This window comes from Falco punctatus (assembly GCF_963210335.1).
Source record: "Falco punctatus genome assembly, chromosome: 1".
NCBI lineage: Eukaryota > Metazoa > Chordata > Aves > Falconiformes > Falconidae > Falco > Falco punctatus.
In genome coordinates, this window is record NC_137580.1 from 19,974,670 (window position 1) to 20,118,474 (window position 143,805).

Below are 143,805 nucleotides of genomic sequence, written 5' to 3' on the forward strand. Positions count from 1 at the left end.
ACTTTGCTGGTATTTCTCTACCCTCATACCCCATTCCCTGATTTTTGTTCAAATATGTTTTTTTCATCAGCTGAGGGCATAGGCAGATGAATTGGTGTGCCTGAGCTAATAATCATTCTGGTGGGACCTTAAACTGAGAGAGGCAGAAAACAAGTATGCTTCGTTGTGCTATTGAGAGTAAAAGGCAAACAAAATGGCAGCAGAGGGAGTCTTTCTGGTTGATGTTTTGCAGCCAGAGGTTCATTCAGGTGGAGGCAGGAACAGCGTTTCCCCCAGCTGCCAGTGCAGAGAGTTTGAGCCAGAGCTATCTGCAAGCAGAAGTGGTCACACGGTCAAGTGAGACTGGACCCTTGGCTTGCTAATCCTAACCGAGTAGGATTGGGTGTAGGATAGGAACCCGAAGTGCTCTGTGCTTTCAAAAACTCACTTGTAGCTAAATGTACAGTGGTTAGGTGCTGGGCTTACCACCCGGGGAGGCTGAAGCCACAGGTGGGAGCCCTGCCTGCCTGAGGCACCCATCTCAGGGGGAGGTGTGCTGACTGAGGAGGGTGAGGAGGACCAGGTGGAGAGGGCAGCTCCAGCCATGCAGGACAGGAGGGAGGAGCGGGGCTGCCTGGCCATGATGGGTGTTCCCCTCCAGCAGCGACCTGTGGTTTTTGGCAGCCCTGGGAAGGAAAGGGGCGACACCAGCCAGAGGAAGGGTTTCTGTTTTCAGTGCATCAGCCAGCTTTTGGTCGCTGCTGCCAAGAACGCAGATTTTATTAGCACTGCAAAAAGAAACTCTGTTCAGGGGTCTTTATTTTCAATTCCAATTTAATTCAAGTCAATACTGCAAAGCATGTTCTCCACTACCCTAATGCCATTTCACAGCCCTGGATGGAGTTGCCCTCATGATGGAGTAGAAATGGGTTCTAGGTCTTTGGGGAGTCTGATTTATTATACTGGATTTGATGCATAAATGGGCAAATTATGGGGGTGGGGGAGAGATGAGGGTAGTGAGAGGAAAGGCTGGGATATGTGAACTGGTTTCAATAATAGCCAGTATGAAATTTCATCCCCTTCTTAAGAAGAAACCAGCCTTTTCAAAGTCTCTCCCATTTTTCTAAGCTTAAAGTAAATAAGTAAATAGCTCATGCTCCCACTTGTTGGCTTCAAATGGAACCCAGAACCAGGGAGTACAAAAGAGACACAAAAGGCCATTTAACGGCTTGAAAGAAAGTCTATCCAAATGGATCAGGATGAGGAAGGATTGGTTCTTAAGAATTCCCCCATTTGGTTTCTGTAACAGGATAGCAACTGAAGAATTTTGTTCACCTATTCCTACATTTGCTATATACCATATAGCTGTGCCAGGTACCTGAATAAAGAAATATGTAATTACTAACACTTTCATTTACATTAGTTCTAAAACCTCATTTTGTTACTTTCTTTAATTATCCAAGCTAAATAAACATTGCAGAGTATCTCTCACTTTAATTTAGGACCTGATTCAGCAAGGTAATTTAATTAAGCATGAGTATAATTCACAGCACATTAGAAGTCCCACTGAAACCTACTTCTGCTGTTTTGCAGTTGTTTCAAAGCTGGTTTTATTTCTTGACACTCCGAGACAAGCCAAGCTTATTTCTTTCACTGCAGTTCAAGTCATGAGCAGGGGAGAAAGGCAATTTAAGGTTAAGTGGAGAAAAATTTTACAGACTGCTTGGGGAAAAGCTCAATTTTAAGTAGCAAAGAATACAGAGGAGCAGAAGCATGTGTGAGCTGCATGTTTGTCAAGCTGCACATGAATGCATATTGCTGTATATGGCAGTAGGAGGCGGCACTTTATTAAATACCCCAGGACTGGGTTGTGTTGTGCTCCTCACCAGAACTGTGATGAGAAAACCTTTGTTGGGTGGTGGCAGAAACCAGATCTCCCCTTGGTTGCTCACCTTGCTTGCTGGGGTAGCTCACAATGTCCTGGAGCAGGCTTTCACCGCTATCCTTAAAAAGGCTGATGAAGCTGCAACAGAGGACTTGCCTGGATGAATTTCTATTCAAAACTTTCAAAGAAGCACTCATCTTGATATGGGCTTGGTTGGAATACATATTTTTAAGATCCAACTAGCTCAGAGTGTGGTCCTGCTTGCTCTGGTATGAATAACTCCATTATCTCAAAAAAAAAAAAAATTACGACTGCATAAATTAGAAGAAACTTGGATACTGTGCCTTTCTTTCAAGAAATTGTGAATGCAGTTCAGGAATTGACAAATATTTGGTATATAAATTGAAAACACATGGACAGAATTTTTTATCTGTTATGGATACAACAATGTTATAACTCTTAGCTTTAAATAGTGGTCTAGATAAATAAATACTTTCTTTTGGTTAAAAACTATTAAAATAATGCTATAAAAATTAGTGCCAGTCTTCTGGAAAATGTAGAAGAAACTTAGCATATGTAAAATGTTTTTATTTGAGGAAAATACCTAAACAACTTTCTGGAAGTTTTTTAAAACTTTGACTGAACTTCTGGTCTAATGATGTAGAAGCTGCTGAAGATTAGCATTTTAAAACAAATATATATTTTTTTGGTGCTACACAAGAATAATTAATCATCATGTTAACGGAGAATTGCTATTAACAATGAAGCAATTTATCAAATGCAAATGCAGGCTTATGAATAGACTGCAAGAAAGCTCTTAGCTTCTTGTCCAGAGAATGCAGTGCAGAGTGACTTTCCCACAAAGTTAACATTATGTCACTAACAGAGTTGCTGGGAAACTGGGATACTTGCACGTAGAAAAATTGTTTGAAAAATGTTTCCATTTTTTGATTTATCCACAGTAATTTTTCAGTAATTCTGAAAAATATTTTTTTTCTTTTTCTCTCCTTACCCACCGCCTTTTTTGGTTTCTCCAGTATTTCAAAAATGGGAATGGTGCTGCCTCAAGTGAATAGTGGTGCTTGGAAACATGTTAACTTTCTGGAGTAATGTTTAAATGCAAAATGGTTACTTTAAACAATCCTTTCCATTGCTAGCAATCCCTGTTTGGAAAATAATTCCTGAAACACAATTGCCTATTGTGTCTGGGCGCGAGGAGAAGGCAGATAAAGTCACTTAAGAAATTCATAATGAGAAAATATTAAGTTACACTGGTGGGTGGCGACATGGGACGGACGATCCCACAATATAGTCAGAGAAAAGCTTGGTCAAGTGGCAGCAATACCTTTACAACAGGTAGAAAGATGGGTGGTTTTCACATTGTTACTGATCTTTAAAAGGCCAAGGAATGTGAAGCAAAGGTATTAGCTGACGTGTATCTCCCGTGTCCTGGCAGTACAAACGGCCCAGGTGAACCAGGCTGGGTCAGGCTGCCCCTCCGCGTCCTCTCTGCCAGCCTCCGGCTTGGGCAGCTGCGGTAGGAGTGTCAGGGGCTTTGTGAATAGCTTCTTTTCACTTAACTCAAACATCTGCGTTGTTCCTGTTTATGGTAGTAGCTCTTCTGTAATTTTACCTTTCTGCCTTTATCTGTAAATGGCTTGTGGTGTTGGAAAGATAACTGAGATACCAGGGAGCTGTAGAAATGTCTTCCAGGATGTGATGCGCTCTCTGGGGGCATGAAACACAAATAGCACTTTGTGTTGTAATTTTTCAAGGATTACCTGACACTTTAATTTTTTGGTTAAGTCCTTATTGTCTGAGAGGAAGAAACTTACTGCATCTAAAGGGATTCATTATGCTATCCATAGATCTGAGGCCCTGAATGTGCTTGCAGGATGATTAACTTAGTGCTCGTCAAAAATGCTATTCATCTCTTTCTCACTTGTCCTCTAGATTTAGCCTCTGCTGTGGTAGCTAGCAGACAGACACAAAATGTGCATGTCTCTGTTCTTGGATGCCTTGACTTGTTTTTTGCTGCTTTGTGTTTAACTCTGCTCTAGATACTTTCCAGTCGTATTCAACATATTTCCCCTGTTTTTCCAGAGCAGGTGATCTATCAGTGGTAGCTCTGTCAGTTGTAGCTTATTTTAACTGAAATGTTGGTTTAATTTGCAGCACATCTTTTGTGAAACCTGGTCAGACTGTGGAAACCACCGGATTGCTCCTGTTTCTTTAGCTGTTCCTAGTGGAGAAGTGCAACATGTTTCTGAGTCAGCAAAGGGAACCCAGCACGCTTTCCAACAGCCAGAGGAACAGGCTCGGGAAAAAGGCAGGCAAACCACTAATGAGCTAATAACAGTAAACAGAACGAAGATCAAAGCGGAGCAGCTTGAAACGAAGGGCCAGGTGGACACCAGAAGGAAATGCTGAGCACTCTGTTGCTTTGGCAATGGGGGAAGACTTCTTCAGAGCAAACACTTGCATGTGTACAAGGAATGTGTCAGCTTGCAAGATCACGATGAATATTTCAGAAAGTAGCCAAATTATATTGCAGAAACTCATAATTCCTGGTATACTAAAAGTCACAGCAGGCGTGCTTGTCTCAGTCTTGTGTCTGGCACTGTCTATACTCTTCAGTGAGCTTAGTGCTGTCCAAGGGGCCAGGGGGTGTGGAGGAAACTATTCGCTTCTTCCTAACCATTCGTCACACATCTGAAGACCGCCACAAAGAGGACTGCTTGTCTGTTCCTCAGAACAAGCAGCCGTAATCCTTCAGCCTTTTCTAATAAGCCGCCTTCCCCACTCCTCATCATCCTTGTTCCTGTTCTCCAGGTCTTTTGTGTTTTATCCATATCCTCCTGGGATGCCGGTGCCCACAGCTGAGCCGCCTGTTTCCCACCACTGAGCCAAATGCAAGTGTTACGCCATGTGTTTTACAGATGATACTTCTGTTTATTTTTCCCAGAATGGTTTTCTATTTTTTCCCAGCAGCATGGTATTGTTGACTCATATCTATGATTTAACATATTATAGCTCAGTAGTGAAATGGTTGAGAGTTTGGTGGGGGGCGGAGGGGGGGGGTTGTGTGTGGTTTTTTGTTTTGCTTTTTTTGACTACTTTAATAAAAAGAAGGAAAAAAATGCTACAGGATCGCTGGCAGATTTAGCTTATATTAATTTATCAGTTTTCTCACTGCTAAGGTCAAAAAGCCACATTCACAAAAGTGCCTGCTAATGTCATGAATGTCACTAAGACTGTAGTGGGCTATCAGAATAGCTGTATGGCTCTCTTAATTGTTTGTTGGTTTTTTTTCCAATTTAATTGGTATCAGACTTGACTTCAGGTTTGTCTGTGTTCACAGAATAGTTTAAATTTTAATACTTTTTATTGGGTCTGAAGTCAGACTTGAAAGTGGAATTAAAAAAATCTAGTCCTTATTTCTGTTTGTTTCAGGGAAGCAAAAAGATTGAGGCCCTTTGCTGTCTGTGTCACAGCAGTCTGAACTTCTCTTCACCCAAAATGTGATCTGTGTGTCAAAGCCTCTTTTCCCTCCTTTCAACAAATCCACATTGACTGAAGGCTCAGTTTTGTTACACGTGCTTAAAACTGTGTTTTACTTTGCAGGTCTACACTGATATTGCTATGTTGTGAGAAATACCAGTGACAAGTCCTGCAAAGCTGTGATCAGTGTGCAGGCTAACGTGCTTCAAAAGCATGGACAGAAAAAAAAGGTATTTTTTTTTAAATTTTTAATACAATTTGGAAACAGATGAGTACTTAACCTCTTGAGACCAAACATATGTTAGGACGAAGTAGCAGACTTCTATGTTTATTGCCCATTTCATGACTACAAGCTAAAAATATTTTGACATCACTAGTTTAAGTTTGATAAAGGTAATTATTGTCATAGAATCACCTGAGATATTTTGCCATCTTGGATGGCTTTCAGTACATTCTGCTGAATATTGCAGTGCCTTCCAGTCAAATGTTAGACCATTTCATGAATGCATATAACAACCTGACAAAGTTTCCTGCCACTGTGTGCACACTGGCTGCCTGAAGCCCAGGGTATTTATTCCTGTCTCTTGTCATTTTCTTCCTAAGAAACCATTTAATACACAGACTATATCTTCTGCACACATTCAAGTGATAAAAGGAAGAAAAGAAAGAAAGAAAAAAAAAAAGTCTTCCAATAGCTCATTTGCAGCTCATGTTTTGTGTATCAAATAAGTTTGTGGATGTTGCAACAGCTGTAGGCTCTGCAAAGCATAAGTGTCTCTTTATTTAGTCTGTGACATAATTTTGCTCATTCTTCCATGGCTTCCTGAGCTCAGCATGTCCCAGTGTTGTTTGAGAGAGATACCAAGTCAGCTGGCTGCTTTTCCAGTCAGTATTACTCTCACCATGCCTTTCCCTATAGACAGCAACTTCTGTGTGATAAGGCTGGTTTTGCCTCTGAACATTCATCAAAAAGCACTGTTCCTCTAATAAGTATGTTGAGCTAAGATCTCTGATGCATGTCCAATGTGTCTCTCACACAACACTCTTGTCAGTTTGTTGCTTTAATGCAGCAGGATCAGAAATAACCAGACTTTCAAACAATACCGTGTGGCTGAGCACACAGTATAGAAACTAGGATGTTTGCAAATTGCATCATTATCTGTATCATACAGACAGAGCAGCCCATGAGAGCGAGCTTTATATCACAAACATAGTGGTGGGAATCAGCGTCAGTCCTCTCACTCCCCATCATGCATTCTGGGCAGTAGGTTGGACAACAGCATGAATTGGTCAAGGCTTCTTTGTTTAGCTTTTGGGTTTTCTGGTTTTCTTTTTTGCTTTATTTTTTTTTTGCTGCTTTTGTAGCTTTTCTCTCCCTCTTCTCAATGGCCTACTCGAAGCTGAGGTACTCATGGTGGAACCAGACACTCACTTCCATCCCGTCTCTTCTGCTGTTTTCCCAAGTCTACTTCCTGCTTCAAGCTGGTCAGGGGGAGCAGTGGTCGTAGCCAGACTGAGGTGGATGTTCAAAATTGAGAACAGGAGACTGATCTCTTACCAGCAGCAAGAAAAGTCTGTAAACAGCTTAGCAGCCATCAGTTCTGGAGATCGGATGGGGCTGATTACTGTCAGTGTTGGCGATTCATGCAGATTTATACTAGAATGGGTATTTCTAACTTACAGGGGAAAAAAACTCCTCCTGATAAAGAGTAGGGTTGTTTTAGTTCTTGGGACATTTAATTATGTACTGGCACATAGTAACTGCTCTATAAATATAGTCTGAAAAAAATATGAGCTTAGTTTGGAAGCTGCTCTCAGCTAAATTATGGGGTTTTGATCCTGACCTAAACTGATCCCACATGTTCCTGGATTCTCCCAGCATTTGAGTGCACAGTAAATCAACCATAGATTTTGCATTTTATTGCAAAGAATGAACAGAAGAGATTGGCAATTGTATGACTTTGGCATCTGTTTATCACATGGTTTAGGATTGTTTGATATCTTTTTAGCTTTGAGGTTTAAATAAAGTTTAAAACAGGTATACAGGATCAAAACTAGTTAACAGGCATCAGTTTACAGAAAACAGTCTGAGGTTCAGCAAAGCATTCATTTCAAAAATGTTCTGTGCCTCTACAGAGAAGAATGCTAGTACTGATCTTACAAGTGTTAACATGTTCTGCTCACACATATTTCACATGATTGACTACATGAAGAAATAGTACCATAGTAGTGAACAGTAGAGAAGAAAAAAGTATCGAGCAACTTCCTTGGTAATAATACCCAATGCTTTAAACCAGCAGCTCTTACACCCCTGGGTTATGCTCTGTCTTGATTTCAGTGAGGACAGAGTTAATTTTCTCCTTAGACATGCTGCTTCTGCATTGAGAAATGTGCTTGTTCAATACTTCTTTTTTCCTCTTCTAAGGCCATCTCGTCCCTCCTCTTTGCTCCTCCATGTAGTACCAGCTCCGGTGGTGGTGTTATAAGCAAGTGTCTGTATGAGCCTTCCCACCTCAACTCTAAAGCTTTTGGCATTCCTGTTCACAGATGTTTTTTTAACATCTGATCCCCACTCACCTGCCCTCCAGCCTTTTTTATTTTTAAGATATTTTGTATTTTTTGTCTTTGTAGCCCGTACCTGGTAACTTCTTCCTATTCTTGGGCTTCTTTTTTGCAAGTTTGGGTTTGTTTTTTTTTAACTTGAGAGTTGGTATTTTTATTTTTTAATGGTAATATTAAATTATGGCTAAACTATATTCTTGAACTTGGCTTTCCTAATGGACTGACTTTTCCCCTCTGAAACATTAGTCTTGCAGCATGGTTTTTGTGAGCTGACTGCCCACACAAGTCTCTTGCCATGTGGGCTGTAGAGTCAGCTTGTCTGAAGTCTTAGTCAGTAATTACCAGGTAATAAAAGTTAACTGCCCCATAAAACCACATGGAAGAACCATGCTATTGCTGGCTTGTCCTACTCAGCCATCCTCTTCCTGTGTGCTGGATCTTTTGTGCAGGGGAAAGGACTAAGCAGGGTCCCTTTCGGCTCTCCTCCCTGTGTTTCTGTGACAACTGGAGACCTGGTTATGGGCTGCTGAAGCCAAGGCTCAGAGGACTTCTGTCATAAATTGAGAGCCTTAAGCAGTGAACCTGAACTAAGCAGTTCCTATTTGTCAGGGGAGGGAAGAAAAGATCTATAAGTCACTCCAGGGTTATCTTCTAACACTTAACTGTTTTCTAGACACCTTAAAAAATGTTTCACCTAGTGATGCTTCAAAGCTGATCTGTTGCGGTACTAAATCAGCTGGTGTAGAGTGAAGGTGACTAACTTGGACCCAAACAGAGGACAACTTTGCAACTTACCTAAATTGGCCATGACTCAAACTGGCAGAACTGGTCTTACTTCTCTAGTTCCGTAGGTGTGTATGTTCCGTAGACTTTATGGAGAAATGAAGAATGTAAGGTTTCTGCCAACTTGCTAACAGGATTTATATCGCTGTTGTAACTCGTAGTTTATACTACTGTGGTTCTGGTATCTTTTATCATGTGCGTCTTCTGCCTTGTTTTTTACTTCTCAATGAGATAACAATCCCATTCCTTTTTTTCTTTTTGCTCTTTCCTTTTTTATTACAAAGTAACTGAATTTCAGTCTTCCACATGTCATGGGTTGCAAGTATATCTGCGTGAAGTTTCTGTGAGAATTGTGAAAGAGTTTAAAAATTATACAGAAGGCCATTAAAATAGAGGGTGGGTAACTTGGGAGGGGAAGCTGCTGGGTCATAGAGTCAGGCAACCAGAAAGGATCTTAGGATGTCATTTCATCCATGCTTCTGCCCCAAAGCAGAACATTTACACTAATATTCCTAATAAATGCTTTTCTAAACTGTTCTTAAGTATCTCTAATAATGACAACCCTTCAGCTTCACTAGGCAACTGCTTACCCTTAATGTTAGGAAGTATTTCTTAATCTGGAGCCTGAGTATTTCAGGCTGTCATTTATGTCACATCTGGATCCCAGACATAACCTGTTTGGGATAGTGCAAAAAGAATCCAGCTTCTTTCCTGCTCATTGCACTGAATTTCCAGTGATGGGGAAGGAGAGAAGCAACAATGTGAAAGTTACTTTTAGAATGAAGAAGCAATTCCTAATCCTTTTTGTCAGATTGAACATTGCAGTGCTGGTAATGCTGGCTGACAGTTCAGGGTCTCCCCTTCGCAAGAGGGATCACAGCTACACATTTCCTCCACGGAAATCAAATTCCTGAGCCTTCTGCAATTGTTGCACACGGCCACACTGCTTTTAGTAAAAAAACCAATGAGCTGTTAGGCTGAAGTCTAGGCAAGGGAGCTGCGAAGGGAAAACACGCGAGAATGTCTTGATTAATAGCATCCTTAAATGACAATGGCTGGTTTATAGTTTTTATAAGGATTGCAGTGTTTCTCATATATAAAAAAGGACACGATGTGGTTGTAATTAATGGAGAGGCTCTGTGTTGAAGCTGTTGACTGTAGGAAAGAACCCAAGGGTTTTTCAGGCTCCTCACTTGTCAAATTAACTAAATACATCTAAGGCTGCCTTGTGTCACTCCATGGCATCTTTCAAAGCTCTAATTAGTAGGTACCTAATGAGTTGTGGCTACAGCGTGTGGATCAGATGACTCAAATATTTACTTTAAGCCTCTGATTCTCTTTCTTCATGCAAGGGAGAATCATTCCGTTTTAACATTTAAAGACTCATTTTTCTTTGGTTGTCTTGCTTCGGAACTTTATTGTTTTCCGATAGTCTGTCAGATTAAGCCCTCTCTAGCATCTTCAGAATCAAGGTGCATCTAAAGCATTTGGTGTTGAGAGTCCTTGCTTCAGTAAGCCTTTTTTTTTGGTAAGAAGTTTGCCTGAAAACCCTATTTTCACTACTGTTGTTGGAGTCTGTTGCATAAAATGCAGTTGGCCCTTTGACAGATATAAAGGAGCAAATGACGGTGACATCATTACCTTCCTTGCATTTTTTATCAAGGTTGCAGCTATCTTGTTGCTTCACAGTGGAACTTGTGAGCAAAGAACTGCATCTCATTAGTGGCGGGTGGAAACAAATCAAGCCAGGCTATACTTTTAGCTATAAAAGAGATTCAGCAATTTCACCAACAGGCAGGGTAAGAATATTTAGCAATCCAGATCCCTGACACTTACCTGGCACAACAGACTTTTCTGCCAGAGATTACAAAGTGTGATGCCAGTAATGCTGGATGCAGTTTAGTCTTGTGAGCTCAGCCCCATGTACAACACTTCTTTACTGACTTTGCTTTCTCCCTCCCAAACTTTGTATTCATTTACCTGCCTGTGATGACTGAAGTGCAGGGCAGGCAAATAAGTTTTATCAACATGTTGTGATTACAGAGGACCTTTTCAAAATGACCCACTGGAGCGATCAGCTTTAAATTGCCACCATTCCTAAATGTCAGAATACGCAGGGCATGTGGGTAGCACAGTCATTTGCTATAATAGCCTTGGAGAATATAACATGATCTGAGTGTGGGAAGATAGAAAAATTAGGCTGTAGCTGTTCTTTGTGGCCTAGACTGAGTGGTGCCAGGTGATAGCAGAGCCCTTTATCTTGGCTAGGACGGGGTGGTTCTGCTTGAGGAACGTTGATGTCACTGTGACGTGTCTGTGGGGCAGCAGGGATGAAGTAGGAACGCAGTTCTCTAACCTGGAGTGGAAGATTGTAGGCCAAGTGGGACGTGCAGCAGCAAACCCTCCCGTGCTCATGTGCCCGTTGCATTCTGTAGGACCAGGGAAGGTAAGGGATGACTACAGCCCTTCTTCCACTGATCTCTTTTTGGGCAAAGGTCATTAACACCTCACAATGTCAAGGAAGAAGTTGTTTTCAGGACAAGAGTTTCTGTGTCAGTTTAAACTCCCTAGTTTGAAGCCTTCCCATTTTTGTCAGTCCACAGGCAGTCCTTCCACAGTCTTTCCTTAGCCCATTTGAAACCTTTGGATACTAGCTTTGACAGTAATTTCACATTGACTGTGCTTGAGGTGACCTTGGCTCAGAAATTTCCTAATTGCTCCCTGTCCTCAGCCACTTCCAGCATAAAGAGTAAATATTCAAGTAAGAATCAAATATTAGACTCAAAGATAAATACATTTTCTGCTTTTTTTCTGTTAGCTGCTTTTCTGCATAGCTGGTTGTTCCTGAACACTGTTCAAAGCCATTCTTTACGAAATGACTGCATGACTTCAGATGGGAGAACAACAGTACATCTAGATACATAACTGCAAACAGTGTAGTACAAGCATCTTCTCTTGCATGTACCTGAAGTGGATTTATTCCTGGAATCAGCAGTTTTCTAGACACATGAACTGAATGTTTAACAAATTTTTAATAAAGAAAGAAAAAACGTGTGGGAGGTTAGCATGTGCTGTAGGAGTATCTTTTTTATAACAGTCATGGCTGTCACAGTAAACATTATTAATTTGTTCTTCATCACCAGCTACTCTTAATTCTTTAGATGGTGGCAAAGATGAATAGGGAGCAAGCTTCTTCCTTCTGAAAAGCTGTGAATTTAAACAGTGCCAATCTCATGGTTACAGGCAGTTGACTGAATCACACGTGAGTTGCAATCAGACCAGTAGTCCTTTCCCTAACAGTGATTTTTAATGTGCCAGTCTTACTTTTTTCCCCTCAGCCCAGTCATATTTTTTCAGTGGTGAAAACGAGGACTACTTTTTCCTTTATCATATTTACTTTAGTCTGTGGGCGCTGAGTAGTTCATGTAAATTATGCAATGTATAGAAGATAGGCATTGCTTTGGTTCCAAGTTCCCCCAAAATAAATAGGTTAGTACTAACGTCTTTGAGTCTGCCCTTTCAGTAACATCCAAACTCCTGTAGATCACTTCCACTTTTATTTTTAAATTTATCTTGACTTTTGATAAAATTAACAGAACAGTTATGCCAGTGGGCTCTGTAAGGCACACATAAAATAAATGGATACGTAAAACCTTACGGGTTATTGTCCACAGATTTTTCTTTTCTGTTGATCCCCTGCTCTCCTTTCTGATGGGCAGTCCTGATTCACTATCATCAAACTGCTGTTGGTTATTTTTTGCAATCATCCATCAGATCTTGTTTGTCTGGAGTGACATGTGCTTACTCGTTAATTAGTAAAGTAGGTCTGCCTGAGGCCTGAGTATTGCTGGGCTAAGTTGTATTCCTATCTCTGCTCCTTTGATATCTGTCGGGTAACAATTGTAAATTTGGGGTTGTATCTTACAAGAGATCATAAAATTTGTTTCCTGATTTACACAGATGGTCAAAACAGGCAGGCAAAGTTTTGAAACACAGTGGTTGTCCTTTCTCTTTAAGATATTTTATAATGGCCATTTGAAAACTTTCCAAACTGTACATTGAGTAATGTGGCTGTGATTAGCAGAGTTATGAATGGCACAGCCTATTTATCTAAATTGATTAAAAAAAAAAGGGGGGGGAGGGAGGTGGGGGGCTGATGCCTGTGCTTGAGAATCGACATACGAATATTTAGTCAATCCGCCTTAAAGTATAGCAAAGCTGTATTCTCTGCCTCAGTGAACAGGACTTGCTGCTGCTTAATGTAAGTGAGCCTTCAGTGCAGGGTCTGGAGTGTGTATAGATGCTTGCTTAAAATAGATGTGGCGATGTAAAGTGTTAAACACACATCTTGTGCGGCATTGCAAATCCAATTTGGATGTGAAATTGAAGTTTTCATTTGTCATAATGAGATTTAATTCACAGACAACGAAAAGGGTATGAAAGAAAAGGATACGCAATTTGGTTGTACTATACAAGTAAAACCTGAGGTTACGTAAATGGCCAAGGGACACTACCAACACATCTACGTGGCATAGATGCGGTAGTGGCAATGGTAGAGCCAAACACCCAGTCTCAATGTACCCTCCCACAGCTGGATCTTCTGTTATTGATATACTAGAAATATCCCCTCTAGTATGGAAAGATGACAATGGTTTGCCATATAGTCTGAAGTTTTGGAGATGTGTGGCGTTTTGGAGATGTGTGGGATTTTGGTGTTTTATTAGCCTTTTGCAAAGCTTTATAACTAACTCAAGTGCCTGGTGGGAACACAAGTTGCCATGAACTATAAAGTAGCTAAATAATTTCTGCTAGTAAGGTAGACTGCCTTGGTGTTGTCAGATCTATTGGATGTTTTCAGACTTTTTTTTTACTTAGAGGAAAGTGCCTCTTAGCAAGGATGATCTTGCTTTAAAGATGTTTGTAATTCTCACTATGAAAGCTTCCCCCAAATTATCTGTTTAGTATCTGTGTAAAATAAATGAGAAAATCCTGAACTAAAACAGGTGATGAGAGTCAATGAATTACTTCAAGCTATAGGGAAAGTAATTCCCCACAGAATCATTTAGGCTATCAGCCTCCGGTCTACAGCTGAGGGACTGAACTGCATAGTGTTATCTGCAAGTGAGAACGCAGCAGTATGGACTGCCAGAGCATTCCTACTCCACCAGGGCTCACAGCTTTTCAAAGTAAATGGGCATGGTCAGGCAAAGGGTGGAAACAGCGAGCCCGAGCGATGCGTGGCATGACCAGACAGTTTCCATTATAAAGCCTTCTACCTCTTGGTGAAATCCTTGGGCTAAAATACTTGTGTAATATTCCATCCTTTTGTTCCAAAGAGGTGAGTCATGTCTGGGATCCTGCAACGGTTCCTACAAGGGAAAGACTGAAACTGCTGCTGTTGTAGAAGAACTGAATTAAATAGTTTTTCCTCCCTTCAGACCAACATTTTTAACTGGAGGAGAAAACTGGCAGATATTCTGTCAGTTTTCTGTCTTGAAATTCCATTAAAAACAACAAAGCCTGTCTCTGAGTTAAAGGTGGGACTTGGATAAATGACACGATTGTGTCTGCAGATGAATGGATAAGTTGACCTTTCGGTCTTTTCAACTTGCTTGCAATGACTGATGTCAAATTAGTATATACATAGAAAAAACCAAAACAACCCAACAAATTGCATTATAATTTATGAAGCAGCTGCCACGCTGTTAATGCAACATAGTCAAAGGCTGTTTTACTTCAGATTGTGAGGGTTTGGACATTTGTGCTGGATGAGAAGAATGGCTGCGTCTAACCTGGCACGCCAGCCCTCTGCGGTCTGCCTCCCAGTCTGCCGGCCAGTCCCCCTTCATAACCTTGGAAATGGCTCAGCAATTTCAAACAGATTTGAGATGGGATTTAATCACCTTAATTGCTAATGAGGTCTGTAAGCACTGGGAGTTGGATAGAAGGAAAAAATTCCTGTTGGTGCCCACACTAGCAGAAGCACTGTCAGGAACCATCAGTCACCTTGTGGGTTTGACAGGAGCTGCTGGCCCAGCCCTTGTCTCCAGCTCCAGACTAACGGCTCCACTCAGGCTGCTGCAAGGGCAGAGCAGATGGCCGGGCTTGTTGCGCTGGAAGGAGGTTTAGGGGACAAAGGGCACAAATAGATAGGAAATAGAGTTCTGCTACTTTTGCGGCTCGTGGAATAAACTTTTATTATTGGAATGGCTGAGCAGCCCCACAGGTTGCTTTCTGTCAGGGTGAGATCCCTCTCACCCACCTAGTTTTTAAATTAGGCATCAGTTTGGCATGTGCGCCTTTTTTGGTTTTTTTTCCCTACCGCAGAAAACTTATAAATATGATTAGGGATTCTACTAAATGTTTCTTTCATTTTAAAGACATGCATTGAATATGTATGTAATATTAGTGGAGCAAGGGCATAACTAGTACTTGTGTACTGCCTGTGGGGATCAAAACATAACCAGACTGGTATTTTATGCTCTGTGTATGTTTTAATGTCCTTACAAATTGTCTTCACTTGACTTTGAAAATGGTCAGAGGTTAAACTACCATGTAACTGTGTTGTGAACAATATTCCGAGATACAGCAGCTGGCAAAGAGAGCACAATAGCTCAATTTCATAACTTGTGGCATGTCTCTGCAGAGTGGATGTGATTTTAAAAAATAATATAAAAATCACAATGCATGGGTGTTAATGACAGATCAGTGAACGTAGAACCAAGTTGCAGCCAGCAAACTCCAACTTTCATGCTCACTTGCTTAAGTTCTGGGGCGCATCAGCTATTTTGAAATCTAGTAGATGCTTTTAATTGTTGTTCAGTAACCTTTGAATGTGGCCCCTGAATAATAGGTGGAGGCTATTTAATCTGTAACTAATATTTTGGTGGTCTGGAACAGAGTGTGATGTGCTAATGTGGAAATAAGGTGCTGTACGACACAGCAGCCTTGTCTGATGAGTGAATTTCAGCTTTCAGCCTGGCTCTTTTGGGTTTTTTTGTTGTTTATTTGTTTAGGGGAGGGGGGAGTACTGAAACAAATATACATTACAACAATAAACAGTTGGCTGCAGCTCTCATGAAGAGACAAAGTCAGTCATGCCTAATGACTACAACAGACAGCATTTGTTGTCCAAATTTGGACTTCATGAAGCATTCCAGTCAGTAACATGAAAGACAGGAAATATCTTACATGTGCTGCCTTTGGGGAACAAGAGAAGATAGGGAGGTCAAGCATGGCTCTACTACATTTGCTGATAAATCTTTTCAGTAGTGGGCTTTTTTCTTTTTCTTTCCCTCCTCCCTCGCTGAGCAGTGTGGTATTGCCTGCAAAGCAGTGGGAAGATCAAACAGCCTTTCAGCCAGCTGCTCAACATTGGTCACTGCCTTTGAGAACGATGAACCCATCAGCGCAGCCGAGCGCTGCTGTACATCACCCAGCACATGCGGAGGTAAGCTGCGAGTGACCTTGAGCGCTGCACCAACAGCATTTGGCCAAGATCAGGAATAATGTCAGTCCATTATCTCCCAGTGCAATCCAACAAGCTACTGGAGACAGTGATGACTCTGGAACAGTTTTTAACTGCTTGGGTTTGAAAGCACATCTAAATTCAATCTAGTGAAATCTCTCCAATGTTAGAAACCCCTACTGTTAGACTGACAGAGCCCCATGCCTATATTACTTTATAGTCTTTTGTACTAATACAATAGCAGACTTAAGAGGGTGTCATTCTTTCTGGTATCAAAATGTAGGCAAGTCACTAGAAAAATGCTGATCTTGGTGTGGTCATGAACATAGTGAAATTGTGGGTTTTTTCTTTAGAAATTGTGAAAAGCTGTAAAAAGTGGCAACTTTACAGTTGCTATCCAAACACATCATGAGATAGCAAATCACATTATGTGGTTCCTAATGTTTTGGCTGTTATTGTTACTACTAGAACGAAAAGTTAACTTTGGCTGCTTCACGGATTACTGAGGAGCAGGATCCCTGTTCTGGTTGTCTTAAAAAAGGAAAGAGTAGAAGTGAAGGAGTAAGTTTCATGTGGTTGATGGACTTCTCTTGCTCATCTATTCAGTTACTTTATTGTGGTGATAATGATGATGATTTTCTATATGACCATAGTAAAAATTAGCCCTTCTATGTCAGGAAGAATACGGTGTCTAGACCTTTAGGTTAGAGGAAGTAAAGGGAAGAATACAGAGATGCACAGGCTGAATCTCACAGTAGAAAGTTTTTCCAGTAATTGCACTGGCTTCACAAGTTCTACAGGCATGCTTAGCTATGAGCATGTGATTAAGCAATTTGGGTTGGAACGGAGGTGTTTATGAATGGAAATGACATAATTGTGTCCCTGGTCCTGTGGAGGTGTGCCCGTGCCACCGTGGCTCGACGGCAGTCCTCAGGAGGGTATAAAACCTTGGAGAGCATTTGCTGCCTGCCATGACACAGCTTTGGGGTTCTGTTTGGACATGTTAACAGTTTAGGTTAATGGTTTTGACTGACTTTAAGTGAGAAATTTAGGGATTTCAGCTCTTCAATGGATAATTTTCTTTTAATTCATATTCAAGATATCTTCTTCTGTCCTTATAAAGAAATCTTGTGAGGTTTCTGATTCTAGACTCTGTGCTAGGAATGCTGATATGCATGGAAAAAATAATAACCAGTATATATATATATATTAAAAAAAAATACATACAAAATGGTTGGTTCAAAATGTGTGCCAGAAAAAGAGAGGGCAAAGAGAGGGTGTGTATTTTTTCTGTTTCCTTAGAAGCTAGAAAACCCTATTTGTTTATTTTAAAAGTTGTAAGCCTTTTTCCTGAGACCTTTTCAAATACAGTATAATAATCTATGGAGTTTAGAAATACCAGGGCCAGAATAAAGACAGGACTTTACCTATGCATACCTAGGGTTTCATCCAGCTGGGGCTGGAGACGTACCTAAGCAGGCAGTTTTGTGCTGGATTGAAGTTCTTCCCCATTTCAGCTGAAGTCAATAACAGAATTCAGAATAATTTTGACATTATAGGTTAAGGGATGCAATCCCCGCTTTAAAGTGCAATAGCCCAGAGAATCAGCAAAAAAACACTTCCAGAAGTTTGGATTTCCTCCGCACAATGAATTGTCAGTACATCTTGTTGCCCAACAAGGTACAAATTAGGTTGCTCGTTTCCCAGCTGCAAGTTATTGCTGTGGGGAATGACAAGCATCAGCAAAGCTGCTTGTGTATATATATATTTCTAGACTTTAAAGAGCTAGTGACAAGGTAATTGTTTGATAGATGCAATATGTCATGGGATCGCTATCCAAATAACATGAACATCAATATTTGGTCATATTGTCTGCGTATGAGCAATCTATCCTCAAATTGTGTCTGAAAGCAACAAAACCACATTTTCTCAGGAAAAGTTGCATTTGCATGTTCAGTGGAGAAAAATCTCTGCTGGTGATAACACGTTGTGGTCAGGTTTCTCAAAATTGCTGAGTAACTTCTGCCAGACAAATACGCACTGAATATATCCTGTGAAAGCTAGGCGTGCGCTTGGCTGGCAAAGCACAACCCTACTCAGACATGCATGTTCTCCAAATGAACTCGGGGAGTGAGTCTTGGAATTCCAGTTCAGTGAGTTCAAACTCGCGCTGCTTTGAGAGGCACCACTGAGTTAGTGAGTAGGATCGGTTGGTTTAATTTGACCCTTTCAGAAAGCAAAGTAGAAAAAAATCAGGCAGATCAGTAGTGTTGCAAATGTCCATTTTTACTTTGGCCTGTTTGCGTTTTTCTCCATAATCATGTTGTCATTAACATTTTCTGTTGAAAGTATAAAGTGAGCAATCTTTTCATTTTTCCAATCCAATGAAATTTTTGGAAGACAAACTGAGTAACGTTTCCCATAAATCAGAAAGTGTTAATGGTACCAGAGAGGAGGGAACTTTTTCAGTTTGACAGAAGATTTTGCTCTTTTAGAAAGTTCTCTCTGTTGTGTTTTTGTGCCTTTGGGCCATCTATGAACGAGTTAAAAGGCAGTTTTGATGTATGAGGTAAGATAATGATCAATACTAGATTTTAAAGCATTTAAGAAGGCTTTGACCGTAGCAGTGTATGTCTTTTTAACCAATAAATTAGAAGTCTATTTTGTATTAATAACAAATACAAGCAGGCTTGAAATTTCTGTAAAACATTCATTCATGTTTCCTGTGCACATCAGTGAAAGACAGCTGTGATGTTTTCCTTGTATTTCCCTGAACCAGCCAGCATTTCTATTTAAGCAGATATTTTCAGTCCTTTACAAATGTATTTGAAAACGTGCGTCTGGCTAAGAAGGGACGTGACCCGGAGACTGTTGGAAACACGGCTATAGCATAGCATATACCTTTGGCACACATATATGTGATAGCTCGTTTTATAAAAGGGATATGGTGTGGATTTTTCTGTTTATGGCTGATTTGCATGTATAACTTAGTGATGAGGCCTGGGGAGATCCCACACTCCAGGCTCACTCTTGCCACATCACCAGCAGCGTATCTAGCGAGGGTATCTGCTCCTTGTGTGGAGGGCAGCAGGTTGTCGTGGTCATGTCATAGCTGGGTGTCTGGGGACGGGTGGATGCAGCAGCAGTTGCTGCCCGCAGCCAGATACGCCTGGTATGTGGCTGCAGTACTTTCCCATGTGGGATGTGTTTGCAGTTACGACAGGGAAAGTCAGCAGGACCCTCACTCAGGGAAGGCAGGGATGGGTAGCTGAACAGTTTTTCCAAGGTGCAGTCCTGCACCACCTGGTCGCGGAGGGGGGCCCCTCAGCAAAGGCTGCCAGGGGGTGGGCAGCAGTCCAGTGGTTTTGCTGCTGCAACAGGCTTTTGGTCTCTTTATGTGTGGTATGAAAGAGTTGCTTTATTTGGATATTTTGTGAAAAGTAGTTTGTGTCATTTTTGACGAGCAGTAAGGTTTCCAACACTACCATGTGCAAAACAAGACACGAGGCCAACAAGCGAGCCCTGGTAGCTGGCTGAGGTGCTGGCACCCATGTGGCAATGGTGACGGAGCGCTCAGCCTCAGCTGCCTTATCCTGTTCCTCAGCTCCAGTACATGTTGCAGGCTCCTTTTTTCGGTCGGTTGGTTGCTTTTCAGGGGGGAGATTGTTTTGGTTGTGAAGTGTGCTGTAACCTCAGGCTTAAACAAGGCGGTAAAGGGACTGCGTGATGACAAAAGCAAAATAATTCTGGAAGGCTTTAAATTAACAAGGAAGTTGCTGTAAAAAACTTACTGAAAGCTGTGACCCTTTCTTTTGTGGACACACCTTAAGTCTTTGTGAAATTCCTTCCAGTTCTCAGGGATGCTTAGAAACAGGGCAAGCAGGTCCTCCTGCAGGTTGGGCTACTTCACTGCTTATACTAAATCATTTATAAATATCTTAAGTAACATGGGGTTTGATAGAGAATTGCCAGGCAGTTAGATATTCACCTTGTGTCATTATAACTAATATTTGCATCTAATTTTGGTTGTGGTCTCCTATTCCGTTTTTTGATGCAAAAAAGCATTTCCCTCCCCTTCCATGCCATGCTTTGTCGTGAGCCTTCACAGAACTGAAGTGAATGTTACCTAATCCCTCACTCATCAGTATGGTTTCCTAAGCAATTCCCAGAGCCGGGAAATAAACACAAGGCCATTACACAACAAATCAACAAAAAAATCCCAGCTTGCTTTTGTAGATATCTGAGAGTGGAAAAAGCAAAACCATTAACCTGTTCACAATGCGTTACCTTAGGCTCTGTAGATACGTACAACTTTATTAGACTTACTATTAACAAATCTTCCCAAAGGAAATTAATTCCTTTTCTTCAGGAAGTCTCTCTGATTATGAAGTGTTGTTTCTGGCTTAAAAGATTATTTTATACATCATGCATCCTCCCACTCAGATGTTAGTGTCTTGAGTCCTGCATCTTAATTGGCTACATATACATACCAGAGTACCAGTCATTGTTCTGTCATACCTGGCTACCTTTAGGCTTGTTGTTTCTTGCATGTCACCGTGTTCCTCTATTTGTGACTGTGTTTGGCAAACACCTACAGCTAATGATACAGAAGTGCAAGTCTTCAGAAATATGACAGAGAAACTAATCTTAGGAAAAGCGTTATGGATTTTTAAATGTTACTGCATTTAACAGAATCACATTGACCTTCAAAGAAGTTTTTCCAAATTGAAGATGCTCTGTCTTAGCCTACTGTTCCTGTATCTGTATTATATTGTAAAAGGCATGGTCACTTCTGGGTAGGTCCTACAGAAAGGTTAGCTTCCTGAAGAAAGACAAAGAATAGTGCCAAAGTCCCAGCCGGGATCCAGACATTCTTGCAGGGTGGTGCACTGACCTTCTGTGTGTACTTCTGTTCTGGTTTCTTTGCTTCAGGTTCCAGTGGTGGGCAGGGTAACGCTGCAGCACATGCCCCGAGCTGACCTTGCCAGCTTCGCCCATCCCCATGCTCAGGGATTTGGGCTGTCTGGAGGCCAGAATGCAGCTGCTTTTCCCCCAAAGCCCCTCTGACACAAATGCATCTTGTCTTTAAGGTAAGTAGCAGTTAAATAAGGAGTGAAATCTGCATTTCTCATGTAGTTTTTCATAAATAATTCCACATACAACAGCAGATTTTCAGCAATGAGACTGGTGTAGCTTAATCAAAAGCTTCACGGAGACCTGTGGATCAGAGCTGTGCCAGCTTACAGCAAGCTTTCAAAGGAGAGCAGCTCTGGCATCTTGAAATACAAAGGGCACACAAGGAGCATGGTGTTTCTTAGAAAAAAAGTCCTGTGAACTACAAAAAAAAAAAAAAAAAGAAAAAAGAAAATAACATCTTTATTAATCTGAAGAAAGCAAATACCTGAAATGTGCCTTGAAAGATACACCAGCTGCTCAGGCACCTTGCTTGTTTTACAGGGAAAGCCAGGCAATAGGGCACTGCATTTTCACATGTGGTTGGGCCTCGGCCACTGTGAAACAATTACCAACAAGAGGGTATTAAATCTTGAGTGTGCTTAACTGAACTGAAAATGTTTCAGCAGGTCCCAGATCCCAGGCGAGACACCAGTGACTAATCCACTCAGTTCCCAGATTTGCTTGTCCTCTTTTCCCTACACTTTTTCCTGTACCTCTTCTCTGACTTAGGTTTGTTTTATGGTCTTTGTAAGCGTGAGGAGAGCCAGCAGGACTGATGGGGGTGACTGAAGCTGGCACCTCCTCTGTGCAGGTTTCCAGCTGGCTATTTTCCTGTCTCACAGCAGAGTCCCCAGGCTGTTCCTGCTCAGATCAGGTGACGGTATCAGCCACCGATCAGGCTCTTGCAGGAAGTTACATTGTCATGAACCGAAAAGGAAAAGATAAGCAGATCCTTGTTTTAATTATGTTCTGAAAGGGGGACAGAAATGCTGGGATAAGACCACATTGTCCATCCTTAAAAGAATGGTGTACTTCCTCAGGGACAAATGTGGGATTTGCATTCAAAATCTATTGACTGTTATTTTTTGTTTCATGTTTGTCAAGTTGCGATAGCAAGGTCAAATCAGGATTAATCAAAACTGGATATTTTTTGCAGGACAAAAACTTGCAAAGACTTTGAAGAGGGCTCATGCATTTAAAATCGGAAGTACCAAGGGAAAATGGACTTCTGAAAGTTCAAGGGTGGGAGTTGGGCTATGTGAGGAGGCTGCGCTGGCCTTCCAGTTTGGAGTTTCACAGCCTGTGGTTAACTTGAAGTGTGTATCTGTTGATTTAGCTCTTTACAGAGATCTCAGCTGGGATAAACAGGTTGTGGGATGTGTGGAAGGACCTTTGCCAGCAGCTAAAGTCTGTCTCGGAGGCCAAGCTGCCCATGGGAAGGGACTAGCTTATCCCGATATTGGGACGGGATCAGTATTTGCACATCTGAATAGCAGGGCTCTGCATTCATATTCCAGTTGAACCTCAGCTGTAACACAACCAAAATAAAGGGAGAGCAGTATTGCAGCCTTATTGAATTCATGTTCGCACCCTGTTTGAAGCTTTTTCTTTTGTGGACCTGAAGTAAAGCAGCTGTTTACAAGGCACGTTATTTTCTCCTATCTATTTCAGTAATAGGCAAAAATACTTTAGAAAGATAAAGCCTCTAATTAGATGTTCCCAATGAAGAATTGCTGCCTGTCTTATGCTGTTCCCTTCAGACTTTTGCTGTTGTTTAATAACTCAAGTATGTGATTTGTAGCATCCTTCTGGGGGTAGGGTCCTACCATGTAATGTCCTTTTTGAAGGCTGTTTGCAATATGTAGCTCTGAGCCTCCTCTGTTCAAATTCGTGTTGCTTTAAAGCTGTTCCTCTGATGTACGCACACGTTCTGCTTATATCAGTTTATCAGTTTCTCTCCTGGGAAGCTTGCAGGAGGTCTATTCGTTTGGTTTTTTTTTTCTCCTAAGCTCAGAATTTTACACCGAAGGAAGACCGTGGGAGCAATTTTCATTAAACTGTTCCCAAACCAGGCTGTGGCACGGGAGCTTAGAATCCCTTAGAATAAATGCCACCTCAAATAGGTTTCAGCAGGTTTTCCCTGATAGTTTTCAGCTATGGGTGCATGTAAAATATTAGGTATTATCCTTTGTTTAGTGTCGCTAGTGCCATACCATATAGGGAGTCTGCTTGGCTGGTCCTAAAAAGCCTGAAGTTGTACTTGACGCTCTTTCTTATAACAGGGTCCTGCATGCTTTCTTCTCTCTAGAAAATGGTTCAGTGTTATTGGTCTCTTTCCATTATTGCCCCATTTTTCTACTTTTAACATATTTTTCATTAGCGTGCCATAATTCATATTGAAATTCAGTGTGCTTGCCCGTGTTTAAACTTTTTGGTCTTTGCATGAGCTCTGATTTTACTCGCACACAGACAGCAGGTTAGCTATAGGAAGTCTTACCGAGGATTCGTGAATTTTATCACTGTTACCTTTTCACTGACAAAAAAATAAAAAGGGGAGATGAAGGCATTCCCCTGCACACACCTTCCCAGGTTCCCAACCGGAATGACATCATGCCAGTCATTTCGTGCATCACAGGACCCACAGCAGAGTGAGGCACCTCCATCAATCCCAGCCGTTTTTCCCCACCAGCCTCCCCAGCTGCCCACAGCATCGGTGCCAGTGGGGCAGGACCCCCCCCCCCCCCCCCTCCAGTCTTGCCCCATTTCTGCAGGCTGAAAAACCCTGGTATTAGCTTTCTGCTTAAATTTCCAAAGGTTAATTTGCTAATTTCCAACTCTTAAAACACGTTTTGACCTGCCTGCGTTTCTGTAAATACTGTCGTTGCATCTCACAGCTATTTCCATGATAAAATGACTGCTCGCATGGTCTCAAATAATTGGAAGGAATAAAAGAAAAATAGTCAAGACCAATGTTTTTTCCCATTTTCTTGACTCTAGATGTTGCTCATTGAAGATGCAGATCTGCTGGAAAAGCAATACTGTCTAAAAAGAAAACAGATTCTTTTACTTTCAGACTAGCATTAAAAAACAATCTCTCAAAAGAAATTGATTGAAAGTTCTCAAAAAAAAGAATGTGTTTCAAGATGAATGGGAAGACAGATGTTGTTTAGTAATGGATAGTGTATTTTTAGGTAGTATAAACTTTATGGAAGTCATAAAGTTTTATGAATTTTAATGAATGTCCTTCTCAGATGAACTTGGATCTTCCTGACTGTATGTTCTCTGGGAAGAGGTCACCAGATCTGTTCCTAAACGAGAGGAATTTGCAAATGGAATATTGCACAGGTTTGGGAAGAGAGTTTAAATAAATCCTTACATGCCCTTCGGCATCTGCACTGTGAGAAGTGCACAGGCAATATAGCAAAGCCAGTTGCCTGACTTTAGAATTCTTTTGATTTTCCTTAGTGTCCAAATACTAGCAAACCTCCATGCTGTGCAGGATTCATCTGCTGTCACAGGAATTTTACTCCCTTTCTTGAGACAAGTAAGACAGGACCCACACGCTGTTCTTGTATGCTGCAAGTTGCTAAACTTCAGATTCATAGCTGAACTTCTGCAAAAGCATCCCTGAAGTAGCTGTGTTGGTGTCCTAGGTGCTGGCTGGCATCCAACCCATGGGTGTGCCTCCACCGAGCCCGACATACAGTATGCCAGTCACCTCGAGGCGCACGCTGAATTTAGTTCCAGCTATATAGCTAAGGACACCAACCACGCTAGAATTGCTGGTTCAAACCCCGTTACATTTATGGATCAGGCTTGCAGTATTATTGTGTGAAGTGACACAAGATCTGTTTCAACTGAAACTGCGAAGTACCAATTTTTTTCCTGTTAACTTTAAACTGTTGACATGGTGCTAAATTCAGTACACTGAAGGTGTTTCCATGTGTCACTTCTAATAGGATACAGGTGTCAGACAATTTAAGATTATTTCAAACCTAATTTTCCTAGAGTGAAGATACAAACAGTTACACCAGAAGCAGATGTTGGGCCTTTCTCACCCCTCCAAAATGTGGTTTGGCATCCATCCAGACTAAGTCTGTGGGGAAAAGAGAAAATTATATTTAATTTTGGCTTGCTTGGTTTCCTCCTTTCAAAATCTACATGAATGTGCAATAAAAAAAAAACCAAACCACCCATCCCTTTTCCCTCTGCTTACACAGGGACTAAGTATCTTGTTGCAAACAGATGGAGTACAGGCAGGTTGGGATGTGAACGCTTTTCCATCTCCACGCTATCACTACATGGCCGAAAATCTGGCATGAAGTGCTGTCTTTTTCTGTTTGACCTCTTACCCCTGTCTCTATTGGTTACTTGTCTAATGCAATGGTTGGAAGTAACAGCCAGGAAACAGAGGTGGCAAAGACTGCACCAGGGCCTTGCCTCTGGTCCACCTCCCTTCACCTGCCTGGGGTGGTCACTGGGACTCAAGAGAAACCATAAGAGTGTCTCCTTCCCTCCTCCTGCTACTATTTTCCCTAGTTTTTCTTATTTTTTGAAGCAATGATCCTTTTCCACCTTGTGGTGTTCATGAAGTTTTACACAGGACTGGAAGTAAAATCCCAGCTACATGGCATGGATACAAAAACTAGATCACTTGCTGGCACTGGGCTCTCCTGAGGATGGTACGTGTTCTTCATCAAGAGTAGCTTCACCGAGTTTAGTTACACGTCATCAGAACTCATGCAGGTGACAGAAAAATGGAGCTCATAATCCTGGTATTACAACCTTGTAGAAAAGAACACGGTGTGAATTTTGGTTTCTGCTGCTCAAATACAGCTTTCTTCACCTGCTTCTAATAAATGGATCTTATGCCTATAAGTCCCACTTGTGCTACAACCGTATTTAAAGTCAAATTACCATACAATGCTAGAGTTGAACAGTTTTAGTCCAAATAACCACACATTAAAAAAAATCCTTAAGGATTTCATAAAATATATTGTGGAGATGGCTGTCCTTTTTTTTTTAATCAGTAGTTGTTGGTCATGCAAATTCTACTGAAAAGTTGCCATCGTAACTGAACAACAAATCCTTTAAGAATTAAAAGCCATAAATGTATGCTGGGAAGTGAAGGAGCACCATGTTTATATTATCCTGTCCTACATCCCAGAGGAAGAAGGGCACGAAGTCCCTCTACATGTGGTGAGGACTCCACAGACTGGTAAATACGTAAGGCAAGAACCAGCAGATGGAGGACGCGAGGCATTAGTGCTGCTGCTCCTCTGTGCAGCGCTGGTGCAGATTGCACCGGGAAGGTTCTCAAGCCAGCTCCCTGCCGAGGCCACCAACAGAGATGGGTGAATGTGACCGATAGAAAGCATCGAGTGCTGGCTTGCGAATCAAAGGCAAAACTACGGAAATGCCACTCTGCGAATGGGGTTTTAACTGCGCTGCCAGGAAGTTATCTAGAGGCATTTGAAGACCAACCCAGTAACAGGAAATTAATCAAAAGCATTTTTGAGCGGATCCTTAGCTGGTGAGTGCTGCTGTGGCTATTTATACCGCTGAACTACAGCAATTTACCCCCGTTAAGGATCTGCTCAGATGTCAGATATTAGCCACTGCCAGAACAAGTGACCTTCCTGCACAGTGCATTAAGAACAAAAAGATGGAAATTCCCATTTTCCAAGCGTGGTCCAAATAAACCTCTGTGCTCTTGTTAAACCAGCTGTGTTGAAGAGGAATGATTATAATAAGCCTTTTTTTTTTTTTTTTTTTTTTTAAAGTCTGCACCTGTCTCTCCTTCCGCAGCTGAGGACACACTGGAATCTACTTCCCTATAGACCTGAGCCTGTAAAAGCTTCAGGTGGAAATTAAATTCATCATTATCTACATCTATTTTTACTTAACCACTTAAGAGGAAGAGTGACCTGAAGGCCAGCAGTTACTGGAACGTGCAGTAGCTAGTCACCCCCAGTGAAGAGAACCTCCCCCATTTCTCCATCCCCAAATACCTAAGATTTGGTTTAGTTTTCACTCTTATGAATGTCAAAGTCTTGCAAAGGAGAGAAGATCTGCATAGCCATTTCCACCTAGGCAGAAAGGTTCCCTCTCCTCGGGCACAGCCATACGGATCAAGGCAGTACTTCCATTTTGCAAGAAACATAGAGAAGTAAGTGTGATTTTTCTGAAGGATTTAAGACTTTCTGAGAGTGAAACTGGGTTCAGCACTGTACCTGGAGAAACATGAGACTGCAGAACTGTCATTTTTCCTCCTAAAGGATCCTTTTATTCTAAAATGTTTAAAGTCGAGTGCCGTGAGATATTCCACTTATTCATTCTACGTAAACAAGCAGTGGGATTTCTGAAGTGTGGGTTTCATAAAAAGTATCTCCCCTCTTTCACAGGAATAACTTTTTTATTCTTGACTTTGTACTTGATTTTGCTCAGTTAATTCTTACACGTGGATCCTTACACATCCCCCTTCAGAGTTGCAGTTTCTCCATATTCCCTCAGTGGCTATTCACCCATGAACATGCATAGTGCTAGCAGTTTGATTTCTGGCATAGTGATACAGGAAAACTAACAGTTTCAAAATTTGCATTATTGAAATTTTTTTTTCATCCAAAATTATTGGATTTCTCTGCCTATAAAATGTGATGCCTGGAAACTGACTGGCACTATATAAGCAAATTATTCTTTTTACAGTAAGTCAGATGTCCCACATAATCTTTTTTTTTCGGGGGGGTGGGGGTGGGAATCAAAGTAGAACTTGAATTGTTTTGTGACAAGATGCTGTATATGACTGAGGCAAGACAACATGATGCTCACTGAAAATTACTAGCTAAAAGCATGTGTAGCACTAAAGCATGTCAGAACAGGGTAAGAATAATAAGTTACTGTCTAACAAAATGCTGGTTCATGTTGACCCAAAATGTCATGCTAGATTTTACTCTATGTCAATGAGATATCAGGTTCTCAAAAGATTAATTTTCCAGGGGAACTGTAGCTATTTCTATTGTAGATTAATTCTACCCTTGTCACTTTTTGTGTTGTGGGGTTTTATTTTTGTGTCTTTTCACTGCCTACCTGAAATAAGGATAAAATTAGATTTTTCAGAATAATATTTTTAATGCAAATGCATTTAATGCAAACAATATCTCTGAAAATGTCTTGCCACAGAATAAAAACCAAGCTAAGCAAGAAATTAGGAAAACTCTTAAACATTTTAACAGCTAAGTTTTAGAAAGATGCCAGATTAATTGAGGATATTTTACCTCCTAAAAATAGTAATTAATGTATTTATCATTTGTAACAGTAAGGAACTCGTAAGATTTTTTTAAATTTCAAGATGGTACTGGAACTTTGTGTAGTTTGATTCTCTGGGTTTTAAGCAGAATTACATCCACAAGTGCAGCCATCCAGGATTATGACTGCATGATAGAAAATGACCACTTTTGGCATACTGATCAGCTAGTGAATAGAGTCTATAAAAAATAGGGATACGAACTAGAAAATGTTATTAATAAATTTTGTTTATGGTTATTTAATTTTAATTATAATACTTTAAAGTTATTTAAATCTGTAACTCCATCGTATGTAGGTTAATGTAGCATATTTTCCACAAATAATTAGGCCCTGGTAATATAGATCACTACGGAGCTGGTAATTAAATCTTTGATGAGTTTCAAAGTGATTGCTCAATGTGCACGTGGCGCATAAAAAGTACCTTACTGAAAACTGAACTTCCATCGTCATGACTTCCCAAATGTTTCTCTGGTATCGTCCATGTTTAATTTTCCTTCAAATTCAAAATGGCAATGTTTGGAATTGAGTAATTGCCTTGCAATTACATTTTCTCTGTAGGTAGGAAAACCGTTAATTTTCACACGTGTTTTCCTGTGTAAGCAATATCAAGCAATATTTTTCTATGGATCGTAAAGACCCTTAATACTATTAATGCCATTACGCCTCACCGAATAGGGCGCCAGTGATACCCATTTCAGGTGTATTCTTCTCTGAAGAGGTGGTACAGGGTCTGGTCTTACAGCTGTAATTTCGACACCATCACGATGGCTGAAGGAGAAGTTCCCCTGGCCACTGACAACAGAACAAATCCCTCTGCAGTATGAACTCTGCAAAAGGATTTCACGAGCCAGAGGAAAGTTTCTCTGCCATTTATCCATTATTCTCATCAGAGGTTTTGTTCACATCTGTGCCTTCTCCAACAGCGCTCAAAAAGTGGCACCCTTGCAGGGGGCCCTCAGGGGTGCCAGTGCCATCTTACCTTTGCCAGCAAGCCCCCTGGCCCACCTGCACCTCTGACAGCAGAAAAACGGGGTGGAAGGGGGTGGGCTTTTTTTCCCCAGAACAATTTCCTTGTAATTGAATTACATGTTCAAGACGGGCTTTCACTGCCTCGTGTTACAACATAGGAGCTTGCAGGTTTCCAGAGATAAGCAGGCTGGCTGTAGGCAATTAGAAAACCTCAGGGTTTTAAGAGTCTAGTCACTAAAATATGTTACAGCTCAAGTCATTGTTTAACAATCCAAGTCTCTTACAGCTGTGAAACACTCCCATCATCAAGTAGGTCTCTGGGACTCCCTCAGGAACGGCAGGCTCTAGATATCCAGCTGCTAGGAACAAAAATAAATCTCTTTGAAGACTTATTTGCCATCATATTGTGTGAGGACTTAGAAAGGCTGAAATATTTTAATCATTAATCTCCATTCATCAAATCTTGTCATTCTTAACAAAACTCCAAAACAGTTTCAGCTGTGAGTTGAATGTCGATGACACCAAACTCTGTACATAGATATCAATTTCGTGGCTAAGATATGCCACACGCAAGACATGCCTGTTTGCAATCGGAACAGTTCCTGCCCAGGCGGAGACACTAGAGAACGTTTCATAACTCATTATTATTTATGCTCTTGGCTATTGTGGAGGGGTAAGAGCAGAAGTGTAATAGCTATTGATCACAAACCTCTACTAACCAGTAGTACAATCTTTTTCATTAATGGTCAAACTGCCTATGATGACACATAGTGTTTGCTGTCATTGCTGTGGTATAATAGCAGTAGTAATCGCCGCTATGAGAAGTGATCGCCTCGCAGAAGAATTCATTGCAGAAGCTGGAGTTTGGTTGGGAAAAATATCTTAATGCCTGATCAAAAACTCAACAGAACCTGTAGGTCTTTATTTCAGTGGGGTGTGAAGAAAACCCATTTTTCTTCTCGCTTTTCCGAGCTGCTTGTTTTAGTTACTGATAATGTTCCTGGTTTTTTTCTCAAGATTTTATTTTTTATTGCTGACCTAAAAAGAAAGGAAATAAAAAAAACAATTTTTTATTTGGCTGTAGTTAAAACATTCCTTGACCTTTTCCTTGCTAGTGCTTATGAACATTAGATAAATGAATAGCAAACATATTGCACAACTTAGAGGTGAGTTCTTAATGACTTAAAGACTCTTAGGCTGGTGAATATTTCCAAAGGGACCCCAACATCTTTCTGTAGACTGGTTTTCCTTATAGCGTTCCTTCTTTTTTATAAGCAATGTTTTGCTTCTGCCACCCTTCCACCCTTCTTTCTTGAGCAACCCAGACCATTAATGCCACATTTTCAGTGTTGCACCAGTCAGTCTGTGACGTGCAGACAGCAGAAGAAAAGTTTACTGCGTGTGGGAAAACACGCTTGGTCTCTATATGCACGAATATCTGAAGCGTGCACTTCAAAGGAGGAACAGTTTATTGCTGGCCAAGCGCGTGGCTCTTGCATGAACAACCCAATGATTTTTTGCTCTTCTAGGAGACAAACTCCTCCAGACTTCACAAAAACTTGCCTCAGCCCTTGTTAATACTCTCTGCCAGAGGGACAAAAAGCCCTGCAATCATTTAGGGAGAAAAGCCTCATCCCACTTCAGAGGCAAGATAACTTTTGGGGTGCAGAGGTTAGATCGATACAGCATGGGAATGAGGAATAAAAAGTCCTAGCCCAAGAGTTATTTTCAAGGGCTTACATTTTCTTTTGAAGCATGAGCCAGAGCCCATTGTAGGCTCCTTGGAAATGTTCACATTAACATCAGTATTTATTTTTTCTGGGTTTTGGATCTATTAGAAGCAGGACAGAGAATAATGTTAAAATTGCTGTAAATCATTAAAAATATTTCAACCTGCTCTTTTTTTTTTTTTTTTTTAAGCTGTGTGGTTTTGTCTGTGGTTTTATTTATGCCCATTGCTGCAAGTAGGAATGAGAGCCTGGGCAGTATCATGCAGAGTGACAAGGAGACTCCTGCAGTAGCCCTGCTGACCTCACCTTCTTTCTTAGTGCAATTTTCCACCGAGTTCTCTGTAGCTTCTGATTTTTTATTTAATTTTTCCCTTCCAGAAAAGATTTTTTTCTGTTTCGTTATTTCCAAGAGCTTTCTGTATGATTTATTTTCTATTTTCAGTACTCGGTGAAGCAGAAAAACAATGTTAGTCTTTGGTGGCCAGGGAAAATAACAAGATCGCAAAGGTGGTCTCCAGATGATACAGCCCTCGCCAAAGCAATCGTGCCATTCTGCAAATCTACGACAGCAGCGCGGCTGGCAAGTGCAGGTAAGCTACCTTCACTGAACGTGCTAAGAAATCACCAGCAGAAACACGTTCCAGCTTTGGCAGTATTCAAGTAATGGCTATTACTGCTCCAGGGAGGAAATAATTAAAGCCATTTCTTGACTCTGACAGTTTGATACTGGTGGTTTTCAATAGCAAATTACCAACATCTGAACAGCAGAATTCAGCTACTGCAGCAATTATTCAGCAGGGCTAACCACAGAGGTGCTAGGACTTTTTCATTTTCTAGATGTCCCCTAGTTAGATGTGACCTACAATTGAGACATAAACTACACACGATGGCAAACTAGGTCTCTTGCTTTAGAAATGTAAATGAAACCATATGGAAAGCTTAATATTCTGTGAAAGACCCAGTGGCAAATGCATCAAAGAGAGAAAATGAAAGACTGGAAAGACATCTGAATGGGTTTCTTAATTATGTTACAATTTCAAGTTTCCAGAGCAATTCAGAAGTAAAATTTGTACAATTCGTTCAATTTCACAAAAATGATGGCTTTTCATTCCCACATACTGTTATAACTGTTTTGCATAGTAAACACAAAGAGAGTGTGACTGTACAAGCTGAAAACTCACATCTACGGCCCACAGCAAGCAACACAATGCTGCATGTTTTTGTGGCTGATGAAAGAAAAGGGCAGCAAAAAAGTTAAATAAGCTATGTGTTTCTCTACCTCAAATACCCCTTTTAACCACTATCTAGAAAAAATAATACAAATCTGAGCAGGAATGAGAGGCTGTGATATGAAATATATTTCTAAGAGAGAATTGGGCTTGGATTGATACCTTCTCATTATTCCACTACTTATGTTGTTACTAAGTTTCCGTCAGGGTTTTCTGCTGTGATCCACTTTGGTCAAGGATTTACCGATGCCTAACACTTCAGGTCAGTTTGTAAATTAGCACTGTCTTAGCTCTGTTTCACTGTTACTTAAGCTTCAGAAGCCAATCAAGGCATAGTGCAATTGCTGTACAAATATGCAGTCATTTTAAATAAGCTTCAAATTTCAGAAATTTTTTGGGTGGCCTGGAGAGGAATCAAAATAGCTTGTACACCCACCATCTGATAACTGAAAGGCTTTAAAGTATCACTGAGATCTCTGGTTACTTTGGCTGAATAGTGACAGCAGGGCAGACTCAAGAAAGAATATGCTGATTTCTAAGATAACGAAGTAATGAACATCTCATTTGCAAATATTTGATCTGTGTCAGTGCAAAGACAGGAGTATAATCCATTGTGAAATTACTCGCCTGCCTGTTGAGAATTGGTCTACATGGCAGGTTGTCCTGGGTCTGCTGCTGGGTGGAACTTGCGCTAATCCTGCCTCCAGCTACTTCACTGCCAAGGAAGGCGAAGAAAATGATTATCATGCATCAACCTCTTCTTGTCGTCTAGTTATCAATGCATTTGCACGTAAGGGCAGATCCCCGCCTTTAGGAGATTTGCGATAAAGGTTTTATACTAACTGTGCAGTGTGGGATAACAGGCAATTGAAAAGGAGTTGCTTTGCATGACTGTGCAACCTGAACTGAGCCAAAAAATGTTACGTGACTGAATACACAATTTGTTCTCATGTGTTTATTTCCTCTTTTAACATTTCCACATAAATACTACTTGTAATAAGTTTGTACTTCTGCTACAAAATGAGCACATGGACTTTGTTAAATTGTAGAAACTTGTATGTTGTAAGCACAAAGTGTAGAGAGAGGGTGTATAAAAGACAGTTTCTTTCATTTCAGTTGTGTTAGAACCGTAGAAAATCAAACAGTAGTAAAGAAAACTTAATGCTGCTGCTAGATTATAGTCTAATCAGCTAACTAGGCTCTGGCAAAATCACCTATAGACACTGGACAGTTAAACCCTTACTTCTCTATAAAAAAAAAACACCCAAACATGCTTGAACTCCTAGGAAATCTGAGCAAGTTACTCAGAGTTAGATGAATTTAACTTAGATATTGATACGCATTTAATTGATTGTAGACAGTTTTCAGTTCTCATTCCAAGCAGTGCGTTGTGCAGATTATGGTCAGATTTAATCATTATCCGTCATGCAAGTCCTCCTTCTCAGGAAAAAGTAGGTCACTACATTTTTTTTGCGGTACTGCAAAATTCAAGTGCTGCGAAGAGAAATAGACTGGGAAATAGTTGCAGAGTTTTGAAAAGGAAGAGAAGCTGCTGTGTACAGAGTCAGATGTACATTATATGGAAGAAAAAAGCTAGGTAAGTATTCTTTTCCACTCATAATCATGATTTAACCTGAACGTGGAAAGAGCAAGTCTAGATATTATATTCACATCAGTAGCACCTTAAGACACTGTGATGACTTATTGCAGTGAGACCCTTATGAATCAGTATTGATTGGCCACTTACTTTAAGGCTACTTAATTAAGAGTAACATGATGGCCCAGCTTCCAGGCAAATCCACAGTGCCTTGACTTATGAGTGTGTTTTGGGGGAAAGGGGTAAGGATAAGGTGTAACGGTTATCCTGACTTTGCAGTTGAAATTTTTCTCATGTAAAGTTAAATTAAGAGTTTATTGCACTCATTCAGTTCCTCTTTATAAACTAAAAGGACTGTTTTGTAAGTATCTAGGCTGTTTGAGAGGACTTTTGGCTTTTTACCAGGGTACCTGGCTGTCTCGTTGAGTATCAGGGTCATCCCGGGGCATCCAGCATGAAGCTGTCTAATGATAAAAACAAATTACTTCCCTGTAACTGGGGTTGGAGGGAGCATAAGTTGCATTGCTGTTTTGTCATGTGGATCTTTTGTGTTTCTGCCAAATGTATTTAGCCCCACAAACATAAAAAGTTGTAGCTATCTGTTTACAATAGTTCCATTTGGGGAAATCCACTGAGCTAATTTGACATGTATTTTTTTCCTAGGAATCTACATAATTCATTCCTTATTTTTACCTGCCTCTTGATGCTTGGGGAGCAGTCATTTATTTTTTATCAGGTTGGTTTAGGCAACAAGTTGAACTGTATCTTGACAGCCTGGTGTATTGTGTATGTTTGTTTGACCGGAGCCATGTGCAAGTTGCAGAGCAGAGAATCCAACCCACTGCGTCACTAACGAAACCCTGGGGCTTTGCACCTCCATATATTTCTGTTTCTCAACAGCCAGTGAAGAGGAAAAGTAAGGGAAATCTCACAGAATGAATGCCATAAGGAATTGTTTCTCATCTGCTCATATTTACACAAAAATAAATATAGGGAATTATGCCTTTAAAAGTTCAAGCCTTTGAATGGAGATTTGTGCTTAGCAGGCATAAGTCAAGAAGTCACTTGCAACAGAACTGGGTTTGTTTTTTATCATCACTCGCAATATCCTGAATCTCTGCTAGCTATTGCAAACAGTTTGGTGAGCAAGCAGATGAGATGTCAGAGGACGAAGTATCACTCTCTAAGGGGAAAGTCTTGGACATCGTTAAGATAAAGGCAAGACGTAGTATAGAAAAGTGTGATTTAGGCAGTGAATTGATTTTTTACATATAACATTTCTCCAAAAGCAAGAAACAAACCCTAGAAAATATATTTTTTTACAACTGATGCTAGAAGAAACCAAACATTTTTCATCTCCTTATTGTACTAAATGATAATTTGTGGTTTCTGAACACTGGAAGTAAAGCCAGAGAACTTCATAGTTTCTGGAGAACTTTTCTGATAAACTTTTAATTGAAGTAATGATCTTGGCTGAAATCATCCACTCTTCTCTGTTTTATTCTTTTTGTTCAAGTGTATTAATTTCTAAGGAAAACTGGCAGCCATCAGTTCTCTGTATTCAAAAGACTGAATTTTTGAAGGTGTTGAAGCTTCGAAGGTACAGAACTAGCAGCTTGAAGTGTTTTGTCAGGAGTCTGAAAAATTATGCTTTGTTTCTTGAGCCATCTGTAAAGGCACTAAGTTCTCCCAACAAACATGTATTTGTAAAGAGTTGAGAATGAAAGGTATTTTATTGAATACAGAGAGTATTCTTCACTCTCCAAATCGCTCGCTTACTCATTCTTACCCTTCACTCCTTTTCTTCATCATATTTCTAGCATCAGTGTTATGATTCCTTGAGGGATGGAGTCTCTGACTTTGTTTCAGGAAAGACCATGGTACAGTTGAGCTTATGAGAGAATTGTTCATGCCCTTGACGTGAAGCTGTATCGTGCTTCTAGAAAACTGTCAGCGTTCATTTATCAAAGCCTTCCATTCCCTTCCCTAAAAATCTGCGCCGGGTTACATCCAGTCTGTTACTCCACCAACAGCAGAGCAGGCACAGGGGAGGGAAGAGCTTTCCTGTCTTTCTAGTCCTGGCCATGGTTAATGCACAATGGTACTAATTCTTTCTCTGGGATTGCTTTAGTGACTGTGACAATACAAATGTGACATTTGTTCATATATATGAAGATAGAGAAAGAGCAATTGTGACACAGACCTTTGGAGATGAGTATATGCTGCTCTCTGCAGCTCTCTGTTAGCGCTGGAAAAGTGCGTGTCTGTGCTCTAGTACACATTTGCGCGGGGAGTTAACAGGGCAGAAGCCCCCAGACTTTTGTGTGGGTGAAAACATTGCTGCCTGTGATCTAGCATTAACACAGACAACACTAATAAATTGCAGTACTTACTGGGATGTTTCCCTGTCCTATTAAAAAAGCAAATTGTATAAAGTAGTACTTCTCTCCACTGCCACCTAGTGAAGTTATTAGACTGTATAAAGACTTTGACGCTCTCAGTTGAGCATTATAATAGCTTAGCAGCATGCGGGACTTTGTGCAGAAAACAGAGTTCAAATGCAGAATAGCTAATATTCATCCTTAGCAGTAATAGCAAATAGTACAAAATAAACGAGGTATAATAAATTTAATTATAGAATTCTAACAATGATTACAATGGTGGAGATACTCACAGGGGTTTACATGTTATCAGAAGAGCAGAACTGACTGGCAGCACCTAGACTCAAACCACAAAGTTTTAAATAAAGCAAAGACCGCATCTCTGCAGGCTGTTAGAATGGTTTAAATTCAGGCCTTTTTTCCCCAGAAAGTACACAGGTTTCCTAGGGATCAAACCAATATAAGTAAACAATAAAAATGTAACTTTTGTGGTAAACTTGTGGCTTCTGTTTTGTGAACCATCCTAAAAGACTTTAAGCTGTAGTTGAAACTATTGTCTGCTTTTACTGAATGCTTCCAGAACCTTACAGGAAGTTTATTCTCATGTAGCATATGCCTTCACTAAGGTCTGAAAGGCACCTCAGAGGTCATTTGGGCATTGTCCTACCCCAAATCAAGCTCATAATCAAGAAACTATTACACCTTCCTAATTTTCATATATTTTTCAGTGTTGGCATGCAGCCTCTCAGTTTTCTCTAGCTTGAGCAGCTGTAGTTCACTCCATCCTTTCAAATACATCTCTGATCATTCCTGTTCCGCCTCTTTTTGTGTCTCATTTATTGGTCTACGTCTTCTCCTTCAGGTCCCTATTTTCAAGTCCACAGAGCAAAGCTCACCAAAAATCCTCACTGAAGTTCTTTGGCCTAGAATTTGAATGATGCTTTTTAAAGAAAAGCTTTTGAGCTTCTCAATAATTCCCATGTTGTGTTGGGCAAAACACACCGTGGGTGTGCTCTGATGGTTTTACTGCTCCCACTGCCAGGATAGGCACCTAACTGGGTTATGCTGTGAGCACACTACACCTCTCCGTTACTGTTCAGCTCAATGAGATTGATTTTGTTTAAAGATCCTTGACTATTTTTGTAACATACAAGTAAGTCAACCCATCTTTTCCTGATAGTGGAAATAGCTAAAATAGGACATACAGCTCTAAAATCATTACTCTCTTTGTGCATCATTTAGTAAGAAAAATCTCTCTCTTAATGCTCTTGTGAAAGTTGTTTTAAAATCAGACGCTGTTCCTAACACCAGAGACTGAAATAAATTTAAGTTGAAAAAAGACATAATATTAACATGGTTTAAAGAAGGAAAAATCAAGACAAGTGAAAACTGGAACCCTTTGGTGGCTGAAATCTGTATTCCGATTGCCATAGCTGAACAGTATCTGCACTTGAATTAATTTACTGGCTTTCCATTCAGTTCTACAGGCACAATGGAAAAGCATTAATTCTTACAAGCCTGATCTGTGCACTTCTCTCTGTAGCTTTGGTAGCAGCATGGCGGTTTGTTCATCTGTTTTTCAGTTTTGTTTTGCCAGCCTTATTATTTTCCTCAAAATCTACTAGGCAACATTTATTGGCAAACTTTGTGTGTATCCTTCAGCCCTAAGAGATTAAATATTATCTTAAAGTAGAAATGAAAGATGACTTTATGTTTTAACTTGGGCTTAACTGCTGAAGTCTGTGCTTCCAGGCAGAAACTGTACATGTACAGAGTTGCTGTATTTTCTAAAGTTGTGGAAAGGAAGTGAAGCAAACTGGTCATCTGGCAAATAAAAGAAAAGTGAAGGGTGGAATAAGTTTCTGGTTATTACTTATTTTGGAGGAAACTTGTTTTGAAGTCTTCCATTGAATTGTGTCATAAAGTGTAAATTGTAGAACAAGATTTCTTAACTTTGTTTGCTAAAATGTTTGGTAAATGTGTAAGACTTTGAAAAATCTGATGCTTGTAGTTCTGAATGAGCTTGCTATATTCAGTAATTGCAGCCATATTTAAAGAAAAGAAAAATCCTTTCTTTTGTTTACTGAGGAAAGGCTAAATAGGATTGAGTTGTAGCCACTACCCCCTGAGCCAAGCTAATTGACTAAGGGAGGAATTGGTTTACCTGTCTCTTGAGACAATGAATGACTGTCTTCTAAACAATCTTAAATCATGCAGTCTGCCCAGGCATATTTACAGTATGCCAGGGCAGCCAGACAATGACCATGTTGCTAATTATAAGCAAGCAGACAGTTTGGTTTGTTGGCAACTTCAGTACTGATCTTTTCCTGAATAACATTGAATTTCCAGCCAAATTGCATTTAAGCTTCTTTGTTCAAGGAGTTCCCTTCCTGAGTTAGAAGCAATGACATTTGAACGCTGAATTGCATATTGCTGTAATACTTAGGCTTTATTTTTATTGGAAAAATACAGTTCTGAGTAGAAAACTTCAACTACTGCATTCTTTCCTTACAGTTTCATCCAAAGTGTTGCAAGTGAATGGCATATAGAGAACCCACAACGTGGTTCCTAAGCAGTCCTATTATCAATGAACAGCTAAGAAAGTACATTAGGTACTTAAAGATATCAAACACATCGGGAGGAAGAAAAAAATTGAATTACTATGGTATTGCATGGTTCACATTGTATTCCTAACCAGAATTTTAATTCCTTGTTTTTGAAGTTGCTAAATAAGGTTTTAGTATTAAAAAGTTCTCTTGTGTTCTTTCCATGATCGTTCATGTTTGACCCTGTGTACTCCAAGCTCTTTTTTCTCTTATTTCCCCCCAAAACATCAGAGCTGCTGGACATTCCTGCAGCTGATGAAGCAATGTAAATCACCTTTATGTCTCAGGCTAAAAAGCAGCATGGCAGATTAAATGGCATGCCCCCCTTTGAAAAGTAACAAGAAAGGAAAATGCCATGAGGGCAAAGCCACTTATTCTTCACTTGGAGTAAGCGGCTTGATGGATAGGTAGCTACAGAAGAAGGATGAATATGGGGCATTTTATTGAGACACAGGAAAGGTCAAGATTGATGACATGCCCTAGTTTTGTATAGTGCTGCTTCGACACGTACTATTAAGTCCCAACTGAAGAACAAAGGTAGAATACTGTAGGATGTGCTGAATATGGCTTTGTACTGACTCCTAATGCTGTCTTCTTTTCATTGCTTTATTGTTTTTAATTCCATACTGTAAAAATGTTCTGTTGAAAAGATGAATCAAGATGATCAGGTATATGAATATTCAGCTGTGCAGAACTACTGGATTTTATAAAGCAATGCTACAGTTTTGGTAGTAAGTTGAATATTGTTCTGTTTCCACGAGAAAAAAAGTCATTAAAAATGGGACATCAAGAATAATCTTTAAATAGTTTCCCAGTGAAAAATACATGGATTTTACTTCTAGCTCCCAGTAACATATAGTAGCTGCAGAAATGGCTTGTTTTCAGTCAAACTTTTCTAATCATGTATCAGAAGAGTTGTTTGTTGTTTTTCCTTAGAAGTCATCCTGGCCATTACATCCTCTCTTCTTGCTTTCCGGTAGAGTAGTAATTGTGTTCTATCTCGTATGTAGGGTCTCCATTACATGTAAAAATGGAGGCATATTAAAAAATCATAGGGAGAAGAAAGAAGGATGTAAGTTACAAACTTTGAAGGTGATCCTGTCACATAAGAGAACTGTGTCAGACCCAAGATCCACCTCGCCCAAAACCCTGTATCCTAAAATGGCCGAGGGAATATTCAGGCAAAGTGTAAATATACACAAGCAGACAGTGGTATTTCCCCTGAATACCTTCCTGGCATCCTGTGGCTGCATGGCTTACAATCTTCCTGACCCAGTGGTGGTGCAGGCTTGATCCAACTCTTGATAGATTTTTCTTCCATGAATTTTACCACTCCCTCTCTGAATCCAAGGAAACTTTAGGCATTCTGGTTCTGACTCTGCAACACCCTCTGTACACCTGATTTCAGTGGATTACAATCTGGGGCAGTTTTGGGGGTCCGGACCCTACTGAAGTTGAGTGACTTCCCCTGGCCAGGACTCCATGCTTGCTTCCACACCTACAGGCTGTCAGGGAGCCCGGGTCTTCTGACGGAATGGCGTAAAGGTAAAGACTTCTAGAGAAAGTTATTTGCAGTCTACCTGTCTTAGACTCTCTTGGTGGACTTAAAAGTAACGTCATAACGATACTTCATATTTATAGAGAAAAGCGCAACTTGATAGCAATATATTATTGTGCAAATTTATTTACAGTTTGCATTTTCTTTCCATTTACTGAAAGAGTAAGATGGTTAAGTAAAAATTTTTAAAAAAACAAATGAGTGTTTTTTCCAGGAAGAAGGCAGAGAGATAGTGCTAATAAGGGCAGATTCCTTTGATGTCAGGTCTCACGCTGCATAAACTTCGTGGACCCATCATTAGTTCTTGTCAACTCTTAGGGTCTTTTGGCTTGGGGCCAAACAATTGATATAGTAGAGAGCTTCCAGCTAAAATAACAGCCTCTGCATCTTTATCTTCCCATCCATCAGGTTGTTGTTGGAAGATAGGGCTAATTTGTCACTCTACTCACTTGGAAAAGTTTGATGAATGGCTTAATTAGACTTTTTTTTTTTTTTTTAAGAAATCATATTTCTTGAGAACTAGAGGTTGGGAAAACAATGGCTAAGGATTGAATTAGAAAAGGCAAATATTTTTTCTTCAGCAAAGATCAGAGGAAACACAACCATTAAGCAAGCATGAGGAGAAGTGGAAAGACTACAGTTGAGCAAGCATGAGAAGTGGAAAGACTACAGTTGGCTGGAAGGCGTTTCAAGGAAAAAGACTGTGGGCAAAACCTGTATCTCTACAGAAACATCAACCCGCAGAGTGTGCCATTTTAAATATGCTGCCCCCCTCCCGCCAAATTACAGCGCACTTAAGCCTTTGCATTTGACCTTTAAAATAGATAATAAGGCACCATTTTAGCTAAAAGAACATCTAAATATATTATTAACTGCCTCTGTTTAATGCTTTTGAAATCTTCCAGCATGTCATCTATGCTGAAGGGAACTGTGCTTTTTGGGAGGCTCCTGAGGTCAGGCCTATGCCAGTCCAAGCAAGCACTTTGCTTCTAATCTCATTCTTCAGATTTGGGAGAAAAGGGGGCTGGTCCAAGGCCATGTGCAATTCTTCTCTTGTTGGGTCAAGGACTGAGCAATTCCAGATCACACTTTTCTAGTTCTTGCTCAGAACGTGTGAAAGGTAAAAGGATATTTGTTATTTTCTCCTTTTTGTGAGGTCATTTCATGGCTTATGAATCAACCTGTGTGGATTAAAATCGGTGGGTTTGATGCTTTTCAAACTTTCAGCCAGAAAAAGGGAAAGAGAAGCCAAGTGAAGTTCTTTTCTCAACTGTTCTGTCAACCAGGTTTTGGATAATTATCCCTCTGCTTTGCATGCATGATTATGACATGTATACATATGTATTCACACATGTGGATGTGTCTGTGACAGCTGGCAAATCTTAGCAAGTTAGATATGTCTGGACTTGTATTTCTAATCATCTCTTTATGTAACTGTTCCGGTTGGGTCACTGAGGAAATAACATTTCTCCTTTCTCTAGTCTGACATAAATTAACAAGACAACAGACAAACCACATCCTCCTTTTTTTGATAAACTGTCCAGAAATCAGATGCAATTCAGAAATAATTTAAAAACCTCTAGGCAGAAACTTATTTTAGTAAGGAAAAGACAAATATTTTTCAATTAAAAAGATTTAGAATCCCTTTCTCTGTAGTACGCTAATCTGAAATGACACTGAGGGGTAATAGGCCTGGTATTAGTGCTTCCCCAATGAAATGTCTTATCTTTTGCACTAAATTAACTGTGTCTTTCTCACACATCCTAAAGCTGTCAGTTTGGGCATTCTGTGTTAGGAAACTTCTTCTAATTTAAAGTTTCTGAGGAGAAAGGCAAAACAAATGTGTTTAAACAATAATGACCTCTTACACACCAGTCTCCACAACCCTTTCTGAAGTGGACAGCCATTATTAACATTAAATTCTTAACACTCCTGGAAAGGTTAAGGGGACGGGCTGTGGGAGTAGCCTCTGTGTGGGTCAAATCCTGGAGGTGTTACATGCGAAAAGGCACAGCAGCAAATGCCAAGATGAAGTGATGAAGCAGGGTAACATAGAGGTTTGTGTAAGGGCACCATTAAATGGAGTTTTGCTGGCTAGCCTCCAGGCAAGCAGTATGGTTACAACCAGAAATGACTGTGGGTTACTGATCTGTCCTGTCTCCTTGGTGGCCTCTCTGAGACTCAATAATCACAATGCAAATGCTACATTGGAAGCTTTCTCCATCTCTGCAAGCCAAGGTCACCAAAATGGGACTTTGGTGACCCAGTGCCAGCACGCTCCTGTTATGACTTGCAAGGTGGCATGGTGTGGCTCCGGTGCTCATTGCCATGACAGGAGCATGAGCTCTTGAAATGTGGGTGCAGACACCTGGCAACCACCTGACATGGAGTTTGGTACCTTCCCCACGCCAGTTTGCAATCTATGAGCCGCGTCATAAGTCGTCAGAAGCCCTGCCTTGGGCTATGCTTGCTTGCTCTTCAGTGCTGCTTTCACCTGGGACCGTGGCAGGAGGGCCGCACTGACCTCCACCTCAGATGATGTTGTTTGCAGAGCCAGTTTTGCAGAAAATTCCTCATGCTATTCTGTGTCACCCTGCTGTTGACATCAGTTGCAAAGTGCCCTGTATTAGTGTTTGTAGCTAAGAGCATTAAGTTGGGACTTGTTGCAACTATGGGGCATGTTTAGTATAGCAGGGGAAAATGATGTAAAAACGCATCTCATGACGATTTGATATTCCTGGTTAATAGTTTCTTTCTTTGTGCAATCTTTCTACTGTCTTCTGTTAGAAAATCAAGACAGGTACCCTGCAAACGTTTTCCACCCCAAAGAGCAATTTGACACACCCTCACTCACATGAACAGTGTAATGGTCATTGCTGGACCAGCTGTTATGGGTAAGGTTATTCATGCACAGGTTTACAGGATCTGGTCCCAAGATAGTAACTGCCCACATCACTAGTGAACTGAAGATAAATTATGCTTGCAGCTTTAGATCTTCGCTAGAAAATCTGATTTATCTAATAGCAGGATCTAAAAGTTTAACAAAGTGGTTAGACATTGGGACATGAAGAGTGCCTTTACAGGATTATTTTTGCATGGAAGGGAAAAGAAATCAAGCATTTTCTACTGTATCAAGAAATGTTTTGAACACAAGGGACGAAAAGGAATACACTGATCCCTGTGTCATTGATTTGCTGTTTTAAAGTAAGTGAATATATGCAGTATGTTTTGACTATATTTTAAAAATCAGAACTGTCAGAAATAAAACTCTCTAAGTCTAGAGTAATTCTTTTTGATTTAGAGCCAGTTGTGGATACTAGTATTTTAAATTAATTCAGTATGTTTTGAATTTCTCTGCCACTTAGTTTACTTGGAAACTAAAACCATTTGTAACGAAACAGCTAGACTGGTTTTAAGTCAAGCCAGTGCATAAAAGCACGTAAAACTAATGGTGCACTACAGGCCGTTAAAAACAAAACTTCTGGACTATATAAATGACAATTATTTCAATTTACATGCATTAGAAACCAAACCTAAAACTCTGTAGGTACTTTGAAAAGAAAAAGTATTTTTCACACTTCCACCTTACAATTTGCTATAAAAAGAATTCATTCAATTTAAAGGAAACTCAAGGGTCAGAGGATGAGACTTCTACAGGTATAGAGCATCCAGGAGAAGTGGCAAGAGTAACTTGGAGCTAACTGGAAGTTTTGCAGCCAAGTCTTTGTAAATCCAGACATAGCTACTGTTTTTAGCCTGCCTTAATTTGTTACGACAGGGCACAGAAGCAAGGAAATTCCATATTAGTAAATCAGTGGTGTAGGGAGAAGAGTAGAGCTAATGGAAGCCTTGATTGTGAAGTGGACACATAGACTGGTAATTTCCAGTATGACCATGATACCAAACCTTCATATGGTCAGTGATCTTGCAAGGTGTTAGTTCTTTTAATGATTAGATGGTTTTCAAGCATTTAGGGAGATGATCTTGGTTTCTTCAAGTTGTTAGGTGTAATTTTGTTGGGTTTTTTTTACCAGTGGTTTACTACATCTAGAATAGGCTCAGATTTTTTTTCAGCTATATTGTTTACAGATATGTTTAATACCATTTGCAAAATTATTGTAAATCTGCCATGAGTTTGCTTGTTTATATTTACAGTCATATAGAATGATAGAATGGTTTGGGTTGGAAAGGACCTTAAAGATCACCTAGTTCCAGCCCCCTGCCATGGGCAGGGGCACCTTCTGCTAGACCAGGCTGCTCAGAGCCCCCTTGAGCACTGCCAGAGATAGGCATCCGCAGCTGCTCTGGGCAACCTGTGCCAGTGCCTGACCACCCTCATGGTAAAGAATTTCTTCCTTATAGCTAATCTAAATCTCCCCTCTCCTGGTTTAAAAACATTCCCCCTTGTCCTATCACTACAGGCCCTACCAAAAAGCCTGTCCCCATCTTTCTTATAAGCCCCCTTTAGGTACTGGAAGGCCCTATAAGGTCTCCCTGGAGCCTTCTCTTCCCCAGGCTGAGAAACCCAAACTCTCTCAGCGTGTCTTCCACAGAGAGGTGCTCCAGCCCTCTGGTCATCTTTATAGAACTTTAGAAGAACCTGTTACATGTGAGTAAAGTTGAATAGCTCGTAACTTGTTAAAATTACTTTATAGAAGCCATATCTAGCAGTCTTAAGACATGAAATGAAGTGTACTTTTATTAGTTCACCTTACAATAAAGATGTAGGGAGTTTTATTCAAACCAAATTCTTAACTGTTTTATTTAGAGCCCGTGCTGAAATCCATACTCTTAAACTTTTCATAAAATGCTTGGAAAAGACTTTTCAGTGAGGGTTTTCAAAAGGATGCCTTTGGTTTTTATCCAGTTGGGAAGTTTGGACTGAACAGAGGACAAACAGAAGCAAAGGGCCAGATTTATTGAAGCATAAAAACTTGCATAAATGGATCCCAGGTGGAGTTCAGTCATGAGTAAAGACTTCAGGATTTGCTCATGGTGATGACCTGCAGATGGCTTAGCCATAGACCAAGGTCACTTCTGGAAAGAGCGGGTGGAATCTACCACAGTAATGATCCTTTCCCTGAAATGGAGAGTTGCCAACCTTCCACCCTCTCATGGCACAATAATCTTTGAATAGCAATTTTAGTTATGGGGTGCTCCAGCATTAATATTTGTCAGATAAATGGGAATTTTGTTTATGTAAATATGTATTATTAATGGTTTGATCATTTGGGTGATAGCTATTTTCAGAGGGGAGAAAAATCACACAATTGGGAAAGCGCTTCATTGTCTCTCTAATGAGTTCGACAGTTAACAGATCTTGTAGTTCTCTGGTCTGGTTTACCAACTGAGATAATCTCTGCCTGACGTTTTTAGTCCATTACATATTATTCTGAATTAAATTTACTACATTTCCTTTTCAATACAGATTCAAATTGCTCCTGGACTCGCTAAGAAGGTAAGAGGGAAACACAGTGATGACTGGATATAAAGCCAAGAGCAGGGACATAAAGCAGAGGATACGTATGTACCCAAAATGGTTTATATATGTTTGCTTTGATCTTTAAATGTAAACCTAATGCTTATCACAAGTTAACAATTGCTTACCAGAACCAGATTTGCCTTTCAGTGTACCATCAAACTTGAGGTAATGATAGCAGCATGAAAAATAGCTTCTAAGTTGTTAATGCTTTGGACTCTTCTGGCTTTCCTTTGCCTGTAGAACCAGAAATGAACATATTATCCTTTCAGATTGCTTTGATAAATCTCATTCCCTTTAGGATTAAACATTCCTGAATTTTTATGCCTCTCTGAGTTCTTTCAAACAAACATAAATTAATTCTTTAGCTTAACATTTATACTCATAAGACTGAATTGCCCTGGCTTCTAGCATTACTCTAGTCATGTTCATTTGTGCACAGTGACCATGTTACTCTTCTGATGTCTTACGTAACTGCTTTGTGCACTTAAGAGAGGTACGGAGATGGTGTGTGACACTGAGCAGTGGGAAACAGGACTCAGTTTGGTTCTGCAGTGTCCTGCAGGAGCAAGTTGAATGGTTAGATGTCAAACATCAATTTTAGATGCAAATCCAGGACACTTCAGTGCTTTCTGTGAGTGCAAACACAAGCTTAGCTGCTCGATACTAGCTACTCTGTGATTTAGCATTATCTCCACTGAAGCCAGGCTAAGCTGCACACACATAGAGACAAGAGGTCATGCCTCATAAATACCCATACACAAATATTTGTAAAATCGTTACTGGCACAACATGACTCAGGTCTCTTGAAATAATTGAGCCACCTGATTTATACCACTAATTGTCATTTGCTGTTCTGTTAACTGCTGGAAGCTGACCCTGTGTGCAAGAACGTGATATAGAAAACAGAAATTTTGGGGTTTTTCTACAGGAAAGGTACCCCACTGAAAATAATATCAAACTTCAAACACTACAAATCTCTGTCAGAGTGCTTCAGTTCCACACAGCCAAGTTTTTGTTTAGTTTTATGGACATGCTGGGATACCACTTGACTTTGCTGGCGTGTGTGTTCATTTATATTCACATGGGCAGTGCTGATCTGGTTAGAAATAATAGCATCTTCTGCTGGTCATCCACACGCTGCGAGTGGCCGCTACCATCCCAGCATGTGGTGGGAATCCTTTGGTCTAACTGGTTCTCACTTGCAACCTCTGGGCAGGGCCTCCAGAGGCAGAGAAGCATACAGTGAGGAGCCAAGATGGGCAATGTCTGCTGCCCACCCTGGCATCACTCTGTAGGGCAGCTTCTGGCCAGGGTGCTTGTGGGGAGCTGGGTTGTGCGGGCTGTCTTTGGAGGGGACCTGGAACAGCTGAGCCTTCCCTGCAGGTCTTCATTGCACACTAGTGAAGCCTCTAGAGAGCTGATCCAAGCAGACAACGGGCAGCTGGTGAATTTGGCATGGGAGAAGGTGGTTTTACAGGGCAACGTGGACACAGATGATCAGGTTTTGAATGGCTCCCCAGTGGTGACCTCCGTTTCTAGCTCCTTGAAAGGATATCTTAACCAGAAACAATTCTTCTGGTTGTCTGGCCCTCAGTCTTGGCAAAACAATTTTCGAAGATGGCTGAGGTCAAAAAAAAAAAGGAATATTGTGAACAGCTTAGTTTTATGAGAGTTTGCTGCAAGATGGCTTATCTGAAGCCATTCTCCATTTTTCCTGTTAGCGTTCATAAGACCCTACTGTATCAAACCTGTATATTTATACAGGGAACACCCCAACAAACAGTTCATGTACAGTATTCAGTATTCGTATAGTAGCTTAGGGGAGGTAAGTAGCTGACAAGTAAGTAGCTAAAGGTGATATAGACTTGACAGAAGGTGAATTCTTGTCCCAGCAAATCTTTGTAAAGGAATCAGTGCTCAGGAAGAAGGAAGGAATGATCCATCCCAGCTCAGACAGAGCCTGAAGCACGTATATATTAGTTTAATAATTAATCTTTTAATGTTTGATCTTGAATTAGATGTTCTGGTGAGGAAGTGGTACTTGAATGAGTGAGATGGCACACCTGGTAATACAAAGAAAAATAATCAAGTGAACAAGAACACAGTTTTTGCTTTGGATTGTGACTATTTTAGAATTCATGGAACTTTTAAAAGGCTGTCTGCTTTTTCCCTCGTGTGTGATATGTCGTATGAACAGACTATGAATTCTCTGGTTCAGGAACAAGGCTTTATATATGATTATGGTACAGTTCTGAAGTACTGAGGTGCAAAACCAATCAACGGTGAGCTACATCTAATTTGTCTTTTACTTTGCATTTGACCTGATGTTTGGGTGCTAAACAGTCATCCTGTAATTGAACTTACAAAATTGCACTCTCGTTTCCTTTATTGACAAGAGAAACTGCTAAAGGAAGTCTCTGCCGTACTCAGTTTAATTTAGATGAACATCCAAATGCACAGATGTTAGTTCAAATCCCCTCTAGAACAGGAAGTGGGACTCTTCCAGTCACACTGCTGTGATATTTCCAGTACTCTGGACAGGGCAGGATCTGTGCAAAAACGCTCTCCTGTGCACTAACGTATTGCTACACTGCTAGTATTAACACAGCTCCAGTAAGGAGTGAAAAAAAAGGGGGGAAATATTCTTAAGTAGCCTGCAAAATCTATTTTTTTCGAAGTGGCCAGATTTTGTGATTAAATTGTAAAGTTTACATTATCTGCTATTCTATTCAAACTGATATATGCATTTCTAACTCACATGGTTTATTTCTGCACATTGTTCACCTAGTTAAATCTGGAAGCAGATAAAAGTAATTCCAAATTAAATTACACAGAGGTGACCCATAATGTTAAACCTGAGTTCTTTCATATACTGGCTTCCTATTAGATTTCATGCAGTAAGCTTAGAATTTGCCAGTGCCATTATGTTTATATACTTAAGAGTTATTCCTTTCCATTGATGCATTTTTACTAGTTATAAATTCAATCATATTCCTATTACATCTGTTATCAATGAAATGCGTTATATATTAAAATTGACCGCCTAAACCTTTCCAGGTAAAAGCCAAGCAAACAAAACAAACTAATATCAAGTAAATGTGATTTCAATAGCAGCAGTTTTATGGCAATTTAATTCTGATGATTTCAGAGTTATACCTTCAGTATCATTGTTCTTCAAAAAGAAAAAAAAAAGGAGGAGAAGAAAAAGAAGCTATAAGGAATTGTTACCATTGCAATGAAGAAATGGTCTACTGCTAGAAAACCTCTCTTTCTCACTAACAGTTCAGGCAGCTCTAAAACACTAAGAACTCAGAAAATGATGAACCACTCACTGTCAGTACTCTGGGAGTTTCTGTACATAAGCAAAGGATTTCTGCCATTCTTCCCAAATAGTTATATTCACTTCTAGTGTGTCTGTTATCCTTATTTTTTTAATGATATTCGCACAACCCTCTTGATTTTTTTTTTCAAGATTATAAAACAGGTAACATTCAAAATTCGCTTTGCATTGTGCATACAAACTGCAGAGAAGGCACTGTGGTTGTAAACTAGAGGCATTTAATCTAATAACTAGTCTAATATTTATCTTAGAGGACAGATTAAACAAAATACTAACCAAGTTTTAAAAGTTCAACAAAACCAAAACTTGCAGTTAAGACAAACAAGCTGTGAAAGCTCTGTATCTTGAAATGGTTTAAATGTCCTTTAAGAAACTTTGGCCCAGTGCCAACATACATCCACCCCCATATTATAACTGTATTTTGGAAAAAAAATAATCACCATTTGGGAGCTATATTTCCTCAGGTAACATTGGTTAAGGCACATAAAATTCCTCCTGTTTAAGCCAATGTAAGCTTGTGAAATCTGTACACTTCTATGAAGCATTTATAAAGATGTGATGGTGTTGGACTCTGCCTGCAAAGGCCTTTCTGTGGTGAATGCCAGGAGAAGTACCATGTACAGGACATATTTTTAATATTGACGAAAATGGAAAAAACAAGCTCAGCCAAACTTGTGCTCCAGGCTTGGACTGTGAACACTGACAAACTCTCTCAGCTACATCCAGCTGCAGAGGATGGGGAATTCAAGAAGTGCACAGTCTGTCAATGCCTCCTGTGTGCGTCTTACTGCCCTCGTATCTGAATGTCCCACAGTCATCTTCCTAACTCTTCTGTGTGCTAAGGAGTGATAAAATATCAGTTTAATGGAGAAACCGAGTGTCAAATATACCAACACTTGCCTCCTTGGAGGTGGAGGCAGCACCACTAAGGAGTGAGTGATTCCACCCACAGCCCAGATTTCTCTTTTTTTTTTTTTCCCCCCGCTCTCTCCCCACTGAAAGTAGAGGGAGATGGGATGGCAGGTTAAACCAGCCGCCTCTCTTTTATATGGGTAAATGAGGAGAAATGTATCTACCTTAACTGACTTCTCCAGCAATGCACATAAGTTAGCTGGGCCAGTGACTAACCAATCCATCTGCTCGTGTCCTAATTACAGATGTTATAATGGAGGGTTTATTTTGGTGTATAAGTATGGAAGAAAAAGCCAAAGAAAATTAAGTTCAGTTGACCCAAACAAGAAGGTATTTGTGTTTGGTTGGGTGGGTTTTTCTAACCTGTTAAAAAAATCAGCGTGTTCTGATTGTCCTGGAATATTATTCTCAACCAAAGTCTAAGTTTTGAAAATTGTAAGTTGTTTAGCTCTTTCTATCTTCTAATTGTTTAATTTAGTTCAGTTTCAGCTTGCAAATAGTTTCCCCTCTAGAGTTGCTTTTTTTATGAATTATAGAAGGAAAAAGAAATCCCTCAGCCCTGAATTTAAACACATTCCCTCGGTACTGCTTCTCTTGTGCAAGAGAAGTAATGAATACTTACGTGATCTCGACTGTAGAACTAGCAATTTCTCACACTGAAAAAGTGCCTTGAGAAAACAATAGGATAGGCTGGCACATGTACCATAACATATCAAATTAATATAGCCAGGGTAAATACCTAAAAAATGCCACTATGTATTAAACTAATGTATCGGCAGTGAATGACTGCAATTCCCACCTCCTTGAATTTCAGGAAAGAACTTCCATTTTCCTGAAAGGCCTCTCTTTTAGTATGGGGGCAACTGAGATTGATAAATAAGCAAGCAAAGCCACAAGTCAAATGGTGCCAGGCTTGTCTGAATCTACTGTATGTGATCCTGACAGCCTCAAAGAGCCAGCAGGCAATTACTGTTCACAACAGCAAGGCATCTCCAGGGTGCTAGGTCTGCTGTGATCATTTATCAGCTCGATGCTGAAAAATTCATCGCTGTAACTGAAATTCATATTTTTTTCTGCTTCCCTGAAATGCAAGGTCAGCCCTTAATGGGGATAGTGGCACCCCTCCCCACCAGAACTTTACAAATCTTGCTAAAATCTTTGCCCTTTTGTCATAATAATAACATGCACTGAGCACACAATATGAGGGAAGTTACTGCTGTCATACAACAAAGTTAATAAAAAAACTCATACAAAATTCTTATGGTATGTAATAAGTTTGTGTTCATACAAATACATATGTGTTTGTTGTTGTTCTTTACAATTGCTGAAACATGTAGTTTGGTCACACGCACGGACTGCTCACGTGCTGGTGCAGCAGATCTCCTCAGGCATTTGCTGCTGATCCCCAACAGCATGGCTGTGGGGGAGTGGCAAGGTGGGCTGTGCATGAACAGGGGTGTGCTGGATAAAGTAGCAAGGTCTGTTACGAGGAAATGACCATTTTCACTAACAGATCACAACTGAGTACTTTGACCTTGTTAATATTATCTCAATGAATACGCAGCTCCTGTTTTGTACAACCTTGTGCTCTTGAACCCAGTTGTATTACGTACATGCATACATAGGTAACTGCTACAAGATTTTATGTTGACATTCCAAGTTTTACAGCTGTACAGGACAAAAAACTCGTCTGCATATTGCAAAGACAACATGGAGTTTGTTTGAGGATGCTGTGTTCAATACAAAATGGAGAGGTTTTATAATTAAGACAAAATTAATTCTTAACTATCTTTTTCACAGAATGAACTTTCCTCTTACTGCTGAAATTATAGCTGGGCTGCCAGGCACACCACCACCGAGGAACAGAAATTCAGAAATTCCTTAGGTCTCTGCTGGTGCTTCATTTATATCTGGCCTAACAGACAGAATGTAGTCTGGCCTGCAAAGTTATCATTATAATGTCAATATAAATATAATTACATTTTCTCCAGCAATGGAATTAGTGCCACTAGGAAACAAAATCATTTTAGGTTTCTCCTGCTGTGTTCGTATGAGCTTGGGGTCTTAACTGGCAACCAGGGAAATTTGGCCTTTGCACTCAAATAATGTAATGCTATGCTTTCCATTTCAAGATGAAATTACTACTAGTGGGATTTATGCCATCGGAAAAGAATTTTTGTTGCTAAATCTTTTGGTTGTTCAGGCTGCTTTGTCTCACCACATAGTTATTTACATGACTTCACATACATAGATACACAGCTAGGGATATGTGTGTGCATGTGTGTGTGTTGGTTTGGGGGGTCTTTTTAGAGCAGTTAGTGCAAAAGACGTTATGATGATGTGAAGCGTTATGATGAGTGTAATTATCATGGAAAAGATGGTGAGTCTCCTGGTACCTGTTCCCTGTATCCTTAGGCAGACTTGTTTTCTAAGATTCTGGAGGTGGATGAGGGACCTCAACTGACAGCTCGCCAGTTTTCACCTGCTCTGACGTGACTTTTTAGTCCACTCCAAACACAAACTGCTGTGTCTCTACTGGGAGCACTCAGTAGTAAGCCCTGGGTTGCTGCTCCTTACGTCTCCTTACCAGGGACACAGATGGGGTGTGCTAAACATTTCCTGGCAGGCCATGTACCCGTTTTGACTGGTGAAAGCAAGGACTGGGGATAGGAAAGGGGAAGGGCTTGGTTAACTGTAGACTTCTCTGGTTTAGAGTACAAGTCAATAAGGTAATAAACGAAATGCTGCAGATTCCTGGAGGATTTCTTGTGCATCAGGAGATTCGTTTTTCCCTTAGTATCCCAGAAGGCATGGCGTTAGCTTAGTGATGGTGAAGAGCTAATTCTCCCTATTTACATTTGTACCTCCTGTGCCAATATTGCAGTGGACGAAACTGTTTTCAAGAGTGTTCTCAAATGAGATAAAAGCAGCAAACTGAAGCCAATTTCTCTTACGCATCGCCATAAGCCTCTTTCAAAAAAGTCTGAAATTATACTACATGATAAGTATTTCAGCTGCTGCTTTAGCATTGTCCAACTGCAGTGATTTAGAGCATAGCCTTGCCTGCAGCAAGGAGTAATTTGCGCTCAGTCTTGCCTGGCCAGCTGGATTCTTAGTGCAAATCAAGCCTCCTGTACTGCTCTTGCTCAGTGATAAGAGTACAAATAGGGTGAGGGTGCATTGGCATTCTAGTTCGGCTCAGAAGTGCACTTCTGAAGCAAATCTGATTTCTCCCACTTATCGTGCTTTTTCTTGCACTACAGGTCAGAGCTTACAAATTGGACTTTCGGGTGAAACCACCATCAGAAGGGTACTCCAGTATGACAGTTCCTGTGCTCTAACCAGTCTGCACATGGGACCAGACTGAAAAACCCAACCACGCATGCAGTGTGGATGTGAGGTCCTCATTACCAACTGTAGGTCTGCTCCCATTCAGCTGTTTATCTTTCTCATGTAGCTACAGCCATCTGATACCCAGGATCCATCAGCAGGTAAAGAAATTATTATTGCATTACAGACTTGTTTTTTCTACTAGATTTGTTTTAAATAAGTGCTGGGAACCCTAAAATAATATAATGCTCACCCCACATGAATTTAAACTCATGAGCTTAAATCAAAACCCTAGCACAGTTGTTTTGGGTTTGTTCTTTTTTCTTCCTCAGCTAAAGAAGCAACTCTGCTTTTGAGACTCTCTGCTAGCATACGCACACTAAAAAAATAATTATCTCTTTTCCGCTATGACTTACATGGCAAATATGCGTATTTACTCCTAGGTAGAATGAATCTTGGCTTTAATTACTTTTATACTAATTACATGCTTTTAATCTGTGGTTTGATGATTTATTAGTTACAGCTGCAGTGAGCAAAATACACATAGGCTAGGGGAAACACAGCCCTTTGTAGATGACCGCTGTAGGTCCTTTTTAAATCCTACCAAGCCTTATGAGCTAAAGGCCTAAGCAGTTTACAGGCTTTGAACCAATGAGCACATTTCAGTCATCAAGGACATCATTGCCATCTTCCTATTAGGTACACAGCAGTCCTATTGTTACTTTAAAAAAAAAAAAGAAAAAGCCTGAGTGTAAAGCTGAAAAAACCTGCTACAGAAAACTTTGACATACTTTCAGACAGGATTTTGTTCAAACATTCTGTATTGGGGTTTAATTTTCCTCTTGTTTTTCCGTCATTGCTACGAAATTGCAAGTGGGTCAGATTCTTAAAGTCAGGATAGGATAAAGTAATTCACAGACTTTCTGGGTATCTGGATTTAAAGTTTTAGTTGGGCCACTTTCTAGTACGTAAAAATTGTACACTTTTATCGTTCTTCCCTTCTGAACATCTGAGAACGACAGCATTAAAGAATTAGTCACCAGAGCATTATATTATCCACTTCCAACTGATGGGGTACAAAGAGGCTTGATGACTTCTTCAATACACTGTGGTAAAGCTGGGAAAGGAACCCAGATGTCCTGGTTCCTCATCCTGTCCCTGAACCACAAACCACACGTCCTTGCCTTATTAGCGACAATCACAGCACATGAAAACAGACTATTTATATCTAAATATTTCATCTGTTCTCACTCATTATTCCCTAACTCACCAATGTAATTATGTTGGCAAGGCGACAAGTATCTTTTTCCCAGTAAGCACAAACAGATTGTTAGATTTTCTGCTGAGGTACAAGCTGCAGAAGAAGAGCTCCCAAATAACTAAGATCAAAAGGACTGTTTTCATTGAAACATCCTTGGTAATGCAGCAGTGGGACAGAAGATTTCTTAACATCTTCCTCAGTTGACTCTGACAGCTCTATTAAAAGCACTGATCAAGAAAGGTTAACATTGTAAAGAATATCGACCCAGAATGAGTTAAGCCAAAGAGAAAAAAACCCACAAAACAAAACACCCCACAATAAAAAGGGGCTTCGGAAAGTTCTGTTTTTTCAATCAGTTCAATTCCTGCTCAGTATTCCCTGAGACAGTGCAGGGGATGAGCCTATCCCTTCTGCGAATCCCTAGCGGGACGGCTCCAGTCCTGGAGCAAGTTCCCTGCTTGGAACCTTAAAGCACAGACAAGTATGAAAAACCCATTAGGAGGTGGCTGCAGGCACAGGGCTCAGGGGTTGCCGGAGGCTTTGGCCGGGTGTCGCAACTCAATTCCCAGTGCTTGCACACCACTGGGAGCACTATGACTGCACATCTGGAGCCAACTTGCCGTGGAGAGGCTCGCAAGCCTGCAAATGAGAGACGGGATCTCTACAAAGAGCAGGTCTAATGATAACAGGGTATTTAGCTGATAGCTGTAGCTGAGTTTATGCTTCATAAAGCAAACAGAGCATTGCTAGCCATTTGATATGCCAGATGTTTCTTTTATACAAACAAGGGAGAAAATGGAGGAGGCTATAAGAACAAAACCTGGTAGTGCTGGAAGGTGTTAAACTGGATCCATAATGAGAAGAACACCTTGATTAAGGTGAGCTAGCAGATGTCAAGAAATGCAGTTCTACGTGAGCACAAACCTAGTGAATTGTGTTTGTTGGGGAGGTTTGCTGAAGGGCTGTAGCCAGCAGTATTTCTTAGCCCTTTCCAAACACACTATTCATAATATTGTATAGAAGTTAATCAAGCAACATTTAACAGTCCTCAGAGTTTGCATAAAAAGCAACTTTGGATCAAAAGATTAGAAGGTCTGTGCAAAACACATCCAAGATTCATATTTTGTCAATACTGTTACAAATTGCCTAAGCGATTACATATTCTGTGATTAGCAAAAGCCATGCTTCTTCTGGTAAAATACTTCCTTCCATATATGGGGAATACCAATGCATCTTGGGCAAAACACAAAAGTAATTGAGAATTTTGCTACTGAAGTCCACGACACCACATTTCACTCCATATGAGGCAAGAACCTCTCAGGTCTTGGCATTGCTTGGGTTGTTGCCTCATCCCAGGACTGAAGTGGCAGCTACAATCTGTCTCCCAGATGCAGACATCTTAACGTTGTATTATATATATGCCATGTGCACATTCCTTTTTATTTTTCAGTGACATGCACAAGCATGGTTGTGTTTATTAGCATGTAGACAACACGTACCCTAGTCCTTCTCAATGGGATACCGGAGTTTATCACCATAAAACTTTAGGCTACTAATTCCAAGCAGACTCAGAGTGAAGGGTGAGAAAACATCATTGATTCACAAAGTTCAAGTCTCAAAAAAGCAATTAATAGTAACATTTTGGCTGCATTTTTTTTGTCTGCTGACCATGTGCTCCCAAATGTAACCCTAAGAAATCTCCCCAGTAGTGGAACACAACCGGTTGTATTTGAGAACACTGGAAGGAGAAGGTGGCTAAAGAACACTATATTTTCATCTGTTACTAAGTCAGAAACAGTCCACTGTACATGTGCTCTTTTGATTTTTCTCTTCCAGTGTTTGGTGACTCGGTACAGTCCCAGTAGGATCCGGAAGCCCTCCGTTGTTTAACACCACAAGTGAAATGGGCACCATAACCTCTGCCTGGCCCTGGAGCTGCATAGGAATTATTTCCTGCTCTCTGCAAAGGAAGATGCCTTCAGATTTTGTTAAATGATAACAAATAACGAAAAGGCGGCCTCCCCTAATTCTAGCAATCCTATCCCTCCCACTGGGCTTTCCTAGAGGTGGCAGAGTTGAAACTCCCAGGTTTTATTTTCAGAACATGGTCTTTTCTCATTTTGGTATTTTAAAGTAAACAATTCTGGGTTCCCATGTATTATTCAAGTAGAGAGAAGTGGGTATCCAGTGCATACATAACCAAACATCCAGCCTGCACCAGACAACCTTCTCAAATCACTTCAGAAATTTCCCTGTTGCTGTTGTTATCATTCTCCATTCACTTCCTCCAATTATTTAACACTTCAAACATTGTATCCCATGTTTACCCCACAGCTGTAGGGTGAAGCAAGCAAGAGCTGTGTTCCTTCAGGCTCCCATGAACAGTGCTTGCCCACAGGAGGAGAGAGGTAGCTGCACAGATGTTGCTGGTATCACATTAATACAGAAATAACCTGCTGAAAATAAATTTGTTTTCAAACCTTTCAATGAGAAAATACCAGTTTCAGAGAGAGAAATTAATGATTTTTAACCTGCCTATCATGTTCTTTAATTGCTGGCATGTAAAATAGTTATTGGTGTTTCAAGCTGTAAGTAGTAATGTTGAGGATATTTTCGTTAGTGCCAAAACATTTACATGAAACTGCTATTCAGATCAAATTATCTCGAAACTGCAAAGCACGCATGGATTCCAAATTATTCAACTTGGAGAGATTGTTGCATATTGAAATTACACAGTAGAAATCGGCAAAACACCACCATTGCTTCAGAGTCACAGAAATGTCAAAAATAGCTCTTAAAAGAATGCTTCTCATTAAATGCACTACTGTAACAGACACAGGATTTTGCTATATTTAAACTAGTATTTTGTTACCAGAAAACCAGAGCTTTTCACTCCTTCAGGCAGACTGGTTGGTTCTGATGATTGTTTCCACAACACTTTAAACATTAACAGAACTGCTCAGAGAGAACAGTGTCATGAAAGTGATGCATTGGGAGACTAAAGCACAAAAGGTGAAGGGCTGTGGCTATTTGGGGAAAGACAGACTGAAAGTATAAATTCAAAAAGCGCAGTAAACTGTCAGAGCTGGTAGGATCCTATTAACTACTGTCTTTTATTTCTTTGTATCTCACATTTATCTTCCAGCAACCCATCAGTTATGGAAAAGACTCAAAAATATCAGAAAGAGGACTGGGCAATACTGTGAATTTCAAGTCTTTGACGAACCATCTTTCAAGGTATTTTGATGTGTTTTCCTTTGCATAATGTTCTAAATAGTGTTACTGCTGGTTTTCAGTAAGTAAAACCTTTGTGTTGCAGTGAAAGAATTATATGGCTACATTACAGATGTCCTTGAGAGTACCGTGGTTCCCTAAAGGAACCATAAAGGTAATTTTCCAAGAGACACAGGAAGGCTGTCTAATTTGGCAACAGGGGTAAGGGGTCATTTCTCTTTGGCAGAGAGGGGATGGACAGATGAAAACACTATATACAGACAAAACTTGAACTGATAAAACCAGAAACTTCTAACTCTGCTGTCAGAAAAGAGTTGACAAAGAAGAGTGAGGGCTATAGAAAGAACTCACCTGTGAGGAATATTGAGTGTGGCATTTGTATGGGGTCCTTTGCCCCTTTGGTCACTGGTAATTGGAAATTAACATCTAAAATTTGCGTGCTTTTTCTATGCAAGTTTGTAGTTGATTTGGTCTCATTCCTTCAGTGAAATAACCTGAAAAGCAAGAAGAAAGCAATAGGGTAAGACAGGTTCCCCAGATGTCATGAGGAGGGCTCAGTGGACGTTTGTAGCAGGAAGTAACTGCCTATGTGCTCTTTCCATACAGTATGTTTTATTGTGACATAAAATCATAGTGATTTTGCAATCAACTTGTTAAAAGGATATTCTGCATTGGTGACTGTCCTGTGTACAAGAAGAGTCATAGGTAAGGGATCCTGTCTAGAACAATCTGATATGCTTCTCTGGGAGAAGGAAGAGAAATTAAAGAAATAACCATATCGGGAGGAATGAAATACTAATGATCTGTTCGGAGGCTGTGCTTTTTCCACCTTTTCTTGTAATACGCAAGCAATGACAGCTATGTAAGTAGAATATGAAGAAGAACGTCCATGAGCACACACAGTGCACGTGTTTCAAAACAACCTATGTGCTCTATCGTATTCAGATGAAGTGTTTTTTCCTTAAAAGAACTAAGGATTAAGGTTTGCATGTCTTGGAGGAGAAAAAAAACACCTCCCCTTCAGTTTCACAAAATTAGACCAAATACTATGTTATTAGTGATTGAATTCTTCATCCAGACTTAGCAGACAGAAGCAATGAGTGATGCTACAAAACACACAGAACATAATGGCATTGTTTTTTTTTTAATTCAATACAAGTTTCTTCTAATAAAATCCTTCTGTCACACAAGTTGGACAGAAATTCTTCCAAAGCCATGACTTTTGATGAAAAATGAGCTAAAGCTGAAATAGCCCTTTAAAAACAGAGACTATCTTGTAACCTGCGATTTCCTTCATAACTTTAAAATTCAGTTCTTTCTGAACAAGTCTATTCCCTGAAGTGCCACCTTTTGGAAGAGTTCACAGTCATCTATGTTTTCCATGATACTTTTATTAACCGAAGAGATGTTATTCTCCTCAAACACAGGTACAAAACACATGCATGCAAAGCTAATGATCTGAGAATGCCTGAAATGGTGGTAAGGAGCATGTCACACCTCGCTACCTGAAGTACTTTTGACACGGTAGGGTTGGCAAGGCTCTTGATGTCACCCAGTGGAGAAGAGGTCCCAGGTTTCCCACATAATCTCCTTTCTTTAGTGGCTTCAAGGAGGACGACTTAGCTCTTTGTTCTCCACCTTAAAGAAAAAGAAATCTAAATTATGGCTGTGATTCACTGGGGCGTTTCAACACCTAGTTTAAAGCATCGGATGAGCCCCAGTGAGTACAGGAAGCATGTGGGCAGTCTGAATGACACAGGCACATATGTAAATATTCTGCTGAATGGGGCTTCAAGTTGTATTTGGGAAACCACGCAGTCAGATATAAAAAAGAAAACATTAATTCTGTTTCTTTCCATGTTTTTTCAACAGTTTTAAACAACATTTTTCTTAAAGTAGGGATGTGTGAAAAGCTGCACTATTGTAGATAATAATATATAAAATGTGGGAGATTAAAGATTTGGAAATTAACTTCTCAGGGGACCTTTTTCAGTCTAGACTCTATTGACATATCCTGCCAATTTGTTTGTCTGGTCTCCCTGTGAACATAACATTTGATACTGTAGGCAACGTAAAGATCTTTGATAAGCTTGCTACTTCCTGAAGCACTCTGTGTTCACAATGAACTTTTAAAATACAATTTATAGCTTTCAGCTTTCCATTCACCAAGCATGGAGATTACCCAGTGACTTATTCAGCTTTCAGAGAAGGCCAAATGTGTTCCTTGTGCTTGCTGTTCTCTGGCAACACCAGGACGGAGCATCAGCTAATGAAAGCTCTGTAGAAACAAGGTGTTTAAATCCAGAGCAGACAGGCAGCATTTCCGAAGTCACAGGATGGACCCAACAACCCATGGCCCTGGCTACTGAATGGTGCTACAGCAAAAAGGGAAAAAACACGCTAGTATATTTGGAGATCACCTAAATGCACTGATACAGAAGCTCATCTTGAATCTGTGTCCGTGGATGTGTCCATGGCGCATGGCGTTATTGGAGAGGTCTTTGACACCTTTCAGCTGGAAGTGTGGAGCAAGGTTGTGCCTTCCCTGTGTGCTTGGTGGCCATTCCAAGACACGCTTTTTCACAGTCCCTTCTACCCCCCGCTCCACCCCTCCCTGAAACTCTTCTTTAAAAACTGTTATCTTTGCCAAAATGTGCAATTTTCACAAAAACATTACTCTACCCTTTCCATACTTTAAAATTCCCTTCAGTCTGACTCAACCTTTTTCCGTAAACCGTATTGGTAAAAATGTGATTTTTAAACGTTGTGGGATGCTTCCTCAAAACCAGTGCGCTTAGAAGGTGAAGAGCAGTCCTGCAGCAGTTCTTAATGAGTTACCCTGCCTTCAGGGGAGGCTTGCTTTCAGCTTCCAAAAGTTAGTTTGCCAAGTCCTAAGTCTTTGAAGAGGCCATAGAACGATAAATATCTTGAGAATGTCCAATATCCTGAAATTCCTCACAGCAAGATTTTCCAGGATGTATACATAATTTAGTGCCATGTTCTCTGCATCACCCCCATGCTGCATGTTTCCACCACGTGCCTTCCTGCTTTTCATGTTTCCACCACATGCCTTCCTGCTTTTCATGTTTCCACCATGTGCCTTCGTGCTTTTCATGATTTCACCATGTGGCTTCATCCCACCGTAGACTACTCTCAACTTTAAAATCTCCTGTTAAGGCATCTTTGAGTTGTTACTTCTGTGCTAACATCTCTCATAGTTTACCCTCTACATGGTGGACACATACTGCTGAACTGGTAGGATTTGACTGTAATCTTGCTCATTACCTCAGTCTCTGCCCTTGGGTAGCTATTTACACCAGTACCAACAAACTGGAGACTTCTGGATATGGACCGCTGAAGATGAAACTGAACAGAAGAAATAAAAGGCATTTCCACTAGAAAGATTCCAGAAACTAAGCTGATCTTCAGGGGGTGATGCTGACTCATTAATGGTATTTCTTGCAGTGCCTTTATTGCTTTTTAGTTAAGCACACAATGCATCTGTATAATTAAGCCATAGGCGTAATATGGGACAAAAGACACATGTGGGTTTTTTTCTGGTTTTAATTTTCTTCCTTGTAGTTATTACTGGGCCCACTCTAGTGACAACAACTAGACATGAAGAAGAGTTGTGCTCTAATTTTGCCATTTTAATTTGTAAAATGCATGCTGTTTTCTGAAAGTCCTGATTCTTACTACAAACTAGATAAAGCACATTTTTTTCTACATGCCTTCATTAGTCCAGATATTTTGGGTTGAAAAAGAAAGGCAAGAATATTTGCTCTTCAAATAAAAAAATGACCTGGGAATAGGAGAAATGTATGAAAACTGACTCCTGTTCTCCCTATCAGATAAATCAAACATTGTTCAAAAAATTATTAAAACCAGCTGTGGGAATAATCAGATCATAATTTGCAGAGGGAAGCATAGTGAGCTAATTATTTAAGATCTTCTGAGAAGCTGCCACAAGGGGCATAGGTGCTCAGGAGAGCTGATTATGAAGAAAACTTACTGAAAGCTGAGGACCAAACTGACCCTTGCTCAGGAAGGCAGGGAATTATGGCAGAGGTCCTCCTGACTAAGCAAGGAGCTGTTTTGTGGGCTGAAATGGAAATGAGACCATACAAGAAGCAGCAGCAAGGACAGGCAAGCAAGGCGCATATATAAAATCATTACTTATTAAAATACTTACTGGTGAAATGGCAAAGGCCAAAGCCAAGTTGGGGGAATATTAAAGAGCAACAAGGGGCTTCCATAAGTATGCTATTAGCAAAAGGATCACAAGCTTTTCCTGCAGACTGGTTAGAAGTTTACTGAGCAGAGTTTCAATGGAGATCTAAATCCTGGTTTGGAGTCTTCAGCTTGGGCTCTCTACTACCCAGCTCTGGTGCATGGACTTGTTCCTGCTCAGAGAAGCACACGAGAAGGACAGATGAAAAGGAAGATCACTTTTTTTGTTCTGTGTGTTTCTCAAGTACCCATCACTGAAATAATTCTGTGCTGTCCATGCATTTAGAGAAATGTCTCCCCTGGTTCTACACAGGCAGCTCTAGTTTGAATGCATGATGATACCTCTGAGTTGATCTTCATCATCCCTCAGAATCAGGCTACTGGGGTTCGCAGCGGTATCCTTTAGCCTGGTGTCTCACAGCTCTACGGTGGCTATGCCAATGTCACACAGTGGCTAATGGGTTAGACGTGGACTGCCCAACGTGACTGCAGCTAAGTAAGGTACACCGGAGCTGAAGGTACTGAAAGCCATTTAGTCTAACGCTCGCCCCAAGACAAGCAGCTAATTTTTGAAGTTAGTTCTCTGCAGATGATTCTGCCATTGTGGGGATGCTGTGTCAGACAACATAGCTAATTGAAACTAGCTGTATGAAATTTGTGAGCTTCTACGAAGCTTATGGAGATCAGGCCGGTCAGCCACAAGGCAAGCCACCTCTATTTGGAAGTGTTTACACTCCCTCTCACCTATATGTAATGATGTAATGAATGAAGTTGAGCCTAATTAGGCTGACTTTCAGTGAAGAACCTATTACAGTATGCCAGTGATCAATGTGGCGCTTGCTAAGTAATACCATTTCTGCTTTGAAACTGTTCTGCAAGAGTAGAAAAAAAAATCTTTCTTTTTCAGTATGTCTCTAAATATTGCACTAATTTTGTCAACATGGTCTGAAGATGGGCAATACTTCAAATTCTGCTTTGGGGTGAAGTGGTAGCATTGAATTGTTTTCATGGAAAATCTGTAATTTAGACTACCTGTAGTCTCATTAACCATAATTACTTTGGACTAGATAAGTAATGTTTGAGCCTATAAGCTGGCAAACTAATGAATGTTGTCTATTCAAAGTCCATTAGGAAGTTGTTTTGCCTCAGTCTCTGCCTCTCCCAAATGGAAAGTGAGATGTGGGGATCTTCTGCGGATTTTGTGGCATTCTTTTTAGGATGTTTTTCATACTCTCTACATTGTGTAATAACACAAAAAGCCTCCGAGCTTGTAACTGCATTCTGTCTTTTTATACGGAGTTACAGAAATACCAGAGCAGTAGCTAGCGGTTCAGCCATGTACACAAAGGCTGGCCCCCCTGTGGCCCTGTAGACACCTTCATCCATCAAAGTTCCTTCCATCAAGTCCTGTTAAGTTTGGTTCACCTCTTCTTCCTGTTGTATCTCTGTCTGCAGGACCTCTGAAGCCAGAGATTACCCTGTAACGCCTTGTCGCGGTGGGCTGGTAAGCTTCACCATTCACTTGTATTACTGCGTGGTGTTGGGGTTGGAGGAAAGAGGCTCCTTCTAGGCTGCTGCTTGCTTCATTGCATAGCATGATTCCCAGCTGGTGTGCTCTGCTGCTCAACTGCCACAGTTTCACATCTGAGGCTTACAGCCGAGGCTTTTCCTAATGCTTCCTAGTGCTACTTTTGGCCTTTCCTGAGGGTATGTCCTTGCTTCCTTGCATTACTCTTCTATCCCCATTTCACTCAGCTCCTAAGCCTGGAGCTCCCTTGCATTGCCTAGATCATCTCACCGCTGGGATGGCTGCCTCCCGTCTTCTCTCAGGTGGCTTTCACGTAGCTGAACCCAACTACATCAGCATAAATCCAGAGAGTGTTAGTGGTTCTCCTTTGCTGAGCCACCTACCTTCTGGTCAGTAGGACTCTTGTTTTTATCACATCAGGGTGATCAACAGCAGTTTGGCCATCTTTTTTTTTTTTTTTTTAAAGAGCAAAATCTGGAGTGAGCCAGTGTTTGAATTATTATACAACATAGTGGTTGTACGGATGAACTCTGTAAGTCAGCAATGCCTGTGAGTAACATGTTATAACTAACTGCAAGCACTGTTTTCTGTTTCTTACCAGAGGCTTTTCCTAGCACTGCTTCCAGCATTGCATTTGGACTGCCATCCATATGTCAGTCTAACAAGGCAAATCCTATTCACCTGATTTTTTTTAATGCTGAAACTTGTTACTGTTTTGTGGGGCTTTTTTAGCTATATACATCCTGGGAATCTCTGAAACAGTTTTAGCAATTGTACTGATTACTGCAGGCATGCTCTTCTCCAAAAGCACTAAACTTGGGCAGGGGTATGATTAGCTTTTTAGCTGGCAAATGCTGATTCAAAACCAGACCTCAGTTCAATCTGCTTTTCATGAGTGTTAAATCCAGATTTTTTTCCTGCCATCTGACTTTCTTAAGCCTTTGCAGAGGAGAATTATGATGAGAGGAAGACAGAGATCTTGGAAGAACCAATGCCTTTCAAACAATAAGCATGCTCTTCTAGAACTAGCTTTAGTGTAAAATCAAACACAATTATGTGCCTCCTTGTTCCATACTGTTAGCAGATCTTTCTGCCATGCCCTCACTGTATTTTCTTAATACTTCCTTTATATTTCCTGAGCTTTTCTTAACGCGTCCGTTTTGTTCCCAGATTCACTATGAAAGAAGCTATTTGGCTGCTCTGGTTGCAGGCTGCGTGGATGCGCTGCTTTCAGTGGTGAGTAGTCACTAGCCATCCTCTCCTCCCTTTCAACACTGGAGTCAGGAGGCAAGTCAAACTTACAGTGCAAAAAGATATGCTTGCACTCATGTGCAGGCTTGCGAAGAGATGGGTCCTGATTTCATAGAAAGGAATGGGTGTTTCACACTGTACTGCTTTTTTTGAAGAGTCGCTATGCAATTTTTCTTCAAATGGCTACTCATCAACAACAGTTAAATGAAACCAGATGATAGAGTTATTTCCAATGTCAGCTGCTAGCGACCTAAGCACCCACCTTCCCTCGACTTTTTTATTTTTTTTTTTCCAAATTAGAGTAGGAAGTACTTTGCTGAGGAATATTTTCTTTGTTTTGCTTTAATTTATGTTTGTTTGAGACCCAGTACAATAGAAGTTTCATTTTGGTGGGAGGCCGCCTGGCACGAATGCAATGCAAGCAATAAGCAGTTATAAGAATGCTTTTGTGTTTGCAAGTCACAATAATGTCTAATAAACATTCACTCTTTGCCTCTTTAACAGAGCTGATTAAGTGATTCACTTACTTCATGCACGTTCACTACATCCAGATGTAATACCAGTTTCAGTAGATAGTTGCTTTTCAACAAATCTTTGGCAACCTATTTTATAAGTGGGTTTTGGTAAGCAGTTTTCACCATACGGGATTTTTGTGATTTGTTTCATCGGCAAAACGTATTACAGCTAGCGTTAGAAAAAGGTCTGTGTGTCCAACTTGCCCTCATGAAGAATGCAAGCCCCCTACACCAGGAAACCATGTAAATGTGATAACCATATACAATATAGAAGTGGCACTTGGATGCATCAGGAAAGATGTTTCAGGTAGAGATAGGGAAGTGTTAGCACTGTTGTACGAGGTCCTGAGAAGAGTGCTGTGCACAAGAAAGGCTGTGTATAATTTTGACAACCCATGACTGAGAAAAATGAGTTCAAACTGATGCTGAAAAGGGTGATAGGAGGAATGGGCAATCTATCATACAAAGGAAAAGTGGAGATCACAGCTTCCACAGCCTGACAAGATTGAGGATACAGTCATTGTCACCGAGTATGTTTTGGAGATGAGTGAGTATCAAGGTAGAAAAGCTACCTAAGCAATCGAAGAACAACCTTAGTATTAGGAGCAAGCAGGGATAATTGGCTGTAAGTATGTTTAAGCTGGGAATCATGATGGTTATAAGCAGTGAGGTCCTGGAACTGCCAGAGTTACAAAAGTTAAGCATTAACTATTTTCGAGACTGAGCTTACTAAATTTTTAAAAAAGGGTTAAGCAAGACTGTGTTTGTTAGTCCCTCATGGCATCCTCCCTTTGCACAAGACAAAAACTGTCTCTAACCCAGGGCTCATATGAATTTTAGGTTGGTATTATCAGAGTTCCATAGTTATTTTAAGTTATTTGGCATAACTGGGATTGCCAGAACTTCCAGAGCAACAGTATAAGCTAATGGAAACAACATCTAATTTTTTAAATAAATATCAATATTTCGAATCATTACATTTTTTGGATTAATCAAAAACCTGGCAGAAATTTGAATGCTGCTGAACAGTACGATACAAGAAATCGAAAAAAACAACAGTGTAAGCCAAGTATTTTTGTCAGTGGATATATTCAGACATTTTTTAAGGTGTGTTTCATTTCCCCATCAGCTGCATGCAGTTGTGAGCTGAAGTGGGGAAGCTACATAGTAAGTTTTCTGACTCATATCGTGAAATTTCTGGTGAGTAAATGAGCAGGTTTGCATGTGGCACAGAAGGAAAAAACAAGCAGTATGATGGAAACACTGTATTTACCTTGCATAATGAACCGTATTGCACTGAATTCCTTCTTGTAAAGGGGCCTCTATCAAACATGCAAAATAAAATAATTCTCTGTTCCTTTCTTTTCTATCTCCTTATATGCTTTTTAAACTGTGCCCCTGCAAAACTAAAAAAAAATAAAATCCTATGTTCTTCCAGCGACCTAAATTTGCAGAAAGACAGATCCGTTGCATTTAAACAGCATGTGAACACACGGCTCTGTAAATTGCAGATCCCCTCCCTCCCAAGCCAAAGGAAATTTCTCTTCACCAATATCATGATTGTCTTACAGCAGCATATTGGGAAAAATACCCTGGTTCTTTGCTGTCCTGACAAACTGTTTTCTTCCTTGCAGGACTCTGTACTGATGTTTAATTCTCCCATCAACCTCAGAGGTGGCCCAAGCCATCTTCCTGCCTCCCCCATTCCTGTGGGTAGCATTGCTCTGAATAAGGGTCTTGTATAGACTACAACATCCATGGGGCTCCTTTAATTTTCATCATTAAAATAGTAAGGTCAGCAATAAGAAATTGGCTGCATATGCGATTTCACCTCAGCATCTCTAAAAAGCTTCCTGTTGTGTTCAGCCATCTGACACTCCAAGAAAGGAAGAGGAGCTGGAACAAACACAGTACCCTGGTGCTACAGAATCAACTGGCCGTTTAAGATTTATTATGTAGGATCAATTTTTTTGGCCACAGAGGCAATAAAGCATGATTCTAGCAGGCTTAGAGACCTGCCTCTTAGAGAATCTGGCATATGATCATTGGCCTCAAAACAAAACCCCAAAACACCAAATCAGCCCATTCTTGTGGGCTCTCTGTACCCAGGCATCATGACCTCATCAGGTGGTAGAGATGGACAAATTTTCTTTAGCAAAAATGTAATAGGGCTTGCTAGGAAAAACCTTTATGTATCCTTGTGTGTATGTAGCCTTAACAACCCAACAAATATTTCACACCTTAAAAATTTTCTCTGGGAAGCTTGCTTCCTCTGCCTGATAGCAAGTTTCCAGTAAAATCAGTTTGTACTATAGATGCAGAGAAGTTTTTGTCAAAAAGAAATTCCTTCCAAACCATGGATAATCATTATCCACTCTGAATTACCTAATTATCTTTTACGGGTTTTTTATTGCTTGGAAAAAGAAACAAGGGGTTTTCTTGCCAAATCCCTCAGAAGTGGCCTAAATACTCATTGTCTAACGGAGATCACAGATCCAGACTGCTGTCCCATTGTCCAGCATCAGTGCATGCAATAGCCTGGCCTCATAAAACAGACAGTTAAGTGAACAGAAGCAATTAGCCCTCCATCGTGGCCCCTGTTCACAATAGAAAAAACAGCTGATGTTCCCTTAACTTGAAACAATGGGAGGATATGCATGGGCTGTGTAACTCTTACAAACGGAGTAACTCTTTCCAGAGTTCGGACCGTGAGAAAGTAAAGCCCATAAATGGCCTTTCAGTGGATGAACTCCTGAACAGTCTTTTATAATGTGAACTCATCAGTCAGCTGTCTGCGGATGCAGTTTTCTTTAGAAAATCTCAGTTCAACTGCAACATGCCAGTTTTTAGTGATAAACCATTCTGCTGAATGATATTCTGTCTTAGCACTGTATTCACCCCAGTATGGACTTATTTAGCAGCAACTTTTCCCTCCAGCCCTCTTTTACATTCCTTACCATGCTTGTACCTCTTCCTAATGATCTTGGAATAGCAATGACCACCGATGACAGCATGGCAAGAACTGAATGTGGCTCCTAACAATGGCAATGAGGCTTCATTTAAGATTCGGATGCTGAGAAAATTCAAGAGAAGAAGCTGGTGACCTCAGAAATTCAGCTGTTCTCTATTAATCCAGTAATTTACTTTCTTTTAGCTAATTTCTCCCCTACCTAGTTGGGATCTTGCCACCACATCTAATCACTGGATACCCAGAACCCAGCTAGAGCTCCTGCTAGCAACAAGACCATGTTCAAAAAATGAGCCCTCTTCAAAGTCAGTGTACAGCATTGTGTCCCTTCCCACCCAGAATGTTTTCCAAATACCTTCAGGCAATAGTTCATCACTTGCAAGTATGAAAGTCTTTGAAACAAAGAGGCCTTCGCTAATGGCAAGGCAAAGATACCATTAACTTCAGGAAAACAATGCACAATAAATAAAACCATTCAGTACCTTTGGCAATGGTCCATTGACTTGGTCACCAGCTGATGCCGGGAATTTCCTGTAAGCATGCATTCTTTCTGAGCATCGTTTCTCCTTCTCTATCTGCTAAATTTCCCTGTAGTTGAGCCCTGTTTGGATACTGTAGCTCCAGAGGGCTGACTCTTGCCTGGGCAGGCCTGTTTCCAGCCCACTGTTAATCACTATTCTGTTTTCTGAATCTCCTTCCTAAAAAAGCCAGTCTGAAGGTTTCATTTTATTCCTAAAAACCAGTCTGAAGGTTTCGTTTTATTTAATGGTTGAGTAAAAGTTTTCAGTGAAGATCACAGTATGGTTTCGGTTGGAAGGGATCTTTTAAGATCATGTTGTCTAACCTCCAAGATGTCTCACTTGTGCTGCTGTTACCATGGTTTGCTTCTTCAACTCCATCACGTGTCTGTCTCTCCATCAAGTCTACTTGTTAAATCATTTGCAAGAGCTCTTACAGAGAAGTTGTGCCAGTGCAGGATGCTGAGAAGACTGGATGCTGGCAGGACTCTGTGGTCATTGAAGTGTAACTATGATGTCTCTCCAAAGTGCCACTGGAAGAAAGACAAAAGAGAGCCTTATTTTTTTATTAACAAACAGATGGTATCAGAGAGCCCCTACCTCTCTGGATTATCTGTCCATCAGTGATACGGATAAAACAGCTAAACAATTAACTAGTCTTATGGGCATTCTTATCTTGCTCACCAATAGATGGGAGCAGAGATTTCTCTACTCATGAAATGTTCAGGCTACAGCGCTTGCAGTTTTTTGAAGACTACAAGGGGAAAAAATAAAACCAAACAATGACGATATAACTCACTCATGTGTCCACAGGGAGAAGTATATTGTTTCATTTAGTAGCATAGAAATGAGGTTGTAATGGGAGTCAAATGGAAACCAGGAGTCAGCACTCTTGAATTCTTTAACCTTGAAAATCTATGTTTTGGTATCTAGAGCTGGTCAAAGGTATTTAGTACGTTTACAACCTCTCATTGTTATTTCCCAGATATAAGTGTGTTTTGCTTGGATCCAAGCCTTTACAAAAGCAAATAAACATGTCCTAAACTTCCATTCATTTTTCTTATGAGATCAAAGAGGAAAAGCTGTCCAGATGTAAATAGCTAAGCCTCTAATGAGATGACCAGTGAATTGTTTCTCTCTTGCGCTATAAGCATTTAAATTAAAATGTTGCACTTAGGGCACTCTGCACTTCCAACTTGTATAGCGGGATCCAAGCATCTAACACAAGCCAGACAAATAACTTCAGCAATTAGCTTTCAACATAGGTCCCTAGCCTCTGACCTTTCTCATTCATCAGAGGGAAGCCAAATGCTTTGTTAAACAATATTAATCGTGCCTGGCACTTCTCTAGGGCCAGAGACGTCACAAATAGTTTCCTACTAGCAAGAAGCAAAATCTCATGCACTTTTTCTGTTCAACAGGAGGCTGACTCAGTCATACTGGAGGCAAAGTCTGATCCGCTTCTCTCTGTGCGGAACCTGGAAATGGCCGTGAGCGCCTACACAGGTACCACCTGCGTGATGCTGTACTCTGTTGCTCTTCACTATCTTGGGCTTAGCACCTCCACTAACTGAGGAGTGAACCCGCTGTACTCCACTACACCCTGCATTTCCCAGCCCCTGAAAGCACCCTGCCCAACTTCACAAGTTTAACCTAAGCGCCCAGGTCAGAACTCCTTTGACCTGACAGAGAGAGGAGTGTCTGGGGAGACCCCGTTTAGCTGAGCGGAGCTGCCTCCTGGCACTGCCTTGCTGCACTGAGTGCAGGTGGGGTCTGGGGGTAGCAGATGCTTACCTCGGGGAGCTCAGCGCAGTGCCATGGTGAGGCAGGGTGAACCTGGGACAAAAGGCTAGATTTCTGCATGTATTTGAAGACAGAAAGCTGCAGCTACGCCTGCAGGGATTTTGTAAAATCCCTCACAATTGATTAGGTCCACAGAGGTCCTGACTCACCGACTCGGGGAGCTGCCAAACCTTTGTATGATCCTGTGCCATTTAACTGGAAAATGCTTTTTTTAAACCTATTCACTGAGATCAATTTGAATAGCTTGGCGTACGTTTGTTAGGGGGATTTTTGGTTAATTCTCTCCATTCATACCTAAATATTTTGTGCAAGCAGACTGGGAATATAAACTAAGTGCCCCTGGGGCTGCCTGTAAAGACCAGGGTTGAGGGGACAGACAGTACAGTTATCCCATCGTTTTCCATGTACCTCTTACTCTTATCTCATCTTTCAGTCTCCAGATGGATGACTGTTCTGCTGGCAAGAAGAAATGACAACAGTAGCTGGTCTCCTGTTAAATGGAGTCTTGACGTTACTGGCTAATTTCAAGGGTTTAAACATGATGCATCACATTACATCTGTACTCAAGCTGGTTGAGTCACTGTAACTCCAGTGACCTCCATGGACCTCCTCCTTTTCTGCAACACGGTGAGGTTAAAATTCTTCAGCCCATCTTAAAACCTTTTTGCATTAATTTCTGTGCCCTCCTCTCCTTAGACAAAAGATGCCAAAAAGATTAAGTAATCATAGCCCATAGTACAACCTACCTGTAGTTGATTGCCATTTACCAGCTGACGAGTCCTGGTGTCCTCCATTCTGCAAAATTAATTAAATTCAGAATGTGAAAAAAAAACCTCCTCTCATTTACAACAAAGGAGCTATTGGTATTATCATTTGAGCTGATCCAAGCTGACATATTAAACAGCAGCGTGTGCCTTGGCTTCATGGATTTTTCTAGCTCTACATTTAAAAGAGTACCAGCAGCTCAGCTCATTTCCTAGTTAAACCCCAAATATGTGCTTAGGAAAAGTTTGGGTTGATACACGCTCATCAGAATTGTAGTCTGAGCTCTCCTTTTTCTTTGAGCTTGGCCAACAACAACAGTGTTGTAAATTCCTCAAGGGAAAGAAAATGTCTCTCCTGCTAGCTGGTGAGCAGGTGCTTTGCGTTGTGGACTGATGTTTACTCTATGTTGGTACGAATTTGAGGTCTGCTCAACATGGCGTGCTACCAAGGAATACCAGCGATATCTGCAGAGGTAAAACGTGGTGCTGAGGCATGATGAAAGTCTGTCCTCCCCAGTACTTTGGGCCTCTGAGGCCACCTTGATGCCCTAGACCATTTGCGAGCTCCTAAGGCACTTAGACACTCACTGTCCCTCCATTGTACCTTGTCCCAGACAGAGATCTTCATGGTCGGCAGCAGTGTGATACAACCAGGGAAATGTTTTCCCTGAATTTCTGCCTGGTTCCCAGTCAAATCCTTAATTGCTTTTTGTTTTTCTTTCACTAACTTTTAAATAGGGAAAACGTTAAAAAGGAAACTACAAAGTTTAGGAAAGTCAGAAATTTTTACAAGGTTAGAACACACTCCTTGTTCAATAATTAGTAAGTTCTAAGAGCTAAGATACACTTCAGTGATAAGGGCTTTGTATCAGAAAAACAATTCATTCACCCTACACAAGGTCTGCTGACCACAGGACAGACTGGCGATACTGTAAAGGTGTACTCAGCAGTCAGGGGTGGTTAAGCTGTGCTGCAGCACAGAGAACTCACACAAGGGCGCTTGCTATCCCTTGGCCACAGGGACACAGAGAGAAGCAGGACTCCAAGTCCCAGCAGTCCTCCTTCATCTCATCCTTGGCCATCTCCACCAGCAGCATCCGTTGTGGGATGTGCTGCATGGGGCCTCTCTAGAAAGGAACAGAGCTGAGGGTTACGTGGGCAGTCATTGCACCAGATCACAAACAGAAAATCGCTTTTGGAAAGAGCTAGTGTTGAGCAGGAAATGCGATCATGATTTTTATTAATAGAAAAGAAAGGCAGTGACAAAGAGGTTGAAATAAAGGGGAACAGTTTTGCTGTACTATCTTACTCTCCCCTGTTACAGAAGACCTACCACATTTGTAATTTATAGCTGAACCTTCCAGAGCAAAGCAGGAGACAGGAGCATCTGTCAGTTTTAATAAGGAGAGGCATCCAAGCTCCTGAAGAGAGTCTAAACAAATTTCAGCCCACAACTCGTAACTAAATAATTTTAGTAAACACGTCAAACCATACATCACAAAATGGGAAAAAGAACGTGCTTCTCTTTAAAATTTATATGCCTGTATTACATACAGGGCTCTGAGGAGGATCCACACAATCCCAGCTGTTTGCACTGAACATTTTATTAGGGCAGTGAGAGTCAGGCATGTTCAGCAAGTGACTCTGCCTTATCTTCAAAGATAAAAGTCTGGTTGATATTGGCCAGGAAAATAGATGACAGTGATCTCCATGTCTCGCAGAGGTTAAGGAAAGTTGGCAGTGGAAGGATCACCTTTTTCCTGGGAAGCTGGGCATGAAAAGCAACCACACACTCAAAAAAGGATACCCACCTTGATCTCTCTGTTACCTACTGTACCGAAAGAACAACTCTAGGAACTGAGAAGCTGAGACTTTAGATCTGCTTCTGCTTTTTCTGACATGTTGCCAACCAGACTTACTATCAGGAGTGGTGGAAAGACAGGTATTTCCAGGCCTGCAGACTATTCAGTGAGCATTTTTTGGCATTGCATTTGGCAGTGTTTTTGCAATATGCTTGTGTGAGCACAGTCTAAGACCTGGCCGGATGGCAGCTCTTTCCCCTAGTTCAGCATGCTGTTCACTCACCGTGGTGTATCTGCCACATACGTCCCGTTTTCTTCTTCAGCGTAACCCCCCCATACCCTATTTCCTCCTGGCCCTAGTGTGTCAAAGGGTGCCAGACCGTATTTTTGTTTGTTTTTTCTAGAGGATGTCCCAGTACCCTTCTTTCTCTAACAGGTAATGAGCATAAACCTCAATCTAATATGGCATTTGCTTGGGAAAGCGGTTTGCTCTGCACTTAATTACAAAGAACAATTGTTCTTTGAAAATGTGTCTGTTTGAGAAAAGGTTTTGAGATACTAACGATTTCCATTCCACTTTAAAATAACCCATTTTGTTCAGTTAACAGTTATGATGCATAAATTTTACCTTAATAGCTTAACTGGAGAAGATACAGGTTTACATTTATGGCTGCATAATTCAGAGAAATTTGCAAGTAAGATCAAGTGGTCCAGAATGAACCACAGCAGGGGGTCTCCATCACCCCCTATCTGTTTCCTAGACATTTACTGATAAAGAGCTGCAGGTGAGAGTGTCCAGCAGAAAAGAGGCCATGGCCATGTGAGCGGTCTGGGTGCCCACAGAAGTGATCCTGGTGCATCGCCAGGCTCTCTGACCCAGGCGCTGAAGCCACCAGTGAACTGGGGTTGCACTGTGTGACTCTGCCCTGACCAGCTGGAAGCTGTCATGCAGCCAGGCATCATCCACCAGCTGAAAACAGCTGACTGACAGCCAAGCAGTCAGGAGAAGCTTTTTGCATGGCCTCTCTGCAAAACCCAGTGGTTCTCAGCAGTTGCACCGGCATGTTTAACCCACCTTTGCGGTGGATGCTTACCTACCAAGGCCAATATAATTTTTGGATTTTTTTTGTTCTCCTTACAATTTTCCATGAGGCATTTCTAGTATTTATTCTGTACTTACCTGAACTCATTCCCTCTCAATTTTTTAAGAGATTTCTTTTTTATATTAAAAGTGGGTTTGCCACCTTTCCTATGAACCCAGATTTCCAAGACCCAGAAACCATCCAGAGTCCTGATCTTGTCCCAGGGTATGATCTTGGCTTTGAACTGCATTTCTTCACTTTTTTCATGTCATTTCCTTTACTCCAGGGGAAAGATCTTTCCAGCTTCCTTTCATGACAGGGCTTCTCTGAAGCAAGGGTCTGAAATGATTTTTTCTTTTTCCTTCTGGCAGTAATCCTACAGATACCATTGGTCTTAACTAGCACAGCTAGTGTAGAAATTGCCAAGAGTTCTGAAAAAAAAAAAAAAAAAAAAGAAAGAGAGAAAACCAAAGTCAGCTGACTGCATGTCAAGAGGTAGTTTTTTTTGGAAGTTAACAAAACCTCTGATTTGTAGTTTGGGTGTGTTCCAAATTTATCAAAGCCACATCTTCATTCTAGTAATAAGCTCTACTAAAAACCAAACTCTTCTACCCAAAACTGACTTTTGACTTTCTAACTTAATAGCAGCCTTTCTGAAATCATAGTTTGTGGTACTGATGAGTTCAGAATTAAAATTAAAACCTTATCCTGCAAAAGGGAGCAGTTTTACACATTTCTGTACCCCTTTATAATTAGATGGGGGGAGGAGTATCACAAAATTACCCAACAAAACATCAGATTAAGATGCTGCTATGTTTCAGTATTTAAGAACATAATAAGGGGGAATGGATCTTACCCACCTTCAGCTGATTAGGAGTCAAGAATTAACTATTTGCCCTACACTGTCAGAAGCAGAAATATAGGTACCTCTAGAGACCTCTTTACGTGAAAGCCTATAGAGGGAACTTTTGCCCTGTGGAGAAATAACTGTTTTTCCACTCACTGTAGAGACAGCCAAAACAAGCAACTTGGACTCAGTGCCCACCTTTTAGACGCCCAAACTTAGGTGAGTTGAATGCTGCCCCTGGTTTTGTAGTACCAATTTTTTATTGAGTAATAGTTTCTATTGAAATTATCAGTGGAAGTATTGGTCCTAAACTGGAATATAAGGCGAAGGAGTGAAGACAGCTCCCTTTGATGGAGTGTAAAATGAAGCTTGTGGATATCGGCAGCATGCCTGCATTCATGAAAAGAAAAAGAATCCACTTAATCATATATTCTTTTCTTTCATATATATATATATAAAAAAAACCCACGATCTATGAGACAGAGCTAATGTATAAATTTCAAATCCTTAGCAAAAGTCTTTGGTTTTTCCTGGGCTACAATTTATTCAGCACTGCGGAGGAGCATGGCTTCTATTACACATCAAAAGTTTTTCACAGGGAAATACTTGGCTCCAGATTGTTCCTGTTAAAGCCTCACATATTCTGCCAGTGCTCCCTACCTTCTCTGCCCTTTCTGATCTAGAAGCAAGGGATGCTCAGAAGCAATTGTGAAACTTGTGTGAAGAGGCTGACCCATTCCTATGAATAAGGACCTGAAGGGGAGCCGCACACCGGCGGGGCTGCCCTGCTAGGCAGCACGCGTTTCCACTCCACTTCCACAAAGGCATTCCTCTTGCTCCGCAATCCAGCTGCCAGCAAAAGGCCCAGGCTGGGATTTGTGGTGAGGATATTTTGCTTTGACAGCCCAATGTCACTTTGTTTTTACATAATCAGCTCTTTTTGTTATAAGTTGCGGGCTTCAGATAACAGCAGTGAAAAACAATTTCAAGTGGAAGCGGCACCCTGGGTACAGACTGAGACAGAAAACATTCAGAAAAACCAAATAGTTCTTATTTCTTGTAATCACCTGCGTCACAGCAATCAAATGTTGACGAGTGTTTGCTGATAACTTGCTTTGCAGGAAAGATGAAGTGAAAGAGGACAGGAAGAGTGGTTCTTTTGCATTTCTAGTAAGCCTCTAGTTAGGCCCTTCATGGACAGATTTGCCAACAGCAAAAAGTAAGGCAAGTATGTGCAGACTGAAGTGGCTGTAAGCAAACTCACACATGCTTTCGTTGTACTGGGCTTTTGTTTGGAGAACCTTTCCATCTGGATGAGTAGCAGGAACAGGAAAGCATTTGAAGCTGGGAAAGCTACCATGCTGCTGTCTATAAACCACTGATACAATTTTTCTGTGGAGCTGTAAAGAAAATGACATGCAGTGCTTTTTTATTATTTTTTTGCCAGATCTGAGGGCTCAGATGTTTGCAAGCAAAACAAAATAAACTCAGGCATTGAGACTCATTCCTGAAATCTGTCTGGTGGCTGATCCCATGGCACGTACCCCAAACACATGCATTGTGCAAGCTTTGCCTCATGTATACCCTTGGACTGTCATGGGTACAGCAGCACTACTGCTATAATACTGCTAATGGCACCCACTCCACAAAAGGGAAGGTAATTAGCAGAGAAATTACTATTGGTGCAGCTAGAAAAGTAGACAAGTAATCTTTTGGATTTCAGTTCATTGCATCGTTGTTTTCAGACCAGTGCCTAATCTTCCCAGACCCCACTCCATGGCTGTTCCTTTCTTCCTTTCTTTTCTTCTTCCCCCTTTTTGCAGGGACTATGGCTTATTCAGATTCACTCTATTTCTTTCTTCTTAAATGGCTATAGGGCAGCCTTGCTGTTGCCAAGGATATAGTAAATGCATGCGACATCATGCCACCGAAAACAATTGAGCGAGTCACATTCATTCCTGGTGCTGAAATCAGTAAAGCTAGACTGGGAGCAGGACATCTAAGCTACAAAATTATAAAAAGAATTTTTTTCAAAGAAAGTGTTCTTAAAAATAGTTTTTGGGGACAAATGTGCAGTTTTTGCTTGTAAAAGGGTTGTTGGCAAAGGTTTTATTGCCAAACTCAAGTCAGAGCATCGATGAGAGGTAGTAAACATACACTGTTTTGACAAGAAATTAGTAGGCAACATAGCACTGTGGAAAATATTAGACTTTTTTTTTTTTTTTTTTTTTTTCTCCCTAACCACAAAGAGCCTGTTAGGAGATTAAGAATCTCCAGCTCTCAAAGGTATAGCTGTTTTACCAAAAATAGCTGTTTTACCGAAATTTAATTAATGAAGAATAATATTTTGGGAACAAGAGAAAACACCTCTGTAGGATGTGGAGTGTTAGGAATAGATGGAAAGTTGCCTGTATAAACAGTTCAGCAACTCTGGGATAAATTATAGGAGCATTTGTATGCATGGTTGCCCATCTGTGTAAAACAAGATGTGCAGCCACACACCAGAATGATGTGCAACTCAGACATGTGGGGCTGATACTGAGTTGATCCAGAACAACGGAAGATCTGTCCCATCACATCCAAGTTTGACCCAAGGAAGTTTCAATAATTCCAAATGAGTAAATAAATAGAGGAGGTGGTGTCACTGAGAGCACTAAAAGGAAACTCGAGGTATGCTATCTACGTATCTGTTTCTGGGTTTGGGGTTTATTTAGGCTCAGCTCAGATTTTGGATTGTTATTTCTCCATCAGAAGTTTTTTTGGCAGTTTTGGGAAGGGTGAAGGCTCAGATCCAGCATGTTTGAGTTGTGCAGCCCAACGTAGTCTGTGGGCATTGGCAGAGGTATGGGGAGCTGGAGGACTTCAAACCAGGGACGCTGTCAAAACGTTTGCCTTCCACAGCTCCCCTCTCGAGTACCAGCTGCAAAACGTCAACACCACCTTCCTTAGAGAACACGATTAATTAAATGAGGCTTAATTAATTAGTGTCAATAAAGCAGATGTAGCAATTATGGTGAAAGTAAATAAATGTACATATTGTAAATTATTATCTTCTCTGCAAAGGATTTGTTCCAAAATCCCTGTGGCTATTCCAGTCCTCCCCACAGTGATATTGGGAATGCCACTGGGGAACATTAAGATATAAACTAAAAATTGATGAGGAACTAATGTACTTTTATAAATTTATATCACAGAAAAACAAACAGCAAGCATATGTCTTTATTAACCCTTTGTGGACTTGGTGAAATACAACCCTGATGATATTTTATTTCCATATCATCCACACCATGTGCCGCAAATAAGTAAACTATTTAAAGTTTTGGGGGTTACCTGAAAATCCCACTGAGGCTTTTGAATCATCTACCAGTGTCACGCTTCAGTAGTTCAGGGAGAGAAAATGAGGTGGCTATGGCAATCTAAGCTGTTTGTATGCAGACAGTAATCAACTGTGCATTTATTCTGTGTGTTTACTCATTGGAGCAGATTCTGATCTCCTTTACTGTGCTGAGAATTAGATATAATGATGCTAAACTTGGGTTAGTTACACTGAATGTAGTCTGATGTCAGTAAAGGAGAGCATCAGAACCCCAATGATCAAATATACCTCATCTCAGGCAAACGGGACACCTTTTATAACATTAGTAGGTACTGATGCAAAGTAATCCAGAAGTTGATGTCAAGGGAAAGAAAAGGGAAAAAACCTAGTAAGCAAATGAAAGAACAACAACTAGTAATCATGAAGTTATTTATTGTATGTGTCTGTGCAGCTGGTATTCTGCAAAACCTGAATGTGCGTCTGAAAAAGCAAATTTGGAACCACACCAGACTGATATTTTTGTGAGGACATGGGCAGCTTTGAAATGCAGGCTTATTAGGAATGAAATGTATTACCAATCCAGTCAAGACGTTAGACTATTATAAAGGATTTGCACTGAATGAACTCTCATACCTTGTAGATATGAGGACGATGCAAACTCAATGTAACGGACACTGTAATAGTGACACACACTTTGAAAGAGGCAGAGAGAGAACTTTCTGAGTTGCCTTTCAAATTTTCTTCAGAATTATAAAGAGGACAAATTAAGTTGGGTAGAGATCCTAGCTATAAAAGCAAATGGGACTAATGTACTGGAAGAAGCAGTCAATATATTAAACTAAGAGTACTAGCTGTGAAAGTTAATGTATTGCACAGTAAGTATCGCATTGAGGGGAATAGCTAGACTGACGGAACCCACAGAGGCAGCCACACAGAATCACCTTCTAGTTATTAACAGCTCACAGATGAGATTTTTATCTTTCGCTCAATGCTCTTTTTGCTCTGCAGATAATGACAGTTTTGGTGGAGAGAAGATGGAAGCTGGGATATGTTTTACTGGAGTATAGGCAGCTCACTAATACATGCCGTACAGAAGCCACAACTCCTGCCTCGCTGATGAAGTAAATGGATTAAGGTAGGCAGCAGCATATGGCCGGGCTGCCCTGAGAGATAAGTTGCAGTCAGAGTGCACTTTCCTTCCTGCCTCAGCCTGTGTGCTTTCCCCCTGCCCCCAATCACACTGATACTGGTTAGCCTTTGTGGAAAGAAAGGTTTCCACGGCCTATGCCAAAATATCTCCTTTATTTCTTCAGGTGACAGCATTTCCTCTGCAAAGGATGGCCAAGGAACCAGCTCTTTATGGATGCGTCTTCAGGGGTAAGGCTGTGTCCCACCAGGGGCAGCGCCATGAGTGTGCTGCCCTACTAGTATGAGATATTTATGGATTTTCAGGTTTATGTTGTGAGCTTTGTGCTTATGCATTTCCCTCCTTGCTTTCCAAAAGCCAAGATTTAAGGGTAAATATATCTCTGTTTTATGATGGTGCAGTGAGTCACTAACCTTATGAGATGAATGAGTTTGGCTTCTGTTCACAGGTGAATACTTCTTTACTGCCTGTCTCAAGCAATTTTTGTCTCAGTGAGTAAATGAGCAGTGAAACAAGTAATGAGATAAGTGAAGGTACAAACAGAAAAACAGCTAGTACAAAGTTTAAAAATAATTCTAAAAAAATCTACCTACAGAGTGAGATGTGTGAGAAGAGAGAAGGCAGCCTTTTCCTATGCTCAGCCATAGGATGGAGAATATGTTCAGGCACCTGACAAGGCAGATGGATAATTAGTGCTATGGGTTAGGACCTGGGCAGGCACTGCTGGTGACCTGGCGGTTGCCTTTTGGCACTTAACTTGATTTGGAAATCCCTTCCTCCTGCTTTAAATAGGTATTGGCAGAGTTGCACAGGTAAGATGATACACACAGGAAGGATCATCTTGCATTAGGGGCTAGGGCAGCAACAAGCGTGCTCATGCTTGAATTTTTTGGATCTGGAAGGGAAAACCTTTAAAAGAACATTGCAAATCCCCCTTTCTAGTTCTCTCAGAGTCTGAATTCTCCCCTTTTAAATGGGACACAGGGCGTTTTTTCCTTCCTCTTCTCTGTCATTTAAAAAATTACTTTTTGTGCACGTTCCAATGCATTTTAGAGGGCTTTTATAAGACAGTTTTACCAGCTGTCGGCTTCCAACTACACTAAGCTTTCTATGATTTGAGCACCTATTCAGGCAATGGTAACTTTAAATTTAATTGTCAATGACAGGTTTTACATAAACACAAAATACAAATAATTTTCAGGGACTTAACACACCAAAAAGTAACTGGCTCTCCATAATGTTACATCCTTTTCGCATAACCTTGTTTTATATTTTGCGTAACACTTAAAAGAGGGGGGAGGGGGGAGCCCTGTAATTAAGGCAGTTGAACAAAATACTCAGATAACAAAAAAATGAACATTTTCTTGTTTGCAGAAAGTCAGATCTTATGACCTCTACTTATGTAAGAATTTAGCCAGGCTGGGGAATGTCAAAATGGGGCTCAGCAGGGTAGTATGGTTGCAGTCCTTGCTACCAGTCCTGTAATAAGCTGAACAGGTTCCATCACCATGTCCTGTACATTTGGCTTAATTGGCCCAGTCTCTCCAAGGAAAGGCAGCAGTATTGATTTACTGCACTGTATAAATGTGTTTATAGCTTGGCACCAGCACATGTATGCTCACTTTTTTCCAATGTGGATTTCAAATAAGCCCTTTGCTCAAATGAGTCTATTAACTTTAAAGTGCCTAAAGCTAAAACTGAATTATGAGAGGCAAGCTTTTGGGGGTTGCAGTCCAAAACAGCTGGGAAAGGCTCCTCGAGTCTTCTGTTAGTACCTGTTGTGATTGATATTTAAGCATCACTGGTGGAAAAATAAGTAAAAGCAAAGCTGGCAGCACACATCACCTCAGCCTGGCCTGCCTTTTACTTTAGCTGGCGCTCAGACCCATCTGATACTACAGGATTATTAGATTTAATATCAGCTTCTGATTTAAGCCAATGTGAAATCAGAATATAACCCATTCCTTCCTCTATTTATGAATTTAATTTCAAATAGTCGCATTTCCCTATTTCTGTAGGGGGTACAATAGACTGGGGAGAAGATCACCTAACCGCGGTCCCTCCAGCAGTCTATTTCATGGGTCTGTTCCAGTCTTCAGTGTTTTAACGAGCTGGGGCACAGTTCCCTTTTCTCTCCCAGCTCGGGGGACTGCACAGAGCTGTTCTCGGAGCCCATCAGTGCTGCCCTGTACGCTGCTAGAGGGGCCGTACCTCTGCTCTGTGCCTGATACTTTCACGTGTAACAGCAATTATCATCCCTGCAGGGATAGTTAATCAAGCAGAAAGGTTTAGCGGACCCCTAAGTATAATCCATAATGACATATACCTGCTCAAGATTAGGTCTCTCCAGCTAGGGAATAAGACCGATTTCTAGTTGCTAATAGTGTGACTCTATCTGGAATTAAAATACCCATGGAGGAAAAAAAAGATTTTTAGAGAACAGAATTAAATTAAGGAAAGTAAAATCTAGGGTGAACGTCAGGGGTAAAAAAAGCTATGGTAGTATCTACTAAACTGTGGAACAATTTCCCAAGAAAAGGGCGTGATGGAGTCCCACAGTGTGAAGAATTGTATCAGCATCAGGCACAGCCTCAGGAAGGAAATGCCCGAGGAGGCAGCATGGACTGGCTGTAACAGTGCAGGCACTATGCATGGCTGCAGAAAGCTGTGCCACCAGCTTTTGTGCAGACATTTGCAATGTAGCAAGTACATGGTGTGTGGGAAGGCACACTAAATGTATACTTATCCTGTATTAAAAACTATGTGTATTTCTCAGGTAGGTAGGAGCTACGTAGTTTGAAATGCTGCCTCTGTTTAAACTAGTGGGAATTTTGCAGCAAGCACAAGTGACTCTGGCTGGTATTTTTCTGTCCCATCCTCAGCACATAATCCCTTAAAAATTCTTCAGACCTACAAGCACATGATTTTTCACAACATTGCTATGAGTTAAAACGTTGGTTATTACTGGAGATTTCTGCTTTTAAAAAAAGAACTCTTCTTTTGCTTTTACCTCTAGTATACCAGTCTAATAGGCACAGGTAGGAAACTAGACACAAACCAAAAGCATTTCTCTCAATTGTAGGAAGAGAAAAATACAACTGGACTTGCTACAGAATAAGAACTAAATGCATTTCTTTGTTTTGTTTTATTTTGCTTTTTTCCCAGGGATTTTGTTCATAGTTTCTGGTGAATAATGAGGAAGGAAGGATCTCCTGATCTGTAGCTGTCTGGGGAAAACCTTTTCTAGTAGAATTTTTGAGCACGATATTATCACAAGTCATATGCTGCTCTGAAGAAGCATGGCTGCTCTGTCAGTTGGGAACTGCTCCCTTTCCAGTCTGCCGTCCATTACAAAATGATGCCAGCCAATTACTTTTTGCGCAAGTGAAATGTTTATGCGATGACTGAAAAAAAAACCCTGTCTGTGTACCAAGGTCAGGATACGATGTCCCATTCTCTATAGAGATTAGCTCATGTTACCTTGTTTCTGGATACAGCCATGTGAAAAGAGCTGCAGACTTTATGAAGGCATACAATTTTAATTAAAAATTATAATGTGCTGATATCTTATTATAATGCAAGTTGAGCTTGCAAATTTTTGCAGAGTACCTAAATTTAGGGACCATTGCTTTTACTGCAACATTTCTTGGACCTGCTATGATTAGTAAATACTGGCTTGCATAGATGGTCATTCAGATTAAAGGCATTGGGATCAGATGAGGAAAAATTCACTGAACCCATTTTGTACAACATCAGACACCTCAGTCTTTACCATCCAAAACAAAGGCACGGAGATGTACTAGTCATGACCCACTTAGCTGTTCTCTGTAGATTTTTGTGTCGTCGTAAGAGAAGAACAGCAGAGAAGCTGAGAGTGAGGAAATAGTCCAAACCGACTTGCGACAGAGCAAGTGTGGGAAGCTGAGCGGGAGAGGGCTGAACCAGAACCAGAGCTGTGCAAAAGAAACCACCTCCCATGGCTTGACTACTCCTGGGCCCGGGGAACAGGACTTTTGTAGGTAAGCAGGATTGCTTCAGAGATACATGGTGATAATATCATTTTTTCTTTGTAACATAGAATATGTGGATACCCTAGTTTCTGGCCAACCCCTTAGTCCAAGGCACTCACAGTCACCTGTCCCTTGCTCCCTGGTGCCAGCTGTGAGGCAGTACTGACAGACTCTTTTCAAAGTCTCACAGTTTGGATCCGTTCAGGAAAAAAAGTGCCTATTGCCCCTCACCAGATATGCCGGAGGGCTCAAAAAAAAAAAAAAATAAAAAAAGACAAAATAAAGACAGACATGGAAAAAGCAATGGCCATAGCTACCGTTTTGGCTTTTCCATTACTTTAGGATAGACTACTGCCACTTCACAGTGCAGTTCATCTGCTGGAATGAGATTGGTGCCATTTACATTTGTCTTCTATTTTTATATTTGTTATTTCTTACATTTTGGAAAGCTTATCCCCTAATTTTTTTGCTTTTACTTGACTGGCCCCACTTGCATGGCAACCCTTTTCCAGTATTTCCCATCATGTTTCAGAGTGGGTTTAGCCAGCGGCTGGGGAACTACAAAAAGATGGGAGACCCAAGATCTCCCTAGAGCTCTGCAGGTGACTGGGTGACCTGGGGGAGGTTTCTCTCTCAGCCCCACATACTTTTCTAGTTGTAGAATAGAGATTGGGCTCTCATATTTAAAAGGGCTCAGGATTCTCAGCTGGCAGGCAGTCCTGCCTTCTGCAGTACATCCGTGTGTCCTTTCTCTCTCTTTGGTGTATCCATTACCTTGATATCAAAGTCAAAGGGTTTTCATTGCAAAGTGGGAATTCCTGTTGTTTGTTCTGTTTTTAAGATTAGAATGAGATTTCTTTTCAGTTCATCACAAAATCAATCAATCAGTGAAAGATTATGTATGTTATCTCTTGCTCCAAAGGAAGAAATGTTGTCCACTGCAATTCACACACTCTATTAAAAAGTGTAGGCAGACCTTGGAGATACAGCAGCCATGTGTAGTCAGCAGAAAAATCTGTCCTGCTTGGCTGAATTGCCTCATGAGAATACAAATGCCAAAATGCGGTGACCCTTGTGAAGTTAGGGCCTCTTGACAGCACACAGTATCTCTTAGTTTGTGGGAAACTGAGGCAATGCTTCAGCAAAGCAGGGACTTAAATCACAGCACCTCACTGCTATGCACAGGTTCACCAGAGATGTCTGATCCAGCCAAAATCTGCATAATCAGCCTGGGACACAAGATGAATAGTTGTGATGGAAGCTGTATCTTTCATTTGCTCTGTATTTTCTGCCTTTTCTTTCTGTTTGTTTTCCTCTTTTTTCTTCCCTTGCAATTGTCAAGGAAGCATCTGTGACTAAATGTTACACATTAAAACCCCATTGCTGCTTGCCAGAAAGGAAAATGGCATCTTATTTGTAAACAATATGTAATTGTTATTGCTGTCTTGTTGCAAGTTATGCCCTTGACAAATTATAGGGACTTATTTAGTAGCAACTGATGCTGAGGAAAAGCATTGTAACTAAAGCAGAAAATTAACTGTTGTGTTATCTTTGGGAAATGCAATGCACTGTTTCAAACATCGTAATACAAATGCTTGGTATATTTTGCTCTTGGATGTGTTTGTGGTCAGTTCAAGGGAAAAGTACAACGTTTTTCCATGCTTTTGTCTGTGTGGCTCAGTGTTGGAGTCATGGATGTTCAGTTTGGTGAAGCACACAGAGGTGCTGAGACAGCACCTGTCCGATAGACATACTGGTCATAATTCATATTTCATTTCACATACAGGCCTTGCAGCAGCGATGGAGACTTGGGTTCTAATCAAGATAGCACAGCTAAACTGGTCTGAGTAACAGACATACTGCAAATGGAACACCATCTTGGATAATGCCTGTAGGTCCAATGCTGACATGTCATACCTGTAAGTACAATTCCTACCTTAGATTGGCACCCTCAACTGGCAGGCAAAACCACCAACGGCCACTTACAGATTTTTGTTGTTCTTTTTTTAATGTTTCCATGTTAATGCATTTTGTATTTCCTTCTATTTTATTTCTTTGGGGTTTGTTTTTATTTTGTATTTTGTTTAATTCATATTAACAGATTTTTACAAAGCAAATCAGGAAACACAGAAGAGGAGCACTCATCACAGTTCTGTACTGTTGGAAATCTGGTGTTGATTTCTGCACGCTAGCAAACCCCCTCTCTCAGTAAAACTTTAGCTACTATTTTTCAGTTACCTGCTATTTATCCAACAAGTGTTTTAAGTTAGTGAAGATAATTTCTCCCCTCACAGTTCAGAGGAAACATATACATTTTTTTCATAAATTATGGAAGCATTTTATAAAACGCTGGGTAAAATAGTATACAGAAATGGTGGGAGCTAATGTAAAGTTATTATCCTTCTTGCTTATCCAAGAGGGTTGAGACCATAATTCAGAAGAAGTGAAAGCCCTGATCACAGAAGTTTATTATTAACTACAGTACCATAACCAAAATTCACAGAAGAAAAGAGCTCTGAAAAAAAGCTGTAACAGAGTTTTTGCCATACTTTCCACCTTGTACTCTTACTAATTGTCCTGTTACTATAAGGATCCCTTTGAAAGTCTAATAAGCTTTTTATTTTAAAAAATATCCTAAGGTAATATGCATAATTTAAAAATACTTAGGTTATAATTTAAAATTATTATAGTAAAAGAAACTGACTTTAGACGATGTGATTTTTCCCAAGAGCTGATATTAAGTCTCTGGCATTCCAAAATAAGGCTGAGTGAAATGCTCTCATTTCCATCTTGCCTTCATCTCTTAATAAACCAATGCCCCATATGATTATAATTCATTAGTTGTACTGTGACAGTACCAAACCACTCCCTTCCTAGGGTAGAAACTGTCAGATGAGGTCCAAAAACCTCTGCCCACACATCACAAGCACATGATGAGAGCTGAGTGCTTAGGGTCGATATAGCAAAGCTTCATCTGTGCAAAAACCACTGGAGACCCCCTACGTGTATCTTGGTCTCTCTGAAACAAAGCCCTGAGCAAATGCAGCTCTGTGACGGCAATCTGGGAAATACGGGATAGTACAGAGTACATTGTATTTATTGCCAGCCGACCCATGTCATCCTCTCTGTTAAAACTCTCCTTCTCTACATTGCACCCTCAGAATCATTTTCTTGCTAACAGCTAATGCTTCAGCTAGCAAAGAATGTTTCTTTTATGATTCTGAGGTGATCTACAGAAAATGTGCATCCTGCCCAAAATGGTCTGCCAGGTGAAACTCTTCAGAGAACCTTTTTCAGGGAAGGCTCGGGAATGCTCTGGTTGGGAGCTAGGCACATCTCCTGGGCTGCCATATGCACACTTATTTTCATATTGCAGCCTTAGAATCTCTTCAGTTTTGGATTCTGAAGCTGGAGGGGTCGAGGCAGGGAAGAGGCTGCAAAGTTGCTTTCTGGATTGCAGATCTAGATTTTACAAAATATTCCTCTAATTTCTACAGCAGGAAGGAGGGTCTAACAAATTTCCCTTTAACTGGACTTCTACCTTAAAAATCTACATAGAAATAGCAGCTCACCCGTATAAAATTTGTTTTCTAAAGTATTTATTTCTTCTTCTAATACACTTTTCTCCAGATTACTTATTTGAAAAGAGCAAACTCTGTAATCTCCATTTAACCTCTGGAAATATCGACATATGCTTTAACGTAGAAGAAAATATTCTGACTAATTTTAAAAAGTAAAACACAGGCAGAATGCAGAATGATGTTTGCCCATCGCATCTTGCTTGTCCCACACAAGGAGCAGCGACTGGTGATGCTGGATCTTTTTTTCCCAGAGAAGGGTGCTGGATGCAAGATGTATGTAACAGCCTGGTGGGGTACTTTGGATAATGATTAAACAGCAAATGAGCACAGTGCTGCTTACTGAGTTTTCAATGGTAAATTTGGCCAAAACAAATTTCAAGAGTCTGGAAGCCAAGTTCCTTAGATCTCGTTGGCAAGAAAAGAGGCTAATACATCCATCCTTTATAAAAAGGTGGCTGTGAAGAATTTGTCCATGCCCTCCCACTGGTGAGAAATTTCCATATGCACTCTATAGCAGTCAATGTCATTATACCACATAGACTGTAACTGAAACTAGTGGTGAAGCTTGTCTTTATTAAGACTGATCTACTATTAATAGAATATAAATATGACTGAGTGTAATGGCTTAAATCCCTGACAGCCTCAGGTTTGCCAACAGTGGATTTCCATGCGTTTTCAGCCGGGAATTGGGAACATTGGCTGAGCACAGAGCATTTAACATGCCGCAGATGGTGCCTCAAGATTTCCTGTGCACACGTGCGCAGAGGAGCAATGGTTGGGGAAAGCTTTGTTTTTCCATCTTCCTCAAGACACTGGTGGAAGAGGAATTCTGCCTGTTGTACTCAGGGTATCAAGCACTTTGCAGAGGTCCTGTAAAGACACCTCATCACCTTTGCCGTAACACCTCATAGTGCCTTGTTAGCTCATCTCTTTTTATGGTCCTGTAGGTAAAAAGGTTCATCTTTAAATATCCCTGAGGCTACCAGCAAGAAACTATTGAACTGCATAAGAAAAAACTTGAATACAAAAACAGATGCATACATTTGCTGTGGGGATAAACGAGTTATGATACAGGGTGAAACTCTGCTCCAGCTCTACTGAACGGCAATGCAAAGCAGTCCCAACGCAGCCAGAAGATTTCTGAATTGACGCCAGGCTGAAGGAGAGCAGCATTTGTCCTAGGATTATCATCAGGCCCCTCACAATCACATTTTCACTTATTCTGCATGGATGGGGACTTGTTGACAATTCCCTGAATTTCAATTTGGAAGAAAGATTTTCATGTTTGACCTTGTATCTCCAACGCCATGTGTCTGCCTGCCTCGCCCAAACACTTTATATCAATCCTGTTCCCTTTCATTTAAGTTACATATGATGTAAGCTATAGTAGCAATGCCTGTTCTTTTTTCTGTTTTGTTTTTGGCTTAGAGCATTACCAAGTGGTCCTGGATTTTAGTTTCTGCATTCACTTCATTGTTTTTATAAAACTGCCTCGGCAAATTTGGATGACCGATAAGGGTTGAACTTTCTCTCACCCTCAGCTGCTCTGATCGGAATTTTTAAAATCCCTTTGGACTGAACAAATGCAGAAGATATTATTGACAATTTTCAAATAGTTAAAAGATTTTTCATACATAAATACTCAGAAGCCAGAGTTTTATCTGAACCTAGTCTAAATGCTCTAAGAACTTCTGAAGGCCCCATAAGTAGGGAGATACCTTTCTTACCTTCATGAGGAGGAGGGGGCAACTCCTGGCAGTGGCAACAGCATTGCTCACAAGAGGCTAATGTGTGCTTTCCCCAACCACTGGCAGAAGACAGCCCAGGGCTAAATATATTGATATCCAATTAGTACCTGAAGTACCTACTCATAGTGACAGAAGTCATGTGTGGGCCACACACGGGTGCTGTGTGGTACCCAGCTGAAGCAATGGGTATCCCTCAGCATCTTCTTTGTAAAACTTTTATGTTCTAGTAAGCCATTAAAACATTGATCATCTCTAATTTTGAGATGATAGTCCTCAAAGTCACAGGAGGATTAAAAGTGAGAGAAACAAAGACATTACCAAGAAAGCAGCTGGGTACTAAATTGCCCTGGAAGGCATTAGGAATGACAGATGCTCAGTCTAAAAAACAGTGGCTAAGAAAGGAAACTCATAGATAGGAATGAAGGGCTACCTTGACAAGAGCAGCTTAGCAATTTTTGACTCTGCTGTGATTTGCTTTTTTTTCCCTATCACTTTTGAGACACCACTGCCATGCAAAAAAAAAGGGGGGGGGGGGGGGGAAAAGCGCCAAGTTATTTCAATGTAAGCATGTTAAATAACTGGCATCTTTCCTGAAATCTTGTAACATGAATTGTAGCTCTATGCAATTAAGTCAGCTGGGTTATAGTATCCTGCAAAATTAGACATCTATAATGGGAGTGTTGACAAGTCTTTCAGTGTAGCAATGCAGTTGTGCCCACTCAGAGAATGAAGCAAAGCTCCTGGGAAATAATTAAAGAACATTTTGGTCAGCTTGTGATGCAAATAGGATTTTTTCAGGTTATGCAGAAATAAACTGGAAACCCACAGAACATCAGCAAAAAAAGACTAAAGTAATGAGACTAACTGATATTTGTCCAAATGGACCTGAAAGGAAAAGGCTGGGAGGAGAGAGGACAGGAAGGTTTCCGAGTAGCTGTAGTTCAGGAAAATACCTCTCTCCTCTCCATCTTTCTGATGTTTTTTATTTTTGTAGTCTGATGATGGAGACAAAACTAACCCATCTTTTCAGTAATCCTAAATCTTTCTCCTTCATTTGGAAAAATCATGCCAATTATGGCTTCAGATTCACGTTTTACTAATTCAGACTCTTGTTAGAGAACATCATTTGCATATTCAAATGTGTTATTTTCACTAGTCTGTGGCTATATTCTGTGTTAAGCCAAGCTTTTCTTATGTTATCTTGTAACAGTGCTACACGGAGTCTGTTAGTTACATAGACCATTTCCAATTCGAATTACTGAGAATTAAATTCAACCAACCTCAAGGAAATCAGCAGAGACCACCTAGATTTAAACAGATCTATCTGACACAAGAATACAACGTTATACTGTAATCCAGCTCCTCAACTTCACCATTGACTGAAGGACATTTAGAAAAGCATTCCTTCCAACTGAGCATACTAATTCCCAAATGAAATACATCCTCTTTTTCTGACCATCAGTATTTCATCATGTCAGCAGAAAAAGAAGGCAACGATAATATTGAATAACTATATCCAAGAGTTAACACTCTCATGGCATACCTTTCATACTAGCTAGCTCATGCTTCCAACTGTTTTTGAACTGTTACATTTTGCTTCAAGGAGCAAATTTAGTGCAAAAATACAGAGGGAAAACAAGTATTTAAAAATTGATGTATTAACTGTTGATGTCTATCTAGCAAAGCAATCTTTGGTTATTTGGTCAACATGATAAATTTGGGAAGTAGCTGGCCTTCAAGGGGACACTTGGGAAAACAGTCAAACTTAAAATCAAGACTTCAAAACCTAAAAAGCCTAAGCTACAGGGAGGAGTCAAGTTATAAAATCTCTTTTTTTCTCTCCTTTCCTGGTCTTTCTCGTACAGCCATAATTTTCTAAAGGTGTATTTTGAGCATTTCTACACCTGCAAGCATTGTGGACAGAATGAATGGGTGAAGGAAATGTATTTTAACAATTAGCCCATACATGGTGGTCTTCTCCTATTCAAAAGGTGCAAGCTTGAAAACTCAAAAAAGGTCTGAAGTAGATACAGCCACAAGGTGTAAAGACAACAGTGATGTTTAAATCACTATTATCATTTTTTGTGTATACTGATGTTTAAAACAGTATTGTTTAACAATATAGTGTATTTTCTAACATACCCTCAAGTCCCTGATAAGTGCTTAAGCCGCTTGAAGGGATTATTCAATTTTTTAAATAATTTCTGCAGCTAAATGAGGGAATCCCATGTTGGCTGCATAAGCATTCTTGCAATTGCTCGTAGTCTGAGTTGCCTGATTCTCTATTTCATGAACCATTGTGAGAGAAAAAATGATGTGCTAAAGGTGTAACCCAGCAATGAATCAGTAAATAGCTGTTCCTCTGAAGATCAGCTCATTAAGAAGCAGAAATCTGAATGAAATAAGGTTCCTGGGGAGTCTGTGGCACCAGACATGCCAAAAAGAGAGGCATGAAACCTTGTTATATGCCATGACGAAGCAAAAGGAATTTTTACCTAACCAGGATTCATGGTTAATATTCTGCTCTTGTGCTTTGCTTATTGAAGCCCCAGCGTGCTTTTGTTTATGATCTGGTTCTTGTTCAGCACATTTACATGCAACCGACTGTTCAAGTGGCTCAGTCACCTCTGGTACAAAATGGAGCTGAGCTGAAATGCTAAGGCTGGAGCTTTGTTTGCAACGTGAAGAAAACTCAAACAAAAATAACAGATTCTTTTTTGCTTTGCTTTGTTTTGACAAAAGCCTTAATGATAGCTTCCTTATTCAATAGAACAATGTACGGATATATTACAGCTGGTTAAAGATTATTTTGGATTTACCTAACCTTTTTTTACCTTTAATAAAGTTTGCTAGTCAGAGATAGCTGCATTTGTTTAACTTAGCAATACACAGCAATATTCACAGCTTAATTAAATACTTCACATGCCGATCTCTAATCATGATACAGAAATAGCAAAACCAAAAATTAAACAACCTTAACTCCCTTAGCCAATTTCCTGGAAAAGAAGAGTAAGCTGTGTTAAGACATACGGCAAGCAATCATCTCTGCAAAACAGCAAACTAAAACACAGCAAGTACTACAGTGTGTTAAGAGGCACTGTCCTTTTCGCACAATATATTTAAAAACACACTCTCTCCACAAGCAGCAGGTATGCAACTTGAACAGTTGGACCCAGGTTTTAATACATAACGTAACTACAGTGAGTTGGGAGAATGGCAGGTAAGGGCATGAAATACCATGAATTAAAATTGCAGTTTCCAAAAATATCTTTTTAATCATTAGCTTTTAAGATAGAAATTTATGAAGACTGACAAATAAGGAATTAATTGAGAATGCCTGCTGCACTAAGATGTGACTCTGCCAACATACGCGTAAGTAAAAATAGGTGTTAAAATTAAGTTCAGTTGAATTAAGCACCCATTCTAGCTGGAGTGATTAATGAAGCCATAGATTTAGTTGCTGTAAATCTGCCAATGTTTGGCAGGGTTTCCCCCCCCCACCTCTTATTTCATGGCTCCGTTACCTAATCATCCTGTTGTGATGTATGCAAAAGAAGCATCTATTATTTTTGTGCTCAGCACAAAAAAAATATCTATAGAAGCTACTATATATTGTTACTTGGGGCATTTCACAGATACTATCCAACAAGTGAACAAAGACTATAATTTCAAATAACAATAGTTCTATCTCAACCATGTTCTCTGCTATGGTTATGTTATTCATGATAATCCTGGCTTCACACACAAGACAGAATGGCAGTGCAATGGTACAGTGATCTATTTGTTCATATTTTGCTATTGCATATTTGAAAAGGTCAGACCCGAATAAAACTGCCAAGATACGATATTCCTCTGAGAGGAAGAACATGGTTTATGTGTCTCAGCTTTGCCAAAAAACTATGGAAACCAATGTTTCATTTTGTGAATAAAGATGTAGGCACAAATACTGCCTCAAGCAGGGTGAAGACCACCCTTGGGCAGAAGTGTTTAGGAGTTGCAGTGGTGAAAGGTTGGGGTGTGCTTTGTTTTGCAGAACATTTGGGTGTGTATAACAGGCCTGTCTAAACAGAATTGGTGTGTCTGATGGCTGATCCAATATTCCAAGGAGGTCCTCTATTCAGAACTTGTTTTCCTTCCACACTTACCCTACTTTGTGTATTGTGCTAGATTATACTGGTTTCATAAGTGGCAGTCACAGTTACTGTCCATCTGGATATGTTTTGAACCTCTATAAAGTTTTAACAACTGTGAAAGGGGAAAAATACTAAGTATGCAGCCAGTCTGAAGCGGTTATCTCAAGATTTAACCTACTGTCGCCAGGAAGGCACAAAGCACACTTCACAGTCAGTGTAAAACTTATTTAAATCTGTAACCTTAATAATACAGCAAAAAGCGTTCTCTTATGAAAGAAGAGATTATATCTTTGTATCTGTAATCTCTTAATGAAAATAGTTACAATATTAAAGTCACACTAACATCTCTATACATTCAACCTTGATTCAAGGCATGTATAAATGAATCAGATACTTGGTTAACTCTTCCACTTGTCCTATTGCTTGCTTTTTAATAAGGAGATTTTATGCTTTTCAATATCCTTTAATAAGATTTTCATTTGCTATAATTTATTCTCATGCTATTCATTATGGAATGCCAATCAGTTCTCAAAATGTTTGTACATGCTTGTCATGGTTTTTTTCACATTTAAAGAGTCCTCTTTCCTATTTTGCATTTTTCAGTGCTTAATTTTATTTTTTTTTAAAAAGCACTAACAACAATATAGAAGATAAGATTAAATTCCATACACATTTCATGACAAAGAACTGTTGTTACCAATGAAAAAAATGCGATATGTGATCAGACAACCCATACCAATAAATATTTGGAAAAATTTCAGACAGCTTGAACAGATCTTTATTACTGGTATTTGTAATTCCACATGTCCTGAATGCCACATCCCAATTCCTGATATTTCCAGCAAATGCAGCTTTCAGTTCTCAGACTTTACTGGCTGAAGAGTCAGACCCCCAATTCCACATAATAAAATTCCCCAGTAGATTCACGAGCACATTACAGTAAATAGAAATAAAAATAGATAATGTCCATTCTTTGCAAAAAGTGTGCACACAGAGAAACATTTTGGTAAACCCACATACTATGTTAGTAACCTCCAGATTTTCCTTTGGGAAAAGAAAAAAAATGTTACCCCAGGCTAACTTACCCTGTGGATCTTTAACTCCTACCTCTATGATGATAAATTATCTGTTTTCAAAAATCTGGCTAGGCAAGAGCTTGGTTCTGCAAATAAAGTACTCGGGTGCACATCCTGAAGCTGTGCAATAGGCCTTTTGAAGTCGGTAAGGTTTAGACTGGTCATCTTTAAGTTTACAAGTAGGCGGGTACTTGTGTCAGGGTCAAAGGGACACATCAGGGCTTTGGAACCACATCTCTCTCAAAACCACTGCCTTCATGTCATCAGATAATACACAGCTTAACTATTTTCCTGTAGAGAGCCTAGGTGGTTGCGTACCGCTCAGAAATGAGCAGCACTGTACTTTATAGACAGCCACGGCTGTCTTTATGTAGAGCTGGGCCATCACACATGAGTGCATAAAAGCACAGGACACTCACCATCACTTTTTGTTCACCCCAGCCCCTGGAACTGCCTGCTGCAGGTGCTGGCACAGCTCAGGGCTCTGCTGGGCTCCTGCTCCAGGTCAGCAGAGCCTGGGGGCAGGCAGAGCTCCTGCCAGCAGGATGGGACAGGCAGGCTTCCCATGGTTGGTGGGGGACTGCAGCCCACAGCTCCCAGTATCTAATTGTAAACCCATTGCATTTGGGACAACACAAATGAGTGGTGTACAAGTGTACAGCCAGCAGTGCCAGGTCTGTGCTATGCTGAGGTTCGCCAGTACGAGAAGAGATTTATTGGTACAGCATGTCCAGCTGGATCTCAAAGCTGGACCTGTCGTGCCTCCCTGCTCAACGAGCGGTACAAAAGGATGTGGAACATGCCAAGTCCTGGTCCCCAGTGTACCAGTACCCTGCCCCATTACTCCAACCTTCATTCAGCTCCAAATCATGCTGTCACCCAGGTTTGCTTTCAGGTTGTGCTTTTTTTTGGTCCCAATGTATTGATGAATACATGGTAGAAGAGAAGCCAAATTACACAAAACTGTCTTGTTCTGATATATTGGGCAGTTAGTTACCATCAGCCCCCAGAGCAAAATAATACCTGGGCTGAGAATACTGTCAGGGCTCTTCACACAGCAGCTGAAACTGTGCCTGCAATTGCAAGTGTGATTTAAGTCTCTCTTGTTCATATACAGCTTTTTGGTACTTCATCCCTTGGCTATCCTAGATAGGCCGATAAATTTTTTTCGTTGCCATTTGTAAGAGAGGATTAAACCACATCAGGCTGGAATAAAAATCTCTTTCTGGGGGAGGGGGCAGGGGGTGGGGAAGTTACTGCAAAACTATCATAGGGCAGAGATGCTATTACAACAGTGAAGGATTTTTCCTGTAGTTTCTTAGTACCCATCTGCAATAAATTTTTATGAGGGTTTAGAGGAAATAGAGGCCTAGGCTAACGGCTAACCAGCAGGTTCAGTGGTTTGGAAAGCTGTGCAGCGTAGTTACTGGCAAATCTTTGTTTTATCCATCCTGACAGGTTCTGCCATATTATACAGGTATTTATTTTTCTAATGCAATATTATAAATCATTGTCAGGTCATCAGCATTCCCACAGTCTTCCAAAGTATTTTTGTGTCTGCCAAAGGTTCCCACTGGACCTATAGGCCTATAGAATGCTATATAAGCTCCTTTAATGGAGCATGTAGTGCTGAACTGTGCTCTGCTGCAACATTCCCGCTCAGAGGAAGAAGTATAAGGAACGAGGTGGTCCCAAGAGTTGTAGCTTAAGGATACCACGAGACTTGTATTTAAGACCACCTCTAGTAATAACATGTCTTAAATCATCATACCAAAGTAAACCAATGTTTTACTTTAATATAAGCTTTTTTTCCTTTCACCATTTACTTAAAAAAGGCTCATCAATTAATTTGGTTAATAAGATGCTAAGTCATCCTGTTATTGTACTGCACATGCTATAGAGTCTTAAATCCAAATGTTTCTTATGCATTTGCAAAATAAAAGCTCTTCACTCCTCTATGTTAAGCAAGTCCCATTGGTTCCATTTTATTTATAGGGGAGCCACAAATAAGGTTATTTGCCTAAGGTCAAATTTAAAATTTGTATGAGGATCCCAGGGTAAAGTAAGACACCATCAAGAGACTCGAATCTCTGCCAGCCGCCAGAGGACCAGCCTCCAGCTAAGAATAACTGGAGTGCAGTGTCTACTGACCACACGTCTTCCTTTGCCTCATTGTTCAGCCCAACGTGAGCCACCTTTCTTTTGCTTTGGGTGAATGAATGTTTTCCTTCTTTCCCTAAACTGTGGTGGAGCACTTTAAAAAAGTGTTAAAATAAATAAATTGAGTTTACTCATTATTTTGTGAGAATCTTACTTATCTCTAGGAGCTGAAATTATTGACTCTACCAGCTAATAAGACAACAAAAGTCCCAATAAATAGGAAATGGCATCTCAGATGCCGGGGTTACCAGCATCATACAGTGTTGCTTATGCCACACTGCAGCAATGCCACAATGCTCTTGTGCTGCCCTGCTTTGCTAAAGATTAGGAGATCAAAGCTACAGCCATGCTAAATGATTTGAAGTAAAACAGGCCCTTTATTTTCTGACCATCTCAAGGGCTTTTGAAAGGAGGAGGAAACAAAGTGACAGTTAATGAATCTAGGAGGGCCTGACCTGAGGATAAGGTTAAGTGGTATAATAATCTCCATACTGAACTTGGTGCTGTATAGCAGCTTCCCCTAATGTACTTGGTCACTAGGTGAACCACTGAGGGAACTCACAGATTTTCTGCCAATACCATTCAGAGCAAAGCTTAGAGTTCTGTTAAACATAGGAACCCTTCCCTAAAACTCTCTCCTTTTTCTTCATTAAAGACTACTTTCCTCCATGTTACCCTCACTGATAACCTTGCTGTATTTCTTATTCACTTCTGTGCACTGTCCCTTCTTTAGTGCTTTTGCCTCCAAAATCCATCACATTTTCTAAATCTAAAGCATTTCTTAGATTATAGGCTTTCTTCATTGAGAATCAAAAAGCTAATGCATAAGTTCTCTTTGTTTGGCTTTGTTGTTACGGAAGGGAATGGTCTGGCTGAAGAATGTTTCTTTACAGCGAGTGCTGGATGGGCATATCAGGCAGATTTTTTTTTTCTTTTTTGAAAGAAAGATAAAACTACCTAATGAATTACAGTTTCCCTAGGTAATGGCCTCATTGTGCTTGTTGTTTAGATCAGCACACACAATATTATCCACAAACCTCATTAAAGGAAAAAATGTTTTAATGTCCTCTCAGAGACATTACACATATCTTCCCAGTGCAGGAAAAAATAGCTGAGCTAAATATGGAATTTCTCTGAAATAAGAAAGAGACCGTTTTGTTTCCAACGCATCCCAATTCAAGCCAATCATACTCTTGGTATACCATTGGGTTAGAGAAGCTCTTTACCTTGCAAGAATAACACTGACTTACTCTTACTGACATACAATGGTATTTCAATATGTGGAGAAGAAATAGTCATCCAATTAAGAAAAAAAAACAAACAACAAAAAAAACCCCAGTGAATAGAGGTACGAAAGCTTATCCTGCTGAAGACAAAAAGTGAAAGGAACTCTACTCATGCCTCATACAGATCTCTTCGCTAAGCAAGATGACAGATTTAGTGTCATCAATTCAGGATGATGTATGAAGTAATAAGCATAACAAAGTCACTACATTGAAATACTATATGCTATCTGAATACACTACCTGAAATTTCAAAAGATCAGGATATGAAACAGGTAACAGGATCAGTCAAAAGAACCACTGTGGTAGGAGACCAACATTTGGTACGTAGACAAGGAAGGACTTTCATCTCAGCTAAGATAAGCAGATGGAACTTGAATAGTAAGCTACATGGTCAAGTAGATGGCCAAGAAAAATGGAAAGGAATTTGAAAACAGAAATTATAAGAATAGTCCTTCTAAGAAAATTATTAATCTCCTAGACAGGATAAAAAGGCTACTAAGAAGTGGTTTGGGAAACAGTGGCAGCTGCAATCAAAAAGCCTACTGTATTCATAACAAAGGAACACAGATATTCTGCTCTGACTTGTCCATGAACTGTGCAAGTAAGAAGTACAATCAGAAGTTTGAGACATTTACAAAGTAACTCCGCCTTTTAAATTTAAGTGCTCATACGAGTCAAGGAAAGGAGGGAGAAGATTCAGAAGTGGTTGCAAGTTGTTTATAATGCAAGCATTAAAGATAATATGGTTTTGTTTTGTTTGTCTTTTGTTCAGAAAAGACATCTGCATAACCTGTCATCTCAGCCAATTGTTCCAGAAACTCATTCTTCTTTCCTAAAGAAGTCATGTGTGATTGATCTCTGAAGCAACTGCTGAGTTACAAGCCACAAATAACATGGGATTTCTCTTTGTTAATGTTCTCCAGCAAGCCTAACTTTTTCATTTAGACTGTAGTTGTCAAAGCTCATGCTTTCAGCTCTGGAAAACCTTTGTGTGGCTCATTGAGTTGCCCAAGGGAACCACTGTATAAACACACTTTACAGATTTTGTGTCAAGGGATCTTCTCTTCTATTTAAGCCTCAAAAGGTCCACGTATCTTCAGTTTGGTTTATTTCCCAGAACTGAGGAGGGAACACAATAGCAAAGGGAAATCACACTCACCCCAATCCACAAGACAGTTAATAACTGAGATGCTAATGCACAATCATTAGGCTTTCAGACTGACACAGAGGTCTGGGAGGAGAAAAAAATCTTCTAAGTCTTTGATGTCTCTGTCATACCATAAGACCCAAGAGAAGCTCACCACTCTGAAACCATTGTTAGTGTTCATTCCGACAGGCATACTTTCTGGCAGCACCTGAGTAACCTTAACTCTGCCCTTCTTCTAGAAAAGCAGTCACAAACCCCACTGATTTTATTCCACCTTATGTATCAGAGATACACAATAATACCCTTTTTTTGTTGAAATACTTTTGAACAATTTGCCATTTATATAACCATGTAGATCTACTAAATCAAAGATGCACAGAGATAAAAGAACAGTTTTTAGAAAGTCACAAAGCAAAAAACATAATAAAAGAAAGCATGAATCTGATTTAAAAACCAAAGGTGCTGAAAATATAACAAACTGGAAAGAAATAAATTCAGAGTCTTAATAAAACAATAAGTGTGGCAGAAAGAATCATGAAACATTGGAAATTATTTATGGTGTAATGTATCACTCTATATATCTTTAGAGAAAGAAAATATCCAAATTACCTCAGCTTTAATAATCATATTCCCAGTGACTGCAGATGAGGAACTTTAAAATGTATGTGTAAGACTGGAAATGGTTATAAAAGATCAGAGGCTTTCAAAATTCGCTGTGTACCAGGTCTGGTGAGTGCAATGCCAAGAGTAACATATGTAATCTGATCTGACAGTTTTGTAATTTTCCTTTGTTTGAGGAGATCCTCATGCAATGAAAACGTACAGCATTGCGCCAAAACTGAAAAAAACTCAAGAGGTAACAACCACTAGTCAGTTTCTCACTGGCAAAGTATAAAAAGAAGATGAAGAATTAATTACATTAAGAAATCCCAAGGAACATGGTTTAGATTAAAAGACGCTCTTTTCAACCAGTCAGCTGGAAGGTTGATGTAGCACTGTTCATGCAGATGTTTGGAAAGTATTTCACAAACTCTCATTCTGGAGAGTGCTTCTAAAGGCTGTTGCTCTTCCACTGCTCTGTGCCATCTCCCATTTATCTTATGTATAAAATAGAAAAAATAATAGAAACTACAGCTTCTAGTTAAATAGGAGGGGTCTTTTTAAAGCAACACAATAAAACATAAGACATTATGGTCCACATCCTCTAGATCCAGAATCTATAGTAGGTTGGCAGGTCCGCTTTTACCTATAAACAATAAAAATGAAGTAAAAGCCAATCTGTCAAAACTCAGCAGGTTTCATTCAGTCCCTTGGCTCAAATTGGCTTCATGCAAACACTGCACAGAGCAGTAAATTGCTATACTGAAATCTTGGAGTTCAGACCTGGTTGTGTGGTTTATCTTTAAAAATCTGGTTCTATATTACTCTCTGGCCAGTAACTTTTAGCAAGACTATGCACCTGGTAACAGCTCTTTCTTATCTTGGTGCCTCAGCCCATGTCCACCAGCAGTTTCTGGTACATTCAGTGCTACACTGTAGTCACTAAACATTAAGCACACAAAAAAAATACTTAAGTAAAATCTCAAGAAAAGGAGTAAGACAATGTCGGACATACAATTCTGAAAATGGTGGCCTACCTTCCTTGTGAGATTATGACAATCCTAAGTGGCTTTAAGACATTTCAAATCGGGGTTTGCCAAGGCAAAACTATTCATATAGTAGAGTAGGTTTCTTCCTACTCTGTGTCTTGTTCTAGCAAGTACTACAGCAACCATTCTCAAACACATTCCATTCTCAAAGCAGAAAATATTAGGAGGAAAAGGGTTTTGATCTTGACCTGTCCACAATGTATTAATTCAGTATTGCCCAAGTCAAAGGAAATGTCTGTGTCCTTGGAGGTGACCCATTCTGCTAGCAATTCTTTATACACAAGTGACTTAAAGTGACTAGACAAGGAAAAAAATGTCTTGCAGTGTTAACATTTTTACAGTAGTGATAAGAGGGAGCTCAGAGCTCAAGAAATTAAGTTCTGCTGCCTGATCAGGCTCTGCTTGGGATAGATCCATAGGACCATCACTAGAGCCCCTGCCAGTGGTGGCAAGTGTGCAAAGAGGAGGTGGTGGGGAGAGGGCAGCAGCACGTAGCAGTGTGGAGTTAGCAGCAGCGAGTGATGGGGAGGAAGAAGATGGATAAGGAGGCATGCAGAGGAGGAGAGGAACGAAGGGGAAAGGGAAGGTTTTTCCAACAAGTTTTGGTACAAAAACATTAGGAATCTCTGAGTCTGTGTTTAGGCCCAATTCTGGGCCAGTGCTCTAAGGTTCTGTTAATTAAGTTTGCAACTTCTTGATAAAATTCTGTCTTTTGATTGATCAGGAGCTTTGAGTGCTCTTCAAGTTGAAAGGTAAGAGTTTCCTCTTCTCTCAAACAAAAATAAAAGCTGCTTACTAGTGCCAGTTCAGCTCTGAAAAAGTGACAAGCCAGCTCTGACTGCTTATGTTCTCTATCCTACGTTTTCCTGCAGTGAACAAGAGTCTGCTCTCCCTCTTAGAACCCTTCTCAAATTATGCCTTTTCCTTCTTTCTCTGCCTTCAGGCCAGACCCAGGGCCAGGTTCTGCAAGGAGAAAAGCTTCATGTGTTGCTTTCCCGCTGCCAGTTCCCCCATTCTGACTTCGTAAATTTTTCTGTATCTTTTCTGATCATTTCTCAAAGTCTGTCTCTCTCTCATTGTCTGGAAAAGGTGTTACCGAATGGCAGTATCCCAATAAGACAATTTCGCATTTACTATCCACATTTTGTTGTCACAAGATGGGATAACGGATGACTCCTGCGTTAATGAAAGAGAGGGAAGGTTCCATTGACTTCACTGGGGTCAAAACTTTACCCTCAGGGACCTATGGGTAGAGATGGGAGGGAATTTCCATTTTCACAGAGAATTTGCAACCCCTTAATTGTGTTGAAAACCTCAAATATTTTCTTCACAGGGCAAAGTTCGTATCTTATTTCAGATGAATGTAGTGGCTGAGCGTCATCTGCTGCTGGAAAACCTTTAGAAGTTACTTAAAACCAAAACAGGCATAAAAGAGAAGAAGGGTGGGAAAGGGTTGTTTGCTATTAAACACCAACACAAACCAAGCTGGGCTTTTTGTCTATTCCCTTCCCCCATTTTGTTCACACAGTCCTCTTCACCCTTCAGACAGCTGTAGAATGCTAATTTTTCTAATCACTTGGAGAATGAAAACTATTATAGAAAACAACTGAAATATTATTTTAAACCTCATTTAATGAGCCTGGATCCACAGCTATAAATAAACTCCTAATCTTTCCCTTCTTAACTTCCAAGAATGGTAGTTCCCACACCCTATACAACCTGACATATTCAAATTGAAAGCAAATATTTGAAACTATTTTCAAAAAGGGTTGTTTTATTACGAACTGGCAGGTGGGTTTTATGAAGAAATGGTTTTAAATAGAAGTCTAATTGTCTTCTTTTCACATGTTTAGGATTTCTCTTCACATAGCAGCAGATGAAATGGATGCTTAGAACAATTCAGTGAAATGATACTGTAATGATAAAGCTCAGACTGGCTTTATTCTTTGTTATACTTTCCACCACTTTCTGAATTTTAAGGAATTCAATTATTCTGTTTTTCTCAGGGGTAAAATCTGTATGCATGTAAACCCTCAGTTAGTACTAATAACAATGTGAAAACCTTCACACATCAAAGATGTGACTACGTGCTTTTGTCTATCCTAATGGTTTGAGAGAAAATCTTGCTAAATCAACGTGGTTTGGTGGGGTTTTTTTCCCCCCTCTTTCTTAAGTTTTGTTGCCTTGATTAGATAAAAAATAATAGGGGGCTGTCAATCTCTTTTCTTTTCAGGTCTTCTCTGTCTCTTTCTAAATTAGTTACAGCCTGCTTTTGGTAGCTTTATAGCCAGCCTGACCTAATTTAATTACCATGACTTGTGTGGCTTAAAGATAAATAGTTTTATTCAGTCTGCCTACTTTTGTATAAGTTTTCCCTTTCACACATCTCTCTATATTTTGGCATTCAGAATTCTTGTCCTCTGTTCTTTGGTAGGTTAACACAAGGTTAGTTTTATAGCATTGTCCATATTTTCACAAAAAGGCCTTTGACACAGTTCTGCTTAGTCCCTGCTTTGCTACATCTGTTTGTGCACTGTGAGTCTGTGGGCCTTTGTGGGACACAAACGAACATTAGCTGGGTCTCAGAAGCCTGCAATGGAAAATGCATACTCATGCCGATCATGAGGTAGAAATCATCAAAGTCTGTTCCTATACCAGCTACTCTCTAAGATTTTTTTCTTATTTGAGGAAAATACTTCCAAAATCAAAGCCTGAGACACTACCGAGATAGATTGGAAGGACTGGAAGAGTTAGGGCGGTGCAGATGGACTGATTACCACTCTGTTCTTGTAAAAATACTTGACAAGGCAGTACAGATCTCCTGCTCATCACAGGTTATATTTTTGTCCATTCCCGGTTTAAATGGCAGATGAGGCCCTCATCAGTAATAATTCAGCTTAATAATAATAATAAAAATAAAAAAATTAAAAACTCCCTAACACTAGTTCTGCATGTCTTTTGTTCAAAGGATGCTTTGAAATTATAATATAGGGTGGGATATGTGCTGTGCTTGAGAATAAGAAATAAAATCAGAGTTGTGCTCTTCATAGACATGACTTCCCCATAGGGGTGGCGGTAAGTCCTTTGCCTGCATTGGAAAGCTCCAGTCTTAAAACAAGCTGCCCAAGGATGGCACTCAGACAAAACATTTGACAGCAAATATATTTAGATAAAAATCGGCACGTGTTGAGCTATCCAGGAATGCATGAAAAAATTTTGCCACTCCTTTACAAAGGTGACTCAGAACGATGACACTGGCAAAAAGAAGGTAAAGAAATGCATTTCAATGACATTTCACTTTTCAACCATTTCAGGTCATTTGTACAAACACAAAAAGATCTTTTGTTCTGCAGATGAATCAAAAGGGATATCATTAAACCAAGTTCTAGAGAAACTATGTATACAGTACCTGAAAATAAACACAGCCAGTCTTTGTGCACATCAGAAACCAACATGCTATAGATATAAAGCAGAAATAGTATTTCCATGTGTTAACACCTACGGCAAGGGATGAGTCCATTGACACTTCCATGCTTGGAAAAAGGAGAAGCAAACAATCCCTTTTCAGTCATCATTAACTAGAAAACCCTATGGAAGAAATGAAGGGGTAAACAAAGGAACATACATTTGATTTCTGTTTATACTAAAATAACCCAACAACGCAGGGATGGATTTTTCATAAATGTCCACTGGTGCACTGCCTCAACTTCTCTTAAAGCCTTTGACTGGCTTCAATAAACAAAGAGTTTGATTACTAGTCACTTCTTTTGAAAAAACTCTCTGAATGCTTTACCTTTATCTAGGTCTTCCCTTCACAAATGGCACCAAGCTAATTAAAAAGCAGCCACCTCCAAAGTGCAGTGCTACATCCACTCAGAAAACAAGCTGCTGTGACTCTGACTGGCTGGGGTCACTGGGGCAACCCCCTACTGTTGTTTTTGTTGGGGTTTTTTTTTTGTTTTTTTTTGTTTTTAAATACTCCTGCTGAGAAGATAAGGTTTTAAAGGCTCCTCAGATAGATGCAGACACACGGGAAACTTTATGGCACACTATTAATCTTTCTTAGAAAGATGAAGTGTTGATGTGACCTTGATGAAATGTGAAGCTGCCATTTGGAAGGGGAAAAAAAAGAGGAGACCAGAGTGCTCCAAATACAGTATTTTCATCACCAAGGTACATCTATGACACTGAGACTCTCTTTTCACTAAGAGAAAAATGCTTACTTTGATTTCCAATGTATATTTGCTTGAATTACGCTGTTTGCAGTTGCCCACCCCCACCTCCTCTCCTAAGAGATTTATAAGAGTGGGTCTCTCTTTACTAGCTTGGAAAACATGTTTCTTGGCCTTCTGCTGAACTAGCACAAGTGTTGCTGGTAGCAGGTCAGCTGTAGCCAGATTTTTGTGTCTTCTCTATCATGGAAGATAAAAATAAGTATACCCACACTCATGTTTACAGTGATGAACAAGATGTCCATTAATTGGGTAGCCTTCCCAGACATTTGTTCTCCTCTTCAGTCATGGACCAAACAAGAACCTCTACTTCATGCACTTCTACTACTGCCTCAAAATTGCTGCAGCCATACAATACAACTTACTAACCTGGTAGAGACACTACACAGACTTGGGGGGGGGGGGGTTGTATTTTGGAGGTGTTTGCATGTTTTTAAAGAAGATCTAAAAGCATAAAGACGGCATAAAGATTGAACTAAATGTTCTGGCTCACTCAACTGAAATGCAACTGTATGCCTGTGCCTGTTCCAGATTTTGTGTTAACAATTACAGAATCACAGCCTGAAAGTGTACAATGTAAGAAGTAATATACTTCCTTCATCTTTGTAGGACAAAGTAATTTGATATATCTCTGGCCTGTGGAATGTATTGGCACTTAGTCTGAATCTGATTAATAACAATCATATGCTTTAAATACTAAAAATAAAATATGAAAAATAAAACCCCTAACTAAAGGTTACTTTAAACTGTGACATAAATGGATATAAGATCTTCAGTGACATAACTTGGTGGTACGGAAATGCTTTCAAGGCTGTCCAAAGATACAAATGCTTTACAAAGAGATATGTCCCCTATACACATATTCATGAAGTTCATGCCAAGAATATTGACAAATCCTTCTACTACCCTGTTGGACACTTCAAAATACAGAAAGCAAGCGACCAGATTATACAGCTATAAAATCCTATTTAAAGAATGGATTGACCAGGAAAACATGACTGATAATAATAAACAATCAAAAAAAGACTACACTTCTGTTACATCCCTGTAATCACTGCATTTTTTTTTACAATCTCACATACAACATTCAGATGGATGTTAGTATCACCGTACAAAGACTATCTCCATATAAATATATAGCGTTTCACCTATGAACACTAAATAAGTTTTGCAGCAGTTTAAAAATAATTCTGCTGAGGTTTACTGAAGTTTTAAATACAAATGTAGATACATAATTTAGAAGTGTAATTTCATGCTTTATCTTGATACTGCTAGAAGAGCCTCCAAACCTTTTTAAAAAAGGCATCTACTTGGGTTTTAAAAGAGTATATTTGAAGTCATTAGCAAAGGAAATTGCTACCGTTAATTCTGACCTACCACAGGTTTTAAAAGAAAGGACAAACCGTGAAACTTAAAAGAAAACTCAACAAATGTGTTTTATGAATCCATGTGCAATATTTTGGTTACAATGAAATAAAATGCTGATATGTATGTGCCAGACACCCTGAAGTTGCTCTCCTGTGACTAATTCTTCTCAGCTAGTTTTTAAATTAATCTCCCAGTGCTTGGCCTCTTCCCACCTTTGTTATTAAACTAACAAAAGCAGTTTATACTAACCACATTATAAGCAAAGAAGTAAAATAAAAGCTTTCAAGCATTTGCTTTGCCCTGTTGGACTGCTTTACCTAAAAGCACATTATTGTTGAATAAAATTCCATACATAAAATTTTATTTCAATATATAAAATGTTTTGTTTCCAAATGTGATACTCCAGTGCTTTGTTTGGGTATCGTTGGTCTGTTTCTCTGAAGAGAATATTCTAAGAAACTTACACAAAGCTAATCTGAGTAGCTGCAAAATTCCTAGGAAGCTGATTTGCTTCAGAACATAAGATTACAACATTTCTGTAGGTGAAAAAAAACCACCTGAACCAAACCATTCATGTGAACTTTTCAAGAAATACTACAATCCTCAACAAAATCACAACCAATGCATTTTGATAAAGTGTTCAAAACTTCAGGGCCTGAGGATGTATTTCTCATATAAATAGATTCACCAGAGGAAACCCAGTCTGAGACATCCGAGTGGTCCCAGCCAGGCTTTCACACTATCCCTTTTTTATTTAATGATCTTTATGTGGAATTTTTCTTTGACTGAAATGGTGTATAATTTCAGAGTACCAACTCATGAACACAGATCAGAGTTCGACAGTTGAGGCAGCTGTCTTTAGCCCAACCTCTTTCTTGTGTGCCACTGCCTCTGGGGAAGAAAAATGTGAGCCAGAAGAGACAGGTAAGCACTTCCCCAATGGCTCAAGCTCAGTTTACTATGGTAACTTACAGTTACAGTTCTGATAATAACAACAACAACAAAAAAAATATTTACACACTGTATGGTGAAGAAGGCACCAGCAGTAGATAAGAACAGCAGAAGCAGGTACACAGAAACTAAGATAGGAAAGATATGTGGGACATGGAAAACTGTGCTGAAGGATTGGAATGATAGTAACTGGCCTCCTCAAGAGGTTCTGACAAAGACAAGGCATTCTTGGCAACCGTGACTGATCACTTCTACTCTTCTTTCTAGAAAAGTGTAAATCTGCTTCTTTCATCTGTCCAGAGTATTTAGATTTTAAATGTTTCACAGAAGGCGACCTCTTCCAGTATGAGAATGCAATGGTCCTAAATCTCATCTGGTGTCTATAGATATTTTCATTTTACCAAAAGTAATGTTAGAAAAGGCCGTTCCTTATTTATGTATCTTTATTACATCCTGTAAAAAAATGATGTCAGGATGAGATATGCCATGAGAAAAGAAGTATAGACCGATTGACTGATCTGTATGTGGATCAAACACTGACTGCATTTGGCAGAAGTGCACATCTGGTCATTACTGCAGCCAGATTCAAGAAAATAAAGGGCAGAATATGGCATGGATTCCACTGCTCTGTTCGTGCACAAAAAACAGCTGATATTTTGATGTCTGAGGTTACAACATGTGGCTCTTCTAAAGAGCAGACTGCAACCTTAAGGAGTTTGTTTTGTTTTTCAGATGAAATCTGACATGCATTACATGTGAACATTTGGAAGTCATATTGTTCATTATGCAATACATATAATTGCTTTAACTTTTATAGTATGCAGTCATTAAACTGACTTTCAAAATAATAGAACACTTAACAAAACCCTTACTGACATGTGACCCAATAAAGATGAATGAGCATGGTGTCTAACTTCACAAACACTGTTTACTTTAGCATAGGTGCATACATCCCCTTTTTAAATCAGTGGTGATGCTTGCAAATGGAAGGGGTATATAGGAAGCAGGCCACCTTGTGATCTATGAAGAGATATACACATATAAGTATACATTATTTCTGGCACAGATTTATTTTACTCAAGATTCTCTGAACAGCAGGGAGAGATCCAATATGTGAAACAGTAGGCCCCAGCCAATTAGTCTGTGACAGATAAGAACCCTTCCTTAATTTGTGCTGTTGGGTTTATATGTGGTCTGTTCCTTCAGCGATTTCACGCTCCCCTCTGACTTCACTGAAATCTAGTTTTTATCAGTTGGGATTCTGGCATTCTTTCTAGGTGCAGCAAAGAAATACTCCATTTGGAAGGAATAAAGTATGATTATGTGGGCCTTGCTTCTGTCTTATGGGAAGGAATGCTTTTGTAGTCCTACTCCTCAAAAAAATCTGTGAGCAAGGAAACAAACTAATTTACTATACACACAAGTGTACGCTTTCAAAGCCCCACAAGGGGACTCAACCAAATAATATCCATTAATATCTGTAACAGCAGCAAGACTCAAGTATGCTGCTTCAGAAATTTGCCTTGCTATAGTTGTGCAGAAAAGGCTCCTTTAAAAACAGTCAAGAAAAGTTTAGAAAGTCTCCTACATCAATACCTTGCATTGCTTTTGATGTCTGTGCATCACTATGTTCTCAAAATTAAGAAAAGTAGTTTTTCTAAGACAACATCCCCAAGGTACATAAAGACCCCCTGGGGTATGTTACATTGTTGAGATGGCAAATTCACTCCCTACGTTATTAGTTCATGCTCCAGATAGGGGAACATGTACAAATTTAGACTAGACTTGCATTATTCCACTACATAAGCAAAAGCAGCACCTCATGCTTTCCTCAGTAAGATTTTAATGGCATAAACCCCAATTGCCATTTACACCCATAGAAAAAGTAAAAGATGCCCATGTTTCTTTCCCTTGGATCTTACGGCACTGTATAGAAAGAGCTAGGAAGGCTTCATCTTACATTATGGAAGTGGAAGGAGAAGGAAGGAAGAAAGAGGGAGCGATACTACACATCTTCCAAGAGCTGAAAAGGAGGGATGACACTCAGGAGCAGCTGGGACTGAAGGGTAGCTGCTTTTCCCTGGATCAAGAGCTCTGAGGGATGATTCTTAGCTTCCACTGCTCCTTGAGTTTGGGAAGGACACTAGACCTTGCCATTCTTGGATATTCACTGATGGGAGAGCAAGTGCCTGTCAAGTATCAGTGCTTGCAGGTGAATTCCGAGCTGAGGAATGCCTGATAGTTGTACCTGGACCCAAAAGGTTTCTGACTGAGAAAACCAGCTCATTTATTAGACAGGCAGAAATGTGGTCTGGTGAACTCTGGGGGTGGAGAAAGGCTATTCTAGTTAAGCAGCTGTTACTGACCAAGGGTCTTGCTTCTGCAGCCAGCAGGATTCCTCATTGCTTCTGACCTCAGATCTGCTACCAAGGTATACAGTTTCTACTACTTAAAGCAGATTCATAGAATAATTTAAGTTGGAATAAACTGCTGAACATTATCTAGTTCAACCCCTTGCTCACAGCATGGTCAACTTCAAAGTTAGAATGGGTTGGTCAGAGACAGTCCTGTCAAGTTTTGACGATGCAGATCCTTCCCGTGCCAATCCACTGTCATCATGAGCATCTGAGAGGTACAGATGTAGAAGACCTTATCTCTTACTGGGGGAAAATACTGCTGAACAGCAGATGGGCCAGTGCCTGAGACAACTTGCTCCCTGGTTAACGGCAGTATTTCAAAAAAGCGGACAGCTCTGAGGGAACTGGATGCCATCCCTTTCCACTTAGTTTGGTCAGTGGGGACCGAGACAGGAAAATTCAGAATCACTCAGAACAGCCATGAGTGAGGACTCCCTAGTCCAGTTTTACATGGTCTTGTGGACATACAGGAAAGTATGTCCTTGATGATTTCACATCATCAGACTCAAGCAACCTCACTGGGTATGTTTGCAGAAGACCATCCCTTCTCCTCCACTCCACTACTTGGTTTCCATACAAAGCCAGCCATGCATGTTGGGTGGCTGGAGGACAGTCCTCTGGGTGCTATAGAGACTATTTACTCTGCAGACAGAAGCTGCTTCAGGGACATCGTACAGAAAATACTATTCCAAATGTTCTAGGAGGCAAGAACTACCTTCTCATATACTTCTACCTTAAATTAAAAATTAAAAGCCCTGGCACAAAAATAAAATTGAAACATTTACAGTTCTTTTTGTTACAGTAGAGAACAACTTATTTTAGAGGCCTTACAGGAGAGATTTTTTTTCTTTCTTGTTGTTGTTAACTTGATTTATTTATATGTATCCTTAGAAGTTGCAGTCAAACTTCACACAAAAATTATTTCCAACAAAAGAGGCTCATGCTTCTGGATAGAAAACAAGTAGAACTCAGATTCAAATTCCTCCTTTACTTCTGTGACCTGGGGCAACTACTGCTGCCTTTTAAAATATGCGTACTTCTCCTGCCCCTGGTGATAGTTATTAATACAGTTTAGGGAAAGTGGTGATAAAGATCAATCCCCTACCCAGAAAAGAAACATTAACTGCTTCTTTCATGTCTTCCATAGTGAGTGAGCAGCTACAGTTTCAAATGATCCCCAGATGTTTACTACTTCTTTTGCTCAAAAGCAGTTTAGGCTTTCTCCAGAGCAGCTGTGCCATGTTGGGTATTTCTGGTTACCCTGCAGACTTCAACCTCTTGTCCTCTGAAGAAAATGTAAAGGTCAAACAGAAAGTCTGTGTGGTGTAGAAGTCCCCAGTGAAAAATAAACCAAGGATGGTCTCTTACCATTGGCCAACTTAAGCTATGCCTCTGCATGCTAAACAAAATATTCAAGGAATTCCTACAGAGATGGGTATGTGAACATTACAAGCTTTTCATTTAATTACAGAAAAGTTTAATGATTCCAGTAAAAGAATAATTGCTGAGGTTTCTCAGAACAACCATGTTATTTTTCTGGTTCTTTACAGCAGTGTTTTTCTATTTCTTTATTCTTAGTCAGAGCTCAGACTTCTCCCTCATTCTGCCTGTCTGGAGTCCTTTCTTCATGGGGGCACAAATTTCTGCCACTTTGGCCATTACTGGGACCCCTGTTCACTGTGCGCCACAGCACAACTCCCTGCAATTAGGCCTGCTTTCTCCTTCTGAGCTGAAATAGCTGGGGAGAGGGTGACAGGGCTGACTGGTCAGAGTAGCTGCATGACAGAGGCAGAAAGGCATTTTCTTAAATGTGGGAATTGATCACAATATTTGCCTAGCCTTGGGTTTGTGAATCATGATGTCAGACAACGCCAGTAAGCCACTGATCACAGCTGAGGAGCTAACTCAAACTTCAGGGGACTTTCTCAAGGCTTTTAGGCTTCCTCAAGAAACTCTGGTTATGCAGCTACAGTAATGACATGGACGGAAGTATAAAAAGATTAGTACAGTTCAAATAGATTTCAGAGCCAGTGTGGCATAATGTGTATCTGGAATCAGGAGATAAGGAGATACCTGTTATCTGTTCTGTTATTATTTGTCTGCCCTCTGAATGCAGTATGATCTGTCTAAGTTAGCTCAGAGACATGGGAAAGAGTGAAGATCCAGAAAACTGGAGCAGATCAAAAATCCTACTTATCTTTAAAAAAAAAAGGGGGGGGGGGGGGGGGCAGGGAAGTGGTGGATGGCATTTCAGGAAATTATAGTACAGACAACCTAATCTGACTATCTGGGAAAACATCTGGAAAAATTATTATAATCAATTTACAGGCACCTACAGCACTGTAAGCTGAAAAGCAAAAATTTATCAAAACCAAATGCTAACGTAGCTTACTTTCCTTCATTTACAACTGGCCTGGTGAAGAGTGAGAGGCTTACAATGTAAATCTGCATGGCATAAAGTTTTTGACACAGTCCAACATAAAAGTCCCAAAAGAAACTTAGATGGATGGTCAAGATTAAAAAACAGATGCAGTTATTGGAGGAAAGAAATACTCAGAAAGTAGTTACCAGTAGTTCACTCACACACAAAGAGATCCTAGAGAGGCCAGTCTACCTTGTGTACATATGACACTATATTACACAGTAGTAGGAAACAGTAATTACAATATTAACAGCAACAAACAAGGTCACAAAAATGCCTTCCAAAGCACAAAATTTTCTGGAAACTTTTAATGTGACAAAATTGGTTCTTCTCTTAAATTTAAAATATATCCTTTACTGCCTTCCTTTTTTTTCTTTTTTTTTTTTTTTCTGATCAGATGGTTTCTTCTTAGAACAAACATGAAAAAGCATAAATTAAACTTCAAAGTTTTACAGTTTACCATGTCAGCTGGTCCTGTGATCAGTGAAACTTACCTCCATTAAGGAAAATCCTACATGTTATTGGCAAGTCAGGTAATCGGGAACCACAATAAGGAGGGGTGATCACAACATTCTGCTTTTTACACATAGAATATTCTCTAATGCCCTAGAGAGTGACTGCAGTGAGGTGCTCTACTCTGACACCATTGAAAAACGCATTATTTTCCAGTGCTTATATCAGAAAACTATATAGTACACAGAAAGAAAATTAGGTTGGCTACTAATCTTGACCCCATAAGCATTTAAGAATTTTAATACCCACAAACAACAACAAAATTTCACTTTGTCATATCACTGAAGACAAAGTGACCAGCTCAGGCTGTTGTCCTAAAGAACTACGGTGGCTGCAAAACCTCTGGGCAAAGGACTCACTTCATGTCTGGGCTGCTGCGCCCTTGGAAATGTTGACTTGCTTGCTCATTCTCAGAAGTGACAGTGGTAGCTGGGGAAAACAAACCACTTTTCTATTTTACATTTACATTGATTTCCTTTTACCGTTAGTTACATTATAACAGATTACCACATCAAGCCAGCAGAGATATCACTATAAAATTTTCAGATAAGGCCCCAAGCAAACACAGGAATCTAACTTGGTACATTTTCTTTGAAAGTATTGGTATATTACTATTGATATATTACTAATCCTAGATATGCTATTTTTACATATATAATATAAACATAAAACACTTATAGCTATACCTAATACTATACATCTAGTATACTATATACAATATGAACATATTACAAGACTAAAACTATCTTATTCTTTCATCCCTCCACCACTGATCTTTCAAAAATGCCAAAAAATGAGTATAGTCCACCTAAGTTTGTAAACATGATGACAGCTAACAGAAAAATGAGAAAAATAATATACTTCCTCCTTAGCTGCTGCATACCTTTATGTTTTCCTGTATTTGTCCAGATAAAGTCACTATGAAGAAGTCAGCCTCAAGCTGTTCGGCAGCGGCTGTGTTCCTCAAATAGGACACTATAAACTGTTTGTGTACTCAATCTTCACAAGCATGGCTTCCCACTGAAAGCAGCATCAAAACCAAAAATTAATAGGTAGCATTTACATAAATACAAGGATAGATGAAGGAAAAAAAAGTCTTCCAAGTTAGACAATGTTTATAAAGCTAATAGATAATGTTTCAAGCAAGAAAAGCATACTGTTAGGCTCAGAACACAAATACACAGCAAAATTAAAAATAGTAAAAGCAACTTTCATTTTACTTCTTTTCCCTTTGCATTTGTCCTAATTAGCCCCTGATGACACGAAGACTTACCTTTACAAATGCTTAGTCCCGCTGGAAGCAATTAATACTGATAAAAACAGGCACTTTCCAAGAGCTTTTAACCAGATTATTACCTGAAGAGCCCAAGAATTTTGTCATTATTATAACCAGGTAAGTAAAGACAGATGATCATACTGTACAGACTATTAAGATTTTTTACCTTCTTGGTATGTACTATTCCTCTCCCTCTCTTCTTGTGAGGAACACTGCCCAAAGCATTTAGGGCTGTGTGAACAGCACAGACAAAGAAAAAAGTATCCCAAATCATGGTAGGACTCAAACCCAATCTCTTACACCTGGTATGGTGTGTATACCTTAGAGGATGTAATGAAAAACATCTGATCCTAATTTCAGGGCAATTACTCTGATTGAGCACAACTGAGCTGGGCTCCTCTCTTTAACTAATGCAAAGACGGCAATTTGACTTAATTGGAGCAGACCATATGGAAATTAAGCATTTATATATATTGTTAAAACATTTTCTTCATGCTACATAGGCAGGCTTAAAATTGACTTCTCTGGTCATGTGTGACAACCAGAATTAACCAAGTTGTTAAGTCTCTGTAGGATCAGAATCAAAATACTATTGGAAAGGTATTTTGAACAGACTCCATGATCTTGTGAGGCTGCCACTGTTTACTGTGTTAGAGGAAAGCCGGCTGAATTTGGCTGTTGTTTGTAAAATTTTGTCAGATGGGCTTACAGTTACCTTACACACAGCCTGCTACACACATCACAGCTTCCACTCCATAACCAGTTTTGGGTAGGTCTGTGTATGTTTTAAGTATTTGCCTAAAGGGCTTCTAAATTTTAGTATTACAAAAGCATCCATGGAAAGTATCCTGCAGTGTATGCAATTTGATCTTATTATCTTTGCTTATACTGAGAAGGTAGTAGGATGGCCCTTGCACACAATAATGTGTTCCCAGTGGGAGCAGGAAGGTTTGAATAAGACTGTCTTAACACAGCATGGTTCTTCCAATCAGTAGCCTGGCTCAACATAATGCTACTCTTTATTCTACTGCTAAAATATTATACAGGCAAACAATTATGAACAGAATAGTTACCTAGTTCAAATGTGAAACATTCTCATCTGTTAGCATTAAATGTTAATAACTGTTGAGTTAATAATCTATTAATACTGGATTATTATTAGTCATAGGTTTGTTCAAACTGAACTGTGAATTCACTTATTCAATTATTCCTGACTACATGTAATTTTACTCTTATGGCAAAAACATGTTACTTGCTGATGTATTTCACCCAGCTTGTCAGAGGCAGGTGGGAAGGCTCTGAAATGCATACACCACAGACAGAAGTCTTCCAATGCAAAGAGGCCAACCTTCCCTGCTGAGAAAGCTGAAAAAACAATAAATTGCATTGTTGATTCTCTATGTATTGGGAAAAGGCAAATTTGTAATTCTAAGAATTTAATACAAATCAGAGTCTCTCCCATACCCCTGAAATGGAATTGTGAAAGAGACACTAAAATTTCCATCTTAGAACTATGCTGACAATTTGGTATTGTGGATTGCTGAGAAAAAATGGTAGAAAAGCCGAAAAGCAATTTCATTAATAATTTCCACACTGTTTCTCCTGCTTGTGATTCACTTTATTTCAAGTTTTCTTTCCTCATTCCCATGTCTTTCACCTTGTTGCTTTAGCACTTTAAAAGAAAACTTTCACTTCCAGATTTCCATTTCTTTCCCCAGTTTTTGCCTCTTTCGTTTCCCTCACATTTTAGCTCAGGGTAAATGAATTTTCAAAATTAGCTAGATGGCTATAGAAGAGAAAAATGTGAACACAGAAAAAATGCATATAATAATTGCAAAAATATTTTTTTTTCACTTTAAGAATTGCAGAAATATCCTCACTATTTTAAAATCAGTTTCATTGATGGGGATCCTACTTTAAAAAAAAAGTCTAGTGTTAAATATTAACATTTTGCTCCAAAATACCTATCAGCTCAATCATAACTAAGTATGGGACCACCTGGTTATTTGAAACATCAAGGATTTTCTGAGTCCTCACGAGCTAAGTTGTCTTAAAAGCTAGAACAACCTAGTTTACATAATTGTGCAGGCCACCTGGTGAGGATGTCCAGGGAAGCATAAAAGAAACGAGCTTCCAGTCACACACCTCCTCAGGATTAACTGGCTAGTAAAAGCCACAAGGCAGGAATCAAGAATACGTTACACCTTGTGGCCTCTTGTAGGAATTAAGATAGAAGGTCTTCATTCACCCTTCAACCAGATAAGGCAACAGCACACCTTTAACTGGCCAAGACAGGAATGGGACTGAGTAGTATGCGTGTAATTAAAAACAGATTTATGGACTTCCCAGAACAGGACTAGGTTCCAACAAAACAGCCTTCTGTTTGTCCACCACCAGGAAGGGTGATTCTAAGATATCATGAAGCTGCCAAGACTGTGGGGCTTTTTAAATTTTCTTCCATGTCCAAATTCTTCAGGTGTCTTTTTTAGGTGTTATTTTTGTATAGATTAGCTTGTGGTTTCCATCCGAATTCTCAATGAGACTACAGTTGCAGTGTGACCTCAACCTTCTTTTTTCTTTTTTTTTAATTTTATTACTTAGCAGAGATTTTGAGATAGGAAATAATAGCAAGCTATTGGGCTTGAAGACAATCCCTAGCGGTACACACTTTAACTGGGGTATAGCTGTTAATATATCTGTGATATAATTCCCCACAAATAAGTTAGCCAGAGAGCCTACTTACTCAAAGCAAAATAATGGTTAGGGCAAATATCCTGGGATCTGTAAAAACTACTGTTTCTAAAATTAATCTCCTTTACTCTATGAAAGAAAGCTATAAGAATTATACACCTGGGAAGTTGCAAAGAACACTGTATTATAGTTAGTTAAAAAGGACCAAACTCTTCCCTCATGCAAACTTCTGAAGCCAATGGAGTTACAAAAGCAGTGGGTTTGGCCTGCAGCATCTGATGGGTGATAGGTGCAGAAGATCTTAGGGACAGTCAATGCAGCATTACTGTATTCTATAATTTTGTAATAGGTAACAAAGTAGCCTTAAGGGGCCTTTACAGTAAAATGACACACTTCTACCTTTGAAACACTGGGACTTTCTGGCATAGTCTGACCTATTTTCACGAGTAGGCTTGAACCATTTGGGCAAGCTCAGTGGCAGAGCAACAGAGTCTACAAACCGTTCCATTGTTCTACCCATCCACACATCTATCCCCCTAAAATACAAACTGGTGATGTGTAGACGCTGTCCTGAGACTTCTGATCTGTGCAAACTAAAATCAGCTCATACAGATGAAGAAAAGTACAGCTGAATGGCAGTACACTCTCTTTCCCCTTTCCTGTATTTCAAACCACAGTGACTCCCTGTGCACCCATGTTGAAGACTTAAGCACCAAGGACACAGTTTTAGAGCGTGTAGAAAGAATGCAGAATTGTATTCTGTGTCCTTTACATGAGGTGCATAGTAGTGATGTAGGAGATTCGCTCTTTTGTGTTCAGATAAATTTTTAATCCATCTGTGATAACTGCATCTCATGAAACTGTACCTGATTAAACACCTTTCCTAAAATGTATAGACTTCTAGAAAAGGAATCAGAAAGAGTTAAAGGACCACATAAGTATCTATGCTTCATTCTTTACTTCATGAAATGCTCTGGATGCAAAGCCACTTAATTGTATTTCAGCACCTTCTTCTACAAGATACAGATTTTACTTTCTTAACCAGGGTTCTAAAGGCAGTTGTTTTTCTTCTGTGGCAAAAGAGAGGTAAGTGCCACCAGATAATACTGAGATTACACATAGATCCTGACTAGCACCAATACACACATGTATGCACATATATATGATTCATATGTCATTGTAGTGCCTGGTCATACCCCTCAGAAATGAAGGCCCTGCTCAGTGAAAGACTGCAGATGAAGTGAGCATGACCTCCAGCAACAATGACAGAGCCTGTGCCCTAACCAGCTGCAGTCAGACAGGATAGAAAGCTAAGCAAACAGAAAACTGTGGTGGAGATGGGCAAGATGACTGCAAAATAAAATAAATAAGCGTTAACAGAAAGCAGAAAAGTAGAAAGCTCAGCTTGTCCTTACATGGTTCAAGCTACATTTGCAAGGGAACATGCTTTCTACTAATAGAAATAAAGATCTTCACTGATAGTGTTTTACATGAAACTGAAGAATAATCAGTTAAGACAGAAATAAAATGAGTGCATGAAGTGCTTTGCAGAAGCTCGTACAACCCACTGTAACATTCTGAGCTTACTAACACTTTGAAACAGAAACTGAACATTTCAGCAGAAGAACCCAGCTCAAGAGTCCTTGAAATTGGCTTTTGTTCATCACCCATAGATTATCTACTCTCATGACCCCCCCTTCCTTTCTCTACTCTCTTCTTTTATTATTATTCACGATTTGTCAGCAGCCAAGAAATTCCTTCGGGTTTCAGTGATGAAGTGCTTTATTTAGACTAATTGTTTCATTTACTTTAAAAGAACAAAGAAATATGTCAAAGTACATTTACTCTTTTGAGGCCATTTTTGGATATCTGTTGCCAGTTGTTATGATTTCTGGAACTAAAAACTGTTAACTTTCAAAAATATTTTAAGTCAAAGCAGCACACACTATAGATATTACGGAGACATAGTGAAAAGAGCATCAAAGTTCTTGCATTTGTGCCACTATACATTTCACTTTACAATCGCTAATTTTCCCAGGCTGCCTTGGCAGATCCCAGCTATGATAGCACTGAATTCAGGCTCTTCATCCTCTGCTCCCTGGATGAACAAACAAGATTCAACAGAGCAACTTCTGCGGGAAGTGGAGTACAAGGTAAGAGCAGAGGAGAAAGTAGCATAAACTGGTACAGAACTATAACATCAGGACAGTGGAAGAGAGGCAGGAATTTGGGACTGGAAATGGGAACAAAACAATACTATGTGAAAATACTATTAGTAGACAAGGGGATGGAAAGAGTCATTGAGTACGCACAGGTTGTCACAGGTCTTCAGGCTTGAGACAACATACCATGGATGGGTAACTTTGCCCGATCATTTAGCTACGCAGGCTCTTGCGTTGAGCTTTAACTGAGCTATATTGGCTAAAGAATGGGAAAGCAGGTTTCCCTCTTAACTCCAGTGAAACTGGAGCTGCTTACATTTCAGCTGAATTTGGCGCTCAGTTTCTTTTTATTTCTTTATTTTCTTGGTACAGATAACAGGCCCTCTCCCATTCTGGGTGAAAAGAAGCATAAACTGAAATGGCTTACAGAGAAAATAAATTAAAATTAATTAAAAATTGACTCAAATTTAAAAGAAGAGTTTGATAAGGGCTATAGACAAAAATCAGGCTAATAGCAAAGTAGGTATTTTTACATATTCATTCCCAAATTGTGTTTCAGGGACAACTCACCTACGTATCAGCCCAGTCAATCATCTCTAACTGGTCTGCTAGAAAACATTAAATTATATGTTCACCTAATAATTTGCATCATGGGTTATAAGAACATGGTTCAGGTTGAGCATGCTCTGTTCATCCAAAAAAAAATCTTGAAAATCATTATTTCACTTTTCCTTTGACTGTACCTGGAGATGTATCCATTTAAACTGTTCTCTAGCCTTCCATCCCAGTGCCTTTGTGGCTAACAGATTAAAACCCTCCTAGCAAGAGAAAGTAATGTACCTTTTTGTTATGAACTTTTATGGCATTACTTCCTTATTATATCTGTACTCAAGAAGAATGTTAACAGCCATTTAAACTCAACAATTTGTGTGTTTCTGCATACTATACAGTTGTTAAAGGAATAAAAAATAAACCTCTATGTCATACTTTCTTAAGCTGAACTTCTTGCCTCATTGACAAGAAGTTACCTGTGATACTGACTCTGTGATATATTATAGGCTTTTGTGCAAGACTGAAAGGAGCTGGTTTGGTGCTACAGCTGATTAACCCTGAGGCAAGTAGAATAAATAAGAGAAAAAAGACTTAATTTTTACAGTTTACAATTGTGAAGTGTACCCTGATATCATACACACATAAAACTTAATGGCTTTTATTTATTCTTGCCCTTTATGGACAAACCAATTAATGCTATTGTGTGAAGCATACTCTACTTGCCCACCGTGTCCAGTCTACTGAAAAAAAAAACAGTTCCCATTATTTTGATGCACCACCCTAACATGATCTCTAGTACATCATATCTTCAGGTGATGTGTGCAGTGGAGTCTGTGGCAGCTCTTAAATCAGTATTTATTTCACTGATGAGAGACATCAAATTGAAAGAGGTTGACTTAGTGTCCTAAGTCATAAGCATGCTCCTAGCCATAAAATGTGACATACTGTGCCTACTTAGGTATCGGTATCTGGAGAAGTGACAACTCTAGAGGGAAGACGTATCATTGCTATCAGTTCTGCTGTACAATAAAAGCTGTGTTCAAGTAAGAGTGCCTGCATACAGCATATTTAAACCAATATCCTTTTAGCTGGAGCAACTTAAGAGTGTTTCTTCTTTCAATGGTCTTTGGTGTTTTCTGGGAGATTTCTTTCAAGGAGATACCAAGTTTACACATCATTCCACAGCTACCTCTGAAAATAAAGCAGTTCAGTAGTGTGGAGATGCAGCTGGTAATACCCACAGTTATGCAAGAGGCTGTGTACTCTGGAAGTCAGCTGCAAAGTTTTTAGGGATATGGCCACATTTTCTCTTTTTTGCTATTTACCAACTTGAAGATTTATTTGTCCGTCAGACTAATACTTAAAAGCAGAGGACACATGAATTTTAAACGGAATTACACTGAGAATTTGCCTGTCACACTGAAGAATAGACTTGTTTCTTTGATATTTTTCTTTATATAGATCAGAAAATAAATAGTATACCTGCATTTTTTGTCACATACTAGGGCACAGTTGTATAAATGTTGCTTCTGCTCATCTTGAAGCCAAACAGACTGTAGTTTTTTACTCAATACTTGAGCAAACCTGAAGAAAAACTCATACAAGCAGTTCTGTTTTTTTCTCCTGGCAATCACAGCGAACCTGTCTTTTATAAACCGTTCAGGCTGTATAGACTTGAGCTGAAGCTCATATGGTAAGAAGCAAAGAGGATTTTGACACCATAAGATAAATGGAATGGAGCTGTTCTGGCTCGCTCCAGTAACCACAGGAAGTTCTTAGATGGCCAGCAGTACGTGAGGTGAGTCCTACACAAGAGCAGCCCTTCCTGACTTCTTATGTGATCAGCTGAAATTTCAGTGCATATCCTCAGACTATTCAAAATGTAGTGATGCATAGAAAGCTAACAGTTACATTGGAATGTTACTCTGATATCAAGTTTATAGTTAATACTGAATTAAAATTTGTTCTGATTTGCTAATGTATCATTTTCTGTGAAACTAGTTTGCGTTTTGAAAGGTATGTATGTATTAATTCTCAACTCTCATATTAAAGAAGTACCTTGCATGGGTTAAGAAACAAATAGCTGATATTGATGACGGCAGCACTGAAAAGAAATTCCAGTGCTTAAGTATAAAATCATCTCTCCAGCAGTAGCCGAGCACCCTCCTTGACTCAGCCTGCTGGCCGGTCTGAAGATTTCTCCACAGGGCAGAGGAAGAAAGATTGAGCACATAAATCATCTTCTTCCCCCAGAGTACATCCCATAAAGTCTATTTATTGCAGAGTTCTGTGGAGGCAGATCCTGTAACACTAGGTTTTCAAAAAGTATTTACTAAAAGTCCATGGCTGAAGTCCAGGACTGCAGTTCAAGACCACATTTACAGGCATCTGACAGGCATTGCATTCACCACACCAAGCAACCCATCTAGAGGAATGAACGCTACTTCCTCCAACAGACGACCATCTTTGTAATCTATTAACATCACACATCACCCCTTCTGTCCTGCCTTCTATGATTCCACATTCCCACAAGCAAGGAAATACTGAAGTGTCGCTTTCTTTCAGTTCTCTAGCTTCATAATTTCCACCAGCTTGCTACCATCAGGTTTACTCAAGACAGCTCCCTCAGATTAACAACCTTTTTCTGACAGAGTAGAACCAATACAGAAACCAAGGAAGAACCTAAGGCTTTCCTGGTAAGACACGCCTGTCCCATCTCAAAACTTTGCTGAGCAGAAGGATATTCCTTTTATTCAACATTCACATTCTCTGAGAGTTTCAAACACATAATTTTTGGTACTATGGTACATTATACCTTTTGTGCAAGTTCTGCTCCAACTTCATTTTTCACACTTCATTATTGTCTCTTTAGTTTCTGTCTTTCTAGGCAAATAAGTAATTTCCCTTCACTATAGTTTGTCATTCTTTTTTTCCCCCCTTCTTTTTTGTCTTTTGGACAGCCTGACTCTTCATGGTGGTGTCCTTTGACTTGATTCTGTTCCTCAACTGGGAGAGATATATTAACACCAGAAGCTTTCCATTCTAGGTAAGAGGGCAACCTTCTCATTGGAGACACTGTCTCTCCTGTTCAGTTTTACATTTTGCCTTGTTATTGATATTAAAACAACAATGAATGTTGACTGCTTATGGAAACTGGGGACATAATTCTCACCATAAAACATTTACTGGAGTAAACTGAACCCTGCAAACAAATTGATGTATACAAGGGGAACAATATAAAAGCTATCAGCAGGGCACAGGTTTATTTTATGCAGATGTACAGTTTGCATATTATGGGACTCAATAGCACTCAAGTTTCCAATAACTTTTTTTGCTTGACCAGTTTTCTTCATTACTTATAGGTCCCTACAGGATTCAGAGCTGTTATTACAAACATACATGTTACAGAAGGAACACAGCCTGACATGCATAGCTTTTAATAAGGTTTTCATCAGCTGCTTTTACTGTCATTTTTTCATTTCTCTTACACCCTGCTTTTAATGTCTCAGTCTTCATTTGATACTGTAAAACAAAAGGAGTGCAATATTACCACAAAATGTGTTCATGGCTGAATATAAAAGTAACCACACAATGTACTTGAAGCATGAAGGCTCTGTAGGCAATTTCCATTCCTGTTTGCATATGCGATCTATGCATCTAGATTAGAAAAGTTTTCCTCTTTTCCTATGTCAGACTAACCCTGTAAAAAAAAAAGCATTCTCAGAACTCAGACTCATAATTGAAAGTAATCCATATTGACTTTTCAGTCTAACACTCAAAAGTAAGCATGCATATTTGTGCAAAGAATTTTGTGAAATCTTCCAAGACCTGCTCTTCTGAAACTGTACATTACAAGTTTATGTTCAAAACTCATTCCATCTCAAAGGATATGAGCCAAAATAAAGTGTCCTTTTATCACTGAGGAGTGATTATGATGTTCTAAATTTTAACTATTTGAGGTAACGGTCAGCAAAACCAAAAAGCAGTTCTCTATCCTACCACAGATGTCAATAAAGTGAGTGCCTGATGGTTGTCAAGTCAGGTCCACAGGACCTGAAGGCAAGTTTATTCTGGCTCTAGGACACAGCTCTGACTCATACCAAAGCAGCATACTTTAGGTGTGGCTACATTTGCTAAAGAGTGATCTGTACCCAAAATCAAATGTTTTGTCACGATCTAAACATTTAAAGGAAAGAGGTTGAAAGAAGTTGTAGCACATTTTTTCTAGATGTTTTCTTCTTTGGTATGGGGTATAAATTGTGCTTGCTCTTCAATGTGACATGTTTCACTATATGAAGGGTAGAAACAGCGAAGCTTCACACTCTGTGGTCAAAGGAGGTGAAAAGGCTTGCAGTGGGATTGCATCAGTAGGTAAATACACTTCTATTCACTTCAGTGGATTTCTATCAATGGTCATCCTTACTAAACCTCTAGGCTTACTAAACCTTACTACTTTTCCTTAGCTCACAGCTTAGTTCTGATGCATGGGGTTGGCTTTGTCCCAGCTATGCTCTACCTCCAGCCGTTATGACAGATGAGGGATTCAGATTCATAACCCCTTCACTTGCATTGGAAATGGGTTACAACATTCTAGGCAAATCTGTTTTATTTTTTCTATCCCCATAAATATCAGCAGGCACCACGAAATCTGACCTGCATTAGCTCAGATCTGATACCCACCACTGATGCACTGATCACAGCACTGCCAGAAAAGGGTTATGTCGAAGTGTTCCGGACAGCTTTACAGACTGAAAATGCCGGTGCCAGCATCCCCCAAAAGAATCTCAAAACTTGACTGTTGATACAATAAATCTGAAGAAGATGTATCCAACAACAGCACAGAATGAAGAAAAGCTGTGAAAGGTGTGGGGGAAGCTGGGCGGAAAAAAAAAATAGGCTGAAAAGTGTGAAGCTGGTGTTCACCACTATGAATATTGCCTAATTATTTTGTCAAGAGCTCTCCATTCATAGATCATGCTGTATTCTTAGTCACATATCTATAATGGTGAGGGAACACATCCAGAATTAGTCAGAACAGTCTGTCAACTAAAATGATTCCCAAATGCTCTGATACCTTGCAACCTGGCAAGTAAACCTGCTGCCTACAGATATTCCTTTTAACATCTGTTGGTGTGATGATTCTAAGCATGTGCTCATGCATTCACACTCACAAAGACAGGATATTGCCTATCCTGCTACGTTCTCTAAAGCAAAATTCAAATAATATGTTACCAAGGATGAGACTCTTGAGAAGTACGTTCACATCACTGCAATACTTCAACAAAATTACAGCTTTATTCCTCTTGGCTCTAGTTGTACTGCACAACGTCCATAGGACAAAGGAGGATGGTGCTGAAATTCAAAATAATAACCTGAAAATTCAGAAGTGCTATGTTTCTTAGAGCAGTGAAGCATGCCAAAGGCTGCATGAAGTTGTCCCTCTATAAAAAGAATGAGAAAGGTTTGAAAACTTTCTTCCATCATTGGCAAATTCTGACTGATCATCAGGAAATTTATTAGTACACACTCACATATACACATACCTACTGTACTGTGGAAGTGAAATTCAGTAGCAGATCATTACATTGAGGCCTAATAGTGCATGATCAGAAATTTAAGTGTAGCTAGTAAAATACCCTTCTTGCAAAAATCTAACTAGATTGTCACAAAGAGAGATAATTTGTAAAAAATCCCAAATTCCTACTCTGCTGGTCATTCACTCATGCAAGCAGCCATCCTGTCTCTCTTTAGCCTCTGTTAATGTAGATATTAAGTTAGATCTCAGATTTTATCTGCCTATAATGAAGCTCTCATAGCTACTAGGAGCACTCAGTGAAGTTATTTTACAAGACTTCACTCATATGTCAGAAGCAATAGTATTTTTGTTATTAAATTTTACTTTGCCATGGCATCTACTTAACACTGCCAATTGCAAGGTTCCTAAGACATTCCTGCTCCTACAGTTTGATTCAAGCCTTAGTAAAATTAAATGGGTATTTTGCATCAGTTCTGATTGCTTTAAGCTTTTGATGCATCATCAGACAAAAACAAACAAAAAAGCCTAAAACCAGTCAAGAAATATATGTTAACTACTTTTTTAAAACCCTGCAGTTTACAGTGACATTTAATCCATCTTTCCAGAGCTTTAAATTGACAAGTATGTAATTACATTGGACCAGTGATAATCATAGACACAAATAAAATAAATCACATTTAAGATAACCTTTCTTAATCAATATTTGCCTGCAATTATTTATCTATTGTCTGTATGTATATTATTTCCAGTCAAGAAACAATTTCTAAAAATCTTCTATTATTAAATCATACTTTTCTAAATGAAAAATGGTATCATGGGTTCCTTAGTTTCTTCTATCCTAACTCAACAGTTGTTTTGAAAATAATATACAAAAATTCAGCCTGATTGAAAAGGATAAGCTGCAATATCAGAAGCATAATATTTTGCTTTACAAGAATTTTTTTTAAAAAGTGAACTCTGTTTTATCTTGTGAATGCATTTTGGCTAAAACAAAACATTGGCCTTTTCACAGCTGCCACATGACCAATTAATAAAAAGACCTAAGATCAGAGGTGGTTAACTTCAGCATAATGAATGCTAGTCTGCAAACAGAAATCACATCAATTCTGGGATTAGAGCTGACTTCTATATTTCCCATTTTCAGTCTTCATTCCTTCTGGTTTATTGTCGGGGGGGGGGGGTTTGTTTGTTTTTTTTTTAAATCTTGCTTTCTTTAATTTAAATTCCCTTGCTTCCTGATCTTTCTATAATAGTGGCATTACAGTGCAAGTAAAATAAAAAAGACAGCAGAGAGTAAGGTCTAAAGGGAGTGTTCATTTCCCATCATCTTTACTTCTGCCAGGTAGCATGATTCTGACATGGCCCTCGCAGGCCAGACAGGATGCTGATTGTGACTCCCATGGCTTAGGGATGATGATGACAACACTAAGCTTTCCTCTCCTCAAGTAAAAACAATGGATGCATTTTATACCTGGAAACAGCTAAATCACACTGACACGCAAAAAGCCACCTAGAAATGCCTTAGAATAGTTATTTAGGCATCCTGTGTCTGAATGCTCACTTATCTCCAAGAAGAACTTTCATTGCTAATGGGTAGGTATAACCTGCCTCTCTAATCGCTCCCCGCAGATCTTTGTTTTCCATCCCCACCCTTACTTCAGCAATTAATGAAGTCAATGTAAGTCTTCCCATCTATTGCAGAAGGCTCCAGCCTTGCTTCTGAGAGCTGCTTTCAGTTCTCTTGGCTAAATGGAATTCGTTACTTTTGCAGCATTACATATTAATTTATACCACCATGTCTGACAGTCCACCTGGGGGGCAGAAAGGTTGTAATTTAATATTTTAGTCTATAATGTTCATTAAAAGATGTGTGTACATTAACTGAATGTAGGAGTTAACAGAAATTAATTTTTATAAACTAGAGTTCAGTATAAACTAATGAGAAATAAAGGAATGTTAGTCACCACACCATAACAAAACATTCTCACATCTACATATGCCCCTGGAGAACTGTTAAGTCATTCTCTGTGTAATGGATGTCTACCAACAGTGGGCTTTGTTGTCTGAGGTGACTCACCTGGAATTACTTAATGCTTCTAAATGAAGCCAAGGAATGTTAACATTTTAAAGAGCTCAGTGATACAATAAATCCTTACACTGGATTTACAGTATTGGCATCATATTTAATTTTAGTATCTGTAATGTTTTTCCACTTTACATGTAGAAAAGTGGCGGAGGCATTACAATTAAATTCTAAAACACCTCTCCACTTCTTCTGAAACTTCTTTTTCCTCCTCTAATCCCAAAGCTACAATGACATTTTTTTCTGTATTGATCCACCATTATCTCAGGATAAACAGATAGCGATCTTTAAAATTATAATCTGTAATATGCAAATTGTCACACCACATAGACAAATTACTGAAATTACACAAAAGTAAATGGAATAACAAGAGTCTTCTAAACCATATTCCTATTGGATATTAAACAACTGGTTTTTGCATGCCATGTTTATTCCACCTTTAGTGTACACTCCTCAGGACAGATGATTTCTTATGGTATCTGAATGCAGCAAATTCTGTGAAAATTTTCATGCAGTAAATTTACCCAATAAACATTGGAAAAGATGGCCTGGGCCTAAGAACTATTGAAAACCAAATAAGCATTTCAATTCAAGTTGTTTTGAATTAGTCCACAAGTGCAAACTACCTTTTGTAAATAAACATTTCAGAATATTAAGTCATAAAATAATACTACTTTCTTGTTCACTACAGTATCTGCTTCCCAATATTATTCACCTTCCATATTATGTATCTATATATAATAAACAGACCTTTTCTGCAAGAGAGACAATATATTGAGACATTACAGTTTTCTTAGTATGCTTCATACTCTTCCCTAATTTGCTATTGACTCTAATGATCTATTATCCATTTTTAAGAGACTAACTAATCCACCTCTTACTAACACCAGATCTTTAGAAATGCATTACAATGGACTCCAAAATTCATGATTCCTCTCACCTTTGACCAAGATGCAGAGTTTTCAATGGCAGCTCCATGTTCTCACATGAGAAAAAGAGATTACTCCCTGAATGTACTTAGGCTCCATGCATCTAATGCAAACATCTAGCAGTCCCTTGGAAATTGTATGCTACCATACAATTATTAAACAGATTTTTGTACAATGCCAGTGGGACTTTCCATTTTTAACAGTTTTCTGCTCCAGTAGCACTGGAGAAGAAAATGTCCATGTATTAGCAATAAACACTATTAATAGATATTCACTAATGGTAATATTCCATGATATGATATCTGAAGTAATACAATAATGTAAGCTTCAAACCCATGTACCAAAGAAAGCATTTAACTTCCACCTGTACTTGTATATATTACTCTTGACTGAATGCATAGAACAGGAGAGTACCGCTGAAAAATTACAAAACAAGTAACTCACTAACCACTTCCATGTATAATCATTTACCTTATAGTAACAATGATGCTAATTTAAGCATGGCAGACAGCTCTCCACCACTACAAATGTATTCTTACATAAGCTTTCAAATCCCTGCATGTAGGATCTCAAGACTCTTTAACCCTAGGAAGCTATCTTATTAGGCAGTCAGAATTTTCAGATCTTTTTCTCCTCAAAACCAAAAAAATAGACCTAAATCTGATACATTTTTTTAGATCAAGAATAACAAAAAGTCAGTAAAACTGACTAGTAAAACCCAGTAATACTAAGATTAGTGTCTAAATATTATAGAACTACTTCCTTTTTCCCTGGCTTTTTTTTTTTTCTTTTTTTTTAATTTGAAGAAACTTCACATGGTGTAAAATAAAGCCCATTCTTTTCAATCTGGAATAGAACCAGAAGTTACCTACTATAAAACAACTAGGAAGCCTATCCAATTAATGAGGCCTCTGTGAGACTTGTTGGGGTTTATTTGCTGGTTATCGTGGATGGCAGTGATGCTGATGGAATGTGAGCACAGGTCCTGTCACTCCAACTGCAGCATCGTTCCAGACCTCGTCCCAAATGGAAACAAAACCCAATTGTGACCATCAGAAATCTGATTAATTGAGAATGGCATTCTGAGCCGGGTGCTGGTGACCCAATGACTGGGAATTGCCCTGGAGGTTTGAAGCCTCATGTCCTTCCCAGGGTAGCAGTCACACATACAACAAAACTGCCTAGTTAAATTACATTAGCCAACTACTGTTTACAAATTTCAGGATCACATACGGTCTGCCCATTGTTTGGCACAGATAAACACAATCAGCCCTGGCATTTGAAGCCGCTGACAGATTGCCAGCCACTGGTGCAGATGGTGGCAGCACAAGAGCGCTAATTACCGATGACATTAATGATGAGGTAACCTGTCTCTCTTCAGCTAATAAACAGATGGAATGTGTTTCCTATTAATTTTTTTTTTCAGATAACAAATTGTTTAGCTTTAATGGTAGAGAGCAACAAAACCAAATTATCTGTTCTTTGGAGAAATTTGTTTTCTGCTAATTGCTCTAAACAATCGATAAAAGAATTACAACTGGCATTATCCCACTGAGAACAGAAGCAGAGAAGTCAAAGTCAATTAGCTTCCTATGGTATGATGCACTCAGATGGAAAGAGTCATTACAACAGAGTGTAAAAGTCAGACTATAAAGTATGCAGTTCCATGAACAAAGCAGATTTGGATGGAAAATCTAACAGAGGGTTTTTACATACCTGTCAGGTTTTCATATATCATCGCAGTTTCTAGTTTTTCCTTAGATGTTTCCAAAAAAAGGTAAAAAACAGTTAAGATTATGTCCTTCAATCTTAGAAGGCTGTGTCTTAGGAGCACATTAAGGTTATTAGTTTTCAGAAGTCATGACTGAGAAGCTTCTCATCTACAGAATAAAATGAACAAATAACCAGCTCAGTTTTCATTCAATGATCCATTAGTACAAATATGATAAATATAGAAAAGCTGAGGACTCCATAGTGGCTAGTGAAGTATTATGCAAGTGGGCAAAATAGCTGTCATAGTTGACTTCCCAGCCTTTTCTCCACTACTCTCGGAATAATATAGGGCAACCGTTGTTGTCACATGATCAGTGCTTAATACAGAGGCTATGCTTCAAGTGGGGAGACCACTTCATTGGGACTGCGAGTCCCTGCCTTGTATAAGCACCAGATACCAGCTGCGTGCTGCATGACTGAAGCATCCGTCCTCTCAGAAGCAGGACTTCAAGCTCTTGCTGAGTCCCTGAAAGCCCTGAGAAGTCAGATTCCTGCATCCCGCAGGGCCGTGGCTCCTGGCCCTGCTGAGCAATGCCTCTCACCAAAGCCCACAGCCTGCCCAGAAGGAAGCAGCCGAGAAGCAGTGGCCCCCATTCTCGCACACTAGCCAGCTAGCAGTCTCTTGGCCCTGCATGTGCAGAAACCCTGGCCATCCCATTCCAGACAGGGCTGCTGCATAAGAAGTTGTGATAACCTGTTTCATAATTGAGAAGTGGTGACGTGTATTTTTGCATATATCCCCATTTCCCCCACTATGGGTTTATGATACCACAGAAAGCACATATATATCCACATAGATATATACATACATAAATACAAACTGACTATTCAGGTTGAATATTTTAACTAAAAGCAATTGCATCAAAGCAGCAACCATGTAGCAAGGACAAGTCACCTTCCCTGGAGCTATTTAAAAGACGTGTAGACGTGGTGCTTAGGGATGTGGTTTAGTGGTGGGTTTAGTGTTAGGTTTACAGTTGGAGTCTATGATCTTAAGGGTCTTCTCCAACCTAAATGATTCTATGACCATCCATATCAGAAAAAAATCCCAAGCACGTAAGATGCAGATATTCTGCTAGAATAACTTCTTATTGCTGTTTTATTTGATTTTACTCAAATGCATGAAGCTTTAGATTGCTTTTATTTTTCAAACATTATTCATGGATTATTTGTTGCTTCCCACGCATTCAATTAAGAAAGTAACATTTTAACACACTTTGTGTTGAACATAACTTAACTTTGTGTGCTGGAAGAGCCAAGTACCCATTATTTCGTGTAATACCTTGCACCCTGCAGTTTCTCATCAGTGAAAAGCTTAGTAGCATATATTTTGCCCTGGAAAACTCAAATCACAGAGCTTTACATGAACCCTTGACTGATTTAACATCTCTCTTGGGCTGACTCTTCCAGTAAGGATTGGCTAAAGAGCCAAAGTCCTCTTGCACAGGCTACTTCAATGACAGTGCTTGTCTCCCCCAGATCATTCCATCAGGACACTTTCCTGCACAGGTTTAATTTTCTACAGCAATGTCTCTGATTTTATACAGGGTAAAAATCACTGGTCACCCAAGGTCTTCTTAACACATTGAGCAATGTTTTCAGCAGTGATTGTATTTGAAAACACATTATTGCCCCACTTCCTTCTTTATGATGTTGCACACAAAGGAGTCAAATGACTTTTTCATGCAAGCACAATTGTAAAGGCATACAAAACTTCTGTTAGAGGCCACCAACTTCTTCCATGAGTTATCAGAAACAACACAGGCAGCCTATTTAGAAGTGAATAACAATGAATGGCTGTTCTGGGCTGGGAAAGGTTTACATACATCCTCACAGTTCTCTTTATTCAGAGCTTGTAAATAATAACAGCATACAAGCCCTACAGCAACTAATTTAGCACCACATTGTGACTCCCTCTGTTTCTTTCCATTTGCCTCAAGCAAAGTCAAGTTCTAGTGACCTTTTTTGGCGAATATATGTGAAACTGGTCTGTGTGACCTTGGTACTGTTCCGTACAAAGCATTACATACCTTGTACAAAGCAAATAGTACAGTCTGTTGACCATGAAATTCCTATGAGTGGGCTTAAGTTGCTTTGTCTATGCATCAGTGAATAATTAAGTGTGGGACTAAATTTTGTTGAAAAGGAAAACAAACATTTTATTTAGTTTTGTTGTAAAACATTGGTAATTCAGGAGCTAATTCTGCTGCTAAGCAGAAAAAGGAAATCTTTAAGGAATGAAAAAAAATTATTATATTTAAGTTTTCAGTTTTTCTCCTTAGCCAGGATGCTTTTAAAATGAAGACATGATCCCTCTATGGCTATATGCACAACAACAATTAGTTAAACCACCTGTAACATGTTATATTTCCCTATGCAAAAAAGAGCATGTGGTACTTAGATCAGATACTTGGTACAAAAGGAAACATCTCTCTTATATAGACTGTTCACAAAGCCACTTTGGAAATTTTAAAAATTGCTCTGAATGTCTTGCTTACTTTTCCAGCAGAGATGTTTTCTTCCTGTGCTAACACAAGACAGATTTCCACAGAACACCAGCTGAGTGCTAACATTTGTTCTTTACAACATATCCCTCTACAGATGAGACTGAATTCTGCTTTCTTTCTCATTTTGGCAACTACTGTGTAAGTAACAGTTGCAGTGTCATTCTGAACCACAAGTTTTGCTTATGAACTGTAGAATATATCTTATATTAGACTGCTTTTCTTCCTTAATGCTGGAATCCTTTTATTTTATCATTTCCAGATACACAGGGTGGATATCTAACAAAACCTAAGTCAGCTCTTACCATGCAACTTTTGTTTTCCCTTCGTAACACACGAAGCACTCCTGAAGTGTTTATACAGATGAAAGGAAATCTTCTATCCTACTTTTTGCTCATCTGGGTCACCTGAAATGCAAAGTGCAAAATTAAATTCCTACAAACAGTAGAACAGTTCATTCCTCTTTCTGCACTCTGCTACAATCCACCATGCACACAATGTGGTAATTGCTTTTGCTTGACTTGTTCAAACAGCCATTTTCATGATGTGACAGCTAGGGCACTAATATATTTATGCCCTTTGTAATCGGCCAGCACTGCTTGTAATTAGGTGCAAAGTTAATTAAGTGCAATACATCTAATAACTGCCTGCCAGTAATTGTAAAGATTGATTTAGCACATGAACTGTCAAGGTGTCAGAATGGTGTGTTAAAAAATAAGTTGCTAACAGAAAAACAATCCTGCCACAAGCCAGAGAAAAGCACTGTGACAGTGAGTCAGTTGAGAAAAGGAAAAGATATTCAATACTTAGTATTTCTGACACTGGGAAATGACCTCACCTGCATGTTCATAAGTTGTATCTTGCTCTATTGAGCAACGAATTGAAATATTTTTTTTACTTACCAGCCAATGTCTTCTATAGACAACCCTTCCCTTAAAAGCTATACATATGGTATTGAATTTTTTAAAGTCTTTAAATGTCAGTATGAGAACAGATTTAATTTTAAAAAATAATTAATGGATAAAGAGAGTTATAAAAAGAACCAAGAAGGCCCTAAGACTTACAGTTTGTGTTTCGGGACCTGGTTTTGCTTATTTATTTTATTGCACAAAGTATAGCTTTTCTTCTACTGAACATAAGATAACATGATGCATATCCCAAATACATATATATAATAATAGCATAAGTATGCTTTAGTTGTATGTGCTTTAGTAAATTTCACAATTTCAATTCTTCACCTGGGAAAAAAACATGTTGTTCATGATTTTATTCACTACAGGATATCCTTTCTCCAAACCACAGTTTCAAACTACTTGTTCTTGGCTTCAGCTGTTAAATTGTGCTTTTATTTATCTCTTTGGTTTTCTTGAAAACTGACTCCTCTCCTAATAATTGATGATCCCTTCTCCATGAGCACATTGTGAGTTTTCCAGCTCCATGTTCTTCTTTCTTAAATTCAGTTTTGATTTGCTCAATGTTCCTTTCACCTCCACCCCTGTATGTTATCAACTGTAAAATGTCCCTTTCCTCATGCTAGGCAGTCAAGGCAAGTTTGAACAAAAGCATAGTTGGTCAGTGGGGTGGTGGGCAGAAAATGAACAAATTACACAAATACCATACATAGAATAATTTAGCACCAGCTGTACATCAGATTAGAAGTTACAGTGAGCACAAATGATGACTTACATATGTACATAAATATGTGCATAGTTCAATAATACTTTATTACACACAGATGTATGAAGCTCAGAAAATTATAAGATATCAAGAGGGAAAGCATGGACAACGTTCTGAAGCATTTTTAAGCCAGCAGATGCAAATAAATTGATGGAGTTTGTACACATATAGGATAGCCCACAAGCCCTGAGAAATAACCTAAGTTCAAGGACAACATTGCTACTTCCAAAGCAATCATCAGTAAAGCCTTCTTTCTAAAATACTTCACAAAAATCAATGTCAGATAAGCTAATCTTTGTGGTTAGTTATTACAAACTGATATTTGATCAGGGAAATTATGCTCTAGATTGACATGAAATTAATAATGCTTGTTGTGTGGTGCCCAATGACAAAGGTAAATGCTAATAGCTCTGAAATCCTAATGATTGCCAAAGTACTCTTCCGAGCTTTGATTAGTGCTTGTGTTGTGCAATTATGCTTTTCTATAATTACTGTGAATTACCATCATGATATTATTATTCTCATATTTTTTATTCCTCTGAAATTCTCAGAATTTCCTGCAGCTAAAAATGGATTTCATTTGCATTATCACAAGCTTTGATTGTTTAATGAAAAATAATTCCATAGAGACCATCATGTCAAATTGTCCATTTAAAATTTTCCTGTTACCTAGATCATGTTGAAGTGTCCCTTCTTTCATTTATCGTTTGCCTTTATTATCACTGTCACTGCCCTCACCTCATGCTAGATTTCTCAGACAAGGAAAAATTGAAAGACATTTTTATTCATATCCCTGTCTTCTGCCTGGAAGCCCTTTTTCTGCATGTTCTACCTTTTCCTTAAAATTCCTGATTTGGAAAGCTTAAAAATGCCAGGATTTTTCAGACAAAATGTATGCAAAAAATACAATTTGTTTTGATTGCTGTAGTGTCTGCAGAAGGCTACCTCAGACTTGTTTAAGACTTAGAACTATGCCCTAAGCAAGTGAGATGACCAAGGGCCATCCTTGTCTATGCCTGATGGCTGCTGGATATTTCCCCTCTCAATAAATACACATAAAAGGGCAAATGCGTGCTTCTTAGGAATGTCCACCCCTCTGCTAGGGGCACAGCTACGTCTGCCTCGCTACTGAAATGCTTTTGGCAACTATGGATATCTTCAGTGCTTTTCAGTGCTATAGTGGCTTTAGACTTCACAAAATAGCCTAAAATGACCACCATTTTTCAAAATGAGTCTTCATTTCACTCTGCTAAGCATAAAGCAGATTTCAGGACTGATTTTCAAGGTATTTGCATTCCCTGTGAGCAAGTACTGATCAACTTATCATTAATCAGATGGCTACTTAACAGCCTTGCGAAAAAAACAATCATGAGATTGCTTCACCTTCAGAAATTTAAAAAAAAATAAATAAGCCATTTGTTTGCATGTTTCCCAATGACTTTTCCTTATGCACAGGAAATTAGACACAAAACACTAATTTTTGTAGTCTTATTTTTTCCTATCTGTAGATACTGATTTTCCTCCTTTCTCAGTAATTGTACAGAGCATCTGATATCTTATGAAGCAACAGTGGTTTTCAGGGCTCCCAAAAGCTTTTTCCATGGCAGCTTTCAAAACACGACTGCAACTAGATTGTAGGGGAACACTCAAACCCTGTATTCAGCAATGCTGTAATGAAAATTTAGCTTAAACCAGGCTCAAGGCTGATCTTCAAAGAACTGTTTAGGAGCAGAAAGGAAAGAGCAATTGACTTCAGTAGATTACTATATACTATATGCATTTCAAAATGTGTACAGTCCCAGAACCAGCAAAATCCATCTTGCAAAAATCATGGGAAATGTGGATTTATAAGAGTATGTAGGGGCTTTCTCAGAGGCACTGAGTTTAGTAATTGTAAAAAAACACCAGGCAGACATGACTTTCAAAATTAAAAAGCATGAAAGTATCCTACAACCTAAAGAAGAGGTCATCTGATAATTGAAATATTTCCCCCTACATCTATCACTTCTGCATGAAATGCATGTATGTTTAAATAGATGGATGAAAAGAGATAGAAAGACAGAATCTATTCTTCAAAATTTAGTGACATTCAGTTGACTTTTTCTTGGTTTACATAGATGGTTTTCACTTCTACTGCAACAAAAATGGAAAAATCTTGTGACCTTTGCACAGTTCTGGTCTCATTTAATAAGTTTCTCAGTCTAGCTCAAGTTTACCATCATTTTTCTGCCTCTACATTAAAAGCCTTCACTGCAGTATTTCTACTAAAACAGTAATTATTTTTTTTTAAATAGATATTTTTGAGCTATTTTGTGATGTATTCACAAATACTGGACTAAAAGATGGTCTAGAGAACTAAACTTGTATTACGTAATTTGCTACATAGACACAGAATATTATTTTGTTATTTTGCCTCCCTTGTTTCTTTCCAATCTTTTTCAACTGGTTCCATTTTCACCTCATATATGCATCTGATTTCTCTCTCGCATACACAAGTCTCCTACGCAAAGTGTTAATATAACACGTGTGGTCACAATTTCACACTTGTATATTCAAATAGGTTCAAAGTTAGTCAGAATAAGTTTGACCATGCCCGTATGTATACTTAAGGAGATGAAAGCCCCAATCAGCTGAAGGAAAAAAACCCCATTATTTTTTAAAAAATCTTATGTAAGGATACTTATCCCTTAAAGATAGATTTTTTTCATTTGCACTATGGATAATAACAAATGGAAACACTTCATCTATAACTTTATCGTGATATGGGGAAAATTGAGCCCACACTGAATATCTATAGATTGCCCCTTTCAAAACAGTGTTCCACCAGTAAGATTGCATGATCGCTAAAGAATGTTGAGTTTCAAAGTAGCAATGTACACTCATGAAACTACGTCTTTTCATCTGTTTGTGCTGCCAATCTATTCTCATTGCCTCCTAGATAAATCACTATTCCACTGAGCTGTGTACATGTCCTGATGAGCGTCTGCTGCATGGCCATTTCTGACTGCCTGAAGTATTGATTTTGTATCTCCTAACCCAGCTACAGCTGCCAAGTGAATGAACACGACAGTGACACTGACAGTAAGATTTCATCCCAGTTTGCTTCATATCAGTTCTGCTTGAAGTCACACTGTATTAAGAAGGGCTGTTATTTTTAGGTACCCAGAACAAGGTTACATAAACAAGTGGGAAGAAGTCATGCATCGGGCACCGACCTTGCCAGCAAGCCAACTTTCTCTAACTGGAACCAGTATGAATATAAATTATTAGAGAAGCTCCCACCCATACTTCATGGAAACTTCCACTCTACCACCCACATGGTCACTACCCAGTCCTACCCCTCATATGGGAGGTCAGCACAGATCCTGCTTGTTTCAAAATTTTTCTTTTATATTACAGATCAGCTTCAAGAGCCTAGGAGAGGAGCTAATCCTACACACATGTGCCTCTGGTGAGATGGCAACTATCCCTGGCTAAGGAATTAACACCCCTTTTAAAGTTATCCTCTTTATTCTGAGCTTCCAACAAACAAATCAAATCCAGCATTTAGCAACTGCGTGTTTCACATCACCAAAAGCCCTTTCAGATCTTGAAGCTGTACACACTGTCTGCTAGAATAACCTCAGGCATTCTGTGACAATTGAATTATAACCAGCGACACCCTCCTTCCCATCCCATTGCACTGAGTTACCTCCACTGTCTACAGAGAGGACTTCACATGCTTTCATGCAGGCAGCAATGTGCTGGACAACAGAGGGAACATATTATTAAATATTTCTTTTATCTTCACTTACAATAGCCACAAATTTAACCAGTCCTCAAGTATTTTCCATTAGAGTATTGCAGCCACAAAGGTTCCAAGCCTTGGAGACTAAAGGGGTTTTAGGTGATTATGGCTCTTCAGTCACTTCTATCTAGTCCAACCAAGTGTATCCACAAAACCTTGAAGAAAATATCCAGTCACATGCCACGGCACAAGATGAAATGTACACAATCATCTGTGCTGCTCTGTTTCCTTCTAGGCCTCCAAGGTACAGGTTTAGCTGTTGACCTTTCTAGTTTAAACTTTGTTTGAGGATGTTACAAGTATTTCAGCTCCTGAGTGTTTGCCTGTGATTGGAGAGACTGCAGCCAGTGAGCTGGGTGGTCCTTTCTAGTTAGAGGCTTTTCTGGGCTCTCAGGAGTCAACTATGCTAATCTGTCACTGAACTCAGTGTGCGTGAGTAGCCATATTACTTCATTATTGCAGCCTACAGTGTAAGTGTGGAGGGATTTCCTTTCTGTATAAATTGGACTGTCATTGACTCTGGAGCCTGCCAGTAAATAAATATTTGTACAAATTTTTTAATTATCCTGGTACTACTTTGTGCAATGCTTTACATGCATGCTGGCGGGATTGTTCTTCCTTCCCTCCAAACGTACAGCAAAGGATGGAAGAACAGCCTGAATGCAGAGACATGAAGAAATCACACAGAGTGCTGTATCCAGATTCCTTCAGACGTGGAAATGGTCTGAACGGTTCATACCCATTATCATATGGATATTCCATTTACAAACTTTTATAAATCTGCCCAGTTATGGCTAGAGCAGTGACTCTAAATTGTCTTGTGGGCAACTCAAGCACATTTGGGAGAGGCAGTACTGGTCCAGGAACTACTGCTTAGCTGATGAACAGTCTTGGATTAATCACTTTCCTCCCAATGTTACTATGTCTGTTTGCAAAGTATGGAGTTACTTAAGGGTAGGAAGGTGTACATAAAAGGTCATTATCATTATTATTATTACAGGATACTCTTCACACTCCAATGAACTGCAGGAAGGTTTAAAAACGTGCTGCTGTTATCAGTCAAAACTATAAAATAACAAAAAAAAATAGTGTTTTATTGGACAAAGCTGATTCTACCTGTCAGCAACTAGAGACATCTTATGTAACTGTGGCCAAACTTTTAAAAGTATTAACTTTTTCTAGGCAGCTACATACCTGCCTAGAGGGATGTATGAACTGTCTTAGTGTGTTAGAGTCTCACTAGAATACTACCAAAAAACTTCAGTAGTTGCATACACCTTTCTAAATCCTTAACTTGGACATTCAGGACAATATGCACTAACACATACAGCTTCAATTCACTTGATCAAACAGCTGTGAAGTCACGAGGAAGCTCCTGACTGGCTACCTGAATAATCCTTTTAGTGGGAGTCAGATATACACAACACACCATTGTGGCTGTATCTGGACCACATTCAGGTTAGTATGTGCTAAGATCTTCTAGGCAACCCAAGTTATGCTGAAATGGGTTGGCATAGTTGACTGCTCTCAGAATACCGCCTGAGTCACACATTTTGTTAGTCAATTCCCCAACTGAAATTTCAGTCACAATGTATAATAAACTAGATCAGTCACCTAACTGTATTTCAAAGTGGGTAACAAAAGAATGTAATCTGTTCTAGATAAAAATCAGACCATGGCCACCAATCCATAAATCCCTTTGTACCATCCTGAAGGCAGACGTAGCACCAGAATGGCAACATTTTGGAGACTCTGAAATTATATTTACCACAGAGATGACAGATGAGATACTGCAGAGCAAACATCACTGGACTTGTGGCTGCTACACTGAAAGAATACTTGGTAGCACAGCTGTGCTGCCAGGATGCACGAATAAGATTGAAGATGTAGCAAGTTTGAAGGTCTTCATCTGGTTGTCCTGCACTACATTAACTAGCCCAAATATTGGAAAACAGAAGTTTTCAGCCTTACAGATACAAACCAAGGTCATACAACCAAGCAATCTGTAATCACAAGCACAGTAGAACGCCAACATGCTGAAGCAATGTTGTTGACCCAGCCAGCACACTGTATTCTCTCCCTCTGAGAAGAGCCTGGCAGGCAAATGAGTGCCAAAAATGTTTACACTCCTCTGCAAAAGAAGTACTGGCCTTCTCATGTAGAAAAAAAGCCTAGGTAGCTATTTGATCTTCCCTCAGTTGGTTTTATAGTTTTAAAAATCCTTTTGTCTTAATGCAGCTATCAAACAGAATCAAACAATTTGAAACTTGCTTTTACCAAAGCAAATGCATGATCATCATCCAGATGTTGATGGCAGCAAGACAAGCTGAAGGAGACCTGTTGTATCTGAAATGCTGCATGCAGACTTGCATTCTGGTTGCAATCTTCACTAACACAGAGTGAGCTAGATCACTGAGCTGTATGTTGTCTAGGGACAGAAGAAAATAAATATCAAAAGAAATTTCAAAATTACCAGGAGCAAGGAGAACACATGGATGAAGAGCAGAATGTTCAGAATAGTAGACTAGGAATGTTTACAATGAGAGCTGGTTAGAAACCATGCCAGAGGATATCTCTGAGAGATTACTAATTTTCCCTGAAAATGAAATTTATCACAGGTGGTTATTTATTTCTCCTGGAGGAACTGGGCCTGGCTCCAGCGTTAAGGATGTCATTTCAGGGGCTCTCACCAGGAGGCCTCATCCTAAGGACCGCAGATGTCCCAAAAGCCAAGCAAAGCCAGAAGCAAGCTAGCAGGGGAGTTTAAAAATTCTGCCCCGAGACAGGTCTGGGCAGCTCCAGAACCCACAGGGACCAGCATCTGTTGTAAAGTCTGGGGGACAAACTTAGATAAAGAAATGCCATGTTTAAATCTTTCCTACACCTTACATTGTGGAATTCCTGACCAAAAAAAAATAAAATATTGTTGTTGTTTTGGCTTTTTTTCCCTTAAATTAAAAGATGACCAGATTAGTTGAAGAATTTGTTTTGGAAATCCACAGCAATACTTAGGGGTCATGACTTTGACTAATGCTATTCATTGTTCCCAGTTCTTACCTTAAGCTGCTAAAGAGTGTTCTGTTGTCCTCAAATCTCCTGTTCTCTGAAACTGAAACTTCTACCTTTCCTCTTCTTTTTAACCCTCACATACTGTTTTTAAAAAGCATCATTCCAAATCTCACATATTTTTGTGATTCAGGAAATAAAATATTCCATTTTTTTGCAAGTTTAATAGCTATTGTGTTGTTGAGTAAAATGGGAACATCAAATACAAAAACCTCAACTTTTTTTACTAATCAGGGAACTTTCAGTCTTTACCTCAATAAACAGAGCTGCTAATCTGTCTTTCCTCTTCCAAGGCAGAAAGATGTTTCAACAAACAAGGAGAAAGATGCATGAGAATGTTAGAAATAATAAATATTATTAGCTGCCACAAGAATACTGAGAAATGTTCACAGCTAAGGAGGCTTTGGGAGTGATTTGTGTGTGTTGTTTTGTTTTGTAATCAGTTTTATTTTTTATAATTTTTATTTCCTTCTGTTTCCAGCAGCACTGCTCTCCCGTGCATCTGGAGTTATCAAATAAAGCAGACTCAGTATCAACTTATTCCTAAATTGCGACATACTAGGTCTTTGCTTTCTAAGCTTAGCTTCTATCAAGGGTTTAAAGATGAAACCAAGTATCTTGAAATTCACGAGAAGAGCTTTCTGACACAAAACCGCTATCTTGGGTACTTATATCCACTAACATCATTTTTATATTATTTTCAAATTACATTTTAACACCACTGGCAAACATAAAAATAGCCTTTCAGAGAGTGGAGAGGTTACTTTGACTCTGGCACCATCTACTGAAAAGTGAATAAAAGTGCCTGGACTACAAGACCAAGAAAAGATTTATTAATCAAGGAAATATGCCCTAATTTCTTCTTGCAGTGTGAATATCTTTATTTTCTCATCACTAAGAAGGATTTAACTTACACCTTTCAAAAATATTTTCTTAGCTTCTCATTACTGTTGATATTCATCAGAGTGCAATGATATAATGTAAAAGGATCTTTCCAGTCCGTAAGATAACCAGTATAAATAAACAAAAAGTTGCTTGCACTGACTTTGCAAGCAATTCTTCACCACACAGACAGTGAGGAGGAACAAGCCATTTCAGTGTAACTGCCAGGAATGTTCTTAGCTGTGCAGAATCCATTAAAATATGCATGTGGAAAAAAAACTCACACAAAGGCTTAGTTTAGAAAACTGCTTTCTTATTCTTGCCTTTCTAAAGATTTCATTCTCCCTTCTAACTGAATAAACTCTCCATGCATTAACATGAAAACCATAAATGATAAGGAACTGTATTTTGTGATTAACAACTAAGTTGAAAATGTTTCTAAGTAAAAGCTTAGAAAATCGAACCTTTTAACCTATTTTCATGGTTACTGAAAAGTAGCAAAGTTGAGTTTCATAAATTTTTGCTACTAGTGAAAACCGTGTATTCAAACAGAGGACAACATTTCTACTAAATAGGAGATAAGAGGAAAATAGGCAATATTTTGCCTCTGTCTGCATGTTTATACAGAACTCACTTAAAAGGGGAACAGAATTTAAACTAAAATCAAAATGCACAAGGACAACTAGGGGTTACAGCATATTCAGAAGATGAAGGCAGAGGTTAATAAGTAAAAAATGCTGCAGAATAATAAGAATTGATCACCTGTACCTCTAAGCAATGAAATTAAGACAAGGAATATTGTCTTAAGCCTGATGGACATTCAGAAGAACAAAGCTGTCATGCTCGCGGGGTCTGCTGATTAATGCTTGGCTTTAGTGTAACATAAGATTTATTGCATTTTGCCTAAAGTGGGTAATTGAATAATCCCTCTAAAAAGCAATAATTTTCCCATGAAGTTCATAAAGTTAATACACTCCAAATCTCCAAGCAGCAGAAAAGAAACAGCTAAGCGTCTACCGGTGGAAATTGTTGGATGTAATTCATAACGTACAAACGTCACTTCATAGAAGTTTGTTATTAAAGTGTTTTACAGGGAAGAAGAAGAAATAATTTTAAAATATTGTCTATGTACACATATCATGATTAGTTGAATGAACAGTGATTTCTGATCTCACATCTTTTTATATCACAGTAGCTGTACTGAATCACTGAACACTGTTCTCATCTTATATGGACTAAAATCAAATTGAAACTCAGATAGCCTGACTCAAAATCTGTTTATTTTTGTTAGTCTTTCAAGCTGTACTGGCAGTATTTCCAGTTGCTGGGAACTGGGAAAACAAGTTCCACATGTACCACATAGGCTCTTGATATCAATGGGAATATGGGGGAAAGGAAAGAAAATTCATAGTGATTGGTGCTGTGTTTGGGATTTATAGAGCATATCCTATAAAATGCATGTAAGACTTAGACAATCAGCCAGAGCTAGCACTGTACCATCTAGTAATCACTATGAACAGATGGAGGATATAATCTGTGTACATGCTCCAGAGCAGAAAACACCAGAAGGAATATCCTGACAGACTAAAGAGGAAGGCGATGTGTCCTCTTCTTCTGGACTGTGCTCTTCTAGTTTGTCATACCTAAACTAGACCAAAGGGGCATACAATAATGACCATACTCCCTAGGGTTGGATTTGTACCTGTACAAAGGTGTACGTTAGACTAACAGACCAAAGATGTGTCACTTAATTAGTTTATGCAAAAAGAAACTGAAAAAAAAATATTAAAAGCAGCATTTGGACAACATGTGGCAATCATAAATCCTTCTTCAGGTGATGATGTTCAAAACAACAGAAAGCAAGTTGCAATATCCTCAAATCTAATAATATCAAATCTATAAAAATCCTCAAGTTTCTGTACTCAAGTAACACCTGTAACCGTTACCACACCTCTAGACATTCTTCTCCAGAGAAAACACTCTACAGATTTTGATTTTTGAGAAGAAAATATCAAGCACTTAGACTGTCACTAAGATTGCTGTATACATGAAAGGCAAAAATCATGCTATTGCAGCAGCAGGTGTACTCTTCTTCAGATCCTGAAAGATGGCTCTAACTAGCAGAACTGTCTCACTGCAGCCCAGAGTCTCCAGCAAGAGTCATTTTTGAAGACATCTTACATGCTGCAACCTTGATGTCTGATAATCAGGCTGCTCCTGAGATCAAATTAATAAAAAAATTGTCAACATGTAAATGATACGGGCCCATAATGTTGTGATGCAAGTCATCCACTAGTATTTTAAGAATGATTGTAGGAAGTACTATTAACTACTACAGTCATCAACTTGTGCACA

General features: G+C 39.6%; 1 long non-coding RNA gene across 7 annotated transcripts; it reads right to left on the reverse strand.

Moving 5' to 3' along the window:
• Window positions 1-12,048: 12,048 nt before the first annotated feature.
• LOC308058196 lies at window positions 12,049-72,755 on the reverse strand. Of its 7 annotated transcripts, none has more exons than XR_013925712.1 (4): window positions 72,636-72,755; window positions 71,628-71,676; window positions 69,043-69,611; window positions 12,049-62,471 (listed from the first exon to the last, which is right to left on the reverse strand). It is a non-coding gene; the product is annotated as an uncharacterized lncRNA (long non-coding RNA). The 7 variants fall into 7 exon arrangements; XR_013925714.1 differs by lacking the exon at window positions 72,636-72,755 and having other exon boundaries at window positions 12,049-59,706; window positions 62,261-62,471; window positions 71,628-71,947; XR_013925715.1 differs by lacking the exon at window positions 72,636-72,755 and having other exon boundaries at window positions 12,049-58,562; window positions 59,566-62,471; window positions 71,628-71,947.
• Window positions 72,756-143,805: the final 71,050 nt, after the last annotated feature.